We start from the raw sequence: 144,179 nt of genomic DNA, 5'->3' as shown, positions 1-144,179 counted from the left end.
CCCGAGAGGTTATTGACCACACCGGAGCACGATCAACCTGACCATGAAGGTCTATTCCTGCAAGCAATCGAAGAACAAGCAAGAATATGATTAAGCAATCTGAATATTGCGAGTATGGATGAAGTATTGAGAAAAGTGGGGTTTCATAAGCGGTCTTGGTCTGGTCGTTGGACATAAACGAAGTACACGAAGTTGCAGCGGTGACTAACTTTTAACTAAATAAAACCCAAGTCTAAACGATGCCTTAATGGCTATACTTATAGGGGGAAAAAGAGAGGGGATTTCATCCACCCTTGGCAAGGTGGGACTAAAGTACCTCCCTGTTCGTTTCCCCTACAATACGGACTCTAAAAATAGCCTATGAAGTAGTATTTCGAAATTACATGGGCCTGGCCCAAAAATAAGGTGACACAACACCAATAATATGTTATGGACGAAATTTATAAAAGGCCATCTTGTATATTTCGTCCATCTTCTTGTATGTCATCATGGTGGCTTCAAACTGCGGAAATCTCCACTACAAACTCCGTTCTTGTTCTCTTCGCACACGCCTTCGTCTTCATGCTTGATAATGCTCCAATGTTCATCCTTCTTGTCCATGCTAGGCCCTTCAGCTGTAAGCAACAAAAATGTATCAAAGTTAGGCAGCATCATATTCTCATGTACTTCAGAAACATTACCAAGAAACGAAAGTACCTGATAAAATAACTGGCATGCATGATATATACTAATCGATCCAATAGGTATAGTAGTAGGGACTGTGGGTGTAACTATGGCCTCGATGTCCTCATCAGGAGCATTATCAAGCATGAAGACGAAGGCGCGTGCGGAGAGAACAAGAATAGAGTTTGTAGTGGAGATTTCCACAGTTTGCAGCCACCATGATGACATACAAGAAGATGGACGAAATATACAACATGGCCTTTTATAAATTTCGTCCATAGCTTATTATTGGTGCCACGCCACCTTATTTTTGGGCCAGGCCCATGTAATTTCGAAATAGTACTTCATAGGCTGTTTAGAGTCCATATTGTAGGGGAAACGAACCGGGAGGTATTTTAGTCCCACCTTGGCAAGGGTGGATGAAACCCCCTCTCTTTTCCCCTATAAATATAGCCCTTAAGGCATCGTTTAGACTTGGGTTTTATTTAGTTAAAAGTTAGCCAACGCTGCAACTTCGTGTACTTTGCTTGTGTCCAATGACCAGACCAAGACCACTCATGAAACACCACTTTTATCAATACTTCATCATACTCACAATATTCAAATTGCTTAATCATATTCTTGCTTGTTCTTTGATTAATTGCAGGAATAGACCTTCGTGGTCAGGTTGATCGTGCTCCAGCGTGGTCAATAACCTCTCGGAGTTGGTTTAGCGATTGCTAAGACGCAACATCGTGCATGTTTGTAGTCGGATCGTCAAAGTCGTTTCCACCAAATCGATAGTTATCATCTCATTGAAAGATCGCGACACCTCGCCTCTATCATAGATGATGTCCTACTTGTTAGCTTTGATCATGTGTCATATGTGTTGCTAACTGATGTCAATCTTCCTGACAAGATAATGAAGACAAAGTGGGACAGCCGGTAGTGATGCGCAGGTTGTCGCTAGCGCAAAGGGGCGGAGGAGCTCATCCACACCAACCGGTGGTTAAAGAGGGTGGTGCTCCCTGGCAGGGTGGAGTTCATGAGCATACCACCAGGCGCTAGCACGAGGCTGAGGACCGGCCACGATGAGGGTGCACGGGAACCTATCAGGTTTTACGTGCAGATCGCTGATCAGGAGGACATCGCCATGCTCATCATCACGCGTAAATTCAGGCCGGTGATGAAGCAATGGCTGGTCAGTGGCCCTCCTCGCATCGTCAGCCTCCCCGCCAACAAGTGGTGCAAGTTTTGGGTCCAGGTGTAGATGTTCATGGGGTACATGGTGCTGGGGCGTGGCCAGGAGTACTTCTGCGGCCGACACAAGATCATCCCCGGGGACCTTGTAGTCTTCAAACTGTCCAACCTGGGGCTGAAGGTGTAGATCTCCTGGCTAACAGCTCCAACATCTGCAAGGTCTGGTGCTCAAAGCACAACTAAGTCGGCGACATCACTCAGGCCCTCTAGTTCGTCTGTCAAGTCTGATCTCTCATGCTCGTAGTATGAACTGAAGTAGTGTAGGTTTGAACTGAAGCCTGAACGTCTCTTTTGCTGTGAACTTGTGTATACTTTGCCCATGGAGCAGCACCCTGGGTTCCAGTAAGGGCATGTGATGCCATGCTATTTTAAACTTATGCCTAGTAGCTTATGATCTGCCTATTCTTTGCTTGTTATTGTTGTTTTACTGCTGCTAATCATAGTGTTGTGTGGGTGTGTGTGTTGTGTGCTGTCAAATGGGTGGTAAGTCCACCACATTTGAAAGGGGTGAGCAGATCAAGTACTTGCACACAACCAGATAGCCATGGTTTGTATCTGCTCACACCTAAAGCATAAACACAAGCAACCAAACAAGTTGCAGCCATCTGGGCCTTGATGCAATGCAGGCAACCAATCAACACATGTAGATGCTGGTTTTTTGTTTGCATATGCTCAACCAGGCCTAGTTGGAACAAGAATGCAAAGTCGCAAAAACCATGCAGGTAACCAAACACGCCCTTAGCTAGGCAGGAGGACACAAACCCTTTAGGATAGGCCTCAGGGTGGGCATCGGGTCCCAATTCGGTTTTATTTCCATAGTAATACGATTCTCGGGTTAATGGGTAGTGCTCCTTCTAAACGTATAGCCCAAAATCCATATACCTATACCTATTTTAAAGGGAATAGGTTCCCTTAAAAATATAAATAAATAAATAAATAAATAAAGCGAATAGGTATTCTTGGTTCGTCATGCTATTTTATAGAAATCCTTGATGTTTCTAGTAATCAACCTATAGTCAAATTTTAAGTGAGATTTTTGTTTTTGCAGAAAACCACCTGATGTTTTTGATTATCAACTCACAAGTTAGTTTTAAATTAGTTTTTTTAATTTTGTAGGAAACCCCTGATATTTGCGTTAATCAACCAGCAGTACATATCAAATGCTTTTAAAAATATCCTTATCCTAAACCCTAAATTTAAATTTAACATGTTATATATTAGATTTGATTAGGAAAATATGTAGAGTCTGAATATGATGTTATTTTACCTGTTAACTAATTTTAAAATTCTTTTTAGGGTGCAACCTTAATCGATAGCACATGATTCGTCTTTTTTTGTACCGGTGTCAATCCGGATTGTAAATGAACACTTCATAAAACCAGTATTGGAGATGAAAGAAACCAGCTATAACCAAGCATGTAAGCCTTGCCAGAACCTCACAGAAAAAGAAGATTTCTCATCTTATACCGAGAGAGAGACGCTTGATTGACGATATTCAAATGCTTTGTGATTGTATGAGCATTGAGTCCACCATAGGCAAGGGTGAGAAGGACGATAAGTGGCAGCACAGATGAGATGCCATGTGTTGAGATAAAGGATGTGAACCTATTGAAGTCTTGAGTAATGGTTACTGTATTAGGGGAGTGTGATTTTCTTCTATCGCAATGCATGGCTGTTTTGATAGTGTATATATAAGGATACAATAAGAAGCTAAGTTTTATCGATCAAATACCACTTGAAGTGGGATACAATAAGGATCATGGGGTTGAAACCAAACATGGCGCCCCTCATCCAGAGAATTTGAAAACTTAGCTAAACTATATGCTTCTTTATTTGCCATTCGTCCTTCAAAGGTAAATTTGTAGTTAAAATTGGCCGCACGCTACTTGATCTCTCTTATAGTGATCTCATAGTTGCTCATTGTGCCTTCATGTATCTCCTTGATAATTTGATTTGCATCTGATGCGACAAAAAATTATGGACGTGCAAATCCTCAGCTAGTGACAGGGCCTCTCGGCAAGCAATTGCTTCCAGAACTGCCGCATAAGGGATTCCACGAATAACCAAGGCTGAGCTACCCATGAACGAACCTCCCGCACCTCGATAAAATGCAACTGCCAATCCATCAAGTCCAGAACATGTTGTTTGGGCATATTTCTCCCATAGTGGTTTTGGTGATTGATGACAATGCATTTGCGGACTGATCCTATGCATTGAGCATTTTAGATAATCTATCATATGGCCCAAGATGATTCGAGCCCCTTGGAGCTTTAAATGCGAAGACGGTCATTTTCTTGTGTTTCTTTTTCGGTGGATTTGAGTCATAGGAGAACCATACTATTAAGATGGGGGTGTGCTTCGGAAAGGTTTGGGTGGAATCAACACATACACTTTTTTCATTTGCACCCTCATTCCTTTTCCCGCGTCGATGGAGTTGCTCCTATGTTTCCTATGCATAGGTCTAGAAGGCCCCAAGCGGTAGTACCGCTCATGGCAGCGGTAGTACTGCTTGTGAGTGACAGTACCGCAGTTTAGTGCCGCGTGTAGTACCACTACTTCTGGCGACTCGATCTTTCGTGTCGGGTTGCACGACAGTGGGACGATAGTAGAAGCGGTAGTACCGCCCGCCCACTACCGCTCCACTTCCGATTCCTTCTGGATCCGTCACGCTCTCAGCGGCTGTAGAGCGACAGTGGGAGAGTGTCACTACCGCTTATAAGCGGTATTACCACTCATATCGAGCGGTAGTACCGCTGTTGCGACACTGCTACACCCCATCTGTGATGCCCTACTTCCTTAGTACTCTGAGCTGCAACCCCAGCTGTAGTACTGCTCGGGCGAGCGCTAGTACCGATTTGGCGGCACTACCGCCTCGTGGTCTCGTGCCATTGCACTGCTCTTTGTGTACTACCGCCCGAGCGGTAGTACCGCTCTCCTAAGCGGTAGTACTGCTTAGTGCGGGCTGTGAGCAAGGTAACAGTTGGAATCTTTCCTACTATATATAGGGGGTCTTCTTCCCAAAGAAGACTCACCTCCTCCTCCCCCAAACTCCATTGTTGCTCAAAGCTTCATTTTCGCCCGATCTCTCTCCCTAGCCAAAAAAACTTGTTGATTCTCTAGGGTTTGGTTTAGAGGGCCCCGATCTACACTTCAACCAAGATAAATTTGATTCCCCCCACTAATATCCTGCGGACCTTGCTACTCTTGGGTGTTTGAGCACCCTAGATGGTTGAGGTTACCTCGGAGCTGCAATTCACTATGGCGAAGCTTCATGGTGGTGTTAGGAGCCTCCAATTAAGTTGTGGAGATTGACTCAACCTTGTTTATGATGGTTCGGTCGCCGCCTTCAAGGGCACCACTAGTGGAATCACGACATCTTGAATTGTGCGGGGGCGTGAGGATAATATTGTGGCCCTAGTGGCTTCTTGGGGAGCATTGTGCCTCCACACCGCTCGAACGGAGAGGTACTTCCTCTCAAAGGGAAGGAACTTCGGTAACACATCCTCGTCTTCACCGGCTCCACTCGTGGTCACTTCTTACCTTTACTTTGTGCAAGCTTTATTTGTGTTGTATCCTTTGCTTGTGTGCTTTCTTGTGTTGTTGTTAGCATCATATAGGTTGCTCACCTAGTTGCACATCTAGACAACCTATTTGTTGCTAAACCTAATTTTTTAAAGAAAAGCTAAAAATTGGTAGTAGCCTATTCACCCCCTCCCAGTCAAGCATATCGGTCCTTTCAATTGGTATCAGAGCCTCATCTCTTTTAAGCGCTTAACCGCCTTAAGAGTATGGTTGATGATGGGCAAGTGATGGTGGTCTTCCCACGGCCGAAACGGTGGCCACGGTCACACGAGAGGACCTAAGTGAAGCTTTGGCTTCACTTAGGATCTCTATGAAGACCGAGGTCAAATACTTATCTATGGAATTACTTGAGGATCTTAATCTCCCTACTGATCCATTGTAAATGGTCAAACACACTACCAAGGATTTGGATGCCGTCGTGGTTTTGTCATGGCAGATGTCCTAGCGTGAGGACTTAGTCGTGGAGACATCGCAACGTAGTTAGCTTAAAGGGGTTAAAGCAGGACAAAGGACGCAAGGAGTTTATACTGGTTCAGCCCCTTGCAGTGAAGGTAAAAGCCTAATCCAGTTGTGATGGAATTGCTAGGGTTTCGATGACTAGGGAGCGAATCCGCTTTGCCTGGCTCTCGATCTCTTGTTTTCTGTCTCTAAACCGCCCCCGGGTCATCCCTTTATATACACAGGTTGACACCCGGCGGTTTACGGAATCCCGGCCGGCTCATAATTGTGTCCGGCTCGGTTTCTACCATTTCTTATCTTACAATACAAGTTATACATCTTATGGCGGTTTACATCTACCGGGCCCTAATCCGCCTTCGGGCCTTCTTGTTAAACCTCCTTCGTAAAGCGCCCTGCCTTCGTGGGCTTCAATAGGAATAGCTTACCATAAGTATAATCCGGCCCCTCCTGGGCAGTTTATACTTAATAGCTATATCCCCAACATTAGGCCCCAAATTGATTTGAACTGCTTCATGTCAATTTTCAGTACTTAGAAAAACTCCTTATTTCAACACCTGCTGAAAAACCTTGTAAACCGCCGTGACGTCATCTCCGAGACCATAATAATCTGTCGTGATGTCATCTGCCATTAGCTTTACATAGATCCCAAATCTTTTAGTGTATCTTCTTTAATGAATTTCTGAAAATCGAGGCGTCTGCATGTCTATAGATCCGTTTTTTCGACCTCCTCGATTCCCGTGCCTGCCGCTTATCCCTTCACCTTATAAATAGGGCCGGGAGTCATTTTCACTTTTCCCCTTGTGCCTCTCAGCCTCATCATCTTCCTCGCATCGCCCCAACACCTCAAGCTCCGCCGACGCCGTCGAACTTCGCCTCTGCGTCAACTTTGGCCACTGCATCACCCTGAACGTACCAGAGAATCGCGACACCTCTCCGTTGTTCCTTCAGCACCAGTAAGCCTCCCTTTCCTCCACTGTAGATCCAGTTCTAGGGTTTGAACGTTCCTCGGTATTCATCGATGTTTGTCGGTGCTCATATCAGTGTTGTAGTTCCTTCGATTGAAACCTCCATATTCAGCCTGTACAGCAAAGACCATAGTCCTTTTTTTCATCACCGCATCTCGTTTAAGAAAAAACTCCAATCTGAACCTTAATCCATTCCTTCGGTTTCCATGTTAAGGTCTTAATATATTTTCATTTTCTGACCCGTGATAGATCCAAAATTGTAATGCCAACTTGTGAAACCTGTTTTACCCTTACTTAGCTATTTCAGATCTGTACCTTTCATACCAATGTAGGCGGTTTAACTTTAGAAAATGATAACCCGCCAGGTACCATTAGTCCCCTCGTAAACCGCCAATCGCTTTATCATTGTAGTTCCGATAGCATCAACCTCCGGTTTAACAATTTTGCATGCTTGAACACCTTTCGCCCCTTAACCTGCAACGCTTTATGCTTGTTAACCATGAATCTTAAACCGACATGAACCTTCCTTTAGGTCGTCCAAGAAATGGCCAAGTATTTTTATGCTTGTAACTGGGTTCCATCCCGGATTACGGAAGAAGATCTGAACAAATGCGTTATAACTGGTGCTTTACCAAAACAAAGTGAAATCCTCTGGCGAGCTGCCGGTCCAGAAAATCCCCCTGAGCCCAAGGATGGCGAGATAGTTGTGTTTGTTGATCATCTTAGATGTGGTTTTAAACCTCCCGGATCAAAAAATTTCAGTGACGTGCTTGCTAGTTTCCAGATCCACCCTCAAGATATTGAACCTAACTCTGTGTCCAATATTTGTAATTTTCAAGTGTTTTGCGAGGCTTATCTACAAGAAGAACTGACCGTTGAACTGTTCAGGGACTTTTTCTATTTAAACCGTCGTACTGAATTTACAGACGGGCCCAATACTGAACTTGGCAGCGCTTCATTTCAGAAAAGGAAAGACGCCAGATTCCCTAAGGCCAAGCATCATAGTCACCCTAAGGATTGGAACCATACTTGGTTCTATTGCAAAGATACTTCCCCAGATGACGAGAATCCTCTACTGGGTTATCATGCTCATCGACTTACCCATACACATCCATTTCCCCAATGGTTGACTGCAAAAGAACGAGCCAAATATGCACCACAACTTGCAAAGCTCAGAGCCTTTGTGGCTAATGGTTTAACAGGAATTGACTTTGTTCGTTGCTGGATATCTTGGGGTATTTTGCCTTTAAGCCGTTGCCCCGGTTTAATGTGCGAGTACACAAGGGACTTGAAAGACCCTCAACGGCTCACTAACATTCAGTTAACTGATGCTGAAATCACTGAAGCTGTCAAAAAGATACTGGATGAATCGGTGGCTGTCCGCAGCAAAACAGGGCTAAGTCCCTTCTGCGTTTCAAATAAACCGCCAGCTGTAAGAATTGCTTAACCCCTGTTTGAACCTGATATTCTTAACTCTTCCTTATAACATTTGTCAATCTTTTAACAGGGTGATGACCCATTTTGGAAGAAGAAAGCTCAGGATAAACCGGCCAAGACCCCTCGACCCAAGACAAAGGTCGTCAAAAAGCCTGCCAAGAAGAAAACAGCTGAGTCCACCAAGCTGAACCTCGACGAGGATCTTGACAACCCGAAATCAGAGGTAGAAATTGATTCTCTTGGTTCATTTTTCATACACCTCATTGACAATGACCATTATTAGGATGCCGCTAAAGCTAGCTGATGACGTAGAGGTAAATATTCTTTCCTCCGGTTCAGATCCCCAGCCAACACAGAAAACCCATCAGGCAAACCGGAAAGTAAATTTTTCACACCCTCTAGCTTATCTGGATCCAAACTTTCTTTTGAAGAAACAGCAGCATGAAGCTCGCCGCACAACCCAGCATAGTGGCCAGGTGGTTACTTCATCCGGTTTACCGAACACGCCAGTTCATAAACGCCGACCAGAGGTTTCATCCATTCCTGACACATCTTATCCCAAGGCCGGTTATTTTCGGTAACCTCTTAATCCATCTGACTCAAACTACCAGGGAACTTCCCATTCATCCTCTGGCGAATCAAAAGGGACACAACTTCCACCCCTTAAGACTGTTCCTGGGTAAGCATACTACACTTAACTCTTTATTCCTTGACCTGTTTGATATACTAACCTTTACTTCCATTCATTTCAGAGCCAAAACTAGGCCCAGCAAAAGGCCAAACTGAATAAATCGGCTGATGTTAACCCGGATACTGAACCGGAAAAAAATCCCAAAACAGTTTGAGCCAAATGCTGATGCTATTCTTGATGATCCGCCAACGCAACATCATGAAACCTTTGCTGAACAGATGGAAGATGATCCCACAGGCCATGCTACTGACCCGCCAAGCCCGGCTAAAACTGCAGATAAACCGCCAAGCCCAGTCAAAGCAGCTGATGACCAATCAGATGATGTCATTGTTACAGGTTTAGGCTACACAACTCCTGGTAATTCCATTGCTTTATCAAAACATAGTGCCAAGGAAGAATTTGCTGCTATGGATAAGGGCAAGTGGAAAACAGATTTGGAAAGCTATGCCCACCTCAGCGCCCAAAGATATCCACTCTAGGTTATTAAACTGCCGGTACACAAGCCACGACTATGAAGCCGGTTTAGTGAACCTGATGATAGAGCGATATGAGGTAAATACTATTAACTCTGTGTCGGTGTCAAAACCGGCGGATCTCGGGTAGGAGGTCCCGAACTGTGCGTCTAAGGCGGATGGTAACAGGAGGCAGGGGACACGATGTTTTACCCAGGTTCGGGCCCTCTTGATGGATGTAAAACCCTACGTCCTGCTTGATTTATTCTTGATGATATGAGTATTACAAGAGTTGATCTACCACGAGATCGGAGAGGCCAAACCCTAGAAGCTAGCCTATGGTATGATTGTATGTTGTCCTACGGACTAAAACCCTCCGGTTTATATAGACACCGGAGGGGGATAGGGTTACACAAGGTCGGTTACAAAGGAGGAGATATACATATCCGTATTGCCTAGCTTGCCTTCCATGCCAAGTAGAGTCCCATCCGGACACGAGACGAAGTCTTCAATCTTGTATCTTCATAGTCCAACAGTCCGGCCAAAGGATATAGTCCGGCTGTCCGGAGACCCCCCAATCCAGGACTCCCACAGTAGCCCCTGAAGTAGGCTTCAATGATGATGAGTCCGGCGCGCAGTGTTGTCTTCGGCATTGCAAGGCAGGTTCCTCCTCCGAATACACCACGGAAGAATTTGAATACAAGGATAGTGTTCGACCCTGCAAAATAAGTTCCACATACCACCGTAGAGAGAATAATATTTCCACAAATCTAATGTGCTGACATGTTTCGGCAACATGACATCATGCCGTGGCCCGGTGATTATTCAAACCGTTTCCTTTAACTAGCCCCGCACATAACACGAGGCAGTTTCTTGACACGTCTTGTCAAAGCAGAGATCGTGTCCCCCTTATTACGGGATTCTCATCAATACGGGTGTGGGTAACCCAACCGTGCCATCAATTACGGCACTTGGAGGATAAGCGAGTTTTACCAGGCTAGTGGGGGGCGCATAGTTTTGACCGCCCTTATAAAGGTATAAGGTTTATCCTTTTTCTACCCACGCCTTCTTCCTCCTTGCTCATCCATTCTCGCACACTCGAGCTCCAAAGTCCAACTCCACATCCTTCTCCTCAACCTTCTCCAAACATGTCCGGAGCGGGAGGCAAGTGGATTGCTTCCTACGTTATGGAGGGACACATCAAAAAGCTACGCGGAGCCGGATACTTATCCGCAAATATCGCGCATCGGCTGCCCACTGCGGGGCAGATCGTCCCCACCCTGGAACCTCACGAGAGGGTAGTCTTCCTCCACCACTTCCTCCGTGGACTGGGGTTTCCCCTCCATCCATTCGTCCGCGGTCTCATGTTCTACCACGGGCTGGACTTTCATGATCTGGCTCCAAACTTCATCCTCAACATTTCGGCGTTCATCGTCGTGTGTGAAGCTTTCCTCTGCATCCGGCCCCACTTCGGCCTGTGGCTGAAGACCTTCAATATCAAGCCGAAGGTGGTGGGAGGCCAACAAGCGGAATGCGGTGAAGCCATGGTGGGCAAGATGCCCAATGTCATATGGCTCGAAGGCTCCTTCATGGAGACCATAAAGGGATGGCAATCGGCGTGGTTCTACATCATCGAGCCGCGCGACACCAACTGGGTGGTGGCCCCCGAGTTTCGATTCGGAATCCCCACGCGGCTCACCTCCTAGAAAGAGAAGGGCTTGTCCTGGGGTTCATCGGTGGAGCTGGATGGACTCCAGAAATGTATCCGGAATATGGCAAGCAAGAAGCTCAAGCTTGCCAACATAGTCCAGGTCATGCTCTTCTGCCGGATCCTCCCGTGTCAACAACGGGATTTTAACTTATGGGAGTTCGACCCGGCCCGGCACCAGACTCTTAGCGAGCTCTTCGACACAACGCACAAGGACGTCTGGAGGGTGCTGTTCAAGGGCGCCGAGGTCCCTCCTTCTCTTACCGAGGACCACGGGCTAAGCGCGAAGCGCCTAGCGCATTCGGTGAGTTCTATACATCCGGTAGGATATTTATTTCCCCTAGCTTAACCATGTGCGGGGTCTGAGCTCCATGCCTTTGACAGGACTGGGTGGATACGTCGGGGCAGATTAACTGTCCGGCCCCTCTGCCCGAAGACACTGCGGACGCTCTCCTAACGTAGATGCTGACTTCGGCTCCTTACAAGGTGCCGGAGAAGACCAAGAAGGCCAAGGGAACCCGAAAGAGTTCCCGGCGCCCGGTGGTATCGGACTCATCGTCCGATAACTACGCGACGCACTCCTCCCCCGAAGACGAGGAGGAAGATGAAGATGCTCCCCCATCAGTCGGGCGAGACAAGAAAAGGAAGGCCGCCCTGACCGGGGGGCCGAAGGGTCCAAGAAGGGGAGGACCCTCCTTCCAGACTACTCCACCACCGCCGCCGAAGGCGAAGACGAGTGGCTGCTCAAGGCCAAGCCCCTGGCGAAGTCGTAAGTATTCGGATACCAGAGTAACTCATAGCATACCTTTGTCGCACTGCTTCCCCTAACGCCGAATATGATTATGCAGACCGCCCCAAGCCCATATCGACGTATCTTTCGTCGGGCGGCTCCTTGGACTCGTCGGATATGGATAGCGATCCACTTCCGACTACCACCTCCCCTTGCCCTACAGACAATGCCGAGGTATTGTCTTAAGAGGCACCGGGTCGAGGGAAGACAATCCCGGAGGCGCCTCAAGGCGACCTTCCGGACTCCAGGAGCAAAGGGAGGCTCCCGTGGGCTCCGAGTTCGGCATTCAGCTGAACACCGCGCCGGAACCTCCAGTGGTTTCGGACTCAGGCATGCAGCTTCCTTCCAAAAGGGGCAAGATGCCTGTTCCGGTGACATCTGTCCATCCAGAGGCACCGGACAATCTGCTGGGAGCGCTTCGCAGCGCTTCCATCAATGAAGAGCACCGCACTATTATGAGTGCGGTGATCCAGAAGGTTTAGTCCGCCAAGAGCGGACTGACTGAAGCCTGTGCCAGCCTTCTAACAAGCTTTGAGGTAAGTATTTGAAATATAGGAAAAATATTACCGCATAGACAGTAGCCCTTGATGCTCTGTTTGGTCTTCAAAAAGAAAAGCCGAATAGAGGATCAACTAATATCTGCAGGAGTCTAATATAAGTATGTCTATATGCGTATGCAGGCTTCACTGCTGGCCTCTGCCGCACTGACTGCGGAGGTCGCCGTACTAAGGCAGGATCTCGAAGGGTCCAAGAAAGAGCTCGGCCTTGCTAAGAGGCAGCTCGAGGAGAACGAAGGTATGTAATACCTAGTCTGTAGATATGTATATATATATATATATATATATATATAAGTGATGCGATTGCAAAATGACAGGATCATCTTTAATCTGCCAGGGGCCATGACCGAAGTGGCAACCCTGAAGCAAGCGCTATCCGAGGCCAAAAACAAAGTGGCCCAGGAGCGCACCGAGCGGGAAAACACAAGAGGCACGGGCGGGCGAGGTGCAGCAAGAGCTCCACGCTCTCGTGACGAAGCACGAGGCGTTGTAGCTTGACTTGAAGACGCGAGAGTCGGATCTTGCCACGGCCCTTGAGAGTGCAAAGAGTGCCAAGGCTGAAGCCCAAAAGGCTCTCCAGGAGATTGATGCGATAAAAAAGATAGCGGCGGGTAAGGCATTCTATATGCAAAGCAAGCATGTGAAAGTAAATTACTTGTTACTTACTCGAATCCGGAGCTCTCCAGGAGCATTCGCAGATTTGCCCCGCAGCATGTCGGATGCCACACCGTTTTACCAGGCCGAGGAGGGAAGCTCAACGGAGAAGTTGTTCTGGTCTCAGTATACTGAGACCGAACACCCGATGCCTCTGAGCGACCAGCTGAAGCAACTGGTCGAGCTGCACAAGGCGGCCGAACAGGCCATGAAGGGCTTTATAGTCCGGATGTGGCCTGGTGACGCCCTTCCCTACAGCTACTTCGGCCTGGTGAGGCGGCTTGTGGATGCCTGCCCATGGCTGGAAGTCATCAAGCGGTCCGTCTGCATCGAAGGTGCACGCCGGGCATTCGCCCGTGCGAAGGTGCACTGGGCCAAGATGGACGCCGTGAAGCTGGTGAAGGAAGGGCCGCCGCAGGGCAAGGAGCATCGCCACCCTGAGATGTACTATGAGGGTGTCCTGAAGGGTGCCCGTCTTGTAGCGGACGAGTGTGCGAAAGATGTAATATTTGAGTAAACTTGCTCGTGTAATCCTGTATTATGAAAACTTGTTCATATGCACTATGCAACGCTTGTTTGAATTTAAAATGTTGCCTTCTGTTCGGCTGTTTATCAAATCTGAGAGATGGCTAGTCGTCGGCTTCTACACCAATGCCACGAGTGCTGGGGCGTTCGGGATAAACCTGAGCACTCTTGTTCCCATTGTTGGGGTCCTTCGAGGGAGGTGCTCAGCACAACGAACAAGGCAATTGGACTATAGTGCGTTATCACTCTCACTTAGCCATAGAATTCTATAATTTTAAATTTCGGCGAAGCCCCTAGTATTCGGAAGGCCGAATTCGGGGCGCGATACACGCCTTAAGCCGGACAGGGCCGACTCGTCGCTCTAAGTGGCATAAGTCTTTAGGGACTTGAAACCTCTCGAACAGCGACCAGTCTCCCGCCTTATCATGACAATCAGTTTTAGCTTTCTCTACTGAGGTGCTTAGCCCAGCAGAACCGGGGCACAATCGCAGTAGTTCTCCCAGTGCTACCTTAGCCGATATAGCGGAACGTAAGGTACCAAAACATGGGAGCCGGGCAAACCCAACTATTGACCCAAGACATGATTCGGAGCTGATGCATATATTGCTATAAGTTCGGGGTGCCGCACTGTCGAAAGTGTTTGGACTTCTCACGCCGCATTATGGGGTATGCTTAAGCCCCTGGCGTATTGGCCGTACCAGAGTGTACGGGTGCTAGATGTCATGAATGAACATATATATGTAAAGGAAGAATGCAATAATAGTCTTAATGCTATGCATTGTTTTATTCAAAAAGGTGCGTTAGAGCAGAATGATACAAGTAGTGCGATAAGCAAAACGTAGGACTATTTGACATGTCCCTTCCAAGGGCGAGCTGAGGAATAGTATTAAAGCAAGTATTTCACTCGTTATCGTAATCCACCTGGGAGTTCTGTGATGTGACGTAGCTCTCTGCCTCCTTGGTTGCTACATCATGTGTTCGACAATCATGCTGCCGGATAGGGTTTCCAGAGATTAAAGTCCTGAAAGAGAAAAATAACAAACCGAGAAGCCCCTAGTGCGGTTTAAGCCGCGTCTTGGGGCGTACCATAGTTGTGCCCCCTCCCCACCTGTGCCCATGGTATTTTTAATGCGTAATTATGTACGCGTGGCACGGATTTCACCGTTTGGCTGGGACCGGGGTGGGGGTTGTATTGCTATGCGAGCTCGGAACATGCCAGGCGGTCCAGTTGCCGATTACTCCGGGCACGCTTGAAGGTGTCCGGGTCCTTAATCGCCGAACTAGTGGATTGCCTTGAGAGGCTGCTTTGCGCTTCTGCTGCGAGGGCCATAGTGTGCTCCTCCGTGCAGAGAGAGCGCTCTGTGTTTCCATTGACTGTTATGACCCCCCGAGGTCCTGGCATCTTGAGCTTGAGATATGCATAATGCGGTACCGCATTGAATCTCGCAAATGCGGTTCACCCGAGCAGTGCATGGTAGCCACTGCGGAACGGGACTATGTCGAAGATTAACTCTTCGCTTCGGAAGTTATCCAGGGATCCGAAGACCACTTCCAGTGTGACTGAGCCTGTGCAATGTGCCTCTACACTTGGTATGACACCTTTAAAGGTCGTTTTTGTGGGTTTGATCCTTGAGGGGTCTATACCCATTTTGCACACTGTGTCCTGATAAAGCAGGTTCAGGCTGCTGCCCCATCCATAAGGACTCGAGTGAGGTGAAATCCGTCAATGATTGGGTCTAAGACCAATGCGGCGAATCCGCCATGATGGATACAAGTGGGGTGGTCCCTGCGGTCGAAGGTGATCGGGCAGGAAGACCATGGGTTGAACTTTGGGGCAACTAGCTCCAACGCATATACGTCCCTGAGCGCACGCTTCCGCTCCCTCTTGGGGATGTGGGTTGCGTATATCATGTTCACCATCCGCACTTGTGGGGGGAACCTCTTCTGTCCTCCGGTGTTCGGCTGCCGGGGCTCCTCCTCATCGCTATGTGACCTCTTATCTTTGTTTTCGGCATTTATCTTGCCGGCCTGCTTGAACACCCAACAATCCCTGTTGGTGTGGTTGGCTGGCTTGTCGGTGGTGCCGTCTATTTGGCACGAGCGATCGAGTATACGGTCCAAACTGGACGGGCTCGGAGTGCTTCTTTTGAATGGCTTTTTCCGCTGACCGGGTTTAGAGCCTTTGAATCCGGCATTGACTGTCGTATCCTCGGTATTGTCGCTGTTAATGCGGCGCTTATGTTTGTTGCGATGTGACCTGCCATTACCATCCTTGGTATCCAAAGTACCATGGTTCTTTGATATGTTATTGCTGCGAGCCAGCCAGCTGTCTTATCCCGCACAAACGCGGGTCATGAGTGTCGTGAGGGCTGCCATAGATTTTGGCTTTTCCTGACCAAGGTGCCAGGCGAGCCACTCGTCGCGGATGTTGTGCTTAAAAGCTGCTAGGGCCTCTACATCCGAACAGTCGACGATTTGATTTTTCTTTGTTAGGAACCATGTCCAGAATTGCCTGGCCGATTCCTTTGGCTGCTGAATTATGTGGCTCAAGTCATCGACATCTGGTGGTCGCACGTAAATGCCCTAGAAGTTGTCGAGGAATGCGGCTTCCAGATCCTCCCAACAGCCAATGGACTCTGCTGGCAAGCTATTAAGCCAATGCCGAGCTGGTCCTTTGAGCTTGAGTGGGAGGTATTTAATGGCGTGTAGATCATCACCGCGGGCCATGTGCATATGCAGGAGGAAATCCTCGATCCATACCGCAGGATCTGTTGTGCCGTCGTATGATTCTATATTTACGAGTTTGAAACCCTCTGGGATTTGATGATCCATTACTTCGTCTGTGAAGCATAGGGGGTGTGTGGCGCCTCTGTACTAGGCTATGTCGCGACGCAGCTCGAATGAGTCTTGCCCGCTATGTTCGGCCCGACCGGACTTACTTTTACTGTATTCGGCGTGACGATTATTGTCTCGCATAGTGGCGCGCCCTCGTGATCCATAGATCGATCTTGCATGTTTTGCTTTGTCCTCCAATACGTCTCGTAGGTCTGGCATATTTCCCCATGCCTTGACGTTTTTATGTGAGTGGCGTTGGAGTGCAGACTGAGCTTTTGGCTGAAATGCCTCTCTGTCGCGACCACGAGGTGGCCGGTCAGCCGCATCATGTGCTGGAGATGTGGGTTTGAATGCTTCATCCTCCAGTCGGGGTAGCAACCTACGCTTTGGGTAACTCTTGGAGGGACGTTCGAGTTTATATTCCTCGGCTGCAAGGACTTCGGTCCATCTGTCGGCTAGCAAATCTTGATCATCTTGAAGCTGTTGTTGCTTTTTCTTAAGGCTATTTGCCGTGGCTATAAGCCGGCGCTTGAAGCGCTCTTGTTCGACGGGATCCTCAGGCACGACGAATTCGTCATCGTCGAGGCTTGCCTCGTCTTCAGAGGGAGGCATGTAATTATCATCCTCCGCCTCTCCATCTGCCGCTCTCTCTGGAGGGTTGGCTTCTCCATCCTCCTGCCCCAAATCTTGCTAGAGGGGATTGTTGCCATCTTTGGCACTGTCCGGAGTGCTATTATCTCCTGTGCCGGTATCATCGCTTTTGCCTTGGCGGGACATAGAGTGGCGCCGCTGACGCTGGCGCTTGGGTTGCTTCTTGGAGGGGTTATCCTCCGTTGTCTCGTTGCCATTGCCTTCTTTGGGTGTGTCCACCATGTATATATCGTATGATGAGGTGGCTGTTCAGTGCCTTGTGGGCAGTGGTTCCTCTTCGTCTCCTGCATCGTCGTCCATACCGTCGATGTCTTCAGAGTCGAAGTCGAGCATGTCGGTTAAGTCGTCGATAGTGGCTACTAAGTGGGTGGTGGGTGGGCGGTGAATTTCTTCGACATCCGCATCCCAATCCTGCCGGACATAGTTCGGCCAGGATCCTCCTAACAAGGAGAGAGACCTTAGTGAGTTCAGTATGTCGCCGAAGGGCGAGTGCTGAAAAATATCCACGGAGGTAAACTCCATGATCGGCGCCCAATCAGATTCGACAGGAACGGGCGCAGGCGGTTCGGAGTCTGTGGCCGGAGAAGGATCTGGCAGTTTGGCAACACGGCTCTCGTGAAGGGTAAGGTCGATATTCGGCTCGATCGCCGCTGAGGATACAACCTCCGTGACGGGGTCTATCCACCCGTCCATGGATGACGCAACTGGCTCCGAATTAAGGCTCGGAGCGGCTGCCGGTGCGATCTCCTGAATACGGTCCGATGGTAGAGCTAAATCGTACTCATCGTGACCGCGTGGCGCACAAGGCAGGGGCTCGAATCCATCGAAGATCAAGTCTACACGGATATCGGCCGTGTAATTTAAGCTTCCAAACCTGACCTGGTGGCCAGGGGCATAACTTTTGATCTGCTCCAGATGGCCAAGCGAGTTGGCCCATAGTGCGAAGCCGCCGAACACAATGATCTGTCTGGGGAGAAAAGTCTCACCCTGGACTGCATCGCTATCGATGATAGTAGGAGCCATCAAGCCTAACGGCGACGACACAGAGGAACTCTCAATGAAAGCACCAATGTCGGCGTCAAAACCGATGGATCTCGGGTAGGGGGTCCCGAACTGTGCGTCTAAGGTGGATGGTAACAGGAGGCAGGGGACATGATGTTTTACCCAGGTTCGGGTCCTCTTGATGGAGGTAAAACCCTACGTCCTGCTTGATTTATTCTTGATGATATGAGTATTACAAGAGTTGATCTACCACGAGATCGGAGAGGCTAAACCCTAGAAGCTAGCCTATGGTATGATTGTATGTTGTCCTACGGACTAAAACCCTCCGGTTTATATAGACACCGGAGGGGGCTAGGGTTACACAAGGTCGGTTACAAAGGAGGAGATATACATATCCGTATTTCCTAGCTTGCCTTCCATGCCAAGTAGAGTCCCATCCGGACACGATACGAAGTCGTCAATCTTGTATCTTCATAGTCCAACAGTCCGGCTATCCGGAGACCCCCTAATCTAGGACTCCCACACTCTGCATAATTGTTGCTCTCTTGTATCTGATTTATAATATCAACTCAAGTAGCCCCCAAGGGCCGGTTTATGATATCAATGTAAACCGGGAGTTTGTAATACTTCAACTTTGCCTGCGTAGCCCCCAAGGTCCGGTTTATCTTTTCAGGATGAACCGGGACTTTAAGTATCAATGTTGCAACTTTTGTTTGTGTAGCCCCCAAGGGTCGGTTTATCTCTTCAAGATGAATCGGGACTGTATTATTGAACAAATATAGATTAGCCCCCAAGTGCCAAGAATAATACTTGAATTGATCTTGGGACTTATAAGAGAAATTTGATAAGAAGCCATGGGCACTAGCCCCCAAGTGCCAAGTGTGTAACTTGTTATGTGCTTGGTACTTCAAAATGCTGCCAACTCATAACATGTATGTCTCTTACAGGCTGAGCTGAGCAAAAAGGAATCTCAAACCATCGATCTTCAAGAAAATATCAAGTCCCAACAAGCAGAAACTTCTAAATCCAAAGAGGAGCTGACCAGTGCCTTAGTAGCCATGGAGAAATTGAAGGAAAACTTCAAGAAGGAGCGGGCAGACTGGGACATAGAGAAAACCACACTGCAAAAGAGAGCTGAGGATGTAGAAGCAGCCCTTAACCCAGTGGTAGAAGAGCTGACTGGTTTGAAGCGGCAAATAAATGCCATGACCACTGCTATGTTTGGTAAGTACCCTTATTATAAGCTATTAACATGTATTATCCTATGAACTGCCGGTCTGTCAATGTGCGTAATGATGCAGGATCTCGCATTACCCATGTGGGCTCTGATATGCAGAAGAAATTGAAGGCTGCCTATACTCTTATAGAACAATTATATACCGGTGTGCAACGGATCATTTGTACTGCCTCTCATAACAAACCGCCCCAACCTTGATCAAGGAAACATTAGAGAAGCTGTCAATGCTGCCTACCTGGTTTGAGGAGTTAAAAATATCAGCTGCAAGGGCAGGTGCTCTAACTGCTCTAATCTGGGCTAAAGCATGGATACCAGATCTTGACCCAGCTGATGTAGGAAGCGGCTATCCGAGCATAAAGGAGGACAGGTCAGATTTTGACAATGATGATCTCCGAGCTTTAACGAAGGAAATGCGCCCATTAGCGAGCAAATTGGCTGAAGAGACAGACCTTTCTCAATACCAGTTGATTTATGACTGTAACGCCCCGAGACCGATGTGCCAGGTGTCCTCCAGTTATTCACTGTTGTTGCCTTGTCATTGCTTGCGTGTCATGCATTGCATATCATGTCATCATGCACATTTTATTTGCATACATGTTCGTCTTATGCATCCGAGCATTTTCCCCGTTGTACGTTTTGTAATCTGGCGCTCCTATGTCACCCGGTGTCCCTTTCTACCTCTTTTCGTGTGCGGGTGTTAAACGTTTTCGGGTTGGAGCGAGACTTGTCATGCGGCCTTGGTTTACTACCGGTAGACCGCCTGTCAAGTTTCGTGCCATTTGGACTTTGTTTGATACTCCAACGGTTAACCGAGGGACCGAAAAGGCCTCGTGTATATTGCAGCCCAACACCTCTCCAAAGTGGCCCAAAACCCACCTAAGACCTCTCCATCATCTCGGTCGTTCGATCACGATCGTGTGGCCGAAAACCGCACCTCATTTGGACTCTCCTAGCTCCCTCTACCTATAAATATGTGTCTCCCTCCGAAATTCTCGCGCAGATGAAACCCTAAAAACTCCTCCGCGCTTCGCCGGACACTTCCTCCCGCGCCGGACGGACATGTCCACCCCGCCGCCACGTCGCCCGGACCAATCCGGATCCGCCACCTCAGCGCGCCGCCCGCCCGAGCCAACCGCAGGGCGTCACGTCACCACCGCCAGCGCCCCACATCGCTGCCGCCGCCCGGGGCCTAGATTCGGCCCGCCCTCCGCGCCGCCGCCTCGTGCCTCGCCGCCCTTGCTCCGCCGCCTTCGTGCCGTCGCCGGCAAACTACTCCGGTGACCGGAGCGCGTGCCGCGCCGCCACCGCCTCCATACGCACCACCCAGCGCCGCCCGCGCATCCCGCGAGCGCCGCCACCTCCCGCCTCGTCGCCTTGCCTCTCCAGCGAGCTGCCGGGCGCGCCTCGCTGCCGCCGGCTGGCCGTGCCGCCCCGACTGCCTCCCGTGCACCGCCCTGCCATGTCCGCCGGCGACCTCGTCCCATTCCGGCGAGTGCCCCGCGTCCCGCACCACGAGCTCAAGCTCGACCCGCCGCAGCCAGGAGCTTCCCCGACCTCCACCGCGGTCGCCCCCGGAGCCTCACGGCCGGATCTGCCATTCCAGCGATCGCCGGAGTTCAAGCTTGCCTCGCCGGAGTTCGGTCCGGTCGGATCTGTTTCGAGTGGGATCAGATCCACCAATTCGTCCATCCAAACGCCTCGTCCCGATCTGGATCTCGTCATCCCGCTCTGTCCGATCCCGTTGACTTTCTCGGAGAGGTTGAATTTCCACTGTCCCAGATCTGCATATTTTTTTAGCATTTTTCATCGCATCATAACTCCTTCGTCGTAGCTCCGATTCGTGCGTGTAGCATATCAAAATGTTCATCTCGACGAGTACATCATTTCATCTCATTGCATCATTTTCATTTGAGCTCATCTTGATGCCCGAAATGCTGTTGGAAGAGGGCTATGTGAGTAATTTGTCAGATCTGTTTCAGCAAATGGCATTTTGTCATTTTTGCGATGATTAATGTGTGCATGCTATGATCCTGAGCTCTACATGTGTTTTGTTAAATGCCATGCCATCTTTACAGATGTGCTTGCCATGTATTTTTGTGACCTTTGTGGTGACTAGCACAAGCTTGCAAAGTAGCGTAATCGGTAATGCTGATTTCAGGGACTTAGAATTTCACTAAGTCCTTGTCCTGATTTTGTTGATATGCCATATGTTCATGCTGTTTCCTAGTGATCCATGCATCTTTTGAGGATGATCAGTAAGAATGTTTTGTTAACATTGTGGTGCTCTATCCATCCATGTATTTGTTTGCATTTATGGAGCACCCTAGCTTGAGTCAATCAAGCTCTACTTTTGCTATAAAGTGAGTCCTGGCAGATCGTTGACTTGTTTAGCGATTTTGCCGAGGATGTTGCTATTGATCCGTGCATGCTATATTGTTGTTCTTGCCATGCCTAGCTTCTATGCCATGTCTTCTTGATGGGGTATGCTTAGTTTGTCATGCCATGCTCTGTAGTGAGTGCATCGAGCTCGTATACATGCCCACTCGTTAAACTGTTTTGCATGCTCCAGTTTTTCACTTAAGTCTGAATCTGTTTATGTTTTTGCCATGTTCACATGCTTGCAATTATATTTTCTGATCCCTTTTGGCTCAAGGTCACTAAGGGACTCTTGTTAAGTGCTTTGAGTATCTTCATGCCATGCCTTGCTTTGCCATGTTATATTCCTGTAGCATGTAGTTTTCATGCTCTAAAGATTGCTTCCTGATGATAAATTCCAGACTTGTGTTAATTTCACTAAGTCTGAAACGTGTTATCATTGGCACTTTTTCCATGCTTGTTTGAACCTATTAATGAGTGAATTAGCTGTAGCTCAGTGTTCATCTTTTGTCAAGCATCATGAGTGGATCCCTGCCATGTATTTTGTTGCCATGTTTGAGTGCTGTAGCATATTTATCTTGATGCATTTAGTCGGTTACTTGCTGATTATCGCAGACCAGTGCCATATTTGTTTTGCTCGCCATTTCCAAACCGTGCATCCGATTCCGGCGATCTTTATATCGATTTCAACCGAAATCACCTCACCTTTCCAGTGGCACTCTTGGATTTCCAAGTTGACGCCAGGTTCAATCATTCCTTTCCAAATCATGCATATGCATCACATACCGCATCCCGCATATCATACCATGTTCGTGTGTGGTTTGTTTACTATGTTGTGTGCTTATTTCCGGTTTTGCTTCTTCGGGTTGGTTCCGATAATGTTGCGTTTGTGAGGACCCGTTCGACTATGTCCGTTTATCTTCTTCATGGACTCGTTCTTCTTCCTTGCGGCAAGATGACCATACCCTCGAAATCACTTCTATTTTTGCTTGCTAGTTGCTCGCTCTTTTGCTATGCCTATGTTGTGATACCTACCACTTGTTTATCATGCCTCCCATATTGTTAAGCCAAGCCTCTAACCCACCTTGTCCTAGCAAACCGTTGTTTGGCTATGTTACCGCTTTGCTCAGCCCCTCTTATAGCGTTGTTAGTTGTAGGTGAAGATTGGAGCTTGTTCCATGTTTGGAACATGGATATTTTATTGGGATATCACAATATCTCTTATTTAATTAATGCATCTATATACTTGGTAAAGGGTGGAAGGCTCGACCTTATGCCTAGTGTTTTGTTCCACTCTTGCCGCCCTAGTTTCTGTCATATCGGTGTTATGTTCCCGGATTTTGCGTTTCTTACGTGGCTGGGTTATAATGGGAACCCCTTGACAGTTCGCCTTGAATAAAACTCCTCCAGCAAGGCCCAACCTTGGTTTTACCATTTGCCACCTAGCCTTTTTCTTTCCCTTGGGCCGGCCAGCCCAAGGGTCATCTTATTTTAACCCCCCGGGCCAGTGCTTCTCTAAGTGTTGGTCCAACCCAGAGCACCATGCGGGGTCGTCCCTTGGCAACTTGGGTTACATTGGCTCCCGTACGCTTAGCTTATCCGGTGTGCCCTGAGAACGAGATATGTGCAGCTCCTATCGGGATTTGTCGGCACAGCGGGTGGTCTTGCTGGACTTGTTTTACCATTGTCGAGGATGTCTTGTAACTGGGATTCTGAGCCTGATTGGGTCTTCCCACTAGAAGGAATGATAGAGGCAAAGGTGTCCCGTCTTTCGATGAGATGATGGATATCGCTTTGGTGGCAGTCGACTTTGACGATCCGACTACGAACGTGCGATGACGTCGCGCCTTAGCAATCGCTAAACCAACTCCGAGAGGTTATTGACCACGCCGGAGCACGATCAACCTGACCACGAGGGTCTGTTTCCTGCGAGCAAACGAAGAACAAGCAAGAAACTGAGATTGCAATCTGGATATTGCGAATATAAGATGAAAGCTTTATTGATCAAGGTGGGGTTCTGTGACGCCTTTGTTGGTCGTTGAACACAAACGAAGTACGCGAAGTTGCAGCTATGGCAAACTTTTAATCTAAACAAAACCCAAAGTCTAAACGATGCCCTAAGGGCTGTATATATGGAGGAAGAGGGGGAATTTCGTGGCCCTTGGTGGAGGGGTCCGAAATCAACCCTATCTCTTGTTTCCCCACACATACGGACTCTAAAAATAGCCTATACTTATGTATTTCGAAATTACATGGGCCTGGCCCAATAATAAGGTGATGCATCACCTAAAATAGCCTCGGGACGAAATTTATGAAGTGGCATCTTGTATATTTCGTCCAAGGCTTCATGCACCCATTATGGTGGCTTCAAAGTCCTGAAATCATCACTTGTAACTCCGTTCTTGTTCCCCTTGCGCATGCCATCATCTCCATGCTTGTTCTTGCTCCAATGTTCATCCTTCTCCAAGCTAGGCCCTTCATTTGTAAGCAAAACAAATGTATCCAATTTAGGCAGCATCATATTCTCATGAACATTAGAATCATTACCAAGAAACGAAAGTACCTGGTAATTTAGTTGGCGTGCACGAGCTCTAGTAATTGGTCCAGTATGTATAGCAGCAGGGGCTGTGGGTGTAACAATTGTATTGATGTCCTCATCATCCTCCCCTTCTTGAAATGAAGTCGTCCTCGACGGAAGTTCATCTTCCTCACCCAAATAAGGCTTCAAATCTGCAATGTTAAAAGTGGGACTAACCCCAAAATCTGCAGGCAGCTCAAGTTTATATGCATTATCATTTATTTTCTCTAACACCTTAAAGGGACCATCAGCACGTGGCATTAACTTTGATTTGCGCAAATCAGGAAATCTATCCTTACGCAAATGTAACCAAACAAGATCTCCAGGTGCAAACACAACATGTTTTCTACCCTTATCTCCAGCAAGTTTATATTTAGCATTCATACGCTCAATGTTTTACTTAGTTAACTCATGCATTTTTAAAATCAATTCAGCACGTTGTTTAGCATCAAAATTAACCTTCTCCGAAGATGGAAGAGGCAACAAATCAATAGGTGCACGAGGTAGGAAACCATACACAACTTCAAAAGGGCACATCTTAGTAGTAGAATGCAATGAACGATTATAAGAAAATTCAATATGAGGCAAGCATTCCTCCCACATTTTCTTATTATTCTTCAAAACAACCCTAAGCATAGTAGACAACGTTCTATTGACTACTTCAGTTTGTCCATCAGTTTGGGGGTGACAAGTAGTACTAAAAAGCAGTTTAGTCCCCAACTTAGCCCATAAACATCTCCAAAAGTGGCTAAGAAATTTAGTAACGATCTGAAACAATAGTATTTGGCACACCATGCAAGCGAATAATTTCACGAAAGAACAAATCAGCAACATTAACAACATCATCGCTTTTATGACATGGTATAAAGTGTGCCATTTTCGAGAATCTATCCACGACAACAAATATGCTATCCCTCCCCTTCTTTGTTCGAGGTAAACCTAAAACAAAGTCCATAGATATATCCTCCCAAGGAACACTAGGTACAGGCAAAGGCATATATAAACCATGAGGATTGAGTCGTGACTTAGCTTTTTGACATGTAGTGCATCGAGCAATAAAACGCTCAACATCCCGTCTCATCTTTGGCCAAAAGAAATGTGTAGCAAGTACGTCCTCCGTCTTCTTCACGCAAAAGTGTCCCATTAATCCTCCTCCATGCGCCTCCTGCAACAACAAAAGACGAACGGAGCTAGCTGGAATGCATAGCTTGTTAGCACAAAACACAAATCCATCATTAACGACAAACTTGTTCCACATTCTTCCTTCTTAACAATTCTGCATTACATCTTTAAAATCAGCATCATGCACATATTGATCTTTGATGGTCTCCAAACCAAATATTTTGAAGTCAAGTTGTGAAAGCATAGTATAGCGACGAGATAATGCATCAGCAATAACATTTTCTTTTCCCTTCTTGTGTTTAATGACATAAGGGAAAGTCTCAATGAATTCAACCCATTTAGCATGTCTACGATTCTGTTTAGCTTGACTTTTAATATGTTTCAAAGATTCATGATCAGAATGTATAACAAATTCTTTGGGCCATAAATAATGTTGCCATGTTTCTAAAGTACGAACAAGAGCATATAATTCTTTATCATAAGTAGAATAATTCAGACTAGGCCCACTCAATTTTTCAGAAAAGTATGCAACAGGTTTGCCATCTTGTAATAACACACCTCCTAATCCAATTCCACTAGCATCACATTCAAGCTCAAAAGTCTTATTAAAATCAGGAAGTTGGAGTAAAGGAGCATGTGTCAACTTATCTTTCAATACCAAGAAGGCTTCTTCCTGTGCGGTACCCCAAAGAAAAGGCACATCTTTCTTTGTAAGCTCATTGAGAGGTGCAGCAATGGTGCTGAAATCTCTGACAAAACGCCTATAGAATCCAGCGAGGCCAAGAAAACTCCTCACTTGTGTGACCGTTTTGGGCTGCGGCCAACTCTCAATAGCTTCAATCTTGGCTTTATCAACTTCAATTCCCCGTGCAGTAACAACATAGCCAAGAAAAGATACTCGGTCGGTGCAAAAGGTGCACTTCCCAAGGTTACCAAACAAACGTGCATCATGTAGAGCAATAAAAACAGCACGTAAATGTTCCAAATGTTCTTCCAAAGATCTGCTATAAATCAGTATATCATCAAAATAGACAACCACAAATCGTCCAATGAAAGCACGTAAAACTTCGTTCATTAGTCTCATGAAAGTACTAGGCGCATTAGTTAACCCAAAAGGCATGACTAACCACTCATATAATCCAAACTTAGTTTTAAATGCTGTTTTCCATTCATCCCCCAATTTCATACGAATTTGATGGTATCCACTACGCAAATCAAGTTTGGAGAATATTGTAGAGCCACTCAATTCATCAAGCATATCATCTAGCCTAGGAATAGGATGACGATAACGAATAGTAATATTATTAATGCCTCTACAATCAACACACATACGCGATGTACCATCCTTTTTCGGCACTAGAATAATAGGAACAACACAAGGACTAAGGGATTCGCATATATAACCTTTGTCAAGAAGCTCTTGTACTTGACGCATAATCTCCTTCGTATCCTCTGGATTGGTACGGTATGGCGCACGGTTTGGCAGTTAAGCACCGGGAATTAAGTCGATCTGATGCTCAATCCCTCGAATAGGTGGTAATCCCGGTGGCACGTCTTGTGGAAAGACATCAGCGAACTCCTGCAAAATGTTAGTGATAGCAGGAGGCAAAGAGGAAGGCACGTCCTCGAATGAAAATAATGCCTCTTTGCACACAAAAGCATAGCAAACAGATTTGCTGAAATCTAGCTCATCAATATCAGATTTGGTGGCAAATAAACATGCACTTTTCAATTTAATTTCAGAAGCAACACTAGATGGTTTATTATTAGGCTTCATTTGTTGCTCAAATTCTTTTGCCACAATCTGATTTTCACTCTTATTCTTCTCTTGTTTTGCTTTATTAGCTCTATTAATATCATCTTTCAAAATAGAATCAGGAGTCATAGGAAGCATAGTAATATTTTTATCCTTATGAACAAGAGTATACTGATTGTTTCTACCATGGTGTACAGAATTTTTATCAAATTGCCATGGTCTACCAAGTAATAAGGAACATGCTTGCATAGGTACCACATCACAATCAACATAATCAGCATATGTAGATATACTAAAATGCACACGAACAGTACGTGTTACCTTAACCTTGCCGCTGTTGTTGAACCATTGGATGTAGTAAGGATGTGGATGTGGTCTTGTGGTGAGAGAAAGCTTCTCCACCATCTCCATGCTAGCCAAGTTGTTGCAGCTCCCTCCATCTATGATGACGCGCACAGAACGTTCTTTCACAACTCCCTTGGTATGGAACAAATTGTGCCTCTGATTTTGCTCAGCTTGTGTGACCTGCACAATCAAAACACGTTGAGAAACTAAACATTCATACCTATCAGCGTCTTCAGGAGCCATGTATTGCGTCTCATGATCAGAATCATCTCCACCATGTTCTTCACGTGTAATAAGAGCCAAAGTCTCCTCATCATAGTCACTAGCGGACTCATATCCACCACCCGCGGTAGCAATCATCACACGCGGAGATTTGCATTCTCTCACATAATGACCTCCTCCCTTACAACGACGACAAATAATATCACTTGTGTGCCCTGTTGATGCCATGGAAGAAGCAGAACTCTGTGCAGGCCCAGCAGGTGCGCTCTTGGCAGATAATGGTGGTTGTGCCTGTTTTCTTGTATCACGCCTGGAGGAGACACCTGATTGAGGTGCTGGTGCAGTTGAAGTAGAAGATGCACGCGGTGTCCATGATGAAGGTCGGCCTGCAGAAAAGTTAGTTCGCGCCAATGCTTGTCGATCCCGCACTTCACGTTCAGCTTTACAAGCAAGATGGAATAAACGAGTGATATTAGTATACTCCTTATAGTCTAGAATGGTCTGAATCTCTCTATTTAATCCACCCAGAAAACGTGCAAGCATAGCTTCATTCTCCTCAACAATACCACATCTAATCATGCCAGTTTGTAATTCCTGATAATATTCTTCTACAGAATTTTTTCCTTGTCTTAAGCGCTGTAATTTCTGAAGCAATTCACGTTGATAATATGGTGGAACCCAACGAGTACGCATAGCAGTTTTCAAAGAAGCCCAAGTAGTTGGAATAGGATATAATCTACAATGTTGAGACCACCATACACATGCAAAACTAGTGAAAGCACAAACAGCAGCAGCAACTCGTCTCTCCTCAGGATATTGTAAACATGTAAATCGTTGTTCAGTTTCTAACTCCCAAGTAAGATATATATCAGGAACATATCTACCCTCAAATGGTGGAATATTCAATTTCAGTTTAGGAATATGGACATCATCTTGTACCTGAGGTGGTGGTGCAGGCCTACCATTACGAATATATACCTGAGGTCGACCTGCTGGTGGTGGTGCAGGTGGCTGCACGTAGTGCTGATTTTGATCAACCTCATCCTCATAATCTCCCACATAATCATCCTCCTCCGCATCAGCAGCAGGAGCCACAGAAGTATCAACAGCAGCACCAACAGTTTGGCCAAACGCAAGAGGAACACGGCTCGCTCGGCGAAGGTCTGTTTTGCGACGTGGAGGTAGTCGTTGTTGTTGTTGTTGGAGAGGTGCGTTAGGTGCAGCGGGTGGTGGTGGTGGAAGACGCGCGAGCAATTCATTAAACTTGTTATCGAGCTTTGTTTCGAACGTCTTCTCCATGCCATCTATCTTCTCCATGGCCTCTTCAAATCTGTTTAGCACGTCTTGCACCTGTCCACTCATCATTTGCTGAAATTTATCATGCAAATCCTTATTCGTCATGTTCTCCCAGTCAGTCTCGTCGGCTTGTGATCCTGGCATGGTTAGCAGCAATAGAAACACACAAGAATATGAACCTACAGACTACTAACAAGAGGTGGTGGTGGGTGTCACAAATCCGTCAAGCAAATCTCAAATTCTTACCAGTTCTTACCCAGCAGCAGGCGGTGATCGGCAACCGTTGTAGTCAAAAACTCTCAAAGCTTGGATAGAGCGATTACCAGGGAGAGTCAAACGCACGACGTAGATGTATGTGGAGCTGGGAAGGCTTATAATATGGTAGCAAAAAGGGTCAGCAATAATCAATTCAGAGATGCAAAGTTGAGTAAACGCTCAACGACGGTACTGTGCTGGTCCTAGGCTAGACTGTGCTAGAGACGCGAGCCTAGAACACCAACAAAATCACGGCGTGGCACGTAAACAAGGGAGGAGCACACTCTGAATTTTTTTTCTCTTTTTTTTGCACTTTTTTTCCTCTTTTTTTTTGAAATTGGAACTATTTTTCTTCTGCGGATGGCTCGGAAGTTGGGGAGTCCTTCTCTGTCATGACTCGGAGTATCGCGTGATCTGGAAATCGAGAACAATGCAACAATTACTGGACTCGGACTAGGACTGGTGGCGGAGATGAATCTGGTGGAACTCGGACAGGTGGCGGATATATGTTGCAGGTGAACTCGGATTAGCGTGATGGCGGCGGATATGTGGTGGCGTATATGGATTCGGATTGGCGGTGAATATGTGGCGGTGGTATATGGCAACAGCGACGATGATGATGCGGTGGTGATATATGGCAACAACGACGTGACAACCTGTGAACAGAACTCGAAACTCTAAAAGACTAGACGCTAAGACCAGCAACTTTACACGACGATGCAACCGCAAATTCAACAAAGCAAATACAGAAAAGATTATGCAAAGGCTCAGATTGGTTCGGATGGGATGAACTAACCCTATTTTTTTTTCTTGGCTTTTTCGTGGACTATAGGTATGAAGAACAGACTCGATCTAAACTACAAAAAACTATAAAATCTCACCGAGCAACCTGGAAATCTGATACCACTTGATAGAGGCAAAGGTGTCCCGTCTTTCGATGAGATGATGGATATCGCTTTGGTGGCAGTCGACTTTGACGATCCGACTACGAACGTGCGACGACGTCGCGCCTTAGCAATCGCTAAACCAACTCCGAGAGGTTATTGACCACGCCGGAGCACGATCAACCTGACCACGAGGGTCTGTTTCCTGCGAGCAAACGAAGAACAAGCAAGAAACTGAGATTGCAATCTGGATATTGCGAATATAAGATGAAAGCTTTATCAATCAAGGTGGGGTTCTGTGACGCCTTTGTCTGGTCGTTGAACACAAACGAAGTACGCGAAGTTGCAGCTATGGCGAACTTTTAATCTAAACAAAACCCAAAGTCTAAACGTTGCCCTAAGGGCTGTATATATGGAGGAAGAGGGGGAATTTCGTGGCCCTTGGTGGAGGGGTCCGAAATCAACCCTATCTCTTGTTTCCCCACACATACGGACTCTAAAAATAGCCTATACTTATGTATTTCGAAATTACATGGGCCTGGCCCAATAATAAGGTGACGCAGCACCTAAAATAGCCTCGGGACGAAATTTATGAAGTGGCATCTTGTATATTTCGTCCAAGGATTCATGCACCCATTATGGTGGCTTCAAAGTCCTGAAATCATCACTTGTAACCCCGTTCTTGTTCCCCTTGCGCATGCCATCATCTCCATGCTTGTTCTTGCTCCAATGTTCATCCTTCTCCAAGCTAGGCCCTTCATTTGTAAGCAAAACAAATGTATCCAATTTAGGCAGCATCATATTCTCATGAACATTAGAATCATTACCAAGAAACGAAAGTACATGGTAATTTAGTTGGCGTGCACGAGCTCTAGTAATTGGTCCAGTATGTATAGCAGCAGGGGCTGTGGGTGTAACAATTGTATTGATGTCCTCATCAAGGAATATCCTTCGTTGACCGTGAGAGCTTGTGATGGGCTAAGTTGGGACACCCCTGCAGGGATTTGAACTTTCGAAAGCCATGCCCACGGTTATGGGCAGATGGGAATTTGTTAATGTCCGGTTGTATAAAACCTGAAGTTGATCTTAATTAAAACACATCAACCGCATGTATAACCGTGATGGTCTCTTCTCGGCGGAGTCCGGGAAGTGAACACGGTGTTGGAGTTATGCTTGACGTAGGTTGTTCCTAGGATCACTTCTTGATCATCGTTGTTCGACCGTGCTTTTGCCTTCTCTTCTCGCTCTCTTTTGCGTGTGTTAGCCACCAAATATGCTAGTCGCTTGCTGCAGCTCCACTTCATACCTTTACCTTACCCATAAGCTTAAATAGTCTTGATCACGAGGGTGTGAGATTGGTGAGTCCCCGTGACTCATAGATACTTCCAAAACCAACTTGCAGGTGCCGTTGAACCGTGCAGATGACGCAACCAAGCTCAAGGAGGAGCTCGATGAAGATCGTGTCCTTTATGTTGTTCCGTTTCCAGTTGATCAGTAGTGGAGCCCAGTTGGGGTCGATCAGGGTTCTGTGTAGCATTTGGGGTAGTCTTCTTTTATTTTGGTTCCGTAGTCGGACCTTGATTGTATCTGGTTGATGTAATGCTTTATTCATGTAATTGTGTGAAGTGGCGATTGTAAGCCAGCTATGTATCTATTTTCCCTTATGTATTACATGGGTTGTGTCAAGATTACCTCACTTGCGACATTGCTTTCAATGCGGTTATGCCTCTAAGTCGTGCTTTGACACGTGGGAGATATAGCCGCATCGAGGGCGTTACAATGACGCCGACAACAAACGGGTTAATGCGCCAACTCATGATGTGGAAAATCTTATCCCGCCATTCCGTAAGAATACCTACGCCCCTAATGTTGAACCCTCCACACTTATAAGCGACGAAGCTATATTCAAGGCCCTAACTGGAATCGACTGGGCAACCATTGACTTCTAGCCGCTGGGTGGAAGGGAGGAGGATGAACCGGTGCAAGATGATCCACAACCGTCAAGTGAGCCCGACGAAGAGTCATGATCCGGAGGCTGGTTTAGCCTTCTGCATACCGCAACACTTGTTGAAAACAATTTTTCTTTTGGGCATCAAAGCGCCTTGTAATAGGCTAGTTTAAATACTTGGTCTGCTATGCCATCGCGCATATTCACTTTGCATGACACTGTTAATCCGTCATGATTATGCTATGTCTGCTTATGATCCTTGGTAGCTTTATTCAACCTGTTTCCCCATACAAAAAGTGTCCTGGCGGTTTAACGCTGGACGGGTCATAACACCCAACATATAACTCGGGTTTATAACCAAGGCTATATTTAAGAATAACCAAATATGAAATGTATCATACCTGCGATATTAAATCACATTGTTGGTTTACCAACTTTTTGTAGTAAGGGTGATAACCCAAACCTTGAGTACTGATAATTCCTCCATGTTGTGCCGATTTATAGTAAAGCCGTACCGGGTTGTAATAAACACCGGATTATCCGTATATCATACTGGCGACTTGTAGTCGAAAGCTAGACCGGGTCAATGAACACCAGATTATAGCTGAGTGTATGCTGACGACTTACAATGGACAGCGAAGCTGGGTCAATAGACACCAGCAATATTTTCAATTTGCTTGGCCGACTTATAGTCAACAGCCAGGCCGGGTCAATAGACACCGGATTAGTATAAAATGCATCAAAATAAATCTCAAAAAGAAAGATTGCAAAAGAAAAGTATGCAAAAAATGAGGCTTTTCATGGGCTGCCAGGCCACTGAGTTAAACCATTTTACAAAGCCTTATAAGATGGACCTCACATTAACCAATCGTCATTTTAACTAAGACAAGTTCAGGTCTGTATAAGATTGACTTGTCAAACATTCGACGGGTCATACCAGGATTACCTGGGCGGAGTGACTTACTTAAAAAGGCAGGATAACCCAGGGTTTTAGGTGAATACACCCGACTTCCAAGCCTGGCTTTTATAGCCTATTACAAGGTTATAGACTCTGTATTCTTGTAGAACAAAGAGCCCCCAAGCAATATTTTGAGTTGTGCTCAATGGACGCCTATGTTTGAGTTGTGCTTTGCAACAGACTCACTTTGGCTCCTTTTGACTTTGGGTAGCAAGCCCCCAAGTTTTTTATGTAGCTTATGGGCCGGATCAATGGGTAATCAGGACTCCGCTTTATAAATAGAAGCCCCCATGTAACCAAAAACTTTTAAGGAAGAACGCCAGAGGCCCCGCTTTAGCAGGGATGCCGGTTTATTATATTGATCATCATAATATATACATTGTCAAGAATATGTACATAAGAGGGGCCTATGGCTCAGGTGCAGTAAGGCCGAAGATGAGAGATATTCCATGGCCGGTGGGTATCCTCCTCCGATTTACGTGAGTCTTTGTGCTCTCGAACATCGATAAGGTAGTATGACCCGTTGTGCAGATTCTTGCTGATCACAAAGGGTCCTTCCCAAGGCGGGGATAACTTGTGCATATCAGTCTGATCCTGGATGAGCCCGAGCACCAGATCCCCTTCTTGAAATGTTTTGGTTTTAACCCGACGACTGTGATAACGACGCAGATCTTGCTGGTAAATCGCCGAACGAGCCGCTGCAATATCATGCTCCTCATCTAACAGGTCAAGTGCTTCCTGATGTGCTTTCTCATTGTCAGCTTCAACATAAGCCACCACACGGGGTGAGTCATGACGGATGTCACTAGGGAGAACCGCCTCTGCTCCGTAAACCATGAAAAAAGGTGTGTAACCCGTAGATCTGTTGGGCGTGGTATTGATGCTCCATAACATAGAAGGTAACTCCTCCACCCAACAACCCGGCGTCCGCTACAAAGGAACCATAAGCCGGGGCCTGATACCTCTCAGGATCTCTTGAATGGCTCTCTCCGCTTGACCATTAGATTGGGGGTGAGCCACTGATGACACGTCAAGCCGGATGTGCTCATGTTGACAAAATTCTTTCATAGCACCCTTGGACAGATTAGTACCATTATTAGTTATGATGCTGTGTGGAAAACCAAACCGGAAAATCACCTTCTTGATGAATTGAACCGCCGTGGCTGCATCACACTTACTGACTGGCTCTGCCTCCACCCATTTAGTGAACTTATCAACCGCCACCAGAAGGTGGGTCTTATTATCCTTGGACCTCTTAAAGGGCCCAACCATATCCAGCCCCCAAGTCACAAACGGCCAAGCGATTGAAATCATCCTCAATTCCTGAGCCGGAACATGAGCTCGACGTGAAAACTTCTGACAACCATCACACCTTTTTTCCCAAATCCTCAGCATCAGCATGAGCCGTCAGCCAATAGAAGCCGTGACGAAAAGCTTTAGCTACCAGGGACTTTGAACCGGCGTGGTGACCACAATCTCCTTCGTGGATCTCACGCAAAATCTCACAGCCTTCTTCAGGAGATACACAACGCTGAAACGCCCCTGTTACACTGCAATGATGCAATTATCCATTAACAATGGTCATTGACTTGGATCGCCGGATTATCTGCCTGGCCAAAGTTTCATCCTCCGGTAACTCACCCCGATTCATATACGCCAAATATGGGACTGTCCAATATGGGATAACGTGAAGAACTGCCACCAACTGAGCCTCCGGGTCAGGAACAGCCAAATCCTCCTCTGTAGGTAGCTTGACTGACGAGTTATGCAAAACATCCAGGAAAACATTGGGTGGCACCGGTTTACGTTGAGAGCCCAAACGGCTTAAAGCGTCCGCCGCTTCGTTCTTTCACCGGTCTACATGGTCAACCTGATAACCCTTGAAATGACCAGCCACAATGTCTACTTCTTGTCGATACACCGCCATGAGCGGATCCTTGGAATCCCAAGTACCAGATACTTGTTGAGCTACCAGGTCCGAGTCACCAAAGCACTTAACCCGGTTTAGATTCATCTCCGTAGCCATTCGAAGACCATGGAGTAAGGCCTCATATTCAGCTACATTGTTAGTGCAAGGGGACATTAAATAGAGAACATAGCAAAACTTATCATCTAGTGGGGAAGTTAACACGGCTCCAGCCCCCGAGCCCTCCAATTGCCTGGTCCCATCAAAATGAATATCTAATAAGTGTTATCTGGCTTTTCTTCCGGCGCCTGCAATTCTGTCCAGTCATTGATGAAATCCACAAGCGCTTGGGACTTGATTGTCGTGCGAGGCATATACTTTAACCCATGAGGTCCAAGCTCGATGGCCCATTTGGTAACCCGGCCAGTTGCTTCCCTGTTTTGGATTATATCTCCCAAAGGGGCAGAACTGACCACAGTGATGGGATGACCCTAAAAATACTGCTTGAGCTTCCGGATTGCCATAAAAACTCCATACACTAGCTTCTGCCAATGTGGGTACCTCTGCTTAGACTCAATAAGCACTTCACTGATATAATAAACCGGCCGTTGAATCGGATACTCCTTGCCAGCCTCTTTACGTTCTACTACAATGGCCACACTGACAGCCCAGGCATTGGTTGCCACATATAACAACAACGGCTCTTTATCGACCGGAGCAGAAAGGACAGGTGGCTCAGCTAACCGTTTCTTCAAGTCCTCAAACACCGCATTAGCAGCATCACTCCAAACAAAATTATCTGTCTTTTTCATCATCTGATGTAGAGGGATAGATTTCTCTCCCAATCGGCAGATAAACCGGCTCAACGCTGCAATATGTCCCGCCAGACGCTGAACATCATTAATACACACCGGTTTAGCCAGAGATGTAATAGCTTTGATCTTTTCCGGATTAGCTTCAATGCCCCTGTTAGACACCAGAAAACCCAAGAGCTTGCTTGCCGGTTGCTACCTCTTGAGCACTGCGTTGGGTTTCCCCGAAGAGGAAGGGATGATGCAGCAAAGTAGCGTAAGTATTTCCCTCAGTTTTTGAGAACCAAGGTATCAATCCAGTAGGAGGCTACACACGAGTCCCCCGCACCTGCACAAAACAAATAAATCCTCGCAACAAATGCAAATAGGGTTTGTCAATCCCTATAGGGCCACTTACGAGAGTGAGATCTGATAGATATGATAAGATCATATTTTTGGTATTTTTATGATAAAGATGCAAAGTAAAATAAAGGCAAAGTAAATAGCTAAGTAGTAGGAGATCAATATGATAAAGATAGACCCGGGGGCCATAGGTTTCACTAGTGGCTTCTCTCAAGAGCATAAGTATTCTACGGTGGGTGAACAAATTACTGTTGAGCAATTGACAGAATTGAGCATAGTTATGAGAATATCTAGGTATGATCATGTATATAGGCATCACGTCCGAGACAAGTAGACCAACTCCTGCCTGCATCTACTACTATTACTCCACTCATCGACCGCTATCCAGCATGCATCTAGAGTATTAAGTTAAAAACAGAGTAACGCCTTAAGCAAGATGACATGATGTAGAGGGATAGACTCATGCAATATGAAGAAAACCCCAACTTGTTATCCTCGATGGCAACAATACAATACGTGCCTTGCTGCCCTTACTGTCACCGGGAAAGAACATCGCAAGATTGAACCCAAAACTAAGCACTTCTCCCATTGCAAGAAAGATCAATCTAGTAGGCCAAACCAATTTGATAATTCGAAGAGACTTGCAAAGATAACCAATCATACATAAAAGAATTCAGAGAAGATTCAAATATTATTCATAGATAGACTTGATCATAAACCCACAATTCATCGGTCTCAACAAACACACCGCAAAAAGAAGATTACATCAAATAGATCTCCACAAGAGAGGGGGAGAACATTGTATTGAGATCCAAAAAGAGAGAAGAAGCCATCTAGCTACTAACTATGGATCCGTAGGTCTGAGGTAAACTACTCACACTTCATCGGAGAGGCTATGGTGTTGATGTAGAAGCCCTCCGTGATCGATGCCCCCTCCGGCGGAGCTTCGGAACAGGCCCCAAGAAGGGATCTCGTGGATACAGAAAGTTACGGCGGTGGAATTAGGGTTTTGGCTCCTGTTCTGATTGTTTGGGGGTACGTGGATATATATAGGAGGAAGGAGTACGTTGGTGGAGCAACAGGGGGCCCACGAGGGTGGAGGCGCGCCTGGTAGGGTAGGGCGCGCCCCCTACCTCGTGGCCTCTTGTTACGTGCCTTGACGTCGGGTCCAAGTCTCACGGGTCTATATGTTGAGAAAATCACATTCCTGAAGGTTTCATTCCGTTTGGACTCCGTTTGATATTCCTTTTCTTCGAAACCCTAAAACAGGCAAAAAAACAGCAATTCTGGGCTGGGCCTCCTGTTAATAGGTTAGTCCCAAAAATAATATAAAAGTGGATAATAAAGCCCAATAATGTCCAAAACAGTAGATAATATAGCATGGAGCAATCAAAAATTATAGATACGTTGGAGACGTATCAAGCATCCCCAAGCTTAATTCCTGCTCGTCCTCGAGTAGGTAAATGATAAAAACAGAATTTTTGATGCGGAGTGCTACTTGGCATAATTTTAATGTAATTCTTCTTAATTGTGGTATGAATATTCAGATCCGAAAGATTCAAGACAAAAGTTCATATTGACATAAGAATAATAATACTTCAAGCATACTAACAAAGAAATTATGTCTTCTCAAAATAACATGGCTAAAGAAAGGTATCCCTAAAAAATCATATAGTCTGCCTATGCTCTATCTTCACCACACAAAATATTTAAATCATGCACAACCCCAATGACAAGCCAAGCAATTGTTTCATACTTTTGACATTCTCAAATCTTTTTCAATCTTCACGCAATACATGAGCGTGAGCCATGGATATAGCACTATAGGTGGAATAGAGTGGTGGTTGTGGAGAAGACAAAAGGGGAGAAGATAGTCTCACATCAACTAGGTGTATCAACAGGCTATGGAGATGCCCATCAATAGATATCAATGTGAGTGAGTAGGGATTGCCATGCAACGGATGCACTAGAGCTATAAGTATATGAAAGCTCAAAAAGAAACTAAGTGGGTGTGCATGGAACTTGCTTGCTCATGAAGACCTAGGGCATTTTGAGGAATCCCATCATTGGAATATACAAGCCAAGTTCTATAATGAAAGATTCCCACTAGTATATGAAAGTGATAACATGAGAGACTCTCTACTATGAAGATCATGGTGCTACTTTGAAGCACAAGTGTGGTAAAAGGATAGTAACATTGTCCCTTCTCTCTTTTTCTCTCATTTTTTCTATCTTTTTATTTGGGCCTTTTCTCTCTTTTTTTATGGCCTCTTTTCTTTTTTTTTGTCCGGAGTCTCATCCTGACTTGTGGGGGAATCATAGTCTCCATCATCCTTTCCTCACTGGGACAATGCTCTAATAATGATGATCATCACACTTTTATTTTACAACTCAACAATTACAACTCGATACTTAGAACAAAATATGACTCTATATGAATGCCTCCAGCGGTGTACCGGGATATGCAATGACTCATGAGTGACATGTATGAAAGAATTATGAATGGTGGCTTTGCCACAAATACGATGTCAACTACATGATTATGCTAAGCAATATGACAATGATGGAGTGTGTCATAATAAACGGAACGGTGGAAAGTTGCATGGCAATATATCTCAGAATGGCTATGGAAATGCCATAATAGGTAGATATGGTGGCTGTTTTGAGGAAGGTATATGGTGGGTGTATGATACCGGCGAAAGGTACGCGGTATTAGAGAGGCTAGCAAAGGTGGCAGGGTGAGAGTGTGTATAATCCATGGACTCAACATTAGTCATAAAGAACTCATATACTTATTGCAAAAATCTACAAGTTATCAAAGCAAAGTATTACGCGCATGCTCCTAGGGGGATAGATTGGTAGGAAAAGACCATCGCTCGTCCCCGACCGCCACTCATAAGGAAAGCAATCAAAAAATAAATCATGCTCCGATTTCATCACATAACGGTTCACCATACGTGCATGCTACAGGAATCACAAGCTTCAACACAAGTATTTCTCAAATTCACAATTACTCAACTAGCATGACTTTAATATCACCATCTTCATATCTCAAAACAATTATCAAGTATCAAACTTATCGTAGTATTCAACACACTCATAAGAGAATTTCTTTATTTTTGAATACCTAGCATATTAGGATTTAAAGAAAATTACCATGCTATTAAGACTCTCAAAATAATATAAGTGAAGCATGAGAGATCAATAGTTTCTATAAAAAAATCCACCACCGTGCTCTAGAAGATATAAGTGAAGTACTAGAGCAAAATTATATAACTCAAAAGATATAAGCGAAGCACATAGAGTATTCTAACAAATTCTAAATCATGTATGGATCTCTCAAAAGGTGTTTACAGCAAGGATGATTGTGGTAAACTAACAAGCAAACACTCAAATAATACAAGACGCTCCAAGCAAAACACATATCATGTGGTAAATAAAAATATAGCTCCAAGTAAAGTTACCGATAGAAGTAGACGAAAGAGGGGATGCCTTCCGGGGCATTCCAAAGCTTTGGCTTTTAGGTGTCCTTAGATTATCTTGGGGGTGCATGGGCATCCCAAATCTTAGGCTCTTGCCACTCCTTGTTCCATAATCCATCAAATCTTTACCCAAAACTTGAAAACTTCACAACACAAAACTTAAAGTAGAAAATCTCGTGAGCTCCGTTAGCGAAAGAAAATAAAAGATCACTTCAAGGTACTGTAATGAACTCATTATTTAGTTATATTGGTGTTATACCTACTATATTCCAACTTCTCTATGGTTTATAAACTATTTTACTACCATAGATTCATCAAAATAAGCAAACAATACATGAAAAACAGAATCTGTCAAAAACAGAACAGTCTTTAGTAATCTGTAGCTAGCGCAAGATCTGGAACCCCAAAAATTCTGAAATAAATTGCTGGACGTGAGGAATTTATCTATGAATCATATGCAAAAAGAATTAACTAAATATCACTCCCCAAATAAAAATGACAGCAGTTCTCGTGAGTGCTAAAGTTTCTGTTTTTTACAGCAAGATCAACAAGACTTTCCCCAAGTCTTCCCAATGGTTCTACTTGGCACAAACACTAATTAAACACAAAAAACACAACCAAAACAGAGGCTATATAAATTATTTGTTACTAAACAGGAGCAAAAAGTAAGGAATAAAAATAAAATTGGGTTGCCTCCCAACAAGCGCTATCGTTTAACACCCCTAGCTAGGCATAACAAGCAGGAATAGATCTAGGTATTGCCATCTTTGGTAGGAAATTCTTCAATGAGGCATCTACCATCTTTAGTAATTTCTTTCTTTTTATTGATTATCAAACTTTTAGGCACAAGATCGAAAAATTCATTTGTAATAAATGGTTCCTTAATGATAGAAAAAAGATTGGGATGAACACTTATAGATTTGAGATCCGCATTTTCCTTACTAGATGATTCACCCGTGTTTTTAGGAACGTACATAAGCTTGGCAACTTTAGTGGAAGGACTTGGAGTATTCTTTATGGAAGAAAAAGCGGTTCCCAAGTTGGTAATAATATTCTCAAGTTTATCGATCCTAACAGAATCGTGATTTATTTTCTCATTAACTATGGGTCCTTTTCTTTAATATCTTTCAAAGTAACTCCTACTTTAGATACATATTGAGAGATTCAGTTTTGGATCTTTTTATCCAAATTTTCAATTAACTCTATGGTAGCAACCTTAGTTTCAATAATCTCAAGCCTTTGCATTACATGCTCCAAAGTTAATATAGTTCCATTAACCAAGAGAGGGGGTGAGCCAAATAAATCTAACATAGCATTATAAGAATCAAAAGTATGGCTACCCAAAAGTTCCCTCCGGTAATAGTATCAAGAACATAACGGTGCCAATGAGTAATGCCTACATAAAATTTGCGAAGGAGAATGGTAGTAGATTGCTTCCTAGTAGATCTGTTTTGAGTATTGCAAATTCTATACCAAGCATCTTTTAGATTTTCACCCTCCCTTTGCTTAAAATTTAGAATTTCATTCTCGGGAGATAACGGAGAAGATAAGGGACTAGCCATAACGACAAGCAAACAAACTAACACACAAGCAAAAAAAGCAAGCGGGCGAAAAGAGGCAAATAGAGAGGGATGATAGAGAGAGAGGGCGAATAAAACAACAAGGGTGAAGTGGGGGAGAGGAAAACGAGAGGCAAATGGAAAATAATGTAATGCGGGAGATAAGGGTATGTGATGGGTACTTGGTATGTTGACTTTTGCATAGACCTCCCCGGCAACGGCGCCAGAAATCCTTCTTGCTACCTCTTGAGCACTGCATTGGTTTTCCCCGAAGAGGAAGGGATGATGCAGCAAAGTAGTGTAAGTATTTCCCTCAGTTTTTGAGAACCAAGGTATCAATCCACTAGGAGGCTACGCGCGAGTCCCTCGCACCTGCACAAAACAAATAAATCCTCACAACCAACGCAAATAGGGGTTGTCAATCCCTATAGAGCCACTTACGAGAGTGAGATCTGATAGATATGATAAGATAATATTTTTAGTATTTTTATGATAAATATGCAAAGTAAAATAAAGGCAAAGTAAATAGCTAAGTAGTAGGAGATCAATATGATAAAGATAGACCCGGGGGCCATAGGTTTCACTAGTGGCTTCTCTCAAGAGCATAAGTATTCTACGGTGGGTGAACAAATTACTGTTGAGCAATTGACAGAATTGAGCATAGTTATGAGAATATCTAGTTATGATCATGTATATAGGCATCACGTCCGAGACAAGTAGACCAACTCCTGCCTGCATCTACTACTATTACTCCACTCATCGACCGCTATCCAGCATGCATCTAGAGTATTAAGTTAAAAACAGAGTAACGCCTTAAGCAAGATGACATGATGTAGAGGGATAGACTCATGCAATATGAAGAAAACCCCATATTGTTATCCTCGATGGCAACAATACAATACGTGCCTTGCTGCCCTTACTGTCACCGGGAAAGGACACCGCAAGATTGAACCCAAAACTAAGCACTTCTCCCATTGCAAGAAAGATCAATCTAGTAGGCCAAACCAAACTGATAATTCGAAGAGACTTGCAAAGATAACCAATCATACATAAAAGAATTCAGAGAAGATTCAAATATTATTCATAGATAGACTTGATCGTAAACCCACAATTCATCGGTCTCAACAAACACACCGCAAAAAGAAGATTACATCAAATAGATTTCCAGAAGAGAGGGGGAGAACATTGTATTGAGATCCAAAAAGAGAGAAGAAGCCATCTAGCTACTAACTATGGACCCGTAGGTCTGAGGTAAACTACTCACACTTCATCGGAGAGGCTGTGGTGTTGATGTAGAAGCCCTCCATGATCGATGCCCCCTCCGGCGGAGCTCCGGAACATGCCCCAAGATGGGATCTCGTGGATACAGAAAGTTACGGCGGTGGAATTAGGGTTTTGGCTCTTGTTCTGATCGTTTGGGGGTACATGGATATATATAGGAGGAAGGAGTACGTCGGTGGAGCAATAGGGGGCCCACGAGGGTGGGGGGCGTGCCTGGTAGGGTAGGCGCGCCCCCCTACCTCGTGGCCTCCTGTTACGTGCCTTGACGTAGGGTCCAAGTCTCCCGGGTCTTATTTGTTGAGAAAATCATGTTCCCGAAGGTTTCATTCCGTTTGGACTCCGTTTGATATTCCTTTTCTTCGAAACCCTAAAACAGGCAAAAAACAGCAATTCTGGGCTGGGCCTCCGGTTAATAGGTTAGTCCCAAAAATAATATAAAAGTGGATAATAAATCCCAATAATGTCCAAAACAGTAGATAATATAGCATGGAGCAATCAAAAAATATAGATACATTGGAGACGTATCACCGGTACACCAAAAACACACTTGGCCGGATTAAGCATCATTTTATAGACCCGGAGATTATCAAAAGTTTCCTTCAAGTCATCTATTAATGTCTCCTCCTTTCTGGACTTCACCACAATATCATCCACATAAGCATGAACATTGCGCCCAATCTAATTATGAAGACAATTCTGCACACAACGCTGATAAGTCGCCTGGGCACTCTTGAGCCCAAAAGGCATAGATACACAACAGAAGGCTCCAAAGGGTGTTATAAAAGCTATCTTCTCCTGGTCCTTAGCTGCCATTTTGATCTGATGATAACCAGAATAAGCATCCAGAAAGCTCAAACGCTCACAACCCACCGCAGCATCAATGATTTGATCAATATGAGGGAGAGCAAAGGGATCAGGTGGACAAGCTTTGTTCAAATCTGTGTAGTCCACACACATACGCCAAGTGCCGTTCTTCTTATGTACTAGCACCGGGTTAGCTAACCACTCAGGGTGAAAAACCTCCACAATAAACCCTGCTGCCAAGAGCCGGGCTACCTCCTCACCGATGGCCTTGCGCCGTTCTTCATTGAAGCGGCGGAGAAACTGCTTGACCAGTTTAAATTTGGGATCGATGTTAAGAGTGTGCTCAGCGAGTTCCCTTGGCACACCTGGCATGTCAGAAGGTTTCCATGCAAAGATGTCCCGGTTTTCACGGATGAACTCAATGAGAGCGCTTTCCTATTTCGGATCCAGGTTAGCGCTGATGCTAAACTGCTTGGATGAATCGCCAGGAACAAAATCAACCAGCTTGGTCTCATCAGCCGATTTAAACTTCAAAGCCGGGTCATGCTCTCTAGTTGGCTTTTTCAAAGAAGCCATATCCGCCGGATCAACATTGTCCTTATAGAACTTCAACTCCTCCGTCGCACAAACCAACTCAGCATAGGCTACATCACCTTCTTCACATTCGAAAGCTATCTTACGGCTCCCATGTACCATGATGGTCCCCATATGACCCGACATCTTGAGCTGCAGATAAACATAACATGGCCTTGCCATGAATTTAGCATAAGCCGGCCGTCCAAACAGGGCATGATAAGGGATCTTGATTTTCACCACTTCAAAAGTCAATGTCTCTGATCTCGAATCATGATCATCTCCAAAAGCAACCTCCAGAGCTATCTTACCAACTAGGTACGCCCATTTACCAGGCACCACACCATGGAAAACAGTATTCGACGGTTTAAGATTTTTATCTGTCAACCCCATGCGACGGAAGGTTTCATAATAAAGGATATTGATACTGCTCCCTCCATCCATGAGCACCTTGGTGAACTTATACCCCCCAACCTGAGGCGCCACCACCAATGCCAGATGACCCGGATTATCAACCCGGGGTGGATGATCCTCTCGACTCCACAAAATGGGTTGTTCAAACCAGCGCAAGTAACGGGGCACTGCCAGTTCAACAGAGTTTACTGCCGTTTTATGAAGCTTCTGATCGCGCCTGCACAGGCTAGTGGTGAAGACATGATACTGCCCACTATTCAACTGCTTCGGGTTGCTCTGATAACCCGATTGTTGCTGCTGTTGACTCCCCTTAGGGTGTTGTTGTCTATAACCACCTTGGTTGCCATGATTGCCTTGATTGCCTTGAAGTCCTGTACTAGAACTGCCTCCACCATAACCCGGCCCATGAGAACCGGGTCCCGAACCGCCGCCCGGTCCATGACCATCTTGGAAAAGATTTGAGTTTTTGAACTACCTCATAATAAAGCAATCCTTCCAGAGGTGCGTAGCTGGCCTTTCTCGCGCCCCGTGTCTTGGGCAAGGCTGATTTAACAGGTACTCAAGATTGATACCTGATCCTCCACTTCGCGGGGGCGGTTTACCCTTACGACGCTGACCGTTATTCTGCGTGTTGGTGTTAGCCACAAAATCCAAACTATTATCCGCCTTGCGCTTACCGTTGTTTCCATGGTCCGCCGGGTTATGCTGTTGCCCTTTGGTGTTGCTGCTCTTTTTTCCCTTCCCCGGCTTTTCATCGTCAGACTCGGGATCCTTGGTACTATCAGAGTCAGCATACTTAACCAGAGCTACCATAAGTGTCCCCATGTCACCGCAGTGACGCTTGAGCCGCCCTAACTTCAGTTTCAGAGGCATGAACCGACAATTGCCTTCCAATGTCAAAACTGCTATATTAGCATTGATGCGGTCCGATGAATGCAGAAACGCTGAGACTCGACGCACCCAATGGGTCGTTGATTCACCTTCTTCTTGGACACTGGCGGCTAAGTCCACAATTGACATGGGCTGCTTGCACGTATCTTTGAAATTCTGGATAAACCGAGCCTTTAACTCGGCCCATGATCCAATGGAGTTAGCTGGTAAACTTTTCAGCCAACTATGAGTTGTTCCTTCCAACATCATGGTGAAGTATTTAGCACATGCCACATCATCCACGTCCGGCATCTCCATCGCCATCTCATAGCTCTCAATCCATCATTCGGGGGGTAAATCGGCAGTGTAATTGGGCACCTTATGAGGACCTTTGAAATCCTTGGGCAGCCACACGTTACGTAAAGCCGGGGTGAGACACGGCACCCCCAAAGAGCTGAAAGCAACACCTGGTTCCACCGAAGTAGTTGGACGGACCAGAGTAAGCTGACGGGCCGTGTACTGCACTGCTAACTCGACTTCTCGACGTGCTCTACCGTGATCCACCACGTCCTGGGCATTAGCACCACCGCCCGCCGGGTTATGCCCTCGAGGCGGGTTACGGTTCCGTGCACTGCTTGACACAGTCGGTTCATCAATATGCCTGCTGTAACTCTTGGGCGGGGGGTGGAATGAATCCTCTCATGACTGTACGAATAAGCCTGCTGCTGAGTCCAAGCTGTCTGAAGGAGGTCCCTAGCCCGTCGCGTCTCAACTGCTACGGGGGATTCGCCTTCGACCGGGAGGGCTGCTAATCGTGAAGCGGTGGTGTCTATGTTATCCAAGGGGTTGGAGTAATGACCCGGAGGCGTTGACATGTGATGCGACGAGACATTCGGACGAGGCGGATCCATTGTGCGCGGCTGAACCAGCGCCCCTGTTCTAGGTGCTTCTACCCGGTTTGCCACTGGCTGGTTACTGGTTCCTGCTCCTGGCGTGTTAAAGAGATTCCTTGCCTCATGAACTATAGGCAGGTGAGACCAGTGCCTTCTCCTCATTACATCGTTTGACGTGTTCTGATCCAACATAAGCCGATAAGCCTGCGCATCCAACTCGGCCCGCTCTGCAGCCATCCTGGCGTTCTCGGCGGTTAGGTCTACCTTGGCTTGAGCTATCTGATCCTTCACCTTCGTGACTTTTGCGTTATGCTGATCCTGATCCGCTGGGTTAACTTCAGCTAGCAGTGTTGCCAAAGTGTCGAATAAATCGGACAAAACCTGAGCCGATGGTTGCGCAGGGCCTCCTGCCCCAGCTGCTGTCGCTGCTGCTGAACCAAAGATCATCGCTGCTGCGGTTGAAGAATGTTATACTGACTGTGTACCGGCAATGAAGATCACAACTCGGCTCGGCGGATCAAAGGGGTCCAAAATACTGTCGCCATTGAAACTGCCCCCAAACCGGCCATCTTGCAGTTGGTACAATGACCCGGTCTCTCCGGTAGATGACTCGTCATTAGAATAAACGACAGTTTCGCCACCAGATACCGATCTATCCTCAGACTCCGCTGCGTGGATGACTCCCATGAAGGCACGCTTCATCGCAGGCTGAACCCGGGCGGATCTCGCACGCTGAGCTATTTCGACGATGTCGGTGCAGATGTCTGGCTCAGGGCCCGGTTCGCTGATCTTGCCAATGAAAACATGAACACCGCCGAAGGGGACCCGATATCCATACTCAATTGAGCCGGCCTCGGGGCCCCAGCCTGCATCGTCGATGTAGAGCTTGCCGCGACGACTCCTGGTCATCCGGCCCACATCGTATTCCTTGAGACCTTTGAAGCTGCCCTCTAAGAACTTGAAACCATCGTGTGACAGCCCCACAGTGGGCGCCAACTGTCGTGGTTTTGTCACGGCAGATGTCCTAGCGTGAGGACTTAGTCGTGGAGCCATTGCAATGTAGTTAGCTTAAAGGGGTTAAAGTGGGACAAAGGATGCAAGGAGTTTATACTGGTTTGGCCCCTTGCGGTGAAGGTAAAAGCCTAATCCATTTGTGATGGAATTGCTAGGGTTTCGATGACCAGGGAGCGAATCCACTTTGCATGGCTCTCGATCTCTTGTTTTCTGTCTCTAAACTGCTGTCGGGTCGTCCCTTTATATACACAGGTTGACACCTCGCGGCTTACAAAATCTCGGCCGGCTCATAATTGTGTCCGGCTCGGTTTCTACACTTTCTTATCTTACAATACAAGTTATACATCTTATGGCGGTTTACATCTACCGGGCCCTAATCCGCCTTCGGGCCTTCTTGTTAAACCTCCTTCGTAAAGCGCCTTGCCTTCGTGGGCTTCAATAGGAATAGCTTACCATAAGTATAATCCGGCCCCTCCTGCGCGGTTTATACTTAATAGCTATATCCCCAACAGATGCTGACTCCATCAAGGAGGCGGCTAATCATGATAAAATTACCACCCTTCAAGGTAACAATGGGATGAGTATCCATGACGTGGTTGCCCCTCCCCTTGTCTAGGGAGGAGGGGTCCATGCATGATGTAGGGTGGAACCCTATACGGCCAATCTTTCACGAAAGGAGCGGATCCCACGAAGAACACGAAGAACACGAGGGGGAAAACAAGGGGAAACACGAGAGGAACACTAAAACCAACAAGATATGGTCACATATATGCTAGATCCTCGAAACACAAAGAGATACAAGTTCCGAATCCAACAAAGGACGATACATAGGGTAACCGGTTCTTCTCCATGAGGAGGTCTTGAATCCAAGAGGATCTTCTCCGAAGAGGGGTCGCGGTCTCTCTCATGGATTAGATCCGTATGGATGAGCGAAGCTCTATCTCTCAAATGAGCTATCACAACGCTAACCCTCAAATGGTGGAGGTGGAGGAGTATATATAGTCTAGGGCCATGAAGGGATAAGTGAGGATACATGGGCCTCGGCCCGTTACTTTGCACGCAGACAGGCGTCGGTAGTCCGATAGGTACCGGATGTCTGGCGTTTTGGCTCGGGATAACCATCGTTGGATTTCCGGACGTTGTCGTTCATCCGGTGGCTGATGGTCGTCGGACGTCCGGTCGCTGTAGCTTCCATCAGCTGTTCCATCTGGCTGGTGGGGACTCCAGGCGTCGGACGTCCGGGAGCTGATGCATCCTGGCAGCTCTTCCTCTTGTTCCGTGCGCTTGGTGTCCTCGCCATCTCGTCCATGGTCTTCCTCTTGCTTCCTGGTCATGCATAGCACACATGTTTGAGGTAGTAGCCATGTCTCACATGTGGAAAGTGACGATTCAGAGAGGAGCGAGTTCACCTTTTGTCCGATGGCATATGGGGTTTGGAGAGTAGTCGGAGCATACATGGGGATGAACATGGGATGCTCCGCATCATCTCCCCCCCCCCTTGGGAAAGATCCAACCTCGAATCGTGATCCTCATCACCATGGAAACGGTTGTCGTGGACGGACTTGAAGTTGGACGGAGTTGAAGGCATGGCGCATGCCAAGTACTCCAAGGTGTCTCCGGTATGTTGTACATGCAAAATGAGCAGACACAAAGTACACATGGAAATACAATGGTTAGCGCACATCAAGTGTCCATCATAGAAGAATGAGTCTGTTCGGCAAGATTGTTCGTGACAAAGCGCATGAAGCTTATCAAGATGATATAGAATGATATGCAAAGCATTCATGGGAGCAAAAGCATTCATTGTGCACACAAATGTATTGTGAATATGATCAATGCAACCACGGTGCAAAATGATGTCATAGTGAGATGGTTTATCAATAGCATGAATATGGCAATGGATGCTCAAAATGAGTATGTGATCATGCAATTGATGATGGGAAATATGATCATGTTGTATGAATATGCCATCAAGGTAGATCACAACAAATTTGCTAAGGAAATGCACAAGCTCATATATCATGGATGACATGGTAATACAAGATGCAACAAGGCAATCATAATGTGAGTCAACCTATGCACAATAATTTGTCATGTGTATGATATGTCCATCGAGCATGACATGTGTGAGCACAATCAACAAATATGGAGGTGTTGGTGCACCAATGCTCGATGTCGTGGCATGTGGAGGTTCGAAGGTGCATCCAATAAGTCCGAGCGCTCCCATGTCGCTCCTCTGTTCGCGAGATGTATCATGTAGACAACAAGAAGGAGATAACAATGAAAGAGTGACCCATCCAATATGTGTAATTGAGGATGGCTCAAAGGGAAGGAGTTCACCTTTAGGAGATTCTCGCAAATGTTGGTGTTGCACATCGTGTATGCCTTCGCATGACCAAATTGTCGCATGACCGTATCACCTTGTGAATCCTTCAAAATGAAAGAACATGACAAACACTCAGAAAAACAAATGAGGTTAACTAAGATGCAAAACGTATCATTCGTGTGGTAAAATACCCAACAAGTGTATGCATCATGCTCATCATAAGAAAGGACAAGGGAGCATTTCATAGTATGGAGGCTTATGATGCGAGAACAACCAAATACAATAGGCTAAATCAAGCAAGCATGCATCACAAGTAAAGTTTCCAAGTCTCCATGATCAATAAGCATAGATGCAACAATTGGAGGCAAGCGACAATGAACAAAATATATCATGTGAGAGGCATGAGCATATACGTCATCAACCCAAGAAAGCGAGTAATAGTGGAACATGGGTGATTCGAGAAAGCAAGCAATCATAGCAATCAAGTAGGGCAAGCTAGTAGTGCGAAGATGCAACATACTAGAAGGAATCACGACAATCATCTCGTGTTTGTAAATAGTGAGCATATATGATGCACATGACATACGACAAGCATGAAAACAAGATATGAGCAAGAGATCATCAATGTATTGGCGAGAGGCCATATGTAAATAGTAATGGGACATCATGACTCTCCCAACACAACAAGCATCAATAGCATGAGGCACATTATAAACATGGCAATAGCAACAAGGATCTCCACCAAGCATGCAAATACACATATGAGTAGTAAAATGGTGAATCATGGGTATATGCAAGCAAGGGTCACAATTGCATGGCAAAGACATAGAAAGAGGCATAACATGCAAAGTGAACACGAGAGAATGGGCATAACGTAACAAGTGATATATAGCCCAAAGCTGTGTGAGAGCCAAGTAAAAGGAATCCGCGAAGGGAATGGTGGGAAGGACAATCCACGGGATCCCAAGTCATCTTTGCTCTCAAGAGCTCATTTCGTCAACTCTTGGGATTGAGAGGTTGACGAGTATACATGAGTACCTACACAAAACAAAGACAAAGGGAAAATTGTGTGTGCATGGTATATCCAATGCTCACATTCTTGTGTCAGTTAGTACGAAATATCCAATGCTCAAATAAATGAGATGCGTGATATAGAAACATGTCATCCATCATGATAGGTTTGTTGTAATGTATAGCATAATGGAGACTCAAATTGTGTAATGCATCACAAGAAATATGTAGAGCATTGTTATTCATGGAATGCATATGGTGCACACAAGGGATGTAATCATGCGATGGACAATAATTTTCATGACATGGCATATGAGATGAATTGTGCAAATTTTGCAAAGGAAGCATATTAATATCATCGCAAGAGAAACAAAAGCCAATGACCATCATCTCGTCATCTATGCCATAAGTGCAAATGGGATTTATTGTAATGGGGCATGCATAGTCACTATGTTGAGATTGAAATGATGCAATATGGGAGATCTCACTCATAACATATGACAAGTTTAATGGATTGTCAAACATGATGTCACCGATAGAATTTTTACATGATATCCCATGGAGCATAGAATCACAATGAGGCAAATCAACATGCTCATCATCATATTCATCATAAATAGGTAATTCATGATGTGAATAATTCACACTAGCATGAAGCATGGGAATAGGTGGATCAACATCATGCAAGCAATCATTGGTGAGATAGTCCACTAGTTGGACAAGAGAAGCACCATCGCCTACGTTACCTTTGGAGCATCGCTCATGTGTTGTAGGTGAGGTGTCGAAGACCAAGTCATGGTCATCTTCATCTTGATGGAACCATGTGGGGGTGCATCTTCTTCCACCATGGCCATCGTCATCTCCATTGGAGGTATGGACTCGTCGAGGATAGGCGTGTCATCATGTAGGAGACCTAGCACCAAAGAAAACACACTCGGAGTAGAGGTTAAGTTGTTAGAAATCATAGTGGCCTCACGTGCCGTGTCAACTACCTCATTCACTAAGTGTGGTGGCTCACTCAGTCCCTCTTGGATGCTCTCAAGTGTGGGGCTAGTGGTGGTCACACTCATCACTCATAGGAAATGCACTCAATGTCACAAATGGTGGAGTCACTCATATCACTCATGGTGGAGTGGCTCTCCTCACATGGGAATTGGGGCATCTCTTTATATGTGGGTGTCGGAGAGATGTTGGTGCAAATGTGTCCTTGCTCAATCATGTCATAGTTGTAGCCGTGGATGAAGGCCGAAGATGGCACATCATCACTCTCCTCTAAGACCAAAGATAAGGTCGCATGTGCGGTCTCGTAGCTTGACTCAGAGTATGAGTCCAATATGGGTGTCGTCTTCATGTTGTTGAAGAGGTTCGTGCTCGTCGCTGTGGTCAAAGGGGATGGCCCTTGCTCGACCTTCTTGTCGCCGTATTGTTGTAGGAGGCCCATATGATGTGGCACCTTGTAGCTTGTCTCCATGACTGAAGGGAATGTCCCATGCTCGGCCATCTTCCTTGGGGGGGTTCCGAAGATGGAAGTGTCGCGCTCACTTGTAGGTGGTCGCCTTGTACATGATGATGTCGATGTAGGCGAACTCACGAGAAGTAGGCGAAGATGTCGTACGTCCAAAAGGCGAAGATGCCTTGATAACACTTGGCGAAGATGCCGAAGTGGTTGGTGTAGCCGTAGCTCCGTCTTGGTGGTGCTCATCTCACGGTCTTCTCTTGTGCTCATGATGTTTGGACTTGGGTGAAGTAGGGATTGTTGGAACTTGTGCATTTGTGCTCGTGGAGCATCATCATGATGATGGTGTCGTTGTCATGCTTGAGCTCGTAGTAGATGTCGTTCATTGTCGTCGTGCACCTGTTGCTTGGAGGTTACTTGCCCTTCATGACGATGTGTATCACGAATGTGATGGTGGTCGCCATGGAGATGTGGACGTGGACGACTTGCGCTTGCATCGCTTGGGCGCTCTGAAGATGATTGACTTGCTCGCCGTCGCCTTGAGGATGATGAAGGGGAAGAATGGTTGGCCAACAAAGTCTGAATCTCCTCCATCCTTGAATCTTGCTCCTCCTTGTGCGCAGAAAGCTTGTTGTCGATGTAGTCCCTTTTCCTTGCTTCGGAGTGACGAATGTCGATGGAGAGGTTCTTGATGTGCTCTCGCAATCTTGATTGTGTGCCTTGCATTTGTCGTTGTAGATCGAAGATTGACGCTTTGGTGATGTAGTTGTTCATGCCGTCGTTGTTGTGGAAGACCGGAGATGAAATGTCTTGCCTATCCATCACAATACTCAAGCAAATATGAGTGGAGAAAGGAGAAGAATTATACCAAATGTACCTTGACCGATATTGAAGATGGATCAATTATCACTCAATGATGTAACAAGGAAATAACACGATTGGTACCAATTCTTGTCGGTTTCTCACACCTACACAAAATAAGGCTTATGGTGGAGCTCGGTGAGGATAGTGGCACAAAAATTTGATGCAAAATGTTAGCAAGAGTCAATAATGTTGAAATAGATTCACAAATTCGCAAGTGAAACAAGTAGACCAATAGCAATATGTGGCACACGGAAACACACACACAGATTGATAAATGGGGTCGTGCAACCAGGAATGAGCACAAAATGTGGAATGCACGGATAACGCTCGTGTTGCACAACTCAAGAGAGACACTAACATGACTGCTCAATAGGCGGATACGACACTTGTGCACAACCTATAAGATGCAAAATGTATGAACTTTCTATCCCAAGTATGCTATGTATGTATGGCTCCCGGTGTTATGATCCAAGATGATCTTATATGCAATGTGGTATGATGCTATGGCTATTGCTTATGAGCTCTTTGTTCACTCTTTTTCTTTGCTTAAAAGCTTATTCTTTTTTTATATGGCCACAATGCGGAATGCACAAACCAAGATAGTGATTGGGTATATGCGGGAACAAACTTGAGGCACACGAGATGATATGATACCAATATGATATGATATGCATGCAATGGAAGGTGTAGCTCGATGATCACTAATGTGCACAAGTAACGTTGACGACAATACTCAAATGGCTAGTCTCGATAGGCCAGTGACGCAAAATGGGCTAGGGGTTGACAATGCAATGGCAAGGGAATATACAATGGAGGGATACCACGATGATATGGAGGTTACCATCCTTGGCGATGATGAGTGGCGGTGATCTTGATGGAGATACCAAGATGATGGAGACTCATCCCTAAGTAGCTGAAACACCTTAGGAAACGGAAAAACCGGAACTCAAAATCTCAAATGTAAAATGTTAAATGGTGGTAGTGGGATGTGGTGGTGTTGTTGCGGAACCTCAATGGAATTGCGGAATTGCAATGATGGGTTGTGTAGTACGCAATGCAGAAATGGAGGGTAAGGTGGTGTATTATAAATGATGTCAAAGTTGAGGTCACTTTCCCTAAGCAGCCGAAACACCTTAGGAGACACAACACACAACTCAAACAAGCTCAAACAAAAGTTGTTTATGTTGGGTGGTGGAAGTGTATGGTGGGAAGGTTATGCGGAAGTGGTGGTGGTGGTTGATGAGGAAACAACCGTCCTTAAGTAGCCAAAACACCTTAGGAGACTCAAATCACAACTCAAACAACCACTAATGCGAAGGGGAACAAAATTGGTTAGGTTGCGGAAGTCGGTGGTGGTGTAGCGGATGATGTGGTGGAAGCCCTAGGCAAAGATGCCAAACTTCACAAAATTTTATGGTGTCAAAATATGTTGGCGGTATTTTTGTGGGAAGGGGTATGTCAAGACCTTCAAAACGAGCTAAAGAACATCAAAATCGGAGTTCAGATGAATTAGTTATGGCCGAAACAAAATTTCAGCGAAGTCAGTTTTTTCAGGTTACGGACGTCCGTAAAAGGACGGATGCCCGGGGGCCGGACGTCCGGGCGCTCTTGGAAATCCATAAATTGGCTCTGGTTAGGGGTTCCGGATGTCCGGAAAAGGTCGGACGTCCAGTCGTTCCAGGGGCTCCGGACGTCCGTAAAGTGTCGGTCGTCCGGTGGGTCGGGATCAACGCGAGATGCGAGATCCGAGGCGCGATTTTGGGCGGAATTTGGGGATTTTGAGGTAAAAATTGATGAGATTTCATGTGTGAAAGATGGGGAAACTTGGGGAGATGCTAGATCCACTTGAAACCAAGCAAATCCATGGATCAAATCCAACAAAACTTCGTCAAACCAACAAATCAAAAAAATTGGGGCTATTTTTGGTGGGGATTTTCGAAATTGGGGAAGACCACAACAAAATTAGGCTAGAAAACAAAGAGGGGAGGCTCCGAAATCATGATCAACGTGGCTCATGATACCAAGATGATGTAGGGTGGAACCCTATACGGCCAATCTTTCACGAAAGGAGCGGATCCCGCGAAGAACACGAGGGGGAAACAAGGGGAATCACAAGGGGAAACACGAGAGGAACACTAAAACCAACAAGATATGGTCACACATATGCTAGATCCTCGAAACACAAAGAGATACAAGATCCGAATCCAACAAAGGACGATACATAGGGTAACTGGTTCTTCTCCGTGAGGAGGTCTTGATGGTCTTCTCCGCGAGGAGGTCTTGAATCCAGGACGATCTTCTCCGAAGAGGGGCTGCGGTCTCTATCGTGGAGTAGATCCATATGGATGAGCGAAGCTCTATCACTCAAATGGGCTGTCACAAACGCTAACCCTCAAATGCTGGAGGTGGAGGAGTATATATAGTCTAGGGCCACAAAGGGGTAAGTGAGGATACATGGGCCTCGGCCCATTACTCTGCGCGCACACAGGCGTCGGTCGTCCGACAGGTACCGGATGTCCGGTGGCTCGCGAGGGTCCAGTCGTCTGGTACTTGTCGGATGTCCGGCGTTTTGGCTCGGGATAGCCATCATCAGATTTTTGGACGTTGTCGGTCGTCCAGTGGCTGATGGTCGTCGGACGTCCAGCGTTGGTCGATCGTCCGACCGCTGTAGCTTCCATCGGCTGTTCCATCTGGCTGGTGGGGACTCCAGGCATCGGACGTTCGATGACTGCCAGACGTCCAGGAGCTGATGCTTCCTGGCAGCTCTTCCTCTTGTTCCGTGCGCTTGGTGTCCTCGCCATCCCGTCCATGGTCTTCCTCTTGGTTCCTGGTCATGCATGGCACACATGTTTGAGGTAGTAGCCATGTCTCACATGTGGAAAGTGACGATTCGGAGAGGAGCAAGTTCACCTTGTGTCCGATGGCATATGGGGTTTGGAGAGTAGTCGGAGTGTACATGGGGATGAACATGGGATGCTCTGCATCAATGCACCTCATATCAACCACCTTCACTACAAAAAATACTTCCATGATGATACATGTTTTCATAGTAGGTCATGTTTTCTGTCATGCATGTACATCCATGACGATGTTATGAAAGAATCAAGATAGTCATACCTGTTGTTAGGACCGTGAGCACATCGACCAAAGGGGGGTGAATGGGAGATTCAAAATTTCTTTCGAAAGTTTTGAAACTTATCCCAATCACAGCAGTGGAATAGAGTATCAAAGGAAATAAACTAAATCAATCTTCTTCATCAGAAGCATGTTCCTCGATGAAGGATGTAATGACAGTAAGTGCACGTGAAATGACAGGTTTAACTATGATGAGAGTAATGCAGCATGCAAACAAATGTAGTAGAACAAGACACAACATGGTGCATACAGAAAATATGATGATCACGAGTGAATACAAGAGATGAGAATGAAACCGAATGAGTACAAAGATAAGCAATGTTGACAACAGAATGAAATGAACAAATAAACTATCGACACAGAGCTCGAATAAAAACTATTGAGGGAATTGCAGTGAAGTAGAATGAACTAGTGATTCTCGATGGCGACTGTCAGATTTGGTAGACCAGTTCACCCTTCTGCCAAACGGCTACGTCTGATTGGAGGGGCTGTGACTTAACACGGAAGATAAACTCTGTTCACCCTATTCTCCTACAACGCAGAGTTGATCAGACTCAGGTTGATTGCACTCATGGTAGATCCTTGTTGGCGATCTCCAATCCTTCGATCGACCTTTGAGAACCACAATCACTCTTGGTTGCTGAAGATCTAGCTCGGTGAAGACAATAACTCTTCAACACTAGAGCCAAAACCTATCCGTCTAGAGAGTGCATAGCTCTCAAGAGTAATAGGTACAAGAACTCTCACTCAGAACTATTGTGATGCTAAACCACTGTCTAAGTTTGGGCTCTTGATTTTTCTCTCAGTGGATCTTAAACTCAAATCACTCAGAGAGGGGATGCTCAAATCAATCTTCCAACAAATCTCAAGTAGAGCAGCCAACAAACAATGTTGGAGTGGGGCGGCTATTTATAGCCGCAACCTTCCTTGATGGGAAATGACCAAATTGGACATTGGGATCAGCCAATGGCTGAATGACACGAGTCCAACGGGCGGATTTGAGCACAACGGTAACATTACTTGCTAAGCAAGCAATGCTAACTCCTTGGTCTGAGACAAATCTCTTGCTAACAAGTATTTGCTCAGAGCACAAAGAGATTTCTCTCATAAATTTCATAGGTTTTTGCTAAGCATCACATCGGTTCTAAGCTTCGAGAACTTATACCCCTCTTAATAGTACGGAGGTCCTATGACTCAAATAAATGAAAAGAAGAACAACGAAATGAATACTACGTCTTCACTTGGCTTCGACTTCCATTCTCTGCAGTCAATTTCTTCGGACGACCATACCAAAACATATGCTTCACTCCAGCATAGAATCTTTGAGGGGATAATTCCTTCACAACAATCTTCTCGACTCTATAACTTCATCAGATATAGCTCATTCTACTTCACCACGCAGATATACTTCGGTGTAGTTCCTCAAACTTAACACTTGGGACAACATTCTCTTTGGTTGTGTATGGATTTTTTCTGTCTGTATGCACTAGCAAACAAATCAGTCCATACTTGTTTCTGTCAACAATCTCCAAAACACAAGGTAGGCAGATATTACACCAAAAATCTCCCCCCTTTTTGGACGATTGTTGACAAAACAAATCACATCGAAGGATAGATAAAGAATGGAATGTAATGTGAAGAATAATGAAAGACGAGAGATAATCATGAAGATAAAATATTCTCCCCCTTAAGATATGCTTCAGATCATGAAAAGCTAGAGGGAGACGAGATTGTTCTTCGTATGAGTGTCATTGACAAATGATCTTATACTTGAGTTCTTCCAATGCACTCGACGGTGCCTGAGGTGATTCCTATCACAAAATCTTCGAAAAGGATTAGATATAGTATAAACTTTGAAAGATTTGTGAGGAAGGACATAACATGAAGGTTTTCTTAGAACACAATTTGAATCCACACGATATAGTCTTCCAACATGTTATATAAACAATACGATCAGAGCAAGAAAAAAAACAAATATGTTGTTCGGAGTGGATGTGCTTCGGATGTGGTTTTCTTGTAGTACATAAGATAATAGGATGACAAAGTTTCGAGGAAAAACACTTTGTCAATGAAACAGATGGCCTTCACATGAGGCATTAAAGCATAGACAAATTTTCTCTTCCTGCATGGTTGGATAATGAATGATAACAATCAGAGCATATCCAACCACTACAAACAAAATTCATATTGTACTTAAAGTACTTCTCCCCCTTGATGATTTCTTGTTCTTCTTCGAGGAGCAAGTATTTTTCCCTGTAAGATAGATAAGGATCGAGGGTAAACATTCAATGGAAAACACTGTCGATGCTACCTACAAACATATAGTATGAAACAAATAACATTTCAGGGGGGTTAACATTACATGACGTCCGAGTAATTCAATACCAGAAGCGGCGCATTAAGTTCATGAAGCAAATTTTTTGAGGGAAAACCAAAATTCGAATGAAAACACCCTGCAAATACCCCAAAAAACTATCACTCGATGTAATTCTCCCCCTTTTTGTCAACAAGTGTCAAAAAAAGGAATGATAAAACATACAAGGAACTACTCCGAGGGAGTGTATTCCGAATCAGAATTAAAACCACTTGGGGAATCAGAATCCGAAGAGCGAGGAATGGTCGAGGCAGAATCAAGAGAGTCAACATGGGCATTTGAAGACTTGGTGAGATGATCATCTGGCTTGAAGATAAGAGTGTCGGCTGTGTCCGCAGTTTCATCATCATGCTTGACAAACAACAAGTCAGTTGAAGCAGAATGTTGTGGGAGCACGGGAATTTGTCTTCAGATGCGAGGAACATCAAGTGAGTCCACATAGTTATAATCCATCATGATGCCCTTTTTGGCTAAATCCTTTTGAGAGAAATGCTTCCTTAGTAGGGTCCACGAGCGCTTCTTCCCTTCCTTCTCATGCAGAAGAATTTGGCGAGTGTGACCGTGAAGAAAATTTAGCTCAGTCCTAACTCTAGCTTCTCCTTTCTATCTAGCTTGATGTGGCCTTCCAGTGTCTGCTGAGTGCGAATCAAATCTCATAGAGAGATTGATTTTACTTATGAGGGATTACAACCCTACCTTTCTTGATCTTCGGTGCATTTTCAGAAGCAGATGCATTTGCAGCAGTATCAACATGTTCCTTGCCTTTTCCAACATCCTTCACAATGCGCAGAGTGTCATGAACAGGTGGAAAAAATACCTTAGGAATGTAAGCCCAGAAGAATTTCTCATTGATGAGTTGCTCGATTGCAAACATGATCCATGGAGCATAGGGCTTCAACGACCGAGGGCTGTCTGCTGCACATGCGAGTTTTCGAATGAAAAGGTCAGGAATATCAAACTTGATTCCTTGAGACATGGCCAGAAGTGCATTTCCCATGATGCCTTTGATGGAATTTGGCCGGTTTGTTGGCGTGAGAGTATTGCACATAATATGAAATAACACCTTGTTGTCATAGGCCAACTTCTTCGGATCAACATCAATGCATCCATCACCAACCATGGTGGGATCCACCAGTATGTGGAGTTGTGCTTCGGACACTTCCCAGAAATGCAGCCTCTGTTCTCTATCATTCTCAAACTCACATAGAGGAACATTTATGAATGCAAAAAATTGATCTGCCAAACATTTAATCCTTTCTCTACGTGTTATCCACTCAAGAGTCCAGGATGAAGTGTTGCCAAGATCTCCTGAGATATATAGCATGGCTAGAACTGAAGGATAGCTTCTTTTTTCCAGCCATGGTTGAAGCGCATGAATCCCTTCAGGAGAGCATGTTCAATAAGCTCAATTGCATGATGAAAGCAGGGCATTTCTTTGAGCTTAGCGAAGTTCAATATCTTATGATTGAAAATTCTATCCTTGCCGAACAAAATCCGAGCATAATAAACAACTTGTTATTTAGTCTGGTGACAATGAAGTTCTTTCTCCTTCATAAGGGATGACTGTCGGGGGAAACGACACCTATGGGATCACGAGGAATCCCTTTTTGCTATGGTTGGCGGGCGCGGGGCTGTGGAAAGAGCGGGATTGAGAGATTAACGCGGGGGGATTATCGAGGTTCAGGCCGCAAGTGATGTGTAATACCCTACTCCTGCTGGTTTCTGTTTATCTGGTGTTCTTAGACTAGCTACAAGGCGTGCAGGGTCCAAAAAATCCGAATCCTCTCTCAGTACGCCGTGGGCCTCCTTTTATTGTCAAAGGGGCTGCCACAGTGGCACATAGGAGGTGGAAAGCTATACAGTGGTCGAGTCTATCTCTTGGCACCATAGGGCAAACACATTTAATGCACTGCCGACGTGCCCTTATTGCTTTATAGGGGACGGCAAGGAAGCTCATCCCAGTTGTCGCCGCTTCGCCTGGCTTTGCCGCGCGTCCGAACTGACGAGGCGTGTAGCGCCATACTGGCTGGCTGCTGAGTTGGTGCGGTGGCAGAGTGTTCACGAAGATTAGCATGCCACCACACAGGTGCTTGCCGAGTCGTCCTAGAGCCCGCACGTCGCCATGCAGGTGCCTGCCTAGATGGTGGGCTGGCAGCTTCATGGGAATGGCGGTGGAGTCTTGGCAGACGTGGGCCTGGCTGCGGCCCCGCGGATATCTTCGGCAAGCGTCTGGCCGGGGCCCCGGCAAAGGTCTTGCCATGGCATCATGGTCGTCCCTGGCAAGGGTCTTGCCGGGGGTCTCGTGGGTATCCTTGGCAAGGATCTTGCCGAGGATCGTCGTCTTCTGGTTGTCATCTAGTCTTGTGTGCTTCTGGTCTCCACAAAGATTTGCATGCCACCATGGAGGTGCCTCCCGAGCCTCGATTCCAAAGTGGTTGATGGTGTTGGAACCCTTGGGATCAAGGGTGGCGGCTCTGCTGGTGTTGGGCAAGTTGCCCCGGCAAGGTTCTTGCCGAGGCTGTGGAGGCCGCCCCGGCAAGGGCCTTGCCAGGGGAGCTCACCTTGCCCTTCTGCTCTTCGTGTTTTTGGCTTGGCGTTGCTCTGGTGGTCTTGTGGCTTCGCTTCCTTCCCCTGCCCCGCTAGGTGTGGCCATAGGCGCGGCTCCAACTGCCCGTGCACAAGTAAAGGGGTACAAAATAGGACCCCTCCTTTTGTGCACCGATAGGAGCCCCCGGGCCTGGGCCATACATAAGTGCGACGCGTTGTTGGGCTAGGCCCAAAATGGTGCATGGGCACGCAGGGCCAGGTTGTACAGTTGTAACTCCCTCTCCCATCGCACTTCCCCATGACCCACGTTGAATGGCGACGTGGGGGTCGTGCGTGACGTGGGGGTCATGCGTGGGGCGGTTGCTGCCCTCATGCATCACATCATAGTAAATGGTAAAGAGGCGGCCCGCGCCTTCCCCATAAAAGGGAGGAAAACACAGGGGTGCGGCCTTCAAGGTGCCCGCGCCCCACGGTCACGGGGTGGAATGCGGTCGCTTCAGCCGCCCTCTTGATTCTGGTTCGCTTGCCACGCGTCCTTCATGCCTCGAGGAGGGTAGGTGGTGGACGCGGAGGGCACAAGCCATAATGTGGAGGCGGGAAACTGGGTCATCGCTGATTTGAGTAGCGGGTCGGTCCCGATTCCCTGTGCCCCTTGGTGGCCGGGTTGGTCAAGCGGGGCGGCCGAGCCTCGGCCCCACCCCTTTATAAGAAGGAGGGGACGGGAACAGCTTCCTTCGATCCTTTAGTGCTCATCTCCTCCGCCTCGACTCCTTCCTTCCCTTCGTCATGGCAAGAGGGCGTGCTGGTGCTCCGATGGCGGCGACGAGGGCCTCCACTCGACAGCGTGCCCTTCCTTCCCAAGAGCTCGTGGCGGCGAAGCCGGCCGCGAGAGGGAGAGGGAGGGGGCGAGGCCGAGGCCGCCGTGGCGCTCGGGGAGGAGGAGGATGGGGCTGCGCACCGGCTTCGCCTCCGCCTGCGGCCCTTCCTCCAATGGAGGGCCATGTCAGAGACCAGCCCCGCGAGTTTTATGTCAGGCTGCGTGGGCCAGTGCGTGGCTGTCTTTATCTCCCCACTCCGTTTGCTCGGGAGATGGAACTTGATCCGCCTCAGGCCCTGAGGCTGCACATGAGGGGCTGCGGAAATGGCAGCATGCGGGTCGACGTCGACTTCCCAGCCCCTCATGTTATGTATCTCCGCCGTGGATGGAAGACCTTTGCCCGTGCCATAGCCTGTCGGAGGGGCTCGTCCTCCAATTCAAATTGATGGAGGATGGCCTGCTCTCCGTTAACGTCTTCGGGCTCTTGGGAACTCGCTTGAGGTGTTGTGCGGAGAGCTCCTCTGATGGCGAACCCTCCTCCTCAAGCGGGAGTGATGACGAGGATAGCGACAGCGACGATGAGGGCATCAAGCGGGAGGACATCGACTCCGACTGACCACGCCGCCCCCTCCCTTGGCCCCGCGCCCTGCCGGGGGTTTTCCTCGTCAAGCTCTCCATCGGCGTGTTCCCTGCCACTTCCTTTTTTCCTTCACCTGCCGCACCTGGGTGGAAAAGGGTAAGAACGGAGATCACAGGGAACCTATCTTTCTCCTTAAATTGTAGGCACTTGCCCAATCTTAATTTCTATATAATGTAATCTCTCGAGCCCATGCTTGTATCTTGTAACCTTTGTACTTGCATCAGCATATTAATGAAAAAGTCTATTCCTACCGGTAACTCGTGCACATGTACGTTCGTGCGGAGGCGAAATGCCTTCTTAGTGTAAATAAATGAGTCCTTCCTGCAAGCCACCTTGCCGGCGCCCATTGTGCCTGCCAGAGAATCACATCTGCCGGGTTACAGACAATGGGCCTAGCCCCCCGTCCACCTCTTTTTGACAACGGTCACCATGACCATTCTGACCGAAGCAGCGTTCGAGTCGGAAATGGGAGCCCCCAAGTCCTTAAAGATGAGTGGCTAGGTTTTGTAATGCACAAGTCACAGGTTACGAATATGAATGGGTAAGAGGTAAACTTTATCTGTTTGGTTTGCCGGGGATCGCCGTGCTGGGTGGTCTTCTCAACTTCTTGCTGGAGCCGGGTCCTTGGCAGGATCACGCGTCTTTGCCATGACTGGAAAGAAGTGAGGACAAAAGCATGGAACCTCGGTGGTTCACTAACATTTAATAGAATCAAAAAGCAGTACAGTACCCTGGACAAGCATGCATATACATATATACACAAACATGGAAATCAACAGGAAACTATACATACTAAGGGATTCCTTTTCCCCGACTACGCACAGGGTCTGCGCCTGGCTCCGTACATAGGGTCACATGCCTCGGCAGCAAGGCTAGTACGAAATGGGGGTTGCCGGGGCTCCCGACAACCGCGCCTTAGGGGTAAAACTTGCGAAGATGTTCAATATTCCAGGAGTTTCTCATCGGAAAGCCATCTTTGGTCTCCAGGCGGACTGCACCAGGCCTGGTGACTCGTATTACCCGATAAGGGCCTTCCCACTTTGGCGCCAACTTGTTTGGATTCTTGGGGGATTGGATCTGCCGAAGAACAAGGTCGCCTTCCTCAAGGCTTCGGGCGTGAACCTTGCGGCTATGATAGTAGCGCAAAGCTTGCTGATATCACGCGGCTCGCACAGCAGCCCGAAGACGATCTTCCTCAAGGAGCGTCGCATCATCTTGGCGCAACTGCTCTTGCTCAAGCTCATCATAAGCGAGCACTCAGGTGACCCGTATTTGAGTTCAGTGGGGAGAACTGCTTCTGCCCCGTATACCAGGGCAAAGGGTGTCTGGCCAGTGGCTCGATTTGGTGTCGTCCTGATTGACCAAAGAACCATTGGCAACTCATCAATCAAGCGCCTTCTGCACTTGTGTAGCTTGTCAAAAGTCCTGGTCTTGAGGCCCCGCAGCACTTCCGCATTCGCCCTCTCAGCTTGGCCGTTACTTCCGGGATGGGCAATAGAAGCAAAACAGACCTTGCTACCGAGGTCTTGAATGTACTGCATGAAGGTGCGGCTCGTGAACTGCGTGCCATTGTCGGTGATGACTCTGTTCGGCACACCGAAATGGCAGACTAGTCCCTTGAAGAACTTGACGGCTGACTGTGCTGTTACCTTTCTCACTGGTTCCACTTCTGGCCACTTTGTGAACTTGTCGATCGTGACGTACAAGTACTCAAAGCCCCCGGCAACATGGGGAAAGGGGCCTAGTATGTCGAGCCCCCAGACCGAAAATGGCCAGGAAAGAGGGATTGTCTGAAGAGCTTGCGCGGGTTGATGAAGCTTCTTTGAGTGGAACTGGCACGCTTCACACTTGGTTACTAGCGCAGTTGCATCCTGGAGGGCGGTGGGCCAAAAGAAACCTTGCCAGAATGCTTTGCCGGCAAGAGCCCTTGACCCTATGTGGGAGCCACACATGCCTCCATGTATCTCTGCCAACAACCTTAGTCCGTCCTCCTCGGGGAATGCACTTCAATTTCACACCGTCCGGTCTTCTCCTATAGAGGGCATCATCCACGAACTGGTACATGCTAGACCGACGGGCTACTTTCTCCGCTTCTTCCTGCTCCTCAGGGAGCTCTCCTGTCAGGAGGAAAAATGGACGGTGGGCTGTGCCCATGCCGGAGCCTGGGGCTCGAAGGCAAGGACTAAAGGCTCATCTTCGGTCGTAAGGGCAGCTGCTTCTATGGCCAGGGCGTGAGGCCCTACCGAGGGTTGCTGCCCTCCGGCAAGCTTGGGACTCTCGGCAACGTCCTTGCCGGCGGCTCCTGGGAGCTCAGTGAGAAAGTACTTGCCGGGCCCCGCCTTCCTTCGTTTGTTCTATCCTGCTGATGGTTCAATGGATGGGTGAGTTAGCTGAAGCACAAAGGTACCTGGTTCCACAGGCAACTTGAGGGTAGCATGCTTTGATAGGTCATCAGCAATGCTGTTCTCCGCCTTCCTTCGTTTGTTCTATCCTGCTGATGGTTCAATGGATGGGTGAGTTAGCTGAAGCACAAAGGTACCTGGTTCCACAGGCAACTTGAGGGCAGCATGCTTTGATAGGTCGTCGGCAATGTTGTTCTCCGCTCGGGGAACATGCTCTGCTTGCAATCCGTCAAAGCGCTCTTCCAACTTCCTCACTTCATCCACATAGGCCTCCATCAACGGGCTCTAGCAGTCCTTGTTTACTTGCTTGACGACGAGTTGCAAATCACCTCTGATGATGAGCTTTCTGATTCCAAGGCCTGCGGCGATCCTGAGACCGGCCAACAATCCCTCGTACTCCGCCGTCTTGTTTGTTGATTTTTCCCGGGGAAAGTGCATATGGATTACGTACTTGAGGTGCTCTCCAGTGGGCACGATGAGCAATACGCCGGCACCAGCACCTTGGAGTGAGAAAGCTCCATCAAAGTACATAATCCACTCACTACTCGTCTCCTTGTCGGGGAGGGTGGTCTCTTGAATCTCCTCTTTGGGCGTTGCAATCCATTCTGCTATGAACTCCACCAGGGCTCGGCTCTAGACTGTCGAAGTAATTTCAAACTTGATGCCAAAGCTTGACAGCTCCAACGCCCACTCCACAATCCTCCCAGTCGCATCTGGGTTGTGCAAGATTCGTTGCAACGGGAGGCACGTCACGACGGTGATCTCATGTTCTTGGAAATAGTGGCGCAGCTTTCTCGAGACCATGAGGAGGCTGAGAAGTAGCTTCTGCATACCAGAATATCTTGACCTAGCCCCCTGCAAGAGGGAACTGACAAAATAGACTGGGTGCTGCACCATCTTCTTCTTCTGTCCTACTTTGCTCATCTGCTCAGACTCCGCCTTTCCGGGATCAGGTCTCGCCGGGGGTTCTGTCTTGCCGGCGTTAGACCCTGCCGCGGATGGCCCCGGCCCGTCACCCGATGGCTCCGCCGCTACTGCTGCCTCTTCCTGAAGCTCCCTCTGAGCCACCAGCGCGGCACTGACGACTTGATTCGTTGCTGCTAAGTATAGCAGCAACGGCTCTTGTGGCTTGGGCACTACTAGTATCGGCATGGAGGAGAGATACCTCTTCAAATCTTGTAGTGCAGCCTCTGCCTCTGGAGTCCACTTTACTGGACCCGCCTTTTTCAAAACTTTGAAAAAGGGGAGGGCACGCTCAGCAGATTTGGAGATGAATCTACTCAGGGCGGCAACGCAGCCGGCGAGTCTACGGACGTCTTTGATCCGCTTTGGTGCTTCAATCTGCTCGATCGTCTTGATCTTGTCGGGATTTGCTTCAATTCCATGCTGAGACACAAAGAACCCAAGAAGTTTGTCGGATGGGACACGAACACACACTTCTTTGGGTTGAGCTTGAGGTTGATCTTACACAGATTTGCAAATGTTTCTTCTAGGTCTTGTACGAGCATGGCCCTGTCCTTGGTTTTGACCACTATATCATCCATATAGGCTTCCATATTTCTATGTAGCTAGGGCTCAAAACCAATTTGGAACGGTCGGGCAAACGTTGAACCGGTGCTCTTCAACCTGAAAGGCATCCGTACAAGACAATACGTACCACATGGGGTGATGAACGCAGTCTTCTCTTCGTCTTCTTTCATCATAAAGATCTGGTGGTATCCTAAATAGGCGTCGAGGAATGACAACAGGTCACACCCGACAGTGGAGTCTACAATCTGGTCCATGCGTGTCAAGGGGAAATGATCCTTTGTATAAGCTTTATTGATATCTGTGTAATCAATACACAGCCTCCACTTCCCATTTGCCTTACGCACCACTACCGGATTGGCCAACCACGTGGGGTGGAGTACTCCTCTAACCAGGCCTGCCGCCTCCAACTTCCTGATCTCTTCTATGATGAATTCTTGTTGCTCCAAAGCTTGCTTCCTGACCTTCTGCTTGATGGGCCGTGCATGAGGACAGACAACAAGATGGTGCTCATTCACCTCCGTGGGAACGCCGGGAATGTCGGATGCTTGTCATGCAAACACATCGACATTCGCTCGCAGGAAGGTGACGAGTGTGCTTTCCTATTTGTTATCGAGGGTGGAGCTTATGGTGAAAGCCCCGCTCGTGCCGTCCTCCTTGACGGACACCTTCTTGGTTTCTGGTGGTGCAGCTTTGGACTTCTTGCCCTTGCCGACGGAGCTCTCTGGCACGTCCTCAATGGGAGCGCATCACTCCGAAGAGGTGCACTTGCCGAAGTGGGTGCAAGAGGTCTCGCTGGAAGAGGTCTTGCCGGCCTTCTTCTTCCCTGGAGCTTCAGCAGCAGGGGCAAGTGTCTTCATGGCAGTTGCTGCAACTGCCTCTCGGTAAAGTTGATCGGCGCAGATGAGCACATCTTTCTTGTCGGAGGGGACGGTGATGATGGTCAGTGGCCCTCGCATCTTTAACGTGTTGTAGGCATAGTGGGACGCCGCCATGAACTTGGCCAACGCTGGGCGGCCAAGGATCCCATTGTATGGCAAGGGGATCTTGGCGACATCGAAGACGATCTTCTTCGTCTTATAGTTCAGCTCGCCTCTAAACGTAACGGGCAGCATGATTTTACCTTTAGGGTGGCTCCTTCCCGGGTTGACCCCTTGAAACGTGCCCGTCTCTTCGAGGTCTCCATCAGGAATCTGCAGCCTCTTGATCACAGCGGGTGAGATCAAGTTCAGACCGGCCCCACCATCAAGCAACAGTTTTGTCACCTTGAGGTTGTGTATTATTGGCGAGACCAACAACGGCAAACACCCGACCGCAGTTGTGCGATCAGGGTGATCCTCGGTGTCAAAAATGATGGGCGTGCAGGACCACTTAAGGGGCCTCTAGGCATCGAATGACGACTCTACCGCAATGACCTCACGCGCCCACTGCTTCAGCTGGCAGTGTGAGGTGTGCAGCGAGGCACCACCATTGATGCACATGGCCTCTGTAGCTTTCTTGAACTCATGCTTGCCGGACTCGTTGTCCTCGTCGTGATTATCATCCTCATCTTTCTTGTCACGGCGCCGAGCGGGCCTCTCTTGTTGGTTATCTTTGCCGCGGCGACCCCCTTGGCCGCCACGCTTCTTGCCGGATCCTTCAGCACCATCCTAACCTTTCTCCTTATCTCTCCTTTCGTATTCAGCCTTCTGCTTTTCAACAAGCAGCTCAACTTGTTGGCAGTTCTGGAGGTCAAGGCCCTTGGTGCGGTGGATCTTGCAGTATTGCTTGTCGGAGCCTCCTGGCTTGCTGGCAGCCACCAGGGCCAAGCAGGCGGCACACCCGGCAACCTCCTTTCCGGGGTCATCGGCCTTGGCCTTTTTGACGCCGCCGAGCTCGCCGGATCCCTCAACGGCAAGCACAATCTTGCCCTTGTGCTTCCTGTTGCGGTGCCGGCCCTTCTTTGTCGTGGCGGCGGTGTCTTCGTCTGTGGAGTCGGTTTCCGCACCGGTGTCCTCGCCGGGGTACTTCCTCCCCTCTTCAGCCCGAGCACATCTATCGGCCAGAACATAAAGTTCGGCCACATCCTTGACCTTGTTCATCGCCAACTCCTCACGCATCTTGTGGTTGCACACATTCTGATGGAATGCGCTGATAACTGCAGCGGGATGAACATCTGGGAAGTTGTACTGCACTCGGCTGAACCTTTGTATGTACTTGCATAGGTTTTCTCCTTCTTTCTAGGGGATGATGTGCAAATCGCTTGCTTGGACATGGGCTTGGTGGTCTCAAGTGAAGGTGCCAACAAACTCATGACACAAATCTGACCAAGAAGAAATGGAATCCACTGGCAAGTGCATCAACCACGACATGACGTTGGGTTTCAGTGCCAACGGGAAGTAATTGTCAAGCACCTTGTCATTGCAAGCTCCAGCAACCTGCATCGCGATGGTGTAGATGCTGAGGAACTTCGACGGATGGGTCTTGCCATTGTACTTCTCGCCAACATCAGGCTTGAACGTGCGGTGGGAGGGCCACTGGAACTGCCGCGGCTCTCGGGTAAAGGCTAGACAACCCACCTCGTAAGGCAGGTCTCCACCCCCCGGCACCGGGTGGTCCATAGTAGGCCCCACACGCTAATCTGACTGATGGCGCGTCTCCCATCGTCATTCGATGGTAGTTCGAGCATCTTCCTGGGCTCGTTCCGGAAGGACTTGATGTTGGTCCGGCGGGTTTGCGGGTCAGACGACATGGTGGAAATGTTGTCACCAACGTCGGGTCGATGGGCCAGTGGCTGTTGTTGCGGTTGCGGCGGGAGAGAGTGCACCGTGGTCGCAGCGTCTCTGGCCCCCCACCGCCAGCGTGCACCGGCTCATCAGGACGCCGGTGCGAGGGTCCCACTGGGAGCGGTTCCTCTTTGTTGGCGAAGCTGAACAAGGCTTCGGATGGTGGCTCTCCACTCGTCGAGCTTCTCCACAGCGGGGGGGGGGGAGTCGAGGAGCAGCTGCACGCGCGACAGCGCTTCTGCTGGCGTAGGCGGCGGCGAGATCTGCGTAGACCGTGATGCGCTCCGACTTCTAACTGGGTTAGAAGGGGCTCTGTCACGTCTCGCGGCCGCGCGCCGCCTGCACCGGCGTCTGAGCACGCACGCCGGCCTAGTTCATCCCGCGAGTGAGCATAGGGCTCTTTCCGCGGCGGTGCCCGGGGGCTCCGGCATCGCGGTGTTGCTCATCGCGCGCGACCTGGGAAGGGCGCAGCGCGGGCGCTAGCTAGGGTGCCATAGAGGTTCCTGCACCGCCCATGGGTAGCACGGCCCCACCCCAGACCCAGCGGCGCGCGGCTCGTCGTCTCGGATTCGGACGATGCCGCTCCCCTAGCTCCAATCACCAGAATGTCGTGCATGCTCGCGGGCCACGTACCTGGCCCCATCCGTGGGCACCCAGCCGTCTGCTCGCGCTGGCATGGACGGGCCGACCCCGGACGAGCCGATCGCTGTGATCCCGTTTCTCTTGGGGGCCATGGTGATGATGAAGTCGGTGTGCTAACCTTCAAACCAGATTTTCACAGCTTGCACCCCTACCTGGCGCGCCAAAGATGTCGGGGGAAACGACACCTATGGGATCACGAGGAATCCCTTTTTGCTACGGTTGGCCGGTGCGGGGCTGTGAAAAGATCGGGATTGAGAGATTAATGCGGGGGGATTATCCAGGTTCATGCCACAAGTGATGCGTAAAACCCTACTCCTGCTAGTTTCTGTTTATCTGGTGTTCTTGGACTAGCTACAAGGCGTGCAGGGTCCAAAAAATCTGAATCCTCTCTCAGTACGCCGCGGGCCTCCTTTTATAGTCAAAGGGGCTGCCACAGTGGCACACATGAGGTGGAAAGCTATATAGTAGTCGAGTCTATCTCTTGGCACCGTTGGAAAAACGCATTTAATGCGCTACCAACATGCCCTTCTTGCCTTATCGGGGACGTCAAGGAAGCTCGTCCCAGCTGTCGCCGCTTTGCCTGGCTTTGACGTGCGTCCAAACTGACGAGGCATGTAGCGCCACGCTAGCTGGCTGCTGAGTTGGTGCGGTGGCAGAGTCTTCACGAAGATCTGCATGCCACCATGCAGGTGCTTGCCGAGTCGGCCTAGAGGCCACACGTCGCCACGCAGGTGCCTGCCTAGCTGGTGGGCTGGCAGCTGCATGGGAACGGCGGTGGAGTCTTGGCAGACGTGGGCCTGGCTGCGACCCCGCGGCTATCTTCGGCAAGCGTCTTGCCGGGGCCCCGAGAAGGGTCTTGCCGTGGCATCGTGGTCATCCCCGGCAAGGGTCTTGCCGGGGGTCTCGTGGGTATCCTGGGCAAGGATCTTGCCGAGGATCATCGTCTTCTGGTTATCATCTAGTCTTGTGTGCTTCTGGTCTCCACAAAGATTTGCATGCCACCATGGAGGTGCCTCCCGAGCCTTGGTTCCAAAGTGGTTGATGGTGTTGTAACCCTTGGGCTCAAGGGTGACGGCTCTGCTGGTGTTGGGAAAGTTACCCCGACAAGGTTCTTGCCGGGGTTGTGGAGGCCGCCCCGGCAAGGGCCTTGTCGGGGGAGCTCACCTCGCCCTTCTACTCTTCGTGTTTCTGGCTTGGCGTTGCTCTGGTGGTCTTGTGGCTTCGCTTCCTTCCTCTGCCCCGCTAGGTGTGGCCGTAGGCGCGGCTCCAACTGCCGCGCACAAGTAAAGGGGTACAAAATAGGACCCCTCCTTTTGTGCACCGACAATGACCCCAAAGAATGCAAGCTTCGAGAGATGAAGCTGTTCATTAAATGCAGGGCCATTGGGGCCGTACTCAGCTGGAAATAGTGGAAATGATTCCTGGGGATTTTTCCAATTTTCTTCATCATTGATTTCCATCGGCTGAACATCATCAGAAGCTGGCATATTTTCTTCAATTGACTCTAATGGAATAAGAGGCCTTTTAGCTTTCTATGGAGCTAATGGCATGGGAGCACTGGTCTGTCCTTCAATTTCCTTCACTTGAACTCCTTTAGCGGCTTTCTCATTCTCAGGCACTAGGACCTTTTCTTTCGGTGGCCTCTCAATAGGAGGAGGCGCATCAACTCCTTTAGTCACTTGAGTCACTACATTTTCTCCTTCGGTCTGTTGTGCGATCAGGGTGATCCTCGGTGTCAAAAATGATGGGCGTGCAGGACCACTTAAGGGGCCTCTAGGCATCGAACGACGACTCTACCGCAATGACCTCATGCGCCCACTGCTTCAGCTGGCAGTGTGAGGTGTGCAGTGAGGCACCACCATTGATGCACATGGCCTCTGTAGCTTTCTAGAACTCATGCTTGCCGGACTCGTTGTCCTCGTCGTGATTATCATCCTCATCTTTCTTGTCACGGCGCCGAGCGGGCCTCTCTTGTTGGTTATCTTTGCCGCGGCGACCCCCTTGGCCGCCACGCTTCTTGCCGGATCCTTCAGCACCATCCTAACCTTTCTCCTTATCTCTCCTTTCGTATTCAGCCTTCTGCTTTTCAACAAGCAGCTCAACTTGTTGGCAGTTCTGGAGGTCAAGGCCCTTGGCGCGGTGGATCTTGCAGTATTCCTTGTCGGAGCCTCCTGGCTTGCTGGCAGCCACCAGGGCCAAGCAGGCGGCACACCCGGCAACCTCCTTTCCGGGGTCATCGGCCTTGGCCTTTTTGACGCCGCCGAGCTCGCCGGATCCCTCAATGGCAAGCACAATCTTGCCCTTGTGCTTCCTGTTGCGGTGCCGGCCCTTCTTTGTCGTGGCAGCGGTGTCTTCGTCTGTGGAGTCGGTTTCCGCACCGGTGTCCTCGCCAGGGTACTTCCTCCCCTCTTCAGCCCGAGCACATCTATCGGCCAGAACATAAAGTTCGGCCACATCCTTGACCTTGTTCATCGCCAACTCCTCACGCATCTTGTGGTTGCACACATTCTGATGGAATGCGCTGATAACTGCAGCGGGATGAACATCTGGGAAGTTGTACTGCACTCGGCTGAACCTTTGTATGTACTTGCATAGGTTTTCTCCTTCTTTCTAGGGGATGATGTGCAAATCGCTTGCTTGGACATGGGCTTGGTGGTCTCAAGTGAAGGTGCCAACAAACTCATGACACAAATCTGACCAAGAAGAAATGGAATCCACTGGCAAGTGCATCAACCACGACATGACGTTGGGTTTCAGTGCCAACGGGAAGTAATTGTCAAGCACCTTGTCATTGCAAGCTCCAGCAACCTGCATCGCGATGGTGTAGATGCTGAGGAACTTCGACGGATGGGTCTTGCCATTGTACTTCTCGCCAACATCAGGCTTGAACGTGCGGTGGGAGGGCCACTGGAACTGCCGCGGCTCTCGGGTAAAGGCTAGACAACCCACCTCGTAAGGCAGGTCTCCACCCCCCGGCACCGGGTGGTCCATAGTAGGCCCCACACGCTAATCTGACTGATGGCGCGTCTCCCATCGTCATTCGATGGTAGTTCGAGCATCTTCCTGGGCTCGTTCCGGAAGGACTTGATGTTGGTCCGGCGGGTTTGCGGGTCAGACGACATGGTGGAAATGTTGTCACCAACGTCGGGTCGATGGGCCAGTGGCTATTGTTGCGGTCGCGGCGGGAGAGAGTGCACCGTGGTCGCAGCGTCTCTGGCCCCCCACCGCCAGCGTGCACCGGCTCATCAGGACGCCGGTGCGAGGGTCCCACTGGGAGCGGTTCGTCTTTGTTGGCGAAGCTGAACAAGGCTTCGGATGGTGGCTCTCCACTCGTCGAGCTTCTCCACAGCGGGGGGGGGGGGGGGGGGGGGAGTCGAGGAGCAGCTGCACGCGCGACAGCGCTTCTGCTGGCGTAGGCGGCGGCGAGATCTGCGTAGACCGTGATGCGCTCCGACTTCTAACTGGGTTAGAAGGGGCTCTGTCACGGTCTCGCGGCCGCGCGCCGCCTGCACCGGCGTCTGAGCACGCACGCCGGCCTAGTTCATCCCGCGAGTGAGCATAGGGCTCTTTCCACGGCGGTGCCCGGGGGCTCCGGCATCGCGGTGTTGCTCATCGCGCGCGACCTGGGAAGGGCGCAGCGCGGGCGCCAGCTAGGGTGCCATAGAGGTTCCTGCACCGCCCATGGGTAGCACGGCCCCACCCCAGACCCAGCGGCGCGCGGCTCGTCGTCTCGGATTCGGACGACGCCGCTCCCCTAGCTCCAATCACCAGAATGTCGTGCATGCTCGCGGGCCACGTACCCGGCCCCATCCGTGGGCACCCAGCCGTCTGCTCGCGCTGGCATGGACGGGCCGACCCCGGACGAGCCGATCGCTGTGATCCCGTTTCTCTTGGGGGCCATGGTGATGATGAAGTCGGTGTGCTAACCTTCAAACCAGATTTTCACAGCTTGCACCCCTACCTGGCGCGCCAAAGATGTCGAGGGAAACGACACCTATGGGATCACGAGGAATCCCTTTTTGCTACAGTTGGCCGGTGCGGGGCTGTGAAAAGATCAGGATTGAGAGATTAATGCGGGGGGATTATCCAGGTTCATGCCACAAGTGATGCGTAATCCCCTACTCCTGCTAGTTTCTGTTTATCTGGTGTTCTTGGACTAGCTACAAGGCGTGCAGGGTCCAAAAAATCTGAATCCTCTCTCAGTATGCCGCGGGCCTCCTTTTATAGTCAAAGGGGCTGCCACAGTGGCACACAGGAGGTGGAAAGCTATATAGTGGTCGAGTCTATCTCTTGGCACCGTTGGACAAACGCATTTAATGCGCTGCCAACATGCCCTTCTTGCCTTATCGGGGACGTCAAGGAAGCTCGTCCCAGCTGTCGCCGCTTTGCCTGGCTTTGACGTGCGTCCAAACTGACGAGGCATGTAGCGCCACGCTAGCTGGCTACTGAGTTGGTGCGGTGGCAGAGTCTTCACGAAGATCTGCATGCCACCATGCAGGTGCTTGCCGAGTCGGCCTAGAGGCCACACGTCGCCACGCAGGTGCCTGCCTAGCTGGTGGGCTGGCAGCTGCATGGGAACGGCGGTGGAGTCTTGGCAGACGTGGGCCTGGCTGCGACCCCGCGGCTATCTTCGGCAAGCGTCTTGCCGGGGCCCCGAGAAGGGTCTTGCCGTGGCATCGTGGTCATCCTCGGCAAGGGTCTTGCCGGGGGTCTCGTGGGTATCCTGGGCAAGGATCTTGCCGAGGATCGTCGTCTTCTGGTTATCATCTAGTCTTGTGTGCTTCTGGTCTCCACAAAGATTTGCATGCCACCATGGAGGTGCCTCCCGAGCCTTGGTTCCAAAGTGTTTGATGGTGTTGTAACCCTTGGGCTCAAGGGTGACGGCTCTACTGGTGTTGGGAAAGTTACCCCGACAAGGTTCTTGCCGGGGTTGTGGAGGCCGCCCCGGCAAGGGCCTTGTCGGGGGAGCTCACCTCGCCCTTCTACTCTTCGTGTTTCTGGCTTGGTGTTGCTTGGTGGTCTTGTGGCTTCGCTTCCTTCCTCTGCCCCGCTAGGTGTGGCCGTAGGCGCGGCTCCAACTACCGGCGCACAAGTAAAGGGGTACAAAATAGGACCCCTCCTTTTGTGCACCGACAATGACCCCAAAGAATGCAAGCTTCGAGAGATGAAGCTGTTCATTAAATGCAGGGCCATTGGGGCCGTACTCAGCTGGAAATAGTGGAAATGATTCCTGGGGATTTTTCCAATTTTCTTCATCATTGATTTCCATCGGCTGAACATCATCAGAAGCTGGCATATTTTCTTCAATTGACTCTAATGGAATAAGAGGCCTTGTAGCTTTCTATGGAGCTAATGGCATGGGAGCACTGGTCTGTCCTTCAATTTCCTTCACTTGAACTCCTTTAGCGGCTTTCTCATTCTCAGGCACTAGGACCTTTTCTTTCGGTGGCCTCTCAATAGGAGGAGGCGCATCAACTCCTTTAGTCACTTGAGTCACTACATTTTCTCCTTCGGTCTGTTGTGCCAAAACGGGTGTACATCTTGCAGAGGCAACACTGGTGGTACAACTACTTGAGCTTCTTCTTCATGAGCCACGTGCTCTCCATTTTTATTTTCTTCCAGTTCTAGGTGTGAGGCCAAAGAACCAGGAGCGAGATCAATCTCCATCTGGGTTGGGGCACCAGATGAGGAGACCGGGGTGGTATATCCTCGGGGAGCAACTTGCTCCCCCTCAACCTTCTCATCCTCCTTGGTGGATCCGGAGGGCTCAGCTTGGATTTTCTTCAAAGGTGATGAAGCTGCCTTTTCCATCTCAAACTCTTCGTCAACTTTTTCTTCAGGAGAATGTTGCTCGGACATGACATTCTCTTCGTCAGGATTGACAAGAAACATATCCACCACATCAGATTCTTGACAAACTGAGGTAGGAACTACCGCAGACTCAATTTTTTGCTCGGTTTCTTCCTCAAGACGAGGGGATGGTGGTATCTTCTGTAGAGGAGCATTTGTGATAGAGGCGAAGGTGTCCCGTCTTTCGATGAGATGGTGGCTACCGTTTATGGTGGAGTAGACTTTGACGATCCGACTACAAACATGCGAGGACGTCGTGCCTTAGCAATCGCTAAACCAACTCCGAGAGGTTATTAACCACGCCGGAGCACAATCGACCTGACCACGAGGGTCTATTTCCTGCAAGCAAACGAAGAACAAGCAAGAAACTAAGATTGCAATCTGGATATTGCGAATATTAGGTGACAACTTTATTGATCAAGGTGGGGTTCTGTGATGCCTTGCTCTAGTCGTTGAACACAAACGAAGTACGCGAAGTTGAAGCTATGGCGAACTTTTAATCTAAACAAAACCCAAAGTCTAAACGACGCCCTAACGGCTGTATATATGGAAGAAGAGGGGGGAATTTCGTGGCCCTTGGAGGAGGGTTCCGAAACTGATGAGGACATCAATACCATTGTTACACCCACAACCCCTACTGCTTTACATACTGGACCAATTACTAGAGCTCGCGCACGCCAATTAAGTTGTCAGGTACTTCCGTTTCTTGGTAATGATTCTAATGTTCATGAGAATATGATGCTGCCTAAGTTGGATACATTTGTTTTGATTACAAATGAAGGGCCTGACATGGATAAGAGGGATGAACACTAGAGCATGACCAAACATGGAGATGATGGTATGCGCAAGGGGAACAAGAACAGAGTTACAAGTGATGATTTCAGGACTTTGAAGCCACCATAAGGAGGGCATGAATCCTTGGACGAAATGTACAAGATGTCACTTCATAAAATTCGTCCAGAGGCTATTATAGGTGCCGCGTCACCTTATTATTAGGCCAGGCCCATGTCGAAATACTTAAGTATAGGCTGTTTTTAGAGTCCGTATGTGTGGGGAAACAAGAGTTAGGGTTGGTTTTGGACCCCTCCTCCAAGGGCCACGAAATTTCCCCCCTCTTCCTCCATATAAATAACCCTTAGGGCGTTGTTTTGACTTTAGATTTTGTTTAGATTAAAAGTTCGCCATAGCTGCAACTTCGCGTACTTCGTCTGTGTTCAATGACCAGACAAAGACGCCACAGAACCCCACCTTCATCAATAAAGCTTTCGTCTTATATTCACAATATCCAGATTGCAATCTTAGTTTCTTGCCTGTTCTTTGTTTGCTTGCAGGAAATAGACCTTTGTGGTCAGGTTGATCGTGCTCCGGCGTGGTCAATAACCTCTCGGAGTTGGTTTAGTGATTGCTAAGGCGCGACGTCTTTGCACGTTCGTAGTTGGATCGTCAAAGTCTACTCCTCCGAAACGATAATCACCATATCATTGAAACACGGGACACCTTTGCCTCTATGAAGTGGTATCAGATTTCCAAGTTGCTCGGTGAGATTTTACAGTTTTTCATAGTTTAGGTCGAGTGTGTTCTTCATACCTATTGTCCAGGAAAAAGCCAAAAAAAATTAGGGTTAGTTCATCATATCCGAACCAATCTGAGCCTTTGCATAGTCTTTCTAGAGTTTTGCTTCGTTGAATTTGCGGTTGCATCGTCGTGTCGAGTTGCTGGTCTTAGCGTCTAGTCCCTTAGAGTTTCGAGTTCTGTTCACAGGTTGTCACACCGCCGCCACACCATCGTCATCATCATTGCCATATACCACCACCCCACCATATACATCACTGCTGCCATATACAACCACCAATCCGAGTCCACATATACCATCTCCATATACAACCACCAATCCAAGTCCACATATACCACCACCAATCCAAGTCCAGATATACCATCGCCATACAAGACCACTAGTCCGAGTTCCACCAGATTCATCTCCGCCACCAGTCCTAGTCCGAGTCCAGTATTTGTTGCTTTGTTTTCGAGTTCCAGATCACGCGATACTTTGAGTCAGACCAAGTCAAACTCCCCAACTTCTGTTCTACCCGCAGTAGAAAAATAGTTCCAAACTAAAAAAAACTAAGTCTGGAAAATTCTGGCTAGGTAGTTTTTAGAACGTTTGTAGACTTTTTCAAAAAAAAATTGTTGCGGAGCAAAAAAACAGAGGAAAAAAGTGAAAAAATGAAAAAAAAATCAGAGAGTGCTTCTCCCTTGTTTACGTGTTGCGCCGTGATTTTTTTCATGTTCTAGGCTCGTGTCTCTAGTACAGTCTGGCCTAGGAACAACGCAGTACCGTCATTGAGCGTTTATTCAACTTTGCTTCTCTAAATTGTTTATTGCTGACATTTTTTCTACCATATCATAAGCCTTCCCAGCTCCACATACATCTACATCGTGTGTTTGACACCACCTGGCAATCGCTCTGTGCAATCTTTGAGAGTTTTGACTACAATGGTTGCCGATCACCACCTGCTGCTGGGTAAGAACTAGTAAGAATTTGAGATTTGCTTGCCGGATTTTTGATACACCACCACAACCACCACTTCCTAGTAGTTTGTAGGATCATATTCTTGTGTGTTTCTATTGATGCTAACCATGGCAGGATCACAAGCAGATGAGACTAATCGGGAGAACATGACGAACAAAGAGCTACATGATAAATTTCAGCAAATGATGAGTGGACAGGTGCAAGATGTGATAAAACAGATTTGAAGAGGCCATGGAGAAGATAGATGGAATTGAGAAGACGTTTGAAACAAAGCTCGATAACAAGTTTAATGAATTGCTCGCGCGTCTTCCACAACCACCGCCGGCTGCACCTATCCACCACTACAACAACAACAATGTCGCCTTCCAAATCAAGTGGGACGAGCAATGCACGTTCCCATTGAGCCTGGTCAAACTTCTCGTGCTGTTGCACCTCCTATTGATGCTTTTGTGGCTCCTGCTGCTGCCGCTGAGGAGGACGATTATGCAGGCAATTACGAAGATGAGGTTGATCAAAATCAGGACTACGTGCAACCACAAGCACCAGGTCTTCCACATGCAAATAATCGCAATGGTAGGGTTGCATTACCAGCTCAGGTACGAGATCATGACCATCTTCGTAAACTAAAATTGAATATTCCACCATTTGAGGGTAGATATGTTCCTGATATATATCTTACTTCGGAGTTAGAAACTGAACAACGTTTTACATGTTTACGATATCCCGAGGAGAGACGTGTTGCTGCTGCAATTTGTGCTTTCACTAGTTTTGCATGTGTATGGTGGTCTGAACATTGTAGATTATATCCTATTCCAGCTACTTGGGCTGCTTTGAAAACTGCTATGCTTACTCATTGGGTTCCACCATATTATCAACGTGAATTACTTCAAAAATTGCAGCGCTTAAGATAAGCAAAAAAATTCTGTAGAAGAATATTATCAGGAATTACGAACTGGCATGATTAGATGTGGTATTGTTGAGGAGAATGAAGCTATGCTTGCACGTTTTATGGGTAGATTAAATAGAGAGATTCAGACCACTCTAGAGTATAAGGAGTATAATAATATCAATCGTTTATTCCATGTTGCTTATAAAGCTGAACATGAAGTGCAGGATTGAAAGTGCAACTATCCCTGGGTGGTTTCGGTAATTCCTCACAACATATAGCTCATTGAACTAATGCTATTTCAAGATGATCATTTCAGAAAGTTCAATGATTGGCATGGCATGGATTAGGAATGTGAACCCCTCAAAATGCTAAGGACACATATTGGCTCAAGCTCAAGACTTTACATTTTCATTTTAGTGATCCAATATCACATGGAGTCCATAGGAAAAGCCAATACTATGAAAAGGGGATGAGGTGTTGCTTAATGGCTTGCTTGTTCAAAATTCTTAGTGATATGCTCCAAAAGCCCTCAACCACTTTCTCAAATCCACATATGTCCCAAACCCAAAGTCAAACTCGGCCCTACCGATTTGATCTATCTGGCGCCACCGAGTTCACTTGACATAGCCACTGCCAGAAACCGTAGTCACTTCGGTCTCACCGATAGGGATCTCGGTCTCACCAAGATGGGATTGCAAACTCTCTGTTTCCCTTAGTAATGTTTCGGTCCAACCAAGATGAGCGATCGGTCCCACTGAGTTCGCAATGCAAACTCTTTGTTTCCCTGTCGTAACATTTTGATCTCACTGAAATGAGCGAATCAGTCCCACTGAGTTTGCCTGACCAACTTTCTATTTGCCTATTACAGAAACGGTCCTACCAAGTTTACGTGATCGGTCTCACCGAGATTACGTTATGCCCTAACCCTAATGAAATCAGTCCCAATAAGTTGACATTTCGGTCCTACCGAAAATCCTAACGTTCACATTTTGAACTAAATCGATCTGACCGAGTTTCATGATTCGGTCCCACCGAGTTTGGTGATTTGTGTGTAACGGTTAGATTTTGTGTGGAGGCTATATATACCCCTCCACCCTTCCTTCATTAGAAAGGAGAGCCATCAGAATGTGCCTACACTTCCAACATACATTTTCTGAGGGAGAACCACCTACTCATGTGTTGAGACCAATATATTCCATTCCAACCACAAGAATCTTGATCTCAAGCCTTCCCCAAGTTGCTTTCCACTCAAATCATCTTTGCAGCAAATCCAAATCTATGAAGGAGAGTTGAGTGTTGGGGAGACTATCATTTGAAGCACAAGAGAAAGGAGTTCATCGTCAACACACCATCTATTACCTTTTGGAGAGTGGTATCTCCTAGATTGGTTAGGTGTCACTTGGGATCCTCTAACAAGATTGTGGAGTTGAACCAAGGAGTTTGTAAGGGCAAGGAGATCGCCTACTTCATGAAGATCTACCCTAGTAAGGCAAGTCCTTCGTGGGCGATGGCCATGGTGGGATAGACAAGGTTGCTTCTTCGTGGACCCTTCATGGGTGGAGCCCTCCGTGGACTCGTGCAACCGTTACCCTTCATGGGTTGAAGTCTCCATCAACGTGGATGTATGATAGCACCACCTATCGGAACCATGCCAAAAATCTCCGTGTTTACATTGCGTTTTCCCTCCAATCTCCTCCCTTTACCTTCATATGCAATGTTTTACATTCCGTTGCTATACTCTTAGACTTGCATGTGTAGGTTGATTGCTTGACTTATGCTAAATTGCCTTGACATACTTTCGATCCTACAAGTGGTATGAGAGCTTTGGTCTCCATTTGCCTTGATTTCCATATCTTTTGGTGATCATAGCCTTGTTTTCACAACCTAGGAGAGTATGGCGTCTAGTGAGGGAAATTACCATTGTAGAGGGCCTTACTTTGATGGTACTAATTTTGCTAGTTGGAAACATAAGATGAAAATGCATATTCTTGGACATAACCCCGCCGTTCGGTTTATTGTGTGTATTGGCTTGCAAGGTGAATTCTTTGATGGGAGAAAACCGAACCATGAAGCTACCGCGGAAGAGTTGAAGATGCTGCAATATAATGCTCAAGCTTGCGATATCCTCTTCAACGGATTGTGCCCCGAAGAATTCAACAAAATCAGCCTTCTTGAGAATGCAAAGGAAATTTGGGATACTTTGATTGATATGCACGAGGGTACCGACTCCGTCAAGGAATCCAAATTGGATGTGCTTCAAAGTCAACTTGACAAGTTCAAAATGAAGGATGGTGAAGGTGTCACTGAAATGTACTCTAGGCTTGCTCTCATCACAAATGAGATTGCCGGCTTAGGAAGTGAGGAGATGACCGATAGATTCATCATCAAGAAGATCCTCAGAGCCTTGGATGGAAAATATGATACCATGTGCACAATGATCCAAATGATGCCAAATTACAAAGATCTCAAGCCAACGGAAGTCATTGGAAGAATTGTTGCTCATGAGATTTCACTCAAGGATAAGGAAGAGCTTCACAACAAGTCAAGTGGTGCTTACAAAGCCCCATGTGATTCTCCTACATCATCAAGTGAAAACAAACCTTCAATGAGGAATTGAGCCTAATGGTGAAGAACTTCAAAAAGTTCTACAAGAGTAGAAGCAAGGAAAGAAGTTCCAAGTCAAGGTCCTACAATGACAAAAGATCTTCGAGTCGTGAGCGTAATTGCTACAATTGTGGAAGACCTGGACAGTACTCCAGTGAGTTTACGCCCCAAACAAAAGAAGAGAAGATTCACCCAAAAGGAGAAGTAGAAGAGAAGAATCACCACCTAGAGAGAGGAGGAGTAGAGATGATCGTTATGAATGAAGAACCTCTCGGAGAAGAAAGGATTCAGAAAGGAAGGACAAGTCATCAAGGAGCTACACAAAATGAAGACATCAATCTCATGTTGGTGAACAGGTATCCGGCTTTGACAATGACTATCACTCTGAAAGAAGTTATCACTCCGACTCCGAATATATTCAAGATGAAGGTGTTGCTGGTCTAGCACTTGTGTCAACCAACTCCTGCGACATATTTGACTCACCAAATGAAGAAATTGGGAGATGCTTCATGGCTAAAGGCCCAAAGGTATCACACCCTGATGAACTTGCTAGGTGATGATGATTTACTTGTTGACTATTCTAGTGATGATAACTATGATGAAATTGCTATTAATCATGCTAATCAAGATAAAACAAATGATGATGATAAGAAGGAGATTGAGCGTCCAACTAAAGAACTAAACACTCTTAAGTTATCTCATGAAACTACCTTGGAAGATAATCAAGAACTTTTAAAGACTCATGAGAAGTTACACTTTGAAAAGCTCAACCTTGAGCAAGAGCATGGGTTCCTAAAAGCAATCAATGATGATCTTCGCAAGAAAAGTTCTTCTTACATTGCCAAGTGTTTAATCTTGTCTACTTATATGCCACAAGTTAAATCTAGCAACAAGAGTAAGAAAGATTCTTCTTCTAGTAGTAACAACAACAATCATGATAAATCCAATATTGTTACTTATAGTAGTTCTCTTGATTCCACTAATGATTCTCTTAGCCAAGTTACACTTGAGCAAGAAAATATCTTATTGAAGGGAATTATAGAGAAAGTTGTTTACAAGAGCCTTGCAGGGAGTAAGAAATTTGAGGAAATTGTATGCAACCAAGGAAGGCACCGGAAGAATCAAGGTATTGGTTTTGAACGAAAGTTCAATGCCAATGGAGTTGAGTGGGATGAAGATCAATACCCCAAGACGAAGTTTGTTCCTCAACAAGAGAAGCATGATCCTACTTCTTTCCAAGGGACACAAGCTCAAGATGATCTTCCACCACAAGACCACAAGCAAAAGGGCAAGGACAAGCTTCAAAAGAAGATTGATGCATTTGAAGAAGCTCCTAAGGCCTTGGTCAAGTGGGTTCCCAAGACTACATCAAGTTCTACTTCATCAAGTACGACTACAACTCCAAGGATTCCCATCAAGATGATGTGGATCCCAAAGAATAAGGACTACAGAGTTCTTGAGGGTGACTCCGCCAACATACTTCACTCATATTATTTTGGCGAGGACAAGTGCAAACAACTTCCACAACTTGCACTAGTTCAAGGAGTCACAAACCCTCTTGTTGGTAAGACAAGGGACAAGGTAACCTAATGCTTCCATGGACATAATCTTGTGTGTACATCACTCTATGTCTATGGATATAGTTGTTTGTTCCTCATGGGACTAACCCGTGTAGGTATTGAAAGTGCAACTCACTCCAATGGATTGCTCCAAATGATCTACATCAGCACTGAGCATCCACATCTTCAACATCTACATGAAGTCATCATCGACAAAACCCAAGGTTAGTTCATCCCTCTTAGGGGGGGATATCACATCTAGGGGGAGATTTACTCTAATCAATTGAGCTAAAGCAACTCTAATGATGTGAACACAACAATGCTTTATGTAAAAGTGGTAACCCCACTTGTGCTTAAACGATGAGTATGACCTATGATCAAGTGTTCTCATTTCACTCCTAAGTCAATATACTCATATATAGATGACCTAGTCATCGCTAATTGCTTGATAGATGCTAGAGTGTTTGTGCATGCTTTGTCACATATTTCATTTGCCATTTTATTGTGTGAGCATGTTGATTGCATATTTTACTCATTCGAGGACATCCATTTGTTTCTTTGATTGTTTGGCTTTTTCTCTTTTGCCAAATGGATGGACAAGAATGCCTAAGAACTTCCTCTAGCTATGTATGCTTTTCTTGTCTAAAACTCTATTCATGCTACATCACAAAGTTTGATCAAATCAGATTCGAACCACTCTGTGTGAGGAGCACACAGAGTCCCCGATTCGTCATAGACTTAAACTTCCAAAACCTCTCTGTGCATTTCGGTCTGACTGATCCATCCACTTCGGTCACACCGAGTTAACTGAGTTGATCTAGGTTTTAAATCTTGGTGCAACCAATTTGAACTTTTCGGTCACACCGAGTTGCAGTAACCGCTTGCGATTCTACATCTCGGTGCCACCGAGTTGTTTCACTCGGTCACACCGACAGGGTCAGGATATATAAATCCACGAGTGAGATTTTGGAAATTTCTTCAAAACTCCTGAGCCCGCGCATGTCCTGCTCTGCCATCTCGGGTGTCCGAATCATCTTCTCATTGCTAGCGACCTCCCGCCGGTGGTTTCCATCACCGTCAACGGGATTCAACCCCTCTGCTGCCGCCGTAGCGAACTCACCGCCTAACTAGGGTATGAGTTCGATCTTTTGTGCTAATTCCTTACTCCAATTCTTAGCACAATGCAATGTCATGTTCTTTATCACGTATGAAATCAATCTATCCAGAGAAAACATTCCTTAGATTAGGTTTGATTCAAAAATTTAGGGTTAGGTTTCCGTCGAACTCATCTCAGACCGATAGAGTTTTAGAAATCGGTCTCACCGATTTGGCTTAGGCCATTGCACTTGCACTTTTCGGTGTGACCGAAAGTTCCAAATCGGTGCGACCGAGTTCGACTCTCTATGAAACCCTAGCAATCTTGGAGCCATTGAACTGTGACTCGGTCTGACCGAGTTGACTAGTTTAGACTCCAAAAGCTGCTTCGGTGTCACCGGGTTTAACAAATCGGTAGCCCCGAAATTCTTTCTATGGAGAACTAAAACTAAGTTTTTGACTCATCTGTTTTGCAAAAACTCTGCACTTTGTGATGCTCATCCACTCTACCTCATCTATATCTATTCACAGGGTATGCTGTTAGTTTGCTTGCCAGAATGTCTGACCAGAGTGATAGCCAGAACAAATCAGAAGAGCAAGTGCACATGAGTGAGAGCACTAGTCCCTCAAGCAGCTATGATGAGGGCAGTAGGATCAGTCCAAGCAATTTTCCCAAGGCAGCCACTAGATCAAGGAAGAAGAACATCTCAGATTCTGAGGATGAGGACTATGTGGCCACTGAGGAGGAAGTATGCTCCAAGAAGAAAGTGTTGCAGAAGGAATATGGTACTGCTGCTACAACAAAGCCTGGATCGCATAAGAAGGCCCCTGCCAAGAGGGTGCCAACCTTAAAGGCCAGGGTCTCAACTGCTGAAACTTCTAAGCCAACTGAAGAGACTGCTGTAGAGAGTAAGAAAAGGAAAGAGAGGGTCAAGAAGACCACTGCCAGAGTCATTGGTAGATCCTCTATAATGAGAGATCCAGCTGAAGAAGAAGAGAAAGAGGATGCTGCACCAGCACCCAAGTCCCAAAAGCTTATGGGGGATACTATTAAGTCAGGGGTTGCTACTTCAAAGCCCAAGACTGCCCCCAAAGCTGCTGCTCAAGCTCAAAAGACTTCTAAGCCCAAGAGAAGCAGTAGGAACATTCCAGGTGAAGAGAAGAACAAGGCCCCAGTGCCTGAAATGGAAGAAGATGCTGAAGCCCAAGTGCTCAGGAAATTTAAACCAAAGTTTCCAGATCACAATGACAGTCATCCAGTGGCAGAGGGTATGGGCATCAGGAAGGATGCAGGTCTGAGACTTTGGAGACAGTCTGATCCATATGCTGTGAGGAGGAAGACTGTTGTGGACTACAGGTTCCAGACCAAAGAACAACAAGATTTCTATGAAACCATTCTACTGGATAAGAAGCCTATAGTTTGTGACATGAAGTGGGTTGATTGGGATTACATTGATGAGAATGAAGACTATTTTCCAGGTGTACATGAGAGCTTCAGATCATGTGGTGTTGACAAGTTTGTGAGTCAAGAGCTGACAAAATGGAATGATGAACTCATGATGCAATTCTACTCCATTGCTCATTTTTATCCAGATGGTAGGATTGTATGGATGTCTGAGGGTACAAGGTACCAGTCAAATGTTGATGAGTGGGCCAAGTTGATAAATGCCCCTGAAGAGCATGAAGATGACTTGAACGTCTATGCTAAGAAGAAGAAATACCACAACTCTATGGCCAACATGTACAAAGAGATCCCCGACAAAGCTTTGGAAACACATAAGCTTGGATCTGTACATTACTTGTTGTCTGGTCTAGCTACAATCAACACAATCTTGAGGCATACTTTGTTGCCCAAATCTGGAGATCACAAGATGATCAGAGGACATTCAATCAACTTGCTGCAGATATTTGATGTTCCTCAGAAATTCAAGGTCATGAGTCTGATTATTGAGACAATCAAGAGGACATCTGCTGATCAAAAGAGATCTTGTGGGTATGCTCCACACATTCAGGTGCTCATCAACTCCAAGATGGGCACATGCACTTATTTGTTGGACAAGTAGCATTTACCTTTGAGACCAGAATTTGAAGATAACACAGTTGTGATGAATGAGGATGATCCCACATCAGTGCAAGCACAAGAGAAGAGAGCAAAGGCAAAGGCTGAGAACGCTGCAAAGATGCCAAGTGTTGAGGAGGCATCTCAAGTTTTTCTGAAGTCAAAACAAGATCAGCTTGCATATCTAATTCAAGCAACTTCGAGGATAGAGAAGGGCTTGGCCACCCTGAACAAGAATCAGGAGAGCTTGGATTGGATCATAGAGACCAAATTTTATGATCTTGATCTTAAAGTAATAGAGATGCAGTCAGCTGTTGAGCAGCTCTAGGAGGAAGTAGAGGAGAGGAAAGGGCAGGCCACTACAGATGCCTTTCAGAGAGTGCCTAGAGGTCAGAGGTCTGCTGCAGTGCCTGTGCCTGACACTAGAGCAACTACTTCAACACCAGCAGCAACAGCTTCAGTGCCACCTCCAGTTGCCACTCCACCAGCTCTAACAACATCTACTGATGCCTTCGTCCTTGGAGTCCTTTTCTACACCACCTCCGGATGATCAAGCCTAGAGAGACGCATAACACTATGCATTTTCAAACTTTTTGCTAACTTGTTGCCAAAGGGGGAGAAGTGTATAGATCTTAGGCTTCGAGAGAGAGTGCTTTGCTTCTTTGTCTTTCTTGCTATTTGGTTGATACTTTTGTGTGCGCTCGTTTGATACTTTATGTATGTGTGTGAGATACTTGTATGATCATGTGTTTGTTCATATCCTACCTTAATGCTTATGCTTGGATGATATTATCTTTTATATCTCATATATTATCATTCACTTTGCTTGGTGATGAGTGCATGTTTTAATTCCTATCATTTTGAGCGCTCCACCAAGATGTATGTGACATGGAAGAGTGACCCATGCTCCTAATCGATTGTGCATTTGCATTAAAAAGCAAATTTTAAATAATGCACAAATTTAGGGGGAGCTCTTGCTTATCACATACTTCTCAAAGCGACAATGTATTTCAATCTTATTATCATTTGTCGAAGCTTTGATCTATATGTTGTCATCAATTACCTAAAAGGGGGAGATTTAAAGTGCAACTATCCCTGGGTGGTTTTGGTAATTCCTAACAACATATAGCTCATTGAACTAATGCTATTTCAAGATGATCATTTCAGAAAGTTCAACGATTGACCTGGCATGGATTAGGAATGTGAAGCCCTCAAAATGCTAAGGATACATATTGGCTCAAGCTCAAGACTCTACATTTTCATTTTAGTTATCCAAGATCACATTGAGTCCATAGGAAAAGCCAATACTATTAAAAGGGGATGAGGTGTTTCTTAATGGCTAGCTTGCTCAAAATGCTTAGTGATATGCTCCAAAAGACCACAACCACTTTCTCATATCCACATATGTCCCAAACCAAAAGTCAAACTAGGCCCTACCGATTTGAACTATTTGGCGCCACCGAGTTCACTTGACATAGCCACTGCCAGAAACCCTAGTCACTTCGGTTTCACCGATAGGGATCTCGGTCTCACCGAGATGGGATTATAAACTCTCTGTTTCCCTTTATAATGTTTCGGTCCAACCGAGATGAGTGACCGGTCCCACCGAGTTCGCAATGTGAACTCTCTGTTTCCCTTTCGTAACATTTCGGTCTCACCAAAATGAGCGAATCGGTCCCACCGAGTTTGCCTGACCAACTCTCTATTTACCTATTACAGGAATCGGTCCTACCGAGTTTAGGTGACCGGTCTCACCGAGATTACGTTATGCCCTAACCCTAATGAAATTGGTCCCACCGAGTTGACATGTTGGTCCCACCAAAAATCCTAACGTTCACATTTTGAACTAAATCGGTCTGACCGAGTTTCATGATTCGGTCCCACCGGGTTTGGTGATTTGTGTGTAATAGTTAGATTTTGTGTGGAGGCTATATATACCCCTCCACCCTTCCTTCATTAGAAAGGAGAGCCATCAGAACGTGCCTACACTTCCAACATACATTTTCTGAGCGAGAACCACCTACTCATGTGTTGAGACCAAGATATTCCATTACAACCACAAGAATCTTGATCTCTAGCCTTCCCCAAGTTGCTTTCCACTCAAACCATCTTTCCACCAAATCCAAATCTGTTAGTGAGAGTTGAGTGTTGGGGAGACTATTATTTGAAGCACAAGAGCATGGAGTTCATCATCAACACACCATCTATTACCTTTTGGAGAGTGGTGTCTCCTAGATTGGTTAGGTGTCACTTGGGAGCCTCCGACAAGATTGTGGAGTTGAACCAAGGAGTTTGTAAGGGAAAGGAGATCGCCTACTTCGTGAAGATCTACCCTAGTGAGGCAAGTGCTTCGTGGGCGATGGCCATTGTGGGATATACAAGGTTGCTTCTTCGTGGACCCTTCGTGGGTGGATCCCTCCGTGGACTCGCGCAACCATTACCCTTCGTGGGTTGAAGTCTCCATCAACGTGGATGTACGATAGCACCACCTATCGGAACCATGCCAACAATCTCCGTGTCTACATTGCATTTGCTCCCTCCAATCTCCTCCCTTTACCTTCATATGCAATGTTTTACATTCCGCTGCCATACTCTTAGACTTGAATGTGTAGGTTGATTGCTTGACTTGTGCTAAATTGCTAAAATCTGCAAAAACATAAAATTGGGAAAAGGCTAGATTTTTATTTGGTCAAGTAGTCTAATCACCCCCTCTAGACATACTTTCGATCCTACCAGGATCGAAAGGCATTGGCGTGGACTAACATTTCTACAGGTCGACCTTCATCATGGACACCCCGTGCATCCTCTACTTCCACACATTCTACTACACCGACACCTCCATCAACTGTTACCTCCAGCCATGATACAAGGAAGCAGGCACAACCACCATTATCTGCCAAGAGCACACCTATCAGGCCTGCACAGAGTTCTTCTTCTTCCATGGCATCAATAGGGCACACAAGTGATATTATTTGTCATCATTATAAGGGAGAGGACATTTTGCGAGAGAATTCAAATCTCAGCGTGTGATGATTTCTACTGAGGATGGTGGGTATGAGTCCGTTACTGACTATGATGAGGAGACTTTGGCTCTTATTACACGTGAAGAACACGGTGGACATGATTTTGAACATGAGACGTAATACATGGCTCCAGAAGATACTGACAGGTATGAATGTTTAGTTGCTCAATGTGTTTTGAGTGTGCAGGTCACACAAGCTGAGCAAAATCGGAGGCATAATTTGTTCCATACAAAGGGAGTTGTGAAAGAACGTTCTGTTCGCGTCATCATAGATGGAGGGAGCTGCAACAACTTGGCTAGCATGGAGATGGTGGAGAAGCTATCTCTCAACACAAGACCACATCCACATCCTTATTATATCCAATGGTTCAGTAACAGTGACAAGGTTAAGGTAACACGTATTGTTCGTGTGCATTCTAGTATCTCTACATAGGCTGATTATGTTGATTGTGATGTGGTACCCATGCAAGCATGTTCCTTATTACTTGGTAGACCATGGCAATTTGATAAAAATTCTATACACCATGGTAGAAACGATCAGTATACTCTTGTTCATAAGGATAAACATATTACTTTGCTTCCTATGACTCCTGATTCCATTTTCAAAGATGATATTCTTAGAGCTAATGAAGAAAAACAGGAGCAAAACAAGAGTGCAAATCAGATTGTGGAAAAAGAATTTGAGCAACAAATGAAACCTAATAATAAGCCATCTAGTGTTTCTTCTAAAATTAAATTGAAAAGTGCATGTTTACTTGCCACCAAATCTAATATTGACGATCTAGATTTCAACAAATCTGTTTGCTATGCTTTTGTGTGCAAAGAGGCATTATTTTCATTAAAGGACGTGGCTTCCTCTTTGCCTCCTGCTGTTACTAACATTTTGCAGGAGTTCGCTGACGTCTTTCCACAAGACGTGCCACCGGGATTACTACCTATTTGAGGGATTGAGCCTGAGATTGACTTAATTCCCGGTGCTTTGCTACCGAATCGTGCACCATACTGTACCAATCTAGAGGATATGAAGGAGATTATGCGTCAAGTCCAGGAGCTTCTCGACAAAGGTTATATAGGCGAACCCTTAGTCCTTGTGTTGTTCCTATTATTCTAGTGTCGAAAAAGGATGGTACATCGCGTATGTGTGTTGATTGTAGAGGCATTAATAATATTACTATTCGTTATCGTCATCCTACTCCTAGGCTAGATGATATGCTTGGTGAATTGAGTGGCTCTACAATATTCTCCAAAGTTGATTTGCATAGTGGATACCATCAAATTCGTATGAAATTGGTAGATGAATGGAAAACGACATTTGAAACTAGGTTTGGTTTATATGAGTGGTTAGTCATGCCTTTTGGGTTAACTAATGCACCTAGTACTTTCATGAGATTAATGAACGAAGTTTTAGTGATTTCATTGGACGATTTGTGGTAGTCTATTTTGATGATATACTGATTTATAGCAAATCTTTAGAGGAACATTTGGAACATTTACATGCTGGTTTTATTGCTCTACGTGATGCATGTTTGTTTGGTAACCTTGGGAAGTGCACCTTTTGCACCGATCGAGTATCTTTACTTGGCTATGTTGTTACTCCATAGGCAATTGAAGTTGATAAAGCCAAGATTGAAGCTATTGAGAGTTGGCCGCACCCCAAAATGGTCACACAAGTGAGGAGTTTTCTTAGCCTCGCTGGATTCTATAGGCATTTTGTGAGAGATTTCAGCACCATTGCTGCACCTCTCAATGCGCTTACAAAGAAGGATGTGCCTTTTGTTTGGGGTACCGCACAGGAAGAAGCCTTCACGGTTGAGGGAGTCCTGGAGTAGGGGGTGTTCGGGTAGCCGGACTATACCTTCAGCCGGACTCCTGGACTATGAAGATACAAGATTGAAGACTTCTTCCCGTGTCCGGATGGGACTTTCCTTGGCGTGGAAGGCAAGCTTGGCGATGCAGATATTCAAGATCTCCTACCATTGTAACCGACTCTGTGTAACCCTAACCCTATCCGGTGTCTATATAAACCGGAGGGTTGTAGTCCGTAGGCAATAAACTCCATATACAACAATCATACCGTAGGCTAGCTTCTAGGGTTTAGCCTCCTTGATCTCGTGGTAGATCTACTCTTGTACTACCCATATCATCAATATTAATCAAGCAGGACGTAGGGTTTTACCTCCATCAAGAGGGCCCGAACCTGGGTAAAACATCGTGTTCCCTGCCTCCTGTTACCATCCGGCCTAGACGCACAGTTCGGGACCCCCTACCCGAGATCCGCCAGTTTTGACACCGACATTGGTGCTTTCATTGAGAGTTCCTCTATGTCGTTGCTTTTAGGCCCGATGGCTCCTTCGATCATCAACAACGATGCAGTCCAGGGTGAGACTTTTCTCCCCGGATAGATCTTCGTCTTCGGCGGCTTCGCACTGCGGGCCAATTCGCTTGGCCACCTTGAGCAGATCGAAAGCTACGCCCCGGGCCATCAGGTCAGGTTTGGAAGCCTAAACTACACGGCTGACATCCGTGGGGACTTGGTCTTCGACGGATTCGAGCCACAGCCAAGCGCGCCGCACTGTCTCGATGGGCATGATATAGCTCTGCCGCCGAACAGCACTGTGGAGGCCACACACGCACCGGTTCCGACCATTGATTCGGAGCCTACTACGCCGATTGAGGATCAGCGGTTGGACGCTGCCTCAGGGGCTGTGATCTCAGAGGCGATCGAGCCGAACTCCAGCCCTGCACTCCGCATGGCCCGTGACTCCGAAGAGCCGGATTCCTCTCCGGACTCCGAACCTCCCGCGCCCCTGCCAATCGAATCCGATTGGGCACCGATAATGGAGTTCACCACCGCAGACATCTTTTAGCATTCGCCTTTTGGCGACATCCTGAATTTTCTTAAGTCTCTCTCTTTATCAGGAGAGCCCTGGCCGGACTACGGTCAGCGAGGGTGGGATACGGACGATGAGGAAATTCAAACCCCACCCACCACCCACTTTGTAGCCACTGTCGACGATCTAACCGACATGCTTGACTTCAGCTCCGAAGACATCGACGGCATGGATGACGATGTAGGAGACGAATAGGAACCAGCACCTGTAGGGCGCTGGAAGGCCACCTCGTCATATGACATATATATGGTGGATACTCCAAAAGATGGAGATGGCGATGGAACAGTGGGGGATGACGCCCCCCAAGAAACAGCCAAAGCGCCAGCGTCAGCGGCGCCGCTCTAAATCCCGCCAAAGCAAAAACGGTGATTCCGGCACGGGAGATAATACTACCCCGGATAGCGCCGAAGAACACCCACCTTAGCAAGATTCGGCACATGAAGATGGAGAAGCCAGCCCTCATGAGAGAGCGGCAGACCGAGAGGTCGAGGATGATAACTATACACCTCCCTCCGAAGACGAGGCAAGCCTCGATGACGACGAATTTGTCATACCATCAGACCCCGCCGAACAAGAGCGTTTTAAACGCAGGCTTTTAGCCACGGCAAGCAGCCTCAAGAAAAAGCAGCAACAACTTAGAGCTGCCCAAGATTTGCTAGCTGACAGATGGACTGAAGCCCTTGCGACCGAAGAGTATGAACTGAAACGCCCCTCCAAGAGTTACCCGAAGCGCAGGCCGCTACCCCGATCAGAGGAGGAAGCACCTACATCACCAGCGCATGACATGGCAGACCGGCCACCTCGCGGCCGCGACAGAGAGGCCTCTCAGCCCTCCACCCAAGCCATGCCCCGACGCCGCTCAACTAAGGCACGGGAAAATGCGCCTGACCTGCGAGACATACTGGAGGATAAGGCAAGACAAACAAGATCGATCTACGGATCGCGCAGGCGCCCTACGGCATGTGACAATGATCTTCACGCCGGATACAACAAATCCGGCCGGGCCGAACACAGCAGACATAGCTCTTCCAAGCTGCGTCGCGATATAGCCCAGTACAGAGGCGCCGCACACCCGCTATGCTTCACGAATGAAGTAATGGATCATAAAATCCCAGAGGGTTTCAAACCCGTAAACATCGAATCATACGATGGCACAACAGATCCGGCGGTATGGATCGAGGATTATCTCCTTCACATCCACATGGCACGCGGCGATGATCTACACGCCATCAAATACCTCCCGCTCAAACTTAAAGGACCGGCCCGGCATTGGCTTAGCAGTTTGCCAGCAGACTCAATCGGTTCTTGGGAGGACCTGGAAGCCGCATTCCTCGACAACTTCCAGGGCACTTACGTGCGACTGCCGGATGCCGACGACTTAAGCCACATAATTCAGCAGCCAGAGGAATCGGCCAGACAATTCTGGACACGGTTCCTAACAAAGAAAAAACCAGATAGTCGACTGTCTGGACGTAGAGGCCCTAGCAGCCTTCAAGCATAACATCCGCGACGAGTGGCTTGCCCGGCACCTGGGACAGGAAAAGCCGAAATCCATGGCAGCCCTCACGACAGTCATGACCCGCTTTTGCGCGGGAGAAGACAGCTGGCTAGCTCGCAGTAACAACTTATCAAAGAACCCTGGTAATTCGGATACCAAGGACAAAAGTGGCAGGACACGTCGGAATAAGCAAAAACGTCGCGTTAACAGCGACAGCAATGAAGACACGTCAGTCAATGCCGGATTCAAAGGCTATAAATCTGGTCAGCGGAAAAAGCCATTCAAAAAGAATACTCAGGGCCCGTCCAGTTTGGACCGAATACTCGATCGCTTGTGCCAGATACATGGCACCCCCGAAAGACCAGCCAATCACACTAACAGGGATTGTTGGGTGTTCAAGCAGGCAGGCAAGTTAAGAGCCGAAAACAGAGACAAGGGGCTGCACAGCGACGACGAGGAGCCCAAGCCGCCGAACAACAATGGACATAAGGGCTTTCCCCCACAAGTGCGGACGGTGAACATGATATACGCAACCCACATTCCCAAGTGGGAGCGGAAGCGTGCGCTACGGGACGTATACGCGATAGAGCCAGTCGCCCCAAAGTTCAACCCATGGTCCTCCTGCCCGATCACTTTTGATCGAAGGGACCATCCCACTAGCATCCGTCATGGCGGCTTCGCCGCATTGGTTCTCGACCCAATCATCGATGGATTTCATCTCACAAGAGTCCTCATGGACGGCGGCAGTAGCCTAAACCTGCTTTATCAGGATACAGTGCGGAAAATGGGCATAGATCCCTCAAGGATTAAGCCCACAAAAATGACCTTTAAAGGCGTTATACCAGGTGTAGAAGCCAACTGTACAGGCTCAGTAACACTTGACGTGGTCTTCGGATCCCCGGACAATTTCCGAAGTGAAGAGTTAATCTTCGATATAGTCCCGTTTCGCAGTGGCTATCACGCCCTGCTCGGACGAACCGCATTCGCAAAGTTCAATGCGGTGCCGCATTACGCATATCTCAAGCTCAAGATGCCAGGCCCTCGAGGAGTAATTACGGTCAACGGAAACACCGAACGCTCCCTCCGTAGGGAGGAGCACACGGCGGCTCTCGCAGCGGAGGTACAAAGTAGCCTTCTCAGGCAATTCTCCAGTCCGGCCATCAAAAAGCCAGACACTGCCAAGCGTGCCCGGAGTAACCCACAGCAGGACCGCCTGGCACACTCTGAGCAAGCATAGCAATGCGGCCCCAACCCCAGCTCTCGCGACATAACGAAACCAGTACCTCGCGTACATAACTACGCCCTTGAAATACCATGGGCACAGGGGAAGGGGCACAATAACGGCATGCCCAAAACACGGCTTAAAACGTACTAGGGGCTACTGGATTCTTTTAATTTTTTCTTACTTTCAGGACTCCATACTTCGGACGACCTGTTCGGCAATTCGACTGCCGCACAAATGATGCAAGCTCCAGGGAGGCAGACAAGCCATGCTGCATTATGGAACTCCCAGGTGGTCTCTGTTACGAGCGGTATACCTGTTTTAAATACAATTCCGCGGCCTGCCCCTGGTCAGGACATAACTAGTCCAATATCTTTTGCTTACCGCACTATTTGTATCGTTCGGCTTTGATAAATAGCCTCTCTATAAACAATGCATAGCCTTTGTCTATTTTTTGCATTACTCTCTTTTATATATGTTCATTAATGACATGTTGCACCCGTACACGGTGGTACGGCAAATACGCCAGGGGCTTCAGTACCCTTCAATATGGCGTGAGAAGTCCGTACACTTTCACAAGTGCGGCACCCCGAACTTATAGCACTATATGCATCGGCTCTGAATCGTGATTTGGGTCAATAGTTGGGTTTGCCCGGCTCCTATGTTTTGGTGCCTTACGTTTCGCTATATCGGCTAAGGTAGCACTAGGAGAACCACTGCGATTGTGCCCCAGTTGAGCTGGGTTAAGCACCTCAGTGGAGAAAGCTAAAACTGACTGTCATGATGAGGCGAGAGACCAGTCGCTGTTCGAGAGGTTTTTTGAGTCCCTAAAGACTTATGCCGCTTCGAGCGAGGAGCCGGATTTGTCCGGCCAAGGCGTGGATAGCGCCCCGAACTCGGTCTTCCGAACTAGGGGCTTCGCCGAAATTTAAAATTATAAAGTTCTATGGCTAAGTGAGAGTGTTCAAGCATTATAGTCCAATTTCCTGGTTCGTTGTGCTGAGCGCCTCCCTCAAAGGACCCAACTATGGGAAAAAGAGTGCTCAGGTTTATCCCGAACACCCCAGCACTAGTGGCATGGGGGCAGAAGCTGACGACTGGCCATCTCTCAATTTTTGATAAACGGCCACACAGAAAATAATATTTTAAATTCAACAAGCATTGCTTAGCGCCTATGAACAAGTTTTCAGCGCACAGGATAAACATGAGCGAGTTCATTCAAAAATTACATCCTTGGTACATTCATCCTCCACAAGGCGGGCACCCGCAAGAACATCCTTATAGTAGTTCTTGGGCTTGCGATGCTCCTTCCCCGGCGGCGGCCCATCCCTCACAAGCTTCTCACCGTCCAGCCAGCTTACCCCAGTGCACCTTTGCACGGGCAAGGGCCCTACGGGCTCCTTCGATGCAGACAGACTGCTTGATGACCTCGAGCCTTGGACAGGCCTCCACCAGCCGCCGCACCAGCCTGAAGTAGCTCCCAGGCAGGGCCTCTCCAGGCCACAGCCGAACTATGAAGCCCTTCATGGCCTGTTCGGCCGCCTTGTGGAGCTCGACCAGCTGTTTCAGCTGGTCGCTCAGGGGCACAGGGTGTCCGGCCTCAGCATACTAAGACCAGAACAACTTCTCCGTCGAGCTGCCTCTTCGGCTCGGTAAAATGCGGCAGCGTCGGATACACTGCGGGGAAGATCTGCGGATGTCCCTGGAGAGCTCCGGATTCGGGTAAGTAAAAAGTAGTTTACTTTTATATTTCTGCTTTGCATAAAGAATGCCTTACCCGCTGCTATCTTCTTCATCTCCTCCAACTCTTGGAGGGCCTTTTGGGCTTCGGCCTTGGCAGACTTGGCAGTCTCAAGGGCCGTCGCAAGCTCGGACACTTGGGTCTTTGACTCAAGCTCGAAACTCTCATGTTTTTTCATGAGAGCCTGAAGCTCTTGCTGCACCTCGCCGACCTGAGCCCCAAGTTTCTCTCGCTCGGTTCGCTCCGCGGCCGTTTTCCTTTCAGCCTCGAATAGCGCCTGCTTGAGGGTCGCCACCTCAGTCGTGGCCCCTACAATAAGCAGTACAATCCTGTTATTTTTTGCAATCACGCCTCTCTATAGGCACTTTTTCTGTAAGGTATTTCTTACCTTCTTTTTCCTCGAGCTGCCGCTTGGCCAGGCCGAGCTCTTGCTCGGTCCGCTCGAGGTCCTGTTTCAGGACACCCACCTCCACCGTCAGTGCGGCGGTGGATAGCAGCGAAGCCTGCATACGCATATTGACTCTTTATTGTTAGACTCCTGCAAAATTTAATAGATCCTCTATTCGGCTTTTCTTTCCGAGCGCCAAACAGAGCATCAGGGGCTACTGTCTATGCAGTAATATTTTTACATATTTTTACTTACCTCGAAGCCTGTTAGAAGGCTAGCGCAAGCTTTAGTCAGTCCGCTCTTGGCGGACTGAACCTTCTGGATCACCGTACTCATAATAGTACGGTGCTCCTCGTCGATGGAGGCGCCTTCAAGCACCTCCAGCAGATTGTCCGGTGCCTCCGGTTGGATGGAGGCTGCTGGCTTAGAAGGCTTGCTCCTCTTGGAAGGAGTTCGCCTGCCGCGGTCCGAAATTGTTGAAGATTCCGGCATGGTGTCCGGCTCAAAGCCGGACTTGGAGCCCTGGGGGGTCTTGTCCCCTTTACTCCTGGAGTCCGTGGGGTTGCCTTGCGGCTCCTCCAGGACCACCTCCTCCTTCTCAGGAGCTTGTCGCGACGCCACTTCGGCGTCGTCCGCAGTGCGGGGGGAGACAGCAGGCGGAACGGAGTTCACGTCCGATGAATCCAGGGAGCCGCTCGACGACTCGTTGAGTTCGGCCCGGGGCGGGCTGCATAATTATGATCAACATTAGGGAAAGCTACGCGACAAAGGAACATCATGAGTTACTCTGATATCCGAACTTATGATTTCGCCAGACGCTTGGCCCTGTCTGTCCACTCCTCTTCGTCCTCTTCGGCGTCGGGGGAGTAGTCCGGCGGAGGGGTCTTCCTCTTCCTAGACCCCTCGGCCTCCCCCGTTGGGGCGGCCTTCCTCTTCTTTCCTCTCCCCGCTGGAGGGGGAGAGGTGTCTTCTTCCTCCTCCTCGTTTTCACGAGAAGAGGGCGTCTCGGACTCGTCGGATGACGAGTCCGACACCACCACATTACGGGTACTCTTTCGAGTCCCCGTGGCCTTCTTCTTCTTGGCCTTCTTCTCCGGCACCACATAAGACGCCGGAACCAGTAGCTTCACTAGGAGAGCAGGGGCTGGGTCTTCGGGCAAGGGAGCCGGACAGTTAATCGATCCGGACTGCGCCTGCCAAGCCTGTCAAAAGTTAGGGAGTTTAGATCCCACATAGAGTCAAACTATGAAGAAACTTAACATCCTGTAAAAGGTGAAAATAGCTTACCTCGCTGGCGTGACGCCGCGAGCTGTATCCGCGGTCCTCGGAAGCGGATGTGGGAGCCTTGGTGCCTTTGGTTAGCACCTTCCAGACGTCTTCATACGTCGTGTCGAAGAGCCGGTTAAGGGTTTGGTGCTGCGCCAGGTCGAACTCCCATAGATTAAAGCCCCGTTATTGACACGGGAGGATCCGGCGGATGAGCATAACCTGGACTACATTGACAAGCTTGATCGGCTTACTCACCAGGGACTGGAGGCATTTCTGCAATCCGGTCACCTCTTTTTCGTCGCCCCATGATAGGCACGTCTCTTTCCAGGACATAAGCCGCGTGGGGGGTCCGGATCGGAACTCGGGGGCTGCGATCCATTTCGGATCGCGCGGCTCGGTGATGTAAAACCACCATGATTGCCACCCCTTCAGAGTCTCCACAAAGCAGCCCTCGAGCCATAGGACGTTGGCCATCTTGCCCGCCATGGCGCCTCCGCACTCCGCCTGGCTGCCGCGCACCACCTTGGGCTTGACGTTAAAGGTCTTGAGCCAGAGGCCGAAATGGGGGCGGATGCGGAGGAAAGCCTCGCACACGACGATAAACGCCGAGATGTTGAGGACGAAGTTCGGGGCCAGATCGTGGAAATCCAGGCCATAGTAGAACATGAGCCCCCGAACAAATGGGTGGAGTGGGAAACCCAATCCGTGGAGGAAGTGGGGAAGGAATACTACTCTCTCATGGGGACTTGGGGTGGGGAGAAGCTGCCCCTCCTCGGGAAGCCGGTGCGCGATGTCCTTGGACAAGTATCCGGCCTTCCTTAGCTTTTTGACATGGCCCTCCTTGACGGAGGAGACCATCCACTTGCCTCCTGCTTCAGACATTGCTGGAGGAGGTTGAGGTACAAAGCGCGGGCTTGGGCGCTGGAGCTCGGGTGTGCAGGAGATGGATAGGCAAAGGAGGAAGAAGGCGTAGGTAAAAAGGTGGATCCTTGTCCCCTTATATGGGCGGATGCGGTTGTGCGTCCCCACCTTCCTAGTAAAACTCGCTTGCCTCCCAAGCGCCGTGATAAGTGGCGCGGTTGGGTTACCCACTTTCGTATTGATGAGAATCCCCTAAAAGGGGGGTACATGATCTCTGCTTTGACAAGACGTGCCAAGGAAACCGCCTCGCAAAACATGCTGAGGTGGAAAAGTAAAAACGATTCGAGTAAAGGACTTGGCCGTAGTGTGATGACGCACTGCGGAATACGGCAGCAGATTTGATTTGTGTTAATATTATTCTCTCTATGGCAATATGTGGAAGCTTATTTTGCAGAGGCCCGACACTACTCTTGGTGTTTACAATCTTCTATGAAGGACTTGGAGGAGGAACCCGCCTTGCAATGCCGAAGACAATTTGCGCGCCGGACTCGTCGTCATTGAAGCCTGGTTCAGGGGCTACTGAGGGAGTCCTGGATTAGGGGGTGTTCGGGTAGCCTGACTATACCTTCAGCCGGACTCCTGGACTATGAAGATATAAGATTGAAGACTTCTTCCCGTGTCCGGATGGGACTTTCCTTGGCGTGGAAGGCAAGCTTGGCGATGCGGATATTCAAGATCTTCTACCATTGTAACCGACTCTGTGTAACCCTAACCCTATCCAGTGTCTATATAAACCAGAGGGTTGTAGTCCATAGGCAATAAACTCCATATACAACAATCATACCGTAGGCTAGCTTCTAGGATTTAGCCTCCTTGATCTCGTGGTAGATCTACTGTTGTACTACCCATATCATCAATATTAATCAAGTAGGACGTAGGGTTTTACCTCCATCAAGAGGGCCCGAACCTGGGTAAAACATCATGTTCCCTGCCTCCTGTTACCATCCGGCCTAGACGCACAGTTCGGGACCCCCTACCCGAGATCCGCCGGTTTTGACACCGACAACGGTATTGAAAGATAAGTTGACACATGCTCCTTTATTCCAACTTCCTGATTTTAATATGAGTTTTGAGCTTGAATGCAATGCTAGTGGAATTGGATTAGGAGGTGTGTTATTACAATATTGAAAACCTGTTGCATATTTTTATGAAAAATTGAGTGGGCCTAGTCCAAATTATTCTACTTATGATAAAGAATTATATGCTCTTGTTCGGACTTTAAAGACATGGCAACATTATTTATGGCCCAAAGAATTTGTTATACATTCTAATCACGAATCCTTGAAACATGTTAAAAGTCAATTTAAACTGAATTGTAGACATGCTAAATGGGTTGAATTCATTAAGACTTTCCCTTATGTCATTAAACACAAGAAGGGTAAAGAAAATGTTATTGCTGATGCGTTGTCTCGTCGCTATACTATGCTTTCACAACTTGACTTCGAAATATTTGGTTTGGAGACCATCAAAGATCAATATGTGCATGGTGCTGATTTTAAAGATGTAATGGGGAATTGTAAAGAAGGAAGAACATGGAACATGTTCGTCATTAATGATGGATTTGTGTTCCGTGCTAACAAGCTATGCATTCCAGCTAGCTCTGTTCGTCTTTTGTTGTTGCAGGAGGCGCATGGAGGAGGATTAATGGGACACTTTGGCGTGAAGAAGACAGAGGACATACTTGCTACACATTTCTTTTGGCCAAAGATGAGACGGGATGTTGAGCATTTTGTTGCTCGCTGCACTACATGTCAAAAAGCTAAGTCACAACTCAATCCTCATGGTTTATATATGCCTTTGTCTGTACCTAGTGTTCCTTGGGAGGATTTATCTATGGACTTTGTTTTAGGTTTGCCTCAAACAAAGAAGGGGAGGGATAGCATATTTGTTGTCATGCATAGATTCTCGAAAATGGCACACTTTATACCATGTCATAAAAGCGATGATGTTGTTAATGTTGCTGATTTGTTCTTCCGTGAAATTATTCGCTTGCATGGTGTGCCAAATACTATTGTTTCAAATCATGATACTAAATTTCTTAGCCACTTTTGGAGATGTTTATGGGCTAAGTTGGGGACTAAACTGCTTTTTAGTACTACTTGTCACCCCCAAACTGATGGTCAAACTGAAGTAGTCAATAGAACATTGTCTACTATGCTTAGGGCTGTCTTGAAGAATAATAAGAAAATATGGGAAGAATTCTTGCCACATATTGAATTTGCTTATAATCGTTCGTTGCATTCTAATACTAAGATGTGCCCTTTTGAAATTGTGTATAGTTTCCTACCTCGTGCAACTATTGATTTGTTGCCTCTTCCATCTTCGGAGAACATTGGGCGTGTGAATGCTAAATATAAACTTGTTGGAGATAAGGGTAGAAAACATGTTGTGTTTGCACCTGGAGATCTTATTTGGTTACATTTGCGTAAGTATAGATTTCCTGATTTGCGTAAATCAAAGCTAATGCCACGTGCTGATGGTCCTTTTAAGGTGTTAGAGAAAATAAATGATAATGCATATAAACTTGATTTGCCTGCAGATTTTGGGGTTAGTCCCACTTTTAACATTGCAGATTTAAAGCCTTATTTGGGAGAGGAAGATGAGCTTCCATCGAGGACGACTTCATTTCAAGAAGGGGAGGATAATGAGGACATCAATACCATTGTTACACCCACAGCCCCTGCTGCTATACATACTCGGCCAATTACTAGAGCGCGCACATGCCAATTAAATTATCAGGTACTTTCGTTTCTTGCTAACAATTCTAATGTTCATGAGAATATGATGCTGCCTAAGTTGGATACATTTGTTTTGCTTACAAATGATGGGCCTGGCATGCATAAGAGGGATGAACACTGGAGCAAGATCAAACATGGAGATGATGGCATGCACAAGGGGAACAAGAACAGAGTTACAAGTGATGATTTCAGGACTTTAAAGGTACCACAAGGAGTGCATGAAGCCTTGGACGAAATATACAAGATGCCACTTCATAAATTTCGTCCAGAGGCTATTATAGGTGCTGCGTCACCTTATTATTGGGCCAGGCACATGTAATTTCGAAAATACTTAAGTATAGGTTGTTTTTAGAGTCCGTATGTGTGGGGAAACAAGAGTTAGAGTTGGTTTCAGACCTCTCCTCCAAGGGCCACAAAATTCCCTCCTCTTCCTCCATATATACAACCCTTAGGGCATCATTTAGACTTTGGGTTTTGTTTAGATTAAAAGTTCGCCATAGCTGCAACTTCGCGTACTTCGTTTGTGTTCAAGAACCAGACAAAGACATCACAAAATCCCACCTTCATCCATAAAGCTTTCTTCTTATATTCACAATATCCATATTGCAATCTTAGTTTCTTGCCTGTTCTTCGTTTGCTTGCAGGAAATAGACCTTCGTGGTCAGGTTGATCATGCTCCGGCATGGTCAATAACCTCTCGGAGTTGGTTTAGCGATTGCTAAGGTGCGAGGTCTTTGCATGTTCGTAGTTGGATCGTCAAAGTCTACTCCCCCGAAACGTTAATCACCATCTCATCGAAAGACAGGACACCTTTGCCTCTATCAGAAGCCAACCCTAACTCTTGTTTCCCCACACACACGGACTCTAAAAACAGCCTATAGTTAAGTATTTCGAAATTACATGGGCCTGGCCCAATAATAAGGTGACGCAGCACCTATAATAGCCTCTGGAGGAAATTTATGAAGTGGCATCTTGTATATTTCGTCCAAGGCTTCATGCACTCCTTATGGTACCTTCAAAGTCCCGAAATCATCACTTGTAACTCCGTTCTTGTTCCCCTTGCGCATGCCATCATCTCCATGTTTGATCTTGCTCCAGTGTGCATCCCTCTTATCCATGCTAGGCCCTTCATTCGTAAGCAAAACAAATGTATCCAACTTAGGCAACATCATATTCTCATGAACATTAGAATCATTACCAAGAAAAGAAAGTACGTGATAATTTAATTGGCGCGCGCGAGCTCTAGTAATTGGTCCACTATATGTAGTAGTAGGGGTTGTGGGTGTAACAATGGTATTGATGTCCTCATCAACTTGAATCAACAGGAGCATCAATAGCTATTGGTTGAATACGACGATATGATATTATCTTTGGCTTGCTGACTCTGGCCCGTGCTCTCTGACGCTTCTCTTCTTTTTCTCTTCGTCAAGCAAGATCTTCTTGATGCTTAAGCTCATCATTTCTTCGATCGTAGAGCTGAGAAACATCCATCTTCAGCTTACAATGCCACTCAATCTTGTTATTTCTCATAATCGTGAGGGCTTTGGTGATCTCAAGAATCCCCTTGTTGACATCTTTTCTTTCAGGCTTAGTTTTGGCATCCTTCCTCATGAGTTTCTTGTCCTTGCACTACAAAAAAATACACTTCTGTGATGATACGTGTTTGTCACAGTAGGTCGCTTTTTTTGTCATGCATGTACATCCATGACAAATTTATGACAGAATCAAGATAGTCATACATGTGGTGTCGTAGAAGTGTTCCATGACATTACCAAAATTATCATCACGGAAGTGTCCACTTCCATGATGATAAATCGCGGGCCACAGAAGTGCTTTTGTCAAGGGTGACCGACATGTGGCATCCACCGTAACGGAACGCCGATAAGCTATCGGGTCGGGTTTTGGATCCGATAACCCGTTAACAGCCCCGACCAATGGGGATTTTCCACGTGTAAAATCATCATTGGCTATAGGAAACACGTGTCGGCTCATCGTCGAGACAGATGTTATCCACTCACTGGACAGAAGGCGCCTATGATACGTTGACACGTGGCATAGCCCAACAAGTCTAAATGGGCTGGCCCAACTAAAGGCCCACAAGATTTTGCGGACCATAATGGGTCGGCCCAGCTAAAGGCCCACGAGATTTTGCGGACCATAATGGGCTGGCCCAGCTAAAGGCCCACAAGATTTCACGGGCCATAATGGGCCGGCCCAGGTAAAGGCCCACAAGATTTTCGTGTGCCATAATAGGCCGGCCCAGGTAAAGGCCCACGGTGACTCTAGCCCATAATGAACAGTTATTTTCTTTATACCCGTTAACGACCCGTGATTTACATGGGCTGTTTCCAGCCCGTGTTAGCTTTCGGCCTATTGACGGCCCATACGTTCTTGGGCTCCTTTTCGCCCCTCGATTACTTCCAGCCCATTACTGGCCTGTTCCCCTAATGGGCCAAATTTGGCCCATGGCAAGAGTCGGCCCGGTACTGGCCTGTTCCACTAATGGGCCAAATTCGGCCCATGGCAAGAGTCGGCCCGTTACTGGCGTGTTACCGTAATTGGCCAAATTCGGCCCATGGCAAGAGTCGGCCCGTTTCTGGCCTGTTAACCCGTTGCGCCGTTTCCAGCCCGTCCTATATTCTGGCCCATTAAGGACCTGTTATGCCTGTGACAAAATTAAGCCTTTGCTGTCCTACAGCCTGTTAACGGCCTGTTACAGTGCTGGGCCGATACCAATTACGCCCGATTATGGCCCATGTAGACCCATTTATTCGACGGCCTGAGGCCCACCGATTACAGACCCATTTATCGACGGCCCGTAGGAGACCCATGGATCCTACGACCCGTATATGGCCCATGGTAGTTGCGGCCACTAGAAAACCAGGGAAAAAGAAGACTAGGAAATAAATAAGGCCGAAACTAACGCTAGGCTATTAAGGCGATTGCACAGATTACATCCACTCGGCATCAAAGATCGCCACCAGTGCAAATATAGGGAACACCCTACACTATACAAAAATGGCTTGTTGTTTTCTTCAGGCGGTGGCTACACGTTAAGAATAAATTTTGTATCGCACCAAAACAAATTACAACTATATAACAAAAGGAAGGTTGGCATAAAACTTAACAGTCTAGCAAATAAATGCACCACCAGAAGTTCAGAAGCTCAGTTCATTTGACCTGATTGTTATGTTTTCATGATGTATTGTCAGATGGAGCACCATAACCCTCGCCTTCATTTGCCCTAGGCTCCTGAACAACATAGCAAATGTCTGATAGTCTGGTTTCAAAACCATGCATATCTTGACGACATTGAGCAATGTTTCTCCTTGGTTCACAAAGGGTCTCTGTTAGCGAATGGACTTGTGTCTGGAGCGCAGATACAACATTGCTTTGAGCTTGCATATCTTGATCATGAGGCAGTTTGGACAATATTGCCTTAACAACCAACCCAATATTACGCAGGAACGTGCTTTTGGCACTGTTAGTGGACAAGTACTGACCCACTACAGCAAGAGCTAACATTGCGGTTATAGTTGCCTCGCCACCTTCAGAAGGTGGCGGTTCCACCAATTTTTCCATAGCTTGCTGAAAAGTTGAGGTTTTACATTAGTAGTACCAGAACAGAAGATATTAAGGAGGCAGCAAAACCAAACAAAATAGCTTTGGTCTATATACAGAACTTATTCTGGTGAACCCATGTAAAATATTAGTTGTATTTTATTGCAAAGTACATAATAAAACCAGGTTCCAAACATATGACCATGTACCATCGCTAATGTATTGTCTATTTCTTCACATTGTATTGAGGGCTAAGGATAAAGAGAAAAAGTTTATAATACGGTAAGCATAGTATCACGTCATTCATATCACAAAACAACTAAGAACAGACAAACAGGCAACTGTAACGTTGTGTGGGCAAGTCCAGCACGGAACTAGATTATGGGTCAAGATCAAAGGAACATCACTCCTCTCTTTTAAACCTTGTAAGGTGCAATGATACGCTAAGACAATTGTGTATAAAATTGAAAAGAGTAATAGACATTGGCTGCAAACCATGCAGTTCAAGGCACAAGTCAGAGTAAGTAGTAGTTAAAAGGCATGAGGATTAAGGACTTACAACAACGGCTTTGACTGGTGTAGTCATGCCCTTCTTCTTGCTGGTGTGACAGTCCTTGAAGATTTCCACAACATTTGGTTCAGGTACTTTTTGGTCCTTGCGGGCTTTCCTCTGCATTTGGAACAAGTTAATATAGATCTGATAATATGGTACAGCCAAAAGAGTGAAACAGCAACTAATTACAAGAGCCTCGTGGTGTGCAATATGGCTACGAGATCCTGTCATTTGTTGGAATTTCACTTTCGTACAGGTGGCCTTGTTCTTTGAACAGTTCACCTACAAGAAGATAGATTTGTGTGGTACATGCGTAAATAGGACTTCAACATGTGATCTGATGACATATATATAATGTACCTGATACTTCAGATCGGACCAGTGTTTAACGAGGCCTCTCCAGTCCTCATCAGATATATTTTCCACTGGAGATGTTTGGGCAAGTTCACTGTTAGCCTTGCCTTCAAAGTGAGTTTTCCTCAAGTTATACCGATACTATCGCAGAGCAGACTTGAAAACATGGGTGCAAGCTTGTCTGGTTGCATCATCTTGGGTATCCAACTTGAACCTCATCTGTTGAAAATTATGGGAGTCTCATTATCAGCAACCTAGAAAGTATTGGACAGAGCAAGACGATATTACTAGTTTCCATACATAACCATACTTACAGATAAATGGTCGAGGAAGATGTTGAACTGGGTTTCGTCTTTGTCATTCCTGTACTGAATCCTTGTTGGGAGGATACGTACATGACACCTAACAGCAACCGCTGCCTCTGATACTAACTGGGCTGACTCTGTAGCATCACGTGGCCTTTTTAAACCTGCCTCAAAATGGATCTCCATTCTTCCTCCTCTAGATTTAGTTAACCTATCGAGCATTATCCCTGATGTTTGTTTCCTCTTGCGCCTAGGTGCTAGTCCAACAACAAACATAGGAAGTGTTAGTGTACATCAAACTGTGAGACTACATATAAAGAAGCATGCAACTGTAACTTGACTCCAGCAACTACCTTCTTGCTGTTGAAGCTCACAAGGTTCATCTGATATTGCCAACTTGTCTTGTGTCAAGAGTGCTTGGGAAGTAGTGTCAGGTGGCAAGGGAGCTTGGGAACATGCTGCTAGCTTAGTTGACGCACGAGTATGTCGTGCAGCTGGTAGTACTGTGGTATGTGTTGCAAGAACTAGGGCTGTCTCTGCTTGTTTGGTGGCAGCTATTTGTTTCTGTTTGTCTTTTTTTGCAACTCATGTAGCATGGGATGTCGTGTTTGTAGAATTTTCTGCTGGACTTTGACCTTCTATTGCACCATCAGTACCAGCAGAATCTGCAGGATTCATCCGCTTCTCATTCCCTGCCATTCTGTGTTTCTTCCTCTTTCTCTGTGCCATGTTAAGTCAAGCTGACAAGAAAAATGAATAACAATTTAGTTCTTCAGAACAAATTGATGCGTGATGCAGACGAACTGAACTTTGATGTTAGACAACCACATGATAGGAGGATGTAATATGTATGAAAAACAGGACGGAAGAGATAACCAGAACTATGATGTGTAAACTAAGAAGAAGACATTTCACCAAATTAGAAGCAATGCAATGGAAGGTAGACACCATATGAAAGATGCTACAAATATCGCTCTGCCAAGTTAATAGTGTCTCATCATAAATGGCGTTTAAACAAATGTGAAGCAGTACAAGAAATAAATCATATGCAAGATGCAAACAACATCACACTACCATGTTAGAGGTCTCTCGTCATTAGTGCCATTTCATATTCACAGCATTGCATATTCACAGCTTATGATGTGTAAACTAAGGAGAAGGCATTTCAACAAATTAGAAGCAATGAACGCTAGACACCATATGAAAGATGGAACGAATATCACTCTACCAAGTTAAAACTGTCTCGTCATGAGTGCCATTTCAACAAATTAGTAATACAAGCTAGAAAAGAATGTGAGATGTAACCTATATCACACTCTGAAGTCAAACGTGTCTTATGATAAGTGATTGTTGCAGGTTACACAACAGTAGTAATTTGATGTAAGAACATGGTGTGATAGACAGATATTGTATGTTCTAGAAACAGGAACACATGTCTTATTCAAGTATAATGTGTAAAGTAAGCAGATGGAATTCAACAAAATTAGAAGCAATACAGGCTAGACATCACACATAACATGCAACCACATATAACAGTGCCAAGTTAGAGGGAGCACCGGTGATGCTGCACTAGGGGAGACGTGCTCATCATAAACACAGCTTTGTTGAGTGTCTATGCATGTGTTGTCTTGGAAATCATCTTGGGGGTGTGGAGGAGTAGAAACTATAGAGGCCCTCCGTTCGGAAGGAGCACCTTTATCCATTGCCTTGCTAACTTCCTTCCACTTTATTGATTTTGAATTTTCAAGTAAAACCGACAAGAAAAAGCAATAAAATTCTCTCTTCAGAACTCATTCATGCATGATACTGACAATCACTATTTTGATGTAAAGCAAACACATGATACCAGGATGGAATATGTACGAAAAACAGGACGGCATGGCATGTTCACAACTGTTGGTGTAAACTAAGTAGAAACCATTCCAGCAAATAAGAAGCAATGCAAGCTAGACACCACATGAAAGATGCAACCAATATGACTCTGCCAAGTTAAAAGCGTCCCATCATAAATGGAATTTCAACAAATTAGAAACAACGCATGCTATAAATCATATGAAAGATGCAACTAATATCGCACTGCATATACTAAAGGTATCTCGTCATGTTGATTGATGCGGGATACAAAAAAAATAGTTTTATGTAAGGACATGCTTAATAGACAGATATACTATGTACTAAATACAGGAAGGCATGTCACACTAACAGGTATAATGTATAAGCTAAGCAGACTAGCACATGCAGTTTAACCAGATTGGAAGAATTACAATCTAGACACCATATGCAACATGCAACCACATATCTGGCTACCAAGTTAGAGCAAGCACCTGCGATGCTAGTGTAGGGGAAATGCTGTAATCAACTGTAGAACTACGTTCACTATCTTCATCTCGCATTTCTGTTTCTTGAGAATTATGTCGGGAGGCTGACGCTGCATTCTTTAAATGAGGAGTAGTCCCCTTGCCTGCCTGCCTTGTCATAAGTGATTGATGAGGGATACACAAGAACATTAGTTTGATGTAAGAAACATGGTTAATACACAGATGTACTAGTATGTACCAAAAATAGAAAGGCATGTCATATTCAAAGGTATAATGTGTAAGCTAAGCAGATGCAATTTAACCAAATTGGAAGCAATACAAGCTAGACATCCGGCTGGAGTGGTGAGCATGATCATCTAGGACCTGAGAGCCTGGTGGGAGGCGGGCTGCTTCGCCACCATCGCAGCTTTTTAGTTGGCTTCCAGGTGATACCTATCTTTGCTGGGCTTGTCACTGGCTCGGCCAGTGCCCTGACTAGCTATTTGTCTTCTGGTGCTCACGGGATGATGGTTCATGTAAAAAAATATCTTCCCTTATCTTACCGACTTCGGCCTTTCAAATAAAAGCTAGACACCATATGGAACATGCAACCACATATGACACCGTGAAGTTAAAGCAAGCACCTGGGATGGTGGTTCATTGCGAGCGAGGTCATCAACTCTAGAGCTACGTTTCCCGTCTCCATCTGCTGACACTACACCCTTTAAAGCATCGAAACGTGTCTTGCCTAGCCGCACACCAAACTGGAGCGACTTCTCTCTTTTCTTTTTGGCTTCTCTCATGGTAGGACAGTCTGAAATACCCTTGCATAAAAACACAACAGTGAGAGTAAGGTGAAGTGTGTGCAGAACTAGTGCACTGTAAAAGTAGCAGATAGCAGGTGGCTGAAAAATAAATGTTAGGAGACATATGATAGCTCTACAACATTGCATGTCAAACAAAATTAGATTCTACTCTGTATGATCTTGTAGTATATGAGCACAGGAAATGCAGGTACTCCTCCAGCACACCACCACATGTGGTCATATCTATGATAACAGTCGACTGAAAATAAATAGGTCAGTCGATTTTTTAATGAACCGTCCGATCTATAAGGAACGGGCAGATGGCCTTCGTCTACCTCCTGCCAGTCACTGTTGACGATCTTTCTCGAACCGCCAGCGACCACCGGCCCAGACCCCTGCCTCCGCCGCCCCACCCTCCCATCGACCTCACACCACCGCCGTGCTTGGCAGCGCCCCCAGGCCATCCCTTTAATCCCGGGCGACCTCTAGATCGGGCGCCAGTAGCTCTAGGCCGCACACGCCCCTAAGATAAACACCAAGGCGCTGCCTCCCCGGTGTAATAGGCATACTAGCGCCTGTTACGCTGGGGAATGCTTCCGTTAATTGGGAATCAAGTGGCCAGAAATTTAAATTCAAGGGGGCGACGAACCTCTAGCTAAGGTGAAATAGTATATGAGGAGGAACCTTGTGCATCACGAGTTACTAGGAACATCTAGTATCAAGAAGAAGCGGTCAACTAGTTTCTTCTGTGGGATGAATACCGTGCAAGCAGAGATGTAAGATTTGCATGAATAAGGGAAGATGAGTACCTTTTTCGGTTGCCGGTGTGGTCACCTCCACAAGTCGCGCCGATTTTATTCTTTTTACCAGGGTAACCGATGTTCTGGAGGGTGCAGGCTTGGACGAACCCATGGCCAAATTGTTGACTGTGTTGCCGTGGCTGTATGTCGGCGAAGGGGAAGTAGATCCAAGGCGGCGAAGGATGGCATAGCAGGAACAACTCCGGTGCGGTGGAGGGTGGCGAAGTTGGAGCGGCAGCGGTGAGGCGCAGGACGACGTGGTTGAACTGGCTCGGGTACGGACGGGTCGGCCTCGGCTTCAACTACTAGCCGTGGAGGGCGTTGTGGTTGAGGTTGCGGTGGACGACGACGTCGGGGTATTGGCTCCAGCGTGATGGAGGAGGGCGGCGGTTGATGGGTGGGATGGGGTGGCAGACGGAGGACGCCGGGGTTTCGTGGCTGGTGGAGAGGTAGTTTTGGCGCCCACGGAGTACGAATGGGGAATCGGACGGGTGGGGGGGAACCATGTTTCGGTCTGGGACGCGCTTGTTTTTGGCTTTTTTGAACAGAAGATGGGACGCGCTTGTTTGAAATTTGGGGAAAGTACAAACTTTGCCCCCCTCATAAATTTCGGACCTACTGCGGGTCGGGGGTAGTATGGTAATCCCAGGTGTCCCAAATAATGGGCAGGAGCAATTTCGGCCGCGCGCATGTGTGCTTAGGCGGCCATTGTGTATGAATGTTTTTCGGATGCGGTTGCGTGGCGTCTAGATGAAGCTACAAACCTACCCCGGTTTAGACCTTTGGACGTCGGGCCTGTAGGTTTCATAGGTCGGAGTTATTAGAAAAATAATTTCCTTGTACTACCAAACATTAGTATCACGCGGTTTTGGGTGAGTAGAGGCTCTTTTGGCGTTTCGTTCGAAATTTTGAAACGCAAGCATTCACGTTTAGAGTACTCTTGAACTATGAGGATTGACCTAAATATACAATGTTATATTTGACCTTGTATGTTTGAAAACCTCATTAAATTATCCGCTTCTTTTTGAAATTTTGACACTTGAAAATCCTATAACTACGATTATTTTGGAATGGAGGAGCTTAATTTGAATCTATTTTGTACACTACTACATATGCTATTATGTACAAAATCAGAGCAAAGATTGGTGCCCCCATAATTTAGGTATGGTTTACAAATGCCATGATATCAAATTCAAATAATTGAATGGACTTCATGTTGAATTCGATTTTTTAAACCACCTTAAGTTGAATTCAAATGTATGCTAGTTCATAGGTAGTAGCTATTTATAATGTCCATTGTGTAACTTTCGTATGTATAATGTGCTTTACACACACAACATGAACTATACTCATGTTTATATTCAATTGCTAAAGCGATGCATTGTCTGGAGTTCAAAATACTAACTATGTGGATCAATTGTGTCGAATAATAACATAGACATGCTCAAATTCGATAGAATCTAGATGTCTGATGGATCAATGACCGCTCCTTACGCGAATTGCAAATATCATGATCCCATCCTAATATTTGGATACAATTTATATCTTTAATCAATGTGTAGAGCAGTCTTTTACGTGTAGTTTCACTCTCCATCGGTGGTCTCTCACACATGCTCACACACTCTCTCCCGAGGTGTCTTTCTCGCACACATGCTCTAGATATAACCCTCCCTCCCTCTCGTAACCATTTACAACTGTTTTCACTAACCTTTATCACAAGCACTCTTCCTCTCGCAAACATACACACGCACAATCCTCATCGACCCTTTCTATATACATGGACCTGCCTACGTGTCTCATGTACGCACATTATCTTTACGCCTGTCTCTCACGCATTGTCTCACACCTCTCTTCCTAATCGACGAGTATGATTCTAGCAGAGCATTCTGTAGGATGCCCCTTAAAGTTAGGTTGGATGAATAGTAATATCAGAGATAAAGGGGTTACCTTAGTCCGAGAACCTAGGGTTACAAATCCTAGCCGGCTTTGTCAGTGGACACAGAGTCCTTCACAATTCTGCTATCTTTGTCTTGTACGACTAGTCATCCATGGGTCTTCCTAAATGCATCACGGGCCGACCAATGTGGCGCAGGACGGAACAGAACGAAGGGCCTCACCTCGACCCACCGGACCTCACGCGGTGACACACCCTCTGCCCCCACGTCTCATTATCTTCTCACACCCACACATACCAACACAAACACCACACACACAGAAAATTTCTCCTGGTGCCTCTATTCCCTCCCCCTTGCATATACACACTCAAGGGAATGGAATCTCTTGTCGTGACGTCATATTCGTCTCTCTCTCTAGACCACTCTCATTTCTCGTGCTATCTCTCCCACGCCCCCCCCGTCGGCCCCTCTATCCATGCCTCTCTCGAATACGTAATACACACACATACCTCTCTAGGCCCCGCCAAATGCATCAACTACACATTCACACATGTTACATCACGTACCCCATTGATCTAAAAAGCCCTCTCTTCACGTTTATTTCGCATACAACATTCCTTTTGAATAAAGTGTGGCCAAAAAATTATTTTAGAGTTTCTACATATATACAACATTACAAAGTTATATGGAGGAGTACGAACGCTAATTTGCATTGCATGGTGCCCACAATGATATTTATTCCGCACTGTGAATTTGTATATTTTTATACTATATACAAAGTTAGTCATAATAAAGAGAAACGAAGAGCATCTCTCTCTCCATCGCATACCCCCCTGTACGCCCCTTTCACGTATGCACACAAAACTATCTCCAGGTCCTCTAAAAGTAAGCCCCCAGAAAATTCACGCATGTTTCATCTTTCTCTCGCGATATATGCAATGACGATCATTGTATTTGAAGCGAAAGCACGATACGTACATTGGACTTCAGAATCCACTCATTACGGTCACCATTTACGTTTAGTGGTTATTATGCAGTCACGGGCTCACCGTACAACTCTGTATTTGCTCATGACATGACTAGTTGACCAGTTAAACGCTCCACGTGGCACCTCTAGTGTTGCATCACATTATCTCACTACCATCGTGCCCACCTGTCGACTTGTATCTACTCTACATCTACACTCTTATAAAATACATAAAATACACTCTTATAAAAAACAGAGTTGGTGATGATGGTGTGCCTGCCATCCTGCAATATAGGCCGTCCGATTTATATCTGACGGATAGGAAAGAAACTATGGCAATTTGCAAAAAGGTACCCACACACCTCTCCACATTTGCAAATAAGGCCTTCCCTCGTTCATCCTTTTCTCTCACAAGATAAACAAGTCATACAAATGCATCTTGATGTTACATGCAACGCACGGGCATCTTGCTAGTAAGAATGAAAACAAACGACAAAAAAATATTTGGACGGTGGTTCGAAGTCATGACCGCGGGCACAGCGGACAAGGTGGCCTTGTATTGGTATGCTGAGCCGTCTGTTTTAACACACATGAGCTGGTGTGGTGATTATACACACACGCACGCATGCACACGAACTGCATCCACGCAACACTCACACAAACACATGCACCCACGCACGCACGCAACACTCACACGTACACACGCAGCCACGCACGCACGCAACACTCACACACGCACCACACTCACACGCACACATGCATGCACACACCAGTACACCACACGACCAACACACACTCTCACGCTCAAGTGCTCAACCTACACGTGCATGCGCACACATCAGGCCCTGACAGACACATACACAACCAGGTGATTCCCGCGCACGGGTTGGAGCCTTGTCGCGCCTGCGTAAATTTGTGTTTATCTGACCTTTTGCCTATGCGAACTGACAGGTGGGACCCACAACGAACGTGGTCAATTTAACTAGTCAACATGGCGCCACGCAGACTATTTGGCCGGTCAACAGAGTGCAATCCGATGCTGAGCTGTGAGCAAGTGACCGTATAATCACCGCAAAACGTATATAGTGACCGTAATCAGCTTATTCTGAAGTTCGGTGACCGTATTACGCTTTTCTCTCTGTAGGCCCTCCAAAACTACATCTCTACACGTTCTCGCATGTTACATCTAACAACTATGCAATACAGCACTACTACTACACTCTAACACAATAAATCATATGTGTTTTTAGTTTTACTAGATATCATATTGTTACTTATAATTATTCAGTTTGCATACATTAAAATTGCCTTTGAAATGTATGGCCAGTATCATCTACCGCGCGGGAAAAATCCCGCCCTTTCCTGTTTAATCGGGTTTGTATCGATGGATCGTGCGAAACAGCAAAACTATAGTACTATACAGTACAAGTGACAGTTCACTGGGCCGTCGTGTCGTCTACTCCTCCGTCGTAAGAGTGGAGCGCTCGCTTTCATAAATCTTCTAGTCCCTTTCGCCGACATGTGGGACATCAAGCTACCGGGTCCACGTGCCATACCGGAATACAGTGCAGAGCAGCCGGGGTGAAGCACCCCAGTCATGGCGCCGGCGTAGTAATGAGCAATGAGGCGTCAAATCACAAAGCTGCACCTTTCCCGCAGTTAAGTTGGAGGGACGAAGCAACCATCATTTCACTCGTTGCTGAATCCGCTTCTCCCTCATCTTCTTCAACTTAACCACGTGTTGCTTCTGCCGTTGTTCTGCCTCATGTGGGACGCGGATCGGCTTGGTAAAGCACTGACACGTGGGACCGCATGTTAGCAAACCGCCAGGACAACGTCCTCCGAAAATAAGAAGCCTAATCCTAGACTTACAAAGGGCTACGTAGCTGCTACGTATACTTTCCATCTAATCTATATATGCCCCCCTGATTTTCAGGTGGGGTGGGCCTAATCCTCTCCTTTAATCCAATCAAATAGTCCCACATCACATCAGTTCGTAACTTTACGTAAACCATTACGTGGATGTAGCATTGCTCAAATAAGAAACCTCCCCCGCCATCCGCGCGGCAAAATCACCTCCTTTTTACTAATCTCGATTCTATAATTTTTTAGATCAATATAATTGAGATTTGTATAGATAGCACACAGGAGCAAAACCAAGTGGTACGGTTAAGGGCATCCACAATGTGTAGCCAAATGTGAAAATAGCTTTTGGCATCGTGGGAACCATTGTGGACGGTGTTGCCAAAGCCAAAAAGATGGAACCGAAGCTCCCTGATTGATTGATTGAAGGAATAGAAAAATGCAACGTCTCTCCTCTTTCTCCCATGCTTGGACGCATGTAGTACAGTATAGAGCACAGAGTCTACTCCCCTGTCCCTTCTATCACAAATCACAAAGCAGTGAGGCGTCAAATCACAAAAGCACGGACGAAGCAACCATCATTTCACTCTTCGCTGACTCCGCTTCTCCATCGTCTTCTTCGAGAAGCCATCTCACCGCATTAGTTACTCCTAGTAGTACTAGTAAAGGACTTCCTGGATGCAAATAAGGCGGTTGTCTCGGCTTGCAGGCGGCACTTGCGAACGACTTACCGTGGTCTCCCTCAATGGTGTTCTCCGTCGAACGCACTTCGCCAAACCACCAAAAAAATATCGTCGACGTCACCGCAATGGGGAAGGAAGTCAAATATAGTTACTACCTCCATTTTTTTGTACACAAGGCCAGTATATCAAAATTACAATTTGCAAAGGGCCACTAACACTAATCGAGGCAAAATTGATGGGGTTAGCAACCAAGGACATTAATATCCCCTGCATGCATGCGGAAGTGAGAAGGTTGGTTTGCATGGCGCTGCATTAATCAAGCGATGAGGAGTGAGATGGTTAGCTCTTTGGTCTTTGGAGAAAAAATACGCATTAATTGACACGTGAAACGAGGATTTGTATCGATTAAATCCCGCGAAGGAAAACCCAGCCTTTCTTTTTTAACACTAGTACTCCTAGTACGTACGTACTTATCCTGTTTGGGTCTAGGCCTTGCATTGCCAAACTTCGCCACACATTTTTGCCAAGCTTGCCTAAAGTTTTCAAAATGAGAAGGAGGTACACTTGCGCACGGCTATCGCGGTCGCACCGCACCCTCACACGGTCGCTCCTGCACGCCGCGGTCGCACCGCACCCTCACACAGTCGCTCCTGCACGCCGCAAACCCAACCAAGGGAACGCACCCTCACTGACACGTGATGTCGCATGTGAACACACCAAACTCAGCCATCCTATCGCTGACACATAATTTTCGTTCATAGAGTATGTTTATCCAACCGCATGTTGGGGAGTATCCGTACGACCCGTGCAGTGGTCTGTTGGGGAAGAAGAAGAGGTGAGGAAGAAGGAAAGAAGGGTTAGGAGACGTAGGATATTCATCCAACCGCCTGAAATGGTAGACTGACCCAAGTCAGGCGACTTGCATAACAAATATATGTTTTTACACAGCAAAAGATCCATAAAAACAACAACATAAAGAAAAACTATCACTGCTCGCGGAAAGAGACGACCTCGTCATCTTTGGCTGCTGGCACGAACCAGCCGTCGCTGCCGACGTGTGTCTCCGCACCGTGGTTGTCCTCGGCCTCCAGCTACTCGTTCAAGCGGAGCGTGTGGGTGCTCTGCACGGACGAGAGCACAGCCCGGTTCAAGTCGAGGACGTCCGGTTCCGCCTACAGGAGGGCCTCGATGGCAGCGGCATCCGCGCGCTCCACGTCGAGTCGAGCCTCCGCCGCCCGGTTCAAGTCGAGGACGTCTGGTTCCGCCTGCAGGAGGGCGTCGATGAGAGAGACATCCACGCACTATGCACCGAGTCGAGCCTCTGCCGCCCGGTTCAAGTCGAGGACGTCCGGTTCCGCCTGCAGGAGGGCCTCAATGGCAGCGGCATCCGCGTGCTCCGCCTCAAGTTAAGCCTCCGCCGCCCGGTTCACATCCACGACATCCAGTTCCACCTACAGGAGAGCCTCGATGGCAGCGGCATGCGCGCGCTCCGCGTTGAGTTGAGCCTCTGCCTCCCGGTCCTCCTTTAGTATTGCCATGTTGAACCGCTGGTTCGCCTGCACCATGGGGGACTCAGACGTCGGCACGAAGTCGACGTCCATCGTCTCATACCCATCGGGGGTCTTCTGCGCCGCGACCTCCGCCATGAACATTGGATCGGCTTCCTCCTCCTTGTAGCTTGGCTCCAGAGAACTCAGGGATTGGCCCGCCGCAAAGCGAGCTTGGGAACGGAGGTTTGTGGCGCCGACAGCCGCCGCGATTTCTGCGCGGCGCTCCGGCATCAGCATCTTGTAGTAAGTGATCTTGCGGCGCACCATGGCTTTCTGGCGAACTAGGGGAGGCTTGATGTAGGCTAGGGGATCGAAAGGTGGGGGAATGGGCTGGAGATTTGGTGTGGTTTTAGGGCAGTGGCTGGCGTAGGCCGAGCAGCGAAGGTTCTGGTGTGAATAGTGGTTCCGGTGACGACCGGTCAATCGGTTTTGACTGTACATCACTCTTGTCGCGTTCGCGTTGCAGCCCGGCACGCTGGACCCTCCATGTCGCTCACCGAATGGAACATGCTTCGTCTTGCGTTTTCGCTCGCTTGTGGGACTGCAGTTGAGAGCAAACCGACGTCCCTCCCCCTCCCCCGCCCGCGTCATTTATTATACCACCACTCCCTCTGTTTTATGCGGATTAAATAAAAACAGAGGGAGTATACTACGGATGAGGATCCCCTGACGTGGCCGAACCCATTGAGTAACTGACATGCGGGGCCTAGCAAGCATGGGGTCCGCCAGTAAGTGACCAAAAGGGAGGGTAAGGCAGGGATACCTACGTCAGAGGATCCACTTCCACTATACTACTTTGACCAAATGTTAGAGTAATAATATATGACATGCAACTTACACAAATGTTAGAGTAATAATATATGACATGCAACTTACACAAAGCATACAGGGTCTAATGCGTTTTTCGAGGCTAACTTTGACCAAATGTTAGAGTAATAATATATGACATGCAACTTACACAAAGCATACGGTCAAATTCGTATGTGAAAGGAGTTTCCAATGATATAATTTTCACATTATACATCTCATGTACTATTAATCTTGTCAATAGTCAAATTGGAAACCATCTCGAGTACAAATCTAGGAGTACGTACGAATCTAACAATATTGATTGGGCGTTGTTGAATGTTGATACCTTTTTGATCAAAGTAGATATACTTTGACTACACATAAAACTTATATGTAAACTAGAAAGGATAGGAGGGAGTATATTGTACGTTCAAAAACGAAACGAACATTGAATACCCTTTATATATGATTTGCGGATGCTATGATCACCGGTTCAAAATTTTGAATCCGCCTTAGGTATCACGTGCCCCCACTCGTTCCCTCTCGATTTCATCTCGGGGTCCGGAGATCTATTGAAAGAGGACTAGGGTGGGTACATGCGAATGATACTCGGCGGAATGTTCAAATGAGGCATGCGGGAGGATGGACTCGACTGGAGGGCGACATGATCGATGGAGAAGAGGGTTGGAGAGGAATGAGAAATAAGCAAACGCCACATGATTATACTTGAACGGCTCAAATAAACAATAAGTTGTCTCGCTTGGCCTACATAGTGAAAGGCCTAATGCGCAACGCGGAGCACTGACGCTCGAATATGGCCGGGAAAACAGGGAAACAGACATGTGGGGCACACCCGTCGGGACGACGTAGCGCAGACTAGTCCAATGGAGGAGCTGGCCCACGACCTCCTCGCCACCGACAACCGTTCATGTGGGTCGTTGGGGCCAACAACGGGGCGCAGCTCCAGCACCGCCTCTGGACACGGCGACCGCGGTGAGCGACACGCTCATATCGTCGCTAGACACGGTCGGTTTCAGTTTGCCGAGGGTGGCGTTAGTGCTGTGGCACGACCAACGGTATGTTTGGTTTGTGCCCAAGGTTGCCCCATCAAAGCATTGGGTAGCCAAAATTTTGGTTGAGGTATTGGTTGCCCATGATTTGGCCGACATTGGCAAGAAAAATGAACTTGAGTTGGCTAGAGTTCATTGGCATGCCAAAGAAATGGCAACCATCCAAACAAAGACCAATCTTTGGGTCATGACCAAAATTTTGGTTGAGGTATTGGTTGCCCATGATTTGGCCGACATTGGCAAGAAAAATGAACTAGAGTTGGCTAGAGTTCATTGGCATGCCAAAAAATGGCAACCATCCAAACAAAGACCAATCTTTTGGTCATGACCAAAATTTTGGCAAGGTGCACTTTGGCCACAATCCAAACACACCCCAACACCCGGCTCGTCGAGGATGCACGGGGCGCCGCGACGCGTCCGCGGAGTGGTGTAGCACGGCCAACTGCATCCTCTGGACCTGAGACCATGCCGGGTCGTCTTGCTTTTTCAATGACATGCGGGGATCGCATGTGAGCAAAGGGCATCTCCAACGTTGCCACGACCGCAGCTGACTACCCTGGCACACCAAAACCCTCGTCCCTCACGCCGTCACGCGGTGTGTTCCCAGCCGGCGCCAGCTGCCCGCATTCATGCCGTCCGTTTGTATGTCGTCATTAAGAGGCTCGGTGCCCGCGGAACCAACTCCGGCGACTTAATGACACACCCGGACGCTTGGCCTCACCGGAATGCGCTACTTAAAGCAGCAATGCCCAGCTAACCTCCACACCATAGCGCATCGTCCTCCTACCTGGAACCACATCCGCCATGACCGCAAGCGCGAACGCTCTGCGGGAGAGCTTGTCTTCGGGGATGGAGCTCGAGGTCGCCGCCCTCGCTCAAGTCGCCGCACAAGCAGTGGCCACGCTGGCGGCCGACGAAGGGAGCACCGTCAGCCACGCGTCCTACTTGCCGCCGTCCAACGTCCGGCACCGCCGAGGTCGGGGACTCCTCCGAGGATGAGTAGGGCATGGGAGGCGGCAGGGCATGGTGTGCCAACTGGCCGGTCCGTCTCCCGTGTTCTACTTTTCCTCGCCGGAGACCGCACCTTCACTTCACGGGTCTTGAACCCCGCCCCCGTACATGGAGATCACAGATGGAGGACGTCGGTCGCCGCCGTAGAATAGGTTTAGGGTCGGGTTTCTTTTATTTTTTTGTCCTATAAAAGTTCGAAATGTAATGAAAATCTGTCGTGTTTGCATTAATCTCGGCCGGTGTATATGAACTTTCACAATAATATACATATTGTAGGAGTACTAGCAAGATGCCCGTGCGTTGCACGGAAGATCAAGATCTTGTGGGAGAAAAGGATGAACGAGGGAAAGCCTTATCTGCAAATGTGGAGAGGAGTGCGGGTAAATTGTCATAGTTTCCTTCCTATCCGTTAGATATAGATCGGACGGCCTATATTGCAGGATCGGACTCATCTTTCTACATCTACGGGGACCTATGAAAGGGTTAACGTAAATTGCCTCTCTCTTTCCTCCCTTGATTTTCATGGTGGTGGGCCCCTCCCTCCCCCAATCTACAATCAACAGCTCACACGTTTCACATTACGTTAATTATGTAACTGGGATTACGTAGGTGTAGCATTACTCGTCCTAAAAAACCCAACTAAGCCAACCTCCCAGCATATCGCGCGGGAAAAGACCTGGCCGCACCGTTTTAGTCGGGATTACCGGATTACTAGTAGTAGTATCGATGGATCGCGCGAAGCAACATTTTTTTGAGGGGGCGAAGCACCTAGTTTAAAAGGAAAAAATGTGGTACACTCACAGCACTCCTGTCGCGGTCGCATTGCACCCCACACACGTTCGGTCCTGCACACGGCTCACGCAAACGGAACGCGCTTCGGCTTGCCTCTTCACTGACACATGGGACTGCACTTGGAGAAACCGACCATGCGCCAAACTCCCCTCGCCCACCACCCGAAAATCCTCCCCCCCCCCCACACCCAAAAATTCCCCCCAAATCCGATTCAACCGCCCTTCGGCCAACTAGCCAATAATATTCCCCAAACCCCCTCCCCCCTGTCCCCCTCCACTCCATTCGCTCCACCAAAGCCGCCCTCCCCGCCGCGCCGATATGTCGGCGCCGGGGTTCAGCGATCCTCTCGCTCCCACAGTATGCTCTTGTAGACTGCCGTCCTCTAGCCGCACCGCCACCTCTGGCTACGTTCTTGTGGAGGCGCACGGCGGTCAGCGCCGCCACCGCTGGCGACGTTCGTGTGGAGACGCATGATGGTCAGCTTCTCCCATGGTACGTGCATTCTAGACTGAGGCCCCGTTCATGTCGGTGTAGCGCTGAATGATAGCTGATAGACGCTGTTAATCTCACTGTTTGTCGAAGTAGTTTACTGTCAATATGCTCTGCTTAAGAAGCTTCCTTGCCCTGTTCTGCACTCAATCTGCTTAGCTGAGATGGCATGCCAAGGCCGATTAGTTGCTAAAATATCCTGCCATATATTTATTGTGACGTAGATTGCCATGGTCTAGTAGCCAATCTGTTAGCTGAAATAGCTCTACACCATTTTATACTCGATCTTTGTTGCTGCGATGGCTTTCGATAGTTTGATGGATGTGTGCTCGGCCTCATTGACTGCTGAAATAGCCTGCCATAATTTGGCACTCAAATCTGTTTGCTGAATTAGCTTTACATATATTTCGTTACTTAGATCTGCTCGTCCAAATATCTTGCCATAGCTTTAGACATCGACCTAGGTATTTTTTTCTGGACTTCATAAAAAAGCATATATGTTTTTCCTGTAATATCTAGTAGAAGAACTAATTTGTATGTCTAACAGATGGACAGGACTTGGATAACTTCTGCTCGAAGATTCTCCGCTGCATATGTCGAGGGGGTTGAAAACTTCATGAACTTTATCAGAGCTGAGTACGGTGGTCCGAAATCAGATGTGCTCTGCCCGTGTAGCAGTTGTATGAATTCAGTTACAAGACCCCAGTCAACTGTGCAAAATCATCTACACTTGTATGGGATGTCGGTCACATATACTAGGTGGGTTCATCATGGTGAAGCTGTGAACGTCAATGTTATTGACTACGTGGAAGCAGCAGATCACCATCTTGATCTGCCTGATGCTCAGGTGGAAGAGGAGGAGGAGGTGGTGGTGGCGGAGCCAGTGAGTTTGACCAACATTGAAACAATGCTACGAAATGCTCGTGCATTCCGTGAACTTTCACCTGCAGAAGAAAAACGGTGGGCCCGCATGTTGGAACAATGCAACGTTGCTGTCACCCCAGGAAATAAGCTGTCAGTATTCTCAGCTATGGTCACCTTTCTTCAGGTGAAGACATCTGAGCGGATGACCAACAAATCATTCGATGCGATGTTGGCTGCTTTCCGCGAATCTTTCCCAGATGCGTCTGAGCTGCCACACACCTACAGTAAAATGAAGAATTTCCTTCATGCAGTTGGAATTGGATATGATATGATCCATGTTTGTAAGAATAATTGTGTTCTGTTCCGGAAGGATTATGCCAACTTAAGTGAATGCCCGAAATGCAAATCATCAAGATGGAAAGATGGCGATGCTGTGAAGAGGATTCCTCATAATGTTCTGAGACATTTTCCAATTACACCAAGATTGCAGAGGTTGTTTCATGATGCTGAAACAAGAGAGGATGTACTGTGGCATTCTAGGAACCAGGAGTACAGAGATCAGAATGTAATGAGCCATCCATCTCATGGTAGTGAGTGGAAAAGCTTCAATGATAAACACAAAGAGTTTGCTGCTGACCCGAGAAACATTAGACTTGGCTTAGCTTCAGATGGATTTAACCCATTTGGCCACCAGAGCGCCACATATAGCATGTGGCCAGTGCTTGTTATCCCTTACAACATGCCTCCAAATGTCTGCACCAAAGAATCAAACTACATGATGGCCTTGCTCATCCCAGGTCCAAAAAGTCCTAGAAAGGATTTTTATTTGTTCATGGAGCCTCTCGTGGAGGAACTTCAACAGCTATGGAAGGGTGTTCTCACTCGAGACCTATATAGCAGCCCACCAGCTGATTTCTTTCCACGTGCTGTTATAATTTGGTGCATCCATGATTATCCAGCTTTGGGCACTATGTTAGGGCGAATGACACATGGTTACAATGCATGTGTTCGCTGTGAGAGGAATCCGCTGTCATACGCAATACTTAGCAAGATCTGTTACATTGGACACTGCCGTTTCCTTGCCAAGGATAAGCCGCATCCTAGAAAATACTGAAGACATGTGTTCAATGCAAAGCATGAAAACCGTGATGCGCCAAAGAGGCTCACCGCCGATGAGTTGCAAGTGGAAATGGATGCGCCAAAGAGGCTCACCGCTGATGGATTTGCCGAGCTAAAGTGGCAACTTGACGTGGCAGATGCTGACATCGCGCTTGTCAACAAGTGGCTTGACGAGGCACAAGGTATGTAATTCCTTCGGCGGCGCCTGGTAAGAGGAGCTTTATGCCAGTATCTTACAATGTGTGCGCTTGATGCAGATGGTGCTGCCGCCATGGAGAATCTTCGGGCGGAACTTGCCCGAGCCAAGGAGCAAGCTAGAAAAGTGATGCGGCTGCCGGAAAGGCAATTGAAGAGCTGAAAGCCGAACAGGCTTCTCACTGTCGAAGCAAGAAAGAAATGGCCGAGATGGCCGTGAAGCTGAAGAACGCTGCTAACCATTGCAAGCTTATTAAAAAAGAAGATCGGGTGGAACAGACGGACCTGAAGAAGGCCGTTGCCGATGCCAAGGATGCTCGCTCTGCGATGAGAGCTGTGAAGGAGGAGCTGCGTCAGGCCGGAGAAATTGTGGCTGGAAAGCCCTTTATGCTGCGGAGGAAGTTCTGTGATCCTAAACATGCTCCGATAGACCAGATGTGGAGTACGGCGGACACCTATCTCGATTTAACAGCGAGTGCCGCAGATGCGGCCGAGCACTTCCGAGATCAAGAAGATCACGAAGTGGAAAAGCTCTTCTAGTCGCAGTTCCACAATCCAGAGCATCCACTGTCATTAGACAATCGTTTGGCCGAATGGGCCGAGCTAAATAGGTTGTCTGGACTCGCCATGAAGTATGTCGTGAGTCATCTGTGGCCAGAGAGACCAGAGCCGAAAAGTTATTTCAACATGGTGCAGCAGTTCCTTGGTGCGGCGCCGCATATCAATGCGATGAAGAGGTCAGTGTGCATAGAGGGTGCGCGGATGGCTCTTGCCCGTGTCAAGACATACTGGGCAGCAATGGAAGCCACCGCTGTTACATCCCCAGACTCGGATGGAAGCCGAGTACCTGCCGAGCGCTATTTTCAGGAAGTTCTGCAAGGCGCTCGTTTAATAGAGACGTAGTGCTCGAAGGATACTATATTCGAATAGCATGGATTATTGTAAAACAATATTTTGATAAATTGTAGAAGCTTTTTATACTTGTGCCTGCAAGTATTATGATACCTCCTGCGCGGCCGTTTAACATATATGTATATATAATCTGAAAGATGGCAGTCGTCGGCTTCAGCCCCCACGCACATAATGCGGGGGTGTTCGCAGAAGGCACATTTTCACACTTGATCCAATGTCTTGGTCCTACAAAGGAGGTGATAGCGCAGCGAACTAGGCACTCAGACTATGATGCTTTATCACTTTCACTTAGCCATAGGAGTTTGATGTTGAGGCTACTTATATAGCCCCTGGCGGCGCCTGCGCTCGCCCGAACTCGGGGCGCGTATGTGCCTGGCCAGGAAATGGCCCTTCGTTAATGCGGAGGAATCCTAAAGATTCCGGTATGTCATTGAGTGGTTGACCAGTCTCATGCTATATCATGACAGTCAGTTTTCGGCTTTCTCTACTGAGGTGCTCGACTGGCCGAACTGGGGCACAATCGCAGTAGTTCTCCTGGTGCCGCCTTAGCCGATAGAGCGGAACGTAAGGCAGCAAAACACAGGAGCCGGGCAAACCCAACGTTTGACCAAAGACATGATTCAGAGCTAATGCATATAAGGCCAAACTCGCGACGCCGAACACTCCCTAGGGTATTCGGTCATTATGAGGGTGGGCGGGATAACGCCCTTAGTAATAAGCCCCTAGTGTCCAGGTATGCGCAAAACTCTGACGTGGCCACATGCCAAAACACCAGCCTCCTCCTTGGTTATACCAAGAAACTAGGGGATGTGTATCAACAAGAGACAGTAAAAAAGGTTTACGCAGGGTCTTAATCTGAAAAGAATCCTTGGAACGGGTCCCTGCTGCACGTCTGCGCCTGTGTCTCCGTTGTGCCGTATCCTGGATGGGCGTAGCACGGTGTTCATCTGTAAAAGAGAGGAACTTAGTTAAAGAAAGATCGTGCCGAACATGAGTTATACTAAATAAACAAAGTATAAATCGAAATGGGTAAAATTGAGCTTTATTGTCCCTTGTTTTATATGCACGGAGCCCCTAGTACAGGGGTATACGGCCATTAAGCCTTTATCAATTGTATGTTTATGCCGGACTCGTCTAGCCGTGTTCGTGGTCTTGACGACCTGTTTAGATGCTTTGGCTGGTGAAGCCGCTTTATTGCGGGGATGTCAAGGCAGCCGCATTGTTTTCCGCGCGGGACGAACACTCAATTTTTCCCTTTAATGAGATGATGCCTCGTGGACCGAGCATCTTAAGCGTAAGAGATGCATAATGCGGTATTGCGTTAAAGCGGGCGAAAGCTTCGTGTCCCAGCTGTGCTTGATAGCTACTTGAGAATGTGGCGATGTGGAAAGTTAGCTGTTCGCAACGGAAGTTGTCGGGGGAGCCGAACATAACTTCTAGCCGGAGAGAACCCATGCAACGGGCATCCGGGCCTGGCGTTACCCCTTGAAAGGAGGTTTTGCTATGGCAAAATTTTTGTTGGGTCTATCCCCATGTTGCGGATTGTGTCCTGGTATAACAGGTTTAGACCACTGCCGCCGTCCATCAGGACATTTGTAAAATGGAGTCTGCCGATTATTGGATCTAATACCAACGCAGTCCAGCCTGCGTTCCGGATACTTCTAGAGTAATCATGATGGTCGAAGGTGATTGGTTTGAACAACCATTGGTGAGACTCCTTTGGGATAGGCCATATGGCGCGTATCTCTGGTGGTGCCGTTCTGTTTGTCACGTGAAGTAAGTTTACTGTTTTGACTTCTTGTGGGAAATCCTTTTGTTTCCTGGTGCTCTGCTTGTGGGGTTCGTCGTCGTCCTCACTTGGTGTGTCGAGCCCCTTGTGTTCGGTGTTGAGCTTGCCAGCTTGCTTGAAAACCCAACAATCTCTGTTGGTATGGTCCGCAAGCTTCCCGGGAGTACTGTGTATTTGACATATCTTGTCCAAGATTTTGTTTAAGTTGGATAGCTCATCCCTGTTATCCTTGAGGGGCGGCTTTCTCTGATTCTGTCGCGAGCTTTTGAATCCGGCGTTGACCGCCGTGCTCTTTGGGCTGTTTCCCTTATTCTGGCGCTGGTCCTTGCTGCGTCGGGGTTTTCCGTTTCCATCCCTAATTTCAGATGTACTTGGGTCGCTGGTGCTGCATCTTGCCAACCAGCTGTCCTCTCCTGTGCAAAAGCGGGTCATGAGGCTTGTCAATGCGGCCATTGTTCTTGGCTTTTCTTGGCCGAGGTGTCTGGTGAGCCATTCGTCTCGAACGTTGTGCTTAAAAGCTGCTAGGGCTTCGGTGTCCGGATAGTCGACTATCTGATTCTTTTTAGTAAGAAATATGTTCTAGAATTTCCGGGCTGACTCTCTGGGCTATTGAGTTATGTGACTGAGATCGTCTGCATCCGGAGGGCGGACATAGGTCCCTTGAAAATTTGCCCGGAAAGCATCCTCAAGCTCTTCCCAACTTCCAATGGTGTTTTCGGGAAGGCTTTTGAGCCAATGCCGGGCTGGCCCTTTAAGCTTGAGGGGTAAGTATTTTATGGCGTGGAGGTCATCTCCTCTGGCCATGTGTATGTGGAGGATATAATCCTCGATCCAGGCCCCAGGGTCTGTTGTTCCATCGTACGCCTCTATGTTTACGGCTTGAATCCCGCTGGAAATTCATGGTCCAGCACCTCATCGGTGAAACATAGGGGGTGTGCGGCACCCCTGTATTTGGGTGTGTCGTGATGTTCGGATATTTGTTGTGTTGCATTGCTTACTAGAGCTTGCTTTCTTGGCCTGTATATAGATCTGGCTGGACCGTCTTTTTGATGCGGATCCTTTGGTGGATCGCGTGCCAGCTTGTGTGCGGCGCCGCTTGCCTCTCCATGCTGGCCATGCGGTCGTCCATCCGACCAGATGGCTTTCCTATTTTTTGACTGCGGGGGCTCTAAGGCCTCCTCGTCAAATTCAGGCAGTAGCTTTCGTTTTGGATAGCTTTTTGTGCGGCGACTGCTGGCATATTTGTCTGCGGTGTTGCTTACTTTGTTCCATCTGATTCTGAGTGCATCTTCTGCAGTTTTGAGCTTCCGCTTCTGCTTTTTTAGGCTATGCGCAGTGGCGACGAGCCATTTGTGGAGGTTCTTCTGCTCCATGAGATTATCCGGCGTAAGGTTGTCCGGACTATTATTTTCGCTGGGGACGGGGTGTTCGGTTTGTTTATCCAAGTTTCCCTGTTCGGACGCTTGCTCGAAGGCATGTTCGTCGTCCGCCAGCTCGTCCTGCTCTAAGGCTGGGTCTATATGGCTGCTATCTCTGTCGAGGCGGGGCTTGGAGCGGCGCTTGCGTCGTTGCTTTGATTGCTATTCGAGTGAACGATCCCTCATTGCATCCCTGTGTTCCTCGTCGTCGCTTCCTTTGGGTGTGTCCACCATGTATACATCATGAGATGAGGTGGTTGTCCAGTGCCTTATAGGCGTTGGTTCGTGTTCATCTCCTACATTGGCGTCCATGCCATCGATGTCTTCGGAGTCGAAGTTGAGCACGTCGTTTAAATTATCAATAGTGGCTACGAAGTGGGTGGTGGGTGGGCTTTGAATTTCTTCATCATCTGCATCCCAACCTTGTTGACCATAGTCCGGCCAGGGCTCTCCTCATAAAGAGAGAGACTTTAGTGAATTCAGAATATCGCCGAAGGGCGAGTGCTGAAAGATGTCCGCGGCGGTGAACTCCATGATCGGCGCCAATCGGGTTCAATCGGTCGGGGTACGGAGGGCTCGGAGTCTGGAGAGGAGTCCGGCTCCTTGGAGTCATGGGCTTCGCAGAGAATAGGGCTGGTGTTCGGCTCGATCGCCGTAGAAATTGCAGCCCCCGAGGAGGTGTCTATCCACCCATCCTCGGTTGGTGTGATCGGCTCCGAGCTAGGGGTCGGAGCGGACACAGGTGTGGCCTCCAGGGCACTGTTCGGCGGCAGAGCTAAATCATGCCCATCGTGACAGTGCGGCGCGCTCGGCTGTGGCCCGAATCCGTCGAAGATCGAGTCTCCGCGGATGTTGGCCATGTAGTTCAAACTTCCAAATCTGACCTGATAGCGAGGGGCGTAGCTTTCGATCTGCTCCAGATGACCAAGCGAATTGGCCCGCAGTGCAAAGCCGCCGAATACAAAGATCTGTCCGGGGAGAAAAGTCTCACCCTGGATCGCATTGCTGTTGATGACCGGAGAAGCCATCGGGCCTAAAAGTGACGACACAGAGGAACTCTCAATGAAAGCACCAATGTCGGTGTCAAAATCGACGGATCTCGGTAGGGGGTTCCGAACTGTGCGTCTAGGTCGGATGGTAACAGGAGGCAGGGGACACGATGTTTTACCCAGGTTCGGGCCCTCTTGATGGAGGTAAAACCCTACGTCCTGCTTGGTTAATATTGATGATATGGGTAGTACATGAGTAGATCTACCACGAGATCAGAGAGGCTAAACCCTAGAAGCTAGCCTATGGTATGATTGTTGTTCGTCCTACAGACTAAAACTCTCCGGTTTATATAGTCACCGGAGAGGGCTAGGGTTACACAGAGTCGGTTACAATGGTAGGAGATCTACATATCCGTATCGCCAAGCTTGCCTTCCACGCCAAGGAAAGTCCCTTCCGGACACGGGACGAAGTCTTCAATCTTGTATCTTCATAGTCCAGGAGTCCGGCCGAAGGTATAGTCCGGCCATCCGGACACCCCCTAATCCAGGACTCCCTCAGGCAGGATTTGCGAAATGGTTCAAGAACCATGTAAGCTTTTGAAGTGCACGGTCAGTTTTTTTAATATATTGAGTACATAAGATGATCAGCTTGTCTATTTTCTAACCATAGGTTAAGAAGATGCGGGAGGATGTGAAGGCAGTTGATGATGCCCTTTACTCACTAGCAATGGGTCCTGATACTCGGGTAAGACATTATGAATCTTGCGTTGTTGGAGATGTGCGCTACAACACCCTTGCACGAGACGAAGGCAGGAAGACACAAAACAGTGCCATCATGAGCATGGATACGTATGACAAAGAGACAACTAGAATGTATGCTAACATAACAGACATTATTTAGTTGCAGTATATCTCCAGTTTCGAGGATCATCGGTGTGTGGTTCTGTTGTGCTGTCGTTGGTATAACCTGTTTTCCAGGATCGTAAAACCCAGAGCTGATGATTATTTCAAATCTATCAATGTCAAGGCGGCGTACCAGACCAACTAGCCTTTTATTTTGGCAAATCAAGCAACACAGATATTTTTCTTGGAAGACACATTTGCACGTAGCGATGACTGGAGAGTATTGCAAAGGTTTGAGCATAGGAATTCGTTTAATGAAGTTGCACAACAAGATGATGCTTACACTGCTCCTGATGTACAAGATAACACAGATGTTCCTAATATCTTTGAGAACCATCACGTCAATGACGCCGGCGAAAAGATTGCCTGTCGTGTTGTGGACATACAAGAGTTGATCAAGAAGAAGTCAACGTTCGAGGACGTTGAGGACGAAGAAGAAGATGACACCGTGGGGAATTACGATTCAGACTGATACACATGGCGAAGATGTTGACGTTGCTGCTGCGGTTGATGATTACATTGCTTTTGTTGTATTTGCCTGTCAGAAGACGTTTTTTATCTACTATGTGAAATTGTGTTTGCTATGACAACTGAAACCTGATGAACATGTTGTTTAGTACTTTGCTGTGAGAACATCACTTGTTATGTATGCTGATTTGTGTTTGGTGATTGTATGACAACTAAAACATGATGACATTGTTGTTTTGTTGTACTCATATTTGGCTGTGAAACTTGAATTTGATGACATAGTTTGCTGTTGGACTGCAATTTGCTCGACGTCTTCGAATGAGAACAAAGCTGACCCGACAGGGCCTCTGCTACTTGTTTAGCACATGACCAGCCCAGTTTGTTTTTTCCTTTCTGAAAATTGCTAGCCAGCTATTTTGTTTTTTGCAGAATAACCAATGTAGGCCTACTTGCTTTTCTACGCCCTGCTGGGCCGGAAATCTTTCAAGATGAGGAGGGATGCATTTTGCCCAGAAAATGGGCTATAAGTAATAAGAAATGGGCTATAAGTAATAATATATGGGCTGTAAAATGAAAAAATACAGCAAACAAACAATTAGGTCCAAAATACTATTTTCTTTCGGATTTTGATATTTTAAATTTCATTGTTTTTGTGCGGGTAAAATTTCATTGAATATAAATTAAGGTATATTTAGATTTAAAATTAATTTGAATCTGGCTAGAAATTTCGGGCTCTATGCTGTTTGGGACAGATTTAGAGGCTGACTTGTGGGTCTACTAAGTTGATGTGTACTTTGGCTTTGTCAACTTAGTCCACAAAGGATTCTAGCAGCAGTGACCGTTGGATGTTAATCCAACGGCCGTACTGCTTCTTCAATATCTGATCTTCTTGCTCCAGCCGCCCAAACCAGCTCCGGTGGGACTGCCTGCTCCCACCTCCCGTGGCCGGCTGTGCTGCCGCACAGGCCGCACCGCCACACCCTACATGTTGGACCCACCAGCTATATATTCGCACGCAAGGAAGTGCCTCCTTATTATACACAAAAAATGAATACCCTCCTACTAGTTGGGACCACCATAGTGGGAGGATGACTTGTGGGCCAACAAAGTTGACGGGGACGGAGGGCTTTGTCAACTTAGTCAATATGCACGACTCTAGCTCCAGTGACCGTACGATGTCCATCCAACGGACGTAGTGCTTCTTCAACCTCTGGTCTTCTTGCTCCAGCTGCCCAACGCTGCGCCGGTCGTGCCGCATGCCCCTGCCTCCCATGGCCGGCTATGCTGCCGCGGAGGCCTCACCGCCCCTACTATTCCAACCGCTGGCCAGGCCCTGCGACGATGGCAGCCTCACACCGCAGCCGAACCAGTGAACCCTTGTACTCCTCTCCGCGCGGGCTTCCACTGCCGCATCTTCCCCGGCTCCGCGTCGTCCCCTTCCTAGGCCTCGCCGTCGTCCACCGCCGTGGTGCTCTCCGCGTGGCGTGGTCAATGTGGTCAAGGAACGATTTCCATCGGAAGAGTACTGTACGAGGAGAGGCTGACAGCTGGGTCCACGGCCACATCCCAGTTTTTTTGTGATTTGCCAAGTAAGTCGCTTTGTCAGGCCTGTTGGGCTGCAAATCTTTCAAGACGAGGAGAGCTTTCATTCGGCTGGCCGAGAAAATGGCCCATCAGTAATGAGAAATGGGCTGTACATTTTTAAAACACATCGAACCGGCAATTACTTTCAAATATCTTTTTTTATTTCAAGATTTTAAATTACATTAATTTTTATGCGTGGAGAGTTTGTTGGATTTTATATTGATATACATATATTTTTAAAATTAGTTTGAATGTGAGTCGAAATTTCGGGATTAAAAACAGTTCAGACCTCACCGAAATATGCAAAATTTCGTATAATTTTTTAACCATGGCCACAATTTTGGCAGTAATGCTAACAAAAAGAATATGGGCTCCAGAAAAACCTTAAGAATTAGCAAATGGGCTGAAAATTATTAGAAATAATGGCAGATGGGCTGTATGCTGTTTTCCACAGATTTGAGGCTTTCCTAAAAAAAGGTTGACGCACAAGCAGTGACTGTTGGATGTCCATCCAACGGCCGTCGTGCTTCTTCAATCTCTGTTCTTCCTGCTCCAGCCGCTCAAACAAGCGCCGGCGGGACTGCCTGCTCCCTCCTCCCCGTGGCTGGCTGTGCTGCCGCGCAGGCCTCACTGCCCCACCATACTCCCATCGCTGGCCTAGCCATCCCTCTACTCACCCACACCTGCTGTTATTCTCCGGCGACGGCAGACGAACCAGTAAACCCTCATACAGTCGTAGTCCCCTTCGCGTGGGAAACAACTGCTGAGTCTTCCCTGCCTCCGTGTCGTTCCCTTCCTAGGCCTCGCCGTCGTCCACCGCCCTGGTGCTCTCGGCGCGGCCTGGTCAACGTGGACAATGACCGACATGCATCTGAAGTGGACTGTACGTGGAGATGCCGACAACTGGGTCCACGGCCGCATGCAAGGAAATGCCTCCTTATTACGTGCAAAATAATGATTCCTCCACCTGACATCAGGGACCCACCGAAAGGGCCTCTGTATTTCGCGAAAAAACGTTACCACCGCTGAAAGCTTGGACACACCAGCTATATCTTCGCACGCAAGGAAGTGCCTCCTTATTACGCACAAAAAATGAATACTCCCCCTGTTAGCTGGGACCCAGTATAGTGGCAGGCTGACTTGTGGGCCTACTAAGTTGACGGGGACGGAGGGCTTTGTCAACTTAGTCAATATGCACGATTCTAGCTCCAGTGACCGTACGATGTCCATCCAACGGCCGTAGTGCTTCTTCAACCTCTGGTCTTCTTGCTCCAGCCGCCCAAACCAGCGCCGGTCATGCCTCGTGCTCCTGCCTCCCGTGGCCGGCTGCGATGCGGTGGAGACCTCACCGCACCCTACTACTCCCACCGCTGGCCAGGCCATCCCTCTACTCACCCACACCCCTGTTACTCTGTGGCGACGGCAGCCTCACACAACAGCGAACCAGTGCCCTCGTACTCCTCTACTTGTGGGCATCCACTGCCATGTCTTCCCCGGCTCTGCGTCGTCCCCTTCCTGGGCCTCGTCGTCGTCCACCGCCCTGGTGCTCTCGGTGCAGCGTGGTCAACATGGTCAAGGAACGGCTTCCATCGGACGTGGACTGTACATGGAGAGGCTGACAGCTGGGTCCACGGCCGCAGCAAGGAAGTGCCTCCTTATTACATGCAAAATAATTATTCCTCCACCTAATAGAGGGGACCCACTGGACGGGCCACCGTATTTCTCCCCCCTGACTGCTGGGACCCACCAGCTACATCTTCGCATGCAAGGAAGTGCGTGACAGTCGGGACCCACCTGGTCGAAGCGTACGTAGCGTTGTCATTCTGGTCGCGAACATGTACGTACATATATACTAGTGGATGTAGAGGCGCGCACGTGTCGTAGTAGAGGCGGCCAGGGTGCAAGAAAGAAAATACGGCCACATATGTGTACATACGGGCGGGGTCTCAAACGCCTACTCGAGCATACGTACGGCGAGGGCTCGTTGACATGGCTGGGTCGGAACGGAGAAATAGCGTCGTCGTCGTGTTCATGGGGAGGCAACGGAATGCGTCGTGTTCATGGGGAGGCAACAGAATGCGTCGTATTCATGGGGAGGCAACGGAATGAGTCGTGTTCATCGGGAGACAATGGAATGCGTCGTGTTCATCGGGAGGCAACAGAACACGTGGGAGCCAACCGGCTGGGTCGGGACGGAATGCGTGGTCGTGTTCATCGGGAGGGCTTGGACGGAACAGGTGATGGAAACGAGGCCTGGCGTACCGCACAACGGAGGAAACGGACCTCCTACATTCGGAACGGTGTCCTATTGATCGGGAGGGGTCTGGCATACCGCAAAACGGAGGAAACGGACCTCCTACGGTCGAAACGGGGGTCCTGTTGATCAGGAGGGGTGTGGCGTACCGCAAAACGGAGGAAACGGACTTGTGTTGGAGCGCTACGGTCGAAACAGGGGTCCTGTTCATCGGGAGGGGTGTGGCGTACCGCAAAACGGGACACCACGGGATACTGTTCATCTCCACCATCGACCCCCTCCAGCCTCCACGAGCTACTGTTCATCCACCGTCGACCCCCTCCAGCCTCCACCTGCGACTGTTCATCCACGGGCTCCTGTTCATCTAGCCTCCATCGCGCGCTACTCCACCGGCTACTGTTCAACCAGCCCTCTCCACGGGCTCCTGTTCAACCACCCCTCCACGCGCTACTGTTCATCCTGCCCTCCACCGTCTACTATTCATCCTGCCCTCCACCGTCTACTATTCATCCTGCCCTCCACCGTCTACTATTCATCCTGCCCTCCACGGGGTGGTCCTGTTCATCCAGCCCTCCACGGGGTCCTGTTCATCCAGCCCCAACCGGCTCGATCGATCGGGGTCCTGTTCATCCAGAGGCAACACCACGGGGTCCTGTTCATCCACCCCCACCAGGAACTGTTCATCCAACACCCCCACGCAACGCTCACTGTTCATCTAGAGGCAGCATCGATCAGCTTCAGTTAGCAGCAGTAGCGAAGGAATCGCTCGATCGGGTTCAGTTAACAGCCATCGATCGATCGCTCGGGTTCAGTAACGCGTAGCCTACAGTGCAATCGCTCGGGTTCAGTTGGAGCCCAACGCCTCGCTCGGGTTCAGTTAGAGCCAACGCCTCGCACACACGCGCATACGTGTACGAGAGAAACACGCATCGCTCGGCCCCCGACCTCCCACTGTAACTGGAAACTCCCCGAGATTTTCCTCGCCCTCACTTCTACCAAGGTTTTTTCCGTCATGGACAGCCCAAAGAATGTCATGCAGCTGCGTCTCTGGCCCGCCCAGGACGAAAAGCCCATTTTCTGTCATGATTTTTTATCATAGAAGTAGGAGCCCACCACATCTATGATGATACCGGGTTTTGTCACAATTATCGTCATAGAAGTGTCATATGTATGATAGAAAAAAATTTCGTTCAACCCAAAATGTCACGGATGTGTCTTTTTTTTGTAGTGTCGACAACCTGGTTTAGTTCCTTGGTGATTTCTCTCACACTACTGTAGGATGCTGCTAACGTGACACTACAATCAAAGACCCTTCGACAAAACTGTGTGCGATGCAATAATTGCAAACGATGATGTAAAACCCATCAAAAAAGATGCAAAAAGTTTGCTATGGTGGATACATCAAACACGGTTTGGATTTTAGTTGTGTGTGCGGTGCGGGGCATATGGTTCAGTACAACAAACTGTTTGTGATGAGGCAGAACAACAGAAACGGGTAGCCATATGAAGGTGTGTGCGATATACGGCGTACAGTTCAATCGGATGAACTGTTTTTGGTTAGGCAGAACAAAAGAAACGGGCAGCCAGATCAAGGTGTGTGCGATAGAGGGCAAACAGTTCACTCGGATGAAATATTTGCGTTGAGCCGAGATAACAGAAACAGTTCAATTTAACAAGATGTGTGTTATACGCGGCAAACATGTATGTAATCAGAAATGTGTGCGAAGACAGATAATAACAGAGACGATTGCTGCTAATAAGACGTGGGTGTTGTGCGTTGGGATTGCATACAGAACAACAACATATATATACACACACTTATAAGGACATGGTTGCATAACCAAGTTAAACATCCAATTACATAGGTGGCTAACACACATGACATTTGCACACACCGAAGTAAACTATTACATGCATAATTACATAGGTGGCTACTACACACATGAAATTTCCACACACCAAAGTCAACTATATATTACATGCATAATTAACTAGGATAAACGATCATCTGATCATCATCTACTTCTTGTGACGCTTGATGCTACTGCTCTGCTTGTGGCTCGATCCAGCCTCATCGATTTCGGTAACGAGGTACTTCCTCATGTCAACGATCTGCCTGTGCATCTCGTAGCATGAGTACACGCTCTTAGCCACGGACCTGAGGTGAGGTTCATCTAGTTGCTGCATCCAGGCCCCGTGCTAGGATACGAGACTTGTTCTCTTGGCATCCTGCTTCATCTTTTCGTAGTAGGGGTCGATGATGGCCGAGGCGAGTTCAACCAGGGAGTCCTTCTTCATGCTGCCCCAGACCCTGTAGTGTTCAAGGATTTCGACAACATTCTTGCAGGCCAAGCCCGTAACCCTGACTGCTTTTACATCATTGGTGGTTTCCACCATAGCGAACTTGTAGTCGTTGTTGTTGACAAACCTGGCAAAACGGTCACAAGGCTTTGTGGCCATGCAATAGTGGTAGATAAGGACACGATGGCGCACGCACAATTGGGTGACGGCAACCTTCTGATCTTTGCTGGGAAGACCGGTGGTGTATTGGAGGTTGATGCCGACCACCTTGTACTTGTCTCTAGCAAGCAACTGCTCCACGGTCTTGATGTAGTCCTCCACCATGGCCGGGTTGATGGTGTACACCACTGATACGTCCATTTTGCATCATGCTTTTATATCGATATTTCTTGCATTATGGGCTGTTATTACACATTATGTCACAATACTTATGCTTATTCTCTCTTATTTTACACGGTTTACATGAAGAGGGAGAATGCCGGCAGCTGGAATTCTGGGCTAGAAAAGGAGCAAATATTAGAGACCTATTCTGCACAACTTCAAAAGTCCTGAAACTTCACAGAAGTCATTTTTGGAATTAACAAAAAATACTAAGCGAAGAAAGTACCAGAGGGGGCTCACACCCTGGCCATGAGGGTGGGGGCGCGCCCTACCCCCTGGGCGTGCCCCCTGCCTCGTGGGCCACCTGCCAGGCCTCCGGTGCCTATCTTCTGCTATATGAAGTCTTTTACCCTGAAAAAAATCATAAGCAAGCTCACGGGACGAAACTCCGCCCCCACGAGGCGGAACCAATCTAGGGCTTCGGCGGAGCTGTTTTGCTGGGGAAACTTCCCTCTTGGAGGGGGAAATCATCACCATCGTCATCACCAACGATCCTATCATCGGGAGGGGGTCAATCTCCATCAACATCTTCACCAGCACCATCTCATCTCAAACCCTAGTTCATCTCTTGTATCTAATCTTTGTATCCAAACCACAGATTGGTACCTGTGGGTTGCTAGTAGTGTTGATTACTCCTTGTAGTTGATGCTAGTTGGTTTACTTGGTGGAAGATCATATGTTCAGATGCATTATGCATATTAATACCCCTCTGATTATGAACATGAATATGCTTTGTGAGTAGTTACGTTTGTTCCTGAGGACATGGGAGAAGTCTTGCTATAAGTAGTCATGTGAATTTGGTATTCGTTCGATATTTTGATGAGATGTATGTTGCCATCCCTCTAGTGGTGTGATGTGAACATCGACTACATGAAACTTCACCATTTTTTGGGCCTAGAGGGGGGCATTGGGAAGTAATAAGTAGATGATGGGTTGCTAGAGTGACAGAAGCTTAAACCCTAGTTTATGTGTTGCTTCGTAAGGGGCTGATTTGGATCCATATGTTTCATGCTATGGTTAGGTTTACCTTAATACTTCTATTGTAGTTGCGGATGCTTGCAATGGGGGTTAATCATAAGTGGGATGCTTGTCCAAGTAAGGACAGTACCAAGCACCGGTTCACCCACATATCAAATTATCAAAGTACCAAAAGCGAATCATCCGAACGTGATGAAAACTAGCTTGACGATAATTCCCATGTGTCCTCGGGAGCGCTTTCCTTCATAAAAGAGTTTGTCCAGGCTTGTCCTTTGCTACAAAAAAGGATTGCACCATCTGGCTGCAACTTATTTACTTTTATTACTTGCTACTCATTACAAATTACCTTATCACAAAACTATCTGTTACCGATAATTTCAGTGCTTGCAGAGAATACCTTACTGAAAACTGCTTATCATTTCCTTCTCCTCCTCGTTGGGTTCGACACTCTTACTTATTGGAAAAGCTATGATAGATCCCCTACACTTGTGGGTCATCAAGACTCTTTTCTGGCGGCGTTGCCGGGGAGTGAAGCGCCTTTGGTAGGTGGAATTTGGTAAGGAAAAATTTATATAGTGTGCTGAAATTTACTGTCACTTGGCACTATGGAACATAATCCTTTGAGAGGCTTGTTCGGGGTATCTTCACCCCGACCAGTAGAGCAAAGAGTTACTCCTCAACCTACTGAACCTACTGAAAATGTTTACTCTGAAATTCCTCCAGGTATGATAGAGAAACTGCTAGCTAATCCTTTCACAGGTGATGGAACATTACATCCCGATTTGCACCTAATCTATGTGGATGAAGTTTGTGGATTATTTAAGCTTGCAGGTATGCCTGAGGATGTTATCAAGAAGAAGGTCTTCCCTTTATCTTTGAAGGGAGATTCATTGACATGGTTGAGGCTATGTGATGATATTGGATCATGGAGCTACCAACGATTGAAATTGGAATTTCATCATAAGTTTTATCCTATGCATCTTGTTCATCGTGATCGTAAAATTATATATAATTTTTGGCCTCGCGAAGGAGAAAGCATCGCTAAAGATTGGGGGAGGCTTAAGTCAATGTTATATCCATGCCCCAATCATGAGCTCTCAAAAGAAATGATTATTCAAAATTTTTATGCTCAGCTTTCTCTTAGTAATCGCTCCATGCTCGATACTTCTTGTACTAGATCTTTTATGATGAAGACTATTGAATTCAAATGGGATTTATTGGAAAGAATTAAACGCATCTCTGAAGATTGGGACCTCGACTAAGGTAAGGAGTCAGGTATAAGACCTAAGTTTGATTGTGTTAAATCTTTTATGGATACCGATGTTTTCCATGAATTTAGCACTAAATATGGACTTGACTCTAAGATAGTAGCTTCTTTTTGTGAACCCTTTGCTACTCATGTTGATCTCCCTAAGGAGAAGTGGTTTAAATATAATCCTCCCATTGAAGTAAAAGTAGTTGCACCTATTAAAGTTGAAGAAAAGACTATCACTTATGATGATCCTATTGTTCCTACTGCTTATATTGAGAAGCCACCTTTCCCTGTTAGAATAAAGGATCATGCTAAAGCTTCAATTGTAGTCAACAAGATTCATATTAGGACACACAAACCCCCTGAGCAAGTTAAAGTTGAACCTAAAATTGCTATGGTTAAAGATCTCTTGGCCGATAATGTTGATGGGCATGTTATTTACTTCTACAATGAAGCTGCTAGAATTGCTAGACCTGATGCTAAAAATAAACATAGACCTGTTGTAGGCATGCCTGTTATTTCTGTTAAAATAGGAGATCATTGTTATCATGGCTTATGTGATATGGGTGCTAGTGCAAGTGCAATACCTCATTCCTTATACAAAGAAATTATGCATGATATTGCACCTGCTGAGATAGAAGAGATAGATGTTACAATTAAACTTGCCAATAGAGATACTATTTCACCGGTCGGGATTGTTAGAGATGTTGAAGTATTGTGTGGGAAGGTTAAATATCCTTCTGATTTTCTTGTTCTCATTTCCCCACAAGATGACTTTTGTCCCATTATATTTGGTAGACCCTTCTTGAATACTGTTAATACTAAGATAGACTACAATAAAGATATTGTTTCTGTGGGTTTGGGGGATATGTCTCATGAGTTTAATTTTGCTAGATTTAGTGGACAACCCCATGATAAAGAATTGCCTAGTAAAGATGAAATTATTGGTCTTGCTTCTATTGCCGTGTCTCCTAGTGATCCTTTAGAACAATATTTGCTAGACCATGAAAATGATATGTTTATGAATGAAAGAAGGGAAATAGATGAAGTATTCTTTAAACAGGGACCTATTCTGAAACACAACTTGCATGTTGAAATCCTAGGGAATCCTCCTCCACCCAAGGGTGATCCCGTGTTTGAGCTTAAACCATTGCCTGATACTCTTAAATATGCTTATCTTGATGAAAAGAAGATATATCATGTTATTATTAGTGCTAACCTTTCAGCGCATGAAGAAGAAGAAATTATTGAAAACTCTGAAGAAGCACCGTGCTGCTATTGGATATACTCTTGATGATCTTAAGGGCATTAGTCCCACTCTATGTCAACACAAAATAAATTTGGAGAAAGACGCCAAACCAGTTATCGATCACCAATGACGGCTAAATCCTAAGATGAAAGAAGTGGTAAGAAAAGAAATATTAAAGCTCCTTGAAGAAGGTATAATTTATCCCATTGCTGATAGTCAGTGGGTAAGCCCTGTACATTGTGTCCCTAAGAAGGGAGGTATTACTGTCGTTCCTAATGAAAAAGATGAATTGATTCCGCAAATAATTATTACAGGTTATAGGATGGTGATTGATTTTCACAAATTAAATAAAGCTACTAAAAAAGATCATTACCCTTTGCCTTTCATTGATCAAATGCTAGAATGATCATCCAAACATACACATTTTTGCTTTCTAGATGGTTACTCTGGTTTCTCTCAAATACTTGTGTCAGCTGATGATCAAGAAAAGACTACTTTTACTTGCCCTTTTGGTACCTTTGCTTATAGATGTATGCCTTTTGGTTTATGTAATGCACCTGCTACCTTTCAAAGATGCATGATGGCTATATTCTTTGACTTTCATGAAAAGATTTGTGAAGTTTTCATGGATGATTTCTCTGTTTATGGATCCTCTTTTGATGATTGCTTGAGCAACCTTGATCGAGATTTGCAGAGATGTGAAGAAACTAACCTTGTCTTGAATTGGGAGAAGTGCCACTTTATGGTTAATGAAGGAGAAAGCTGTCTTTGTTTTGAGCTGGCCTGCTGCAGATTTGAGCAACATGTCGTCCTAGGATTCAGAAGGAGAAACCTATGTGGCTGACTACCTTGCTGATCCTAAGGTCTATGGGGATGTGGAGCATTGTGGTTGGACTATGGAAGAAGAAGAGGACTATGAACCTAAGGGAAAGGAGGAGATGAGCTCAGATGAAGATGAAGTCCCATTACGTCAACATGGGGACATGCATGCGGAGTTCAAAAAGTCAAGCCTCCCGGATAGAGCAAAGAAACCTAAGATCGAGTTTATCCCTTTTTGCCTCTTGCAGGAAAATAAGCAGGAATTATGCAAAAAGATACTAAGACTAGAGCAGGAGATCGATGACCTGAGGGATCAAAATTCTGTCCTCAAGCGCAAATTAAGGAAGAAGCCTACGCCATCAACAAAACCAACACCTTCTTCACCAACAAAGAAGAACTGAGCATCGGGTATGGGAACTCCCCTTGGCAACTGCCAAGCTTGGGGGAGTGCCCCCGTATTGTATCACCATCACTTTTATCTTTACCATTTTTCTTAGTTCGATCCTTTTGGTAATATCTTGATCTAGTAGAATAAAGTTTTAGTATGATCTAGTTTTGAGTTTTGCTCTATGATCCTTCTATGTAATCGAATCCGTGAGCTATATAATAAATATTAGTGTTGAGTCAAGGGCTTGACTATCTTGCTATGATCTTGAGGGAATAAAATAAAAGAAAAAGAAATAAAGATATCATAAGGATCTTATGGAGAGTAATGACTTCACATATAAAAGTATGATGAATAAAAGTTGTTGAAAGTTGACAAACATAGTTTTGGTCATCGTTGCAATTAATAGGAAGTAATAAAGAAAGAGAGGTTTTCACATATAAATATACTAGCTTGGACATCTTTTATGATTGCGAGCACTCAATAAAATATGACATGCTAAAGAGTTGACGTTGGACAAGGAAGACAACGTAATGGGTTATGTTTTCTTACATCTGAGATAAATTATATTGTCATGGATCGTCCAACATGTTGAGCTTGCCTTTCCCTCTCATTCTAGCCAATTTCTTTGAACCAAGTAGAGATACTACTTGTGCTTCCAAATATCCCTAAACCCATTTTTGCCATGAGAGTCCACCATACCTACCTATGGATTGAGTAAGATTCTTCAAGTAAGTTGTCATCGGTGCACGCAATAAAAATTGCTCTCTAAATATGTATGATCTATTAATGTGGAGAAAATAAGCTTTATACGATCTTGTGATGTGGAAGAAATAAAAGTGATGGACTGCATAATAAAGGTCCATATCACAACTGGCAATATAAAGTGATGTTCTTTTGCATTAGGATTTTGTGCATCCAACCATAAAAGCGCATGACAACCTCTGCTTCCTTCTGTGAAGGGCCTATCTTTTACTTTTATCTTCTACCTTATATAAGAGTCATGGTGATATTCACCTTTCCTTTTTACATTTTATCCTTTGGCAAGCACAATGTGTTGGAAAGATCCTGATAAATATAGCTAATTGGATGTGAGTTTTCATGAACTATTATTGTTGACATTACCCTTGAGGTAAAAAGTTGGGAGGCAAAACTATAAGCCCCTATCTTTCTTTGTGTCCGATTAAAACTTCATACCCATAAATATTGCGTGAGTGTTAGCAATTGTGAAAGATTAAATGATAGTTGAGTATGTGGACTTGCTGAAAAGCTCTTATATTGACTCTTTCCTATGTTCTGATAAATTGCAATTGCCTCAATGACTGAGATTAGAGTTTGTTGATTCTCAATGAAGTTTATGATTCATACTTGAAATTGTGATTGAATTGTTACTTTAGCATAAGAGATCATATGACACCTCTAATTGGCAATATAAGCTAATTGGATGCGAGTTTTCATGAACTATTATTGTTGACATTACCCTTGAGGTAAAAAGTTTGGAGGCAAAACTATATATGTTGATATTATAAGAATGATCATGATGCCCTCATATCCGTATTTTATTTTATCGACACCTCTATCTCTAAACATGTGGACATATTTTTCGATATTGGCTTTCGCTTGAGGACAAGCGAGGTCTAAGCTTGGGGGAGTCAATACTTCCATTTTGCATCATGCTTTTATATCGATATTTGTTGCATTATGGGTTGTTATTACACATTATGTCACAATACTTATGCCTATTCTCTCTTATTTTACAAGGTTGACATGAAGAGGGAGAATGCCGGCAGCTGGAATTCTGGGTTGGAAAAGGAGCAAATATTAGAGACCTATTCTACACAGCTCCAAAAGTCCTGAGACTTCATGGAAGTCATTTTTGGAATTAATAAAAAATACTGAGCGAAGAAAGCACCAGAGGGTGCCCACACCCTGGCCACGAGGGTGGGGGCGCGCCCTAACCCCCTTGGCGCGCCCCCTGCCTCATGGGCCCCCTGGCAGGCCTCCGGTGCCTATCTTTTGCTATATGAAGTCTTTTACCCTGTAAAAAAATCATAAGCAAGCTCACAGGACGAAACTTTGCCTTCATATAAGAGTTTGTCCTCATATCAAATTATCAAAGTACCAAACGCGAATCATATGAACGTGATGAAAACTAGCTTGACGATAATTCCCATGTGTCCTCGGGAGCGCTTTCCTTCATATAAGAGTTTGTCCAGGCTTGTCCTTTGCTACAAAAAGGATTTGGCCATCTTGCTGCAACTTATTTACCTTTATTATTTGCTACTCGTTACAAATTACCTTATCACAAAAATATCTGTTACCGATAATTTCAGTGCTTGTAGAGAATACCTTCCTGAAAACTGCTTATCATTTCCTTCTGCTCCTCGTTGGGTTTGACACTCTTACTTATCGAAAAGGCTATGATAGATCCCCTACACTTGTGGTTCATCAACCACCGAGAGATCCGTCTCCCTCACGTGGGTCTTGACTTTATGCTCGCCGAACTCCATTGGAGCGCTATTAGATATCCTCTCTGTATGTGTCGTCGTGGGTGTGCTTGTTGTGTTGTGGGGCAAGACCGAAAGGTTGAAGAGACTAAGGTTATAATGGTTGCG

The sequence above is a fragment of the Triticum aestivum genome, chromosome 5A (genome assembly GCF_018294505.1).
Source record: "Triticum aestivum cultivar Chinese Spring chromosome 5A, IWGSC CS RefSeq v2.1, whole genome shotgun sequence".
Lineage (NCBI taxonomy): Eukaryota > Viridiplantae > Streptophyta > Magnoliopsida > Poales > Poaceae > Triticum > Triticum aestivum.
Note: the sequence above shows the minus strand (reverse complement) of the source record.